The sequence below is a fragment of the Podarcis pityusensis genome, assembly GCF_964106645.2.
Source record: "Podarcis pityusensis genome assembly, chromosome: 6".
Taxonomy (NCBI): domain Eukaryota; kingdom Metazoa; phylum Chordata; class Lepidosauria; order Squamata; family Lacertidae; genus Podarcis; species Podarcis pityusensis.
Window position 1 is genome coordinate 36,920,899 of NC_138030.1, and position 121,896 is coordinate 37,042,794.

The 121,896-nt window shown below is 42.9% G+C and overlaps 5 protein-coding genes and 1 long non-coding RNA gene across 7 annotated transcripts in view; 2 read left to right on the forward strand and 4 right to left on the reverse strand.

The window, feature by feature from the left end:
* LOC308479348 overlaps positions 1-4,930 on the reverse strand; it is a 27,473-nt gene extending 22,543 nt beyond the window's left edge. For both annotated transcript variants that reach the window (XR_013987628.1, XR_013987629.1), the window contains exon 1: positions 4,805-4,930. This is a non-coding gene — a long non-coding RNA (uncharacterized lncRNA). The remainder of the gene's footprint in view (positions 1-4,804) is intronic.
* A 31,842-nt stretch (positions 4,931-36,772) lies between these two features.
* Positions 36,773-39,047, reverse strand: LOC308479308 (adenosine receptor A3-like). The gene is made up of 2 exons (XM_081009900.1): positions 38,369-39,047; positions 36,773-38,153 (listed from the first exon to the last, which is right to left on the reverse strand). Exons 1-2 carry the CDS (start codon positions 38,695-38,697, stop codon positions 37,529-37,531), a joined length of 954 nt encoding a protein of 317 aa, XP_080866026.1. The 5' UTR covers positions 38,698-39,047; the 3' UTR covers positions 36,773-37,528.
* Positions 39,048-45,541: 6,494 nt separating this feature from the next.
* LOC308479303 (adenosine receptor A3-like) lies at positions 45,542-49,287 on the forward strand. The gene is made up of 2 exons (XM_081009891.1): positions 45,542-46,025; positions 48,340-49,287. Exons 1-2 carry the CDS (start codon positions 45,550-45,552, stop codon positions 48,938-48,940), a joined length of 1,077 nt encoding a protein of 358 aa, XP_080866017.1. The 5' UTR covers positions 45,542-45,549; the 3' UTR covers positions 48,941-49,287.
* A 3,044-nt stretch (positions 49,288-52,331) lies between these two features.
* ATP5PB (ATP synthase peripheral stalk-membrane subunit b) lies at positions 52,332-61,100 on the reverse strand. The gene is made up of 7 exons (XM_081009916.1): positions 60,947-61,100; positions 60,813-60,858; positions 57,501-57,646; positions 56,637-56,800; positions 55,296-55,421; positions 53,207-53,386; positions 52,332-52,465 (listed from the first exon to the last, which is right to left on the reverse strand). The coding sequence occupies exons 1-7, from the start codon at positions 60,975-60,977 to the stop codon at positions 52,394-52,396; spliced, it is 765 nt and encodes a 254-aa protein (XP_080866042.1). The 5' UTR covers positions 60,978-61,100; the 3' UTR covers positions 52,332-52,393.
* Positions 61,101-62,298: 1,198 nt separating this feature from the next.
* Positions 62,299-71,375, forward strand: WDR77 (WD repeat domain 77). The gene is made up of 10 exons (XM_081009892.1): positions 62,299-62,526; positions 63,532-63,717; positions 64,541-64,682; positions 64,767-64,816; positions 67,301-67,371; positions 67,624-67,678; positions 68,388-68,459; positions 68,550-68,658; positions 68,898-68,966; positions 70,007-71,375. The coding sequence occupies exons 1-10, from the start codon at positions 62,388-62,390 to the stop codon at positions 70,164-70,166; spliced, it is 1,053 nt and encodes a 350-aa protein (XP_080866018.1). The 5' UTR covers positions 62,299-62,387; the 3' UTR covers positions 70,167-71,375.
* Positions 71,376-79,855: 8,480 nt separating this feature from the next.
* On the reverse strand, positions 79,856-120,960 carry LOC308479260 (uncharacterized protein C6orf132). Its single transcript, XM_081009798.1, has 5 exons — positions 120,659-120,960; positions 104,421-104,536; positions 89,599-89,674; positions 83,027-86,054; positions 79,856-81,917 (listed from the first exon to the last, which is right to left on the reverse strand). The coding sequence occupies exons 1-5, from the start codon at positions 120,804-120,806 to the stop codon at positions 81,812-81,814; spliced, it is 3,474 nt and encodes a 1,157-aa protein (XP_080865924.1). The 5' UTR covers positions 120,807-120,960; the 3' UTR covers positions 79,856-81,811.
* Between the last annotated feature and the right edge of the window lie 936 nt (positions 120,961-121,896).

Below are 121,896 nucleotides of genomic sequence, written 5' to 3' on the forward strand. Positions count from 1 at the left end.
CTTGATGGTGGATAAGGCACTGGGGTTTATCCTTAGTCTGATTGAACAGCGGGTTGGAACCTCCACCACCAGCAGCTGGTCCAGGGAAACAGGGTATCCCCTTAAAGGATTGTGGAGATGCTTCTGTCCAAATGCCCAGATGGAGGTGAGCAAGCCATAGATCCACCCAGGTGATTTCGGGCAGGGTCACCCTGATTTGGTCAAACCTGCCAATATAATCAACCAGGATACACTCCCAATGCCTGCACCGAAACCTGTTGACACAGCTTCAACTTTCTTGAAGCTGTAGCCTATTTAAATCCCAAATGGTAGCCCTGTGTTTACTGCAATTCTGCCAGCTGTAGAGCCCACAGCTTCTGGCTTCACTGTGGCTGAGGCCCATCATAGCTTTTACCACATTGCTCAGGCTTTGCGTGGAGGTATCTGTTTGTTTAAATGAGACTGGGTGGGTTTTAAAATAGCCTGGTGTTTAGCAATAGAAGGAAGTTATGATAAAAACAGCAGAGTATGATACGAGAAGTGTAACAGATGGCCTTCCTCTATGTAGCTAGCTTCCCCCAGTTTTCTGTTTCAGGGCATTGAAATTGCAGACTTGCAAACAGCCATAAAGCAGAAGAGATCAAGCCAAACACAGGTATCGCAAGGTCACTGTTGGGAACAGGATGCTGCACTGGATAGACTCTAATAGACTGCAATCCTTTGCACACTTTTCTGGGAAGAAGGCCTACTGAACAGCATGGGACTTACTTTGAAGTAAACATGCATAGGATTGTGCTGCTAGTCTATTTCAGCAGGCTGTGCTAGATGGTAGACAAGCAGACCAACCCAAGGAAATTAAAACTGCAAGGTTGAAAACCAAAAACAATGAATACTTCAGAATTGTGATGTCTCAAAAAAGAGAAAGAGCAATATTTTTCAAACCTCGATAAAACTGACACACAAATCCCTTCTAAACTTGAGCCTCAATAGCATAGCCACACAGAGTCTATGGCTCCTGCTCGACTTTTTCTGCCTGTGACCAAACCCCACACGCAAACATCATGGCCACTTTGCCTTCCTGACTTTTGCACATGCCCAATATCATGCCAGTTATACATATTTATATTGACTTCAATAAAGTCATGATCTTTGCTTTGTAACTGAACCTGCATTGGCTGTATATAGACCTAAAAAAGGTAAAGGTAAAGGACACCTGACAGTTAAGTCCAGTTGCAGATGACTTGGGTTGTGGCACTCATCTCACTTTACTGGCCAAGGGAGCTGGTGTTTATCCGCAGACAGTTTTTCTGGGTCATGTGGCCAGCATGACTAAGCCGCTTCTGGTGAAACCAGAGCAGCGCATGGTGATTCAGAACACAAGTGGGGCAAAAAAGAGGAGCAAGAAGTCAGCAGGCTGCTCTTCTTGCCCCTCATGGGTTTTAAGTAGCAAAATTCATGGGGGAAAAACAGCCAGTCTGGTCGTGTTCTAAGAGGGCCGTGTTCCACACTTCTTGGTGATACAGCACATGCCTTGCCTGCAGAGGGTTCCAGGTTCTGACTTTGGCACCTCCAGCTAAAAGGATCTCAGGTAGTAAGTGATGGGGAAGGCTTCCATCAGAGACCCTGGAGAGCTACTGCAAGCCAGCAGAGTCCGTGAGGAGCTAGATGGACCAAAAGGGATGGGGAGAACGTTGGTTCAGTTCACATTTTAATGCGAACCTGCCTAAATGGGCACTTTCTGAACCAACACACAAATCAAAACACAGCTATCCTTCAAAATGCACACTCCTCTGAATTGTGTGACACAGTCCTTCAAACAAAAAACTTACCGTATATTATGAGCCATTGGGAGAAATGTGCACTAAGATGCTTGTGAATTTTCATGAGGAGCATTTTTAAAAAAATCACAAACTGGGAATGTGGTAAACTCAATTTAAGACTGAGAAAATGAGAGAACTCCATATCAACAGATTTGTCTATCCCTAATCTGGCCTGATATAAGGCAACAAGAAAATATGAGTTTAATGACTTTCCTAGGAAAGTGAAGATATCAGGGATATCATACTATCTAAGACTAGCTAGCCCTCCCATCCAAGATGGAATGGCAACTTCTCTCAGTTCTCTAGAAAACAACGAATGCAGGCTTACCTGTTTCTCTTGTGTGCTAGTGGCCCCTTCATAATTCAATTACCAGTGATTTATCCTGTCTCTACAACTGTGAACGCATACTTTATTTCCCCTCTGGCTTTGCAGGAGAAGAGGACAGCATGCCAAAACCTCGTGCAGCAGATATACTCAATTCCTGCTTTGGGAAATGCTCGGGTTTTCATCCACCAGAGCTGCAGTTGTTGAAAAAGGAAAGCAGAGTGCATTTTTTCCATTTCACAGGAGTAACAAAGTATTCATCATAAACATTGGTCTAGGTTGCAGGCTATAAAACATGGAGTTCAGCTGACAGAATGCCTCATAAACTTCCCAGTGCTGAGATCTAGAAGACTTTTGATTTACTCCGTGTATCTGAACTGAGACAAGCTGCAGCACACAGCACATTTCACCCTCTCTGCCTCTGGATTCTTTCAATGACGCCGAGACAACCCTCTTCCCTACCCCCTTGGCAGAGCAATTTTTTAAATTATTAATTCCTACGGTGGTGCTGAGCCGTTTCCTTTGTCCGGCAATAACCGTGCCCTGGTCTCTTTGTGGTGAATGAGTTTTGATGTGGAATGTGGTTTGCAGAGAAAGGTAAGTTTCCTACCATGTGACTCTCCATGTGGAAACTGACATGGAACAACTGGCTGGGAAGACTGCATCAATGCAGTGGTTGAGTATCTGAATGATTCCTCCTCCTGCCTACCTGACATTTGAGGCTGGGAAATGTGACCTGCCTTCCTGACTCTTTTCTGCCAGGTATACCTCTCAGTTACGAAAGACTCAATCCCACATCACTGTATTTCTAATGCATTACATTGTTATCTCATCCTCCTTCCATGGAGTCCTAATTTTGTACCCAGTGAGCACAAATTTCAAAAATGTTTGGCCTGCTCTCTATTGCAGCAGCATAAGTTCCATCCCTGCCTGGCATCTTCAACTGAAAAAGACATGGTGGCATATGATAGGAAAACTGTCTCTTCCTGGGACACTGGAGAACTGCCAGTCAGAGTAGATAACTCCTGGTATAAGGCTGCCTCCTGTGTTACTATGAGAGAGCTGTTCTGTCTTCCATGATCTTCATTTATGCAATGATACCAGGTTGCTGCAGACTTGCAATAGAAGGGAGCAACACTCTAGGAAGGAAATGAGAAAAAAACAAAACACTAGGAACAACATTTTTTATAATATCGGACCATTTCTGTAAAACATTCAGGTTTGTGAAAATGTCCTCTTTCGATTTAAATAATATCAGTCCTCCCTTACCACATGAACAAGCGCTCTCAGTGCACGAGTGGCACAGAAATATTCTGAGTTATACCTGCTGCTGTTCACCCAAATTGCCAGTCACGTGCAATGTGAGGCTGTACCAGCAACGTATAGTTTGAGATGGGTTGGAGTAAGATAGTTCCATCCAAACCACCAACATGTTCAAGCGCAACTTGTGATCTGTTGCAGCTTGATGTGCTGTCATATTTCATCACCGGAACAACGTTTCTAAAACTTTGTAATCTTGTTAGTGAGATGTTCAGTTTGTTTGTGATCTGTGCTGATTCATCTCCTGACCAGGCAGCCCTTCCTGCTATCTGGCACGCATCATTCTCAGCCTGAGGAAGCCATCTGCATGGTTCCTAAGAACCACTGGCAGGTCCCCTCTCACCACTAAGAAATGTGCCTCAATCCCCTTGCACTGAGCTATTGTGGTATGTATTGTTGTACTAATCCTCTCATTCTGACTTCTCAGCGCATTAATCCACTGTGGCATGTGTCCACAGACACCTTATGTAATGAGCCAAAAATAACTATCTTCTGTCAAGCTAAATTTCCCAGGCCTGGCGCATCCCACAAGCTAGGATCCTCATTCTAGGCTCTCCTCCTCCTAACCACTAGACCTCCAAACCACATACAGTGTCATGTGCCGTATAAGGCTGCCTGTAGGCTTTTCTGTCTTGAGAGTCTCTGCAGAACTTAAAAATGAAATCTCTCATGATGGTGAAGATTCATTAGAAACAGAGAAAGTGGAACCGGGATGCAAATAAAAAGAAGGCAAATATGGTTTTTCGAATTTCATTATTTTTATGCCCATTACATTGTTTTGCATGAAGGCTAATTCCAGCATTGGAACATGAACCTGTGCTCAGACCTAAAATAGGTGATGTAATGACAAAAATAAAAAGGCTATCTGAAATTGCAAATTGCCCAGCCCCATGGGGCTTCAAGATCTTCATGAAATTATTTTAGCAGTTTTTGCATATAACATGACTGTTCAAAGCAGCAATTATTCACCTGGGAGGCAGGGGCAGCTTGCAAACCCTTGGGGTTATCTGAGTTTCAAAGGTGATTTCCAGACATGCTTGAATCCAGCCCCCTCCTTTTTTGGAACCTAAGAGCACAAGTGTGAGTAATAATTCCCAACTTCTTTCTATTTCACGCACGCCTCCATTCATCAGATTAGCACCAGACCCCAACCAGTCATTATCGTCATGTAAATTCTGTGGACTGCCTGCTTCTAAACCATGTAAAGCCACGATTGCTCTTGACTCATGGAGCATTTCCATTGTGTGAGGTCTGACTTCAAATTGCTTTCTCAACCCGACAGTCAATCCCAGTTTCCTCCCTGAGTCAGAAGCTGAAGAAACACTGTCTGGAGGTTCCTCGTTAGCCCATCTCTACTCACTCCGGTCCTGTTAGGCATGGTTTCAGTCTGCTCCTCCAGCCTTACTCATGAACCGAGTTCCTGGCTTGTGCGTTCAGGAAATGTACTAGGCAGGAAATAGACTGGGAGCCATTTCCTTTCCTGTGGGGGAGGGAGGTGATGATGAGCCTACAGAGAGGGTGGAGCCGCACATTAACACAGCTGGAATATAGAGAGCTGCATGGTGCAAGGATGTTATTCTTGGGTCGTGGGAGGAGAACGATTGCCAGCAAGGAGGCTCCAGTGCCTTGGGCAACAGCACAGCCAGCCACTCCCTTGGAAGAGAGTCATTGTTTCCTATTTCTGCATAGCAATGAAGCACCCACTTTCAAAGATCAGCCCAACAAGCAGACAGGATTTGATCTGAGAGCTCTCCAATCCAGAGACCTCAGTTTCTGAATAGCGATGAACATGAGTGGGTGGGAATGTAGCGGTGACCTTTCCAGGCCACTTGGAAGAGACACAGTGGGGAAAAGGATGGAGGTGATTTGTGTGCGTGCCTGTTCCCTGGGCTCTCCTGTCTCTCCTTTGGCTGGCAATGACACGGGGCTCAAGCTCCTGGAATTTTATTGCAGATCTTATCAGTCTAACAACTCACTGATTGAAGGACAACAAGAGCATGTAGTACTTTCCTTTTTAAAAAAACAACAACCTCCGATTAAATTGTAAACATGTGATGGTTATTAACATCAAACCAGTTTGATTCCACTCACCAAATGACAGCCAAATCAAGAAAGCAGAGATGGCCAATGTTTTATGTGTCTTTTTTAAAAGAGCATTTTATTGATCTTTTAGTAAAATAGCATCGATCAAGTCCAACAAAACCTCTAGAGTGTTACATGCTTATATCAGTCCAATATAAGGAGGAGAAAAATGAGCGAGGGCACTGTCAAATTACTGGCTCATTGAATATATTGCCAAGGCTTTAACTATCTGTGACAGAGCCTCTCCATAAGTAAGCAAGAGTGGCTGGAGGTCTTACATCAACGTCACTTCTGCTTACATAATTGATACGTGGGGGATCAGGCCAATGGCCCATCTAGTCCACAGTGGACAACTGGGTGCCTGTGGGAAACCCCCAAGCAGGATTTGAGCAGAAGAGCACACACACACACCCCTTTCCCCTGGTTGCCTGCCACTTCTATTCAAAAGTACTGCTGCCTCCGACTGTGGAGGCAGAACATAGCCATCATGGCTACTTGCCATTGATAGCCCTCCTGTCTAACCCCATTTTAAACTATTTTTGCATTCCTGCACTGCCCCATTGTGGACTTATAACATTTAAAAAATTAAAATTTTAATTGCCTCACTTGATCCGCAAGGGTTTTTGCATTAAAAAAGAAAGTTCACTATACACACTAAACAACAACCTGTCATTGCAATAATGGCTGCAATCATAAGCACATTTACCCCAAAGCATACTGAATTCAATGTGGCTTTCTTTAGAGCATATATGTTCTGTATTCTTCACTGTTGGGTAGAAGAAGGTGTTCCTTGCCAAGCAGGGCTAAGAATCTTCTGAAATTTCCCCTGCTAACCTGTCCTTCCCCTTTCTTTTTGGCCTCTGGCTTCCCTAGAGGGCAAAGGTGGGAAACCTGTGGTCCTCTGGGAGTTGCATGACCTCCCATGAGGCAGCCCCAACAAAGTCAGTGGTCAGAGATAATGAGTGTTGCAGTCATAAGTTTCCCGTCCCTGCCTTAGTGATAGTGAGTTGCCCAAGGGTAGATTTCTGAGTGCTCATTCATTACCCTATGACTACAGCACGCAAGTGAGGACTTGCATGCAAAGAAGAGACATCACAGGTTTGACAGAGCCAGCATACCCTTAAATATAGGACTTCATTTATTCTGATCATTTGCACGCTCACCTGATAGTCGAGTGATAACAAGAGGTATACCATCATGTATGGATCGGCCATAAGACCATGCAAAAAATATCCATAGCTGAGATGAGCGTGCAAAAACCAGTTCTAACAACAACTACAAGGCAGCGCATTTTGTTTCAGGACCTACTAGCATCAATGGCTGGGGCAATCCATTCAGATGGGCAAGGTACAAATAAAATTAACAACAACTAGACATGACATCACAGATCAGATCTCTCGGTGTCTTTTTCTTTATTTAAATTTTTTTTTTCCCGCCCTTCATCGTAAGATCTCAGGATGGTTAACAGAATAAAATACAGGATAAACAAGTATATAAGTTATTATTAAAAGCAAGTGGGGAAAATCTGATTTTGAACATGGCGCTTTTGCCCCTGTGCTTGGCACAGCAGAGGAGCCAGAAGAGGAGGAGGAGGAAACTTGCACATGCTGGTGTATTTGTATAGACACAAATTCTTACTATAATATAAATAGGAATACAATACATCTAACCACTGCAGGAAAGGCAGTGACCCAGGTGCATGCTTAGCCTGCTATTCAGGTGGCAAGTGTTGATGGGCAGCTTCAGGGCCCCTGCTCTCCCCTCATATGATTATTTGCCTTTAAATTAGACTTGAATCAGATGGCCCTTCCAGTAGAGGACCCCTTCTAACAGAGAACTTTTCTTCCAACATCCCTTCAAATATAAGACTAGCCTCTATAAAGGCAGACATATGGCCTCCCTACCCTGTACCTGTTTTCCAGCCCCAGCCAATGGCAGGGCAATGATATTAGCCACCAAGGGAGCAAAGGCAAGTACCCATATTTCAGCTGGAGATGGGAAAATCTGTCGATTTCAGTTCCCCTCAGCTTCTCATTGTTCCAGTCTTAGTTCAGTTATTCATATTTATCCATCAGTTTGTGAATTTTTACAGAAAGTCCTCATGCAAATCTATCAGCAAATTTCTCCCAGCATGGATATTTATACAAATACATATTGCCTAATTTACCCATTTTTTGCCTAATATAAAGCACCCTTACATGTTATTTTCACTAAGGTATGCACTTCTATATTATCCCAGTATATATGTGTATTCTTTTACACATTATCTAGCTGGAGAACTGCATTGCAAAGTTCAGAGAAGTGTGAATTTTGAACGACTGCTGTGTTTCAGTGTATTGTTTCAAAAAGTACAAATTAGGTAGGTTTGAAAATTCAATTAGAATTGAATTTATTGCTCCCCCTCCCTAACTGCAGCTCAGTTTTTCCCCTCTGTAGCTAATACAGATTTTGGGAATCGGGGGGGGGGGCAGTTTTCCAAGGGAAAATGGGATGAGGAGAAAGAGTTAAACCTCCCTACCACCACTAGTGCTGTAGCCCCAATCCAAACTGCTTTATCAACAAAACAAAGGACATTGGACCTCCTACATCACATTAACCTCAGCCCTGAAGATGTGTGGAACTGAACTTGTGAATTGCATGACCTGAGTCATACAAACTCCCCGAACATGTTCAACACACCTTCGGGAAGATGATTGGCAAACTGGAGTCTGTGGAGTTCAAAAGACACAAATCAAGTTTCTGTCAACTACCTTTTCACCAACACTTTTCACCCACTTTATGATGTTCAGCTTAAGATACAGATCAGAAATACTGAAGTACAAGGTGCCACTATCCAGTGTCTTAAGCACATGCTCTTGGGAATTGTATTTTTGCAAGATACTGTGGAAAAAAGTTGTATAAAAAAGTTGTATAAGAACCACATTAGGAAACCATGTTAGGAAACCATTAATCTTGTAATTTTGAAACTGGCACAACTTGTGATAAAATCCTGACTGTTTCTTGCTAAATAATAGCAGCTGTCACCATTTTTTTTTTAAATGCATTTTTCAAATCACATTATCCCAAAAGCAGATATTACATGATTCACTACAACATATTTATTAGTGTTGGAAGGCAACTTTGCCTTCAGATAATTGATAAATTTCACAGGAATCTGCAATAACAATGAAAAAATGTTATGGCTTTGTTCAAGAAAACCACATCATTTATTCAAATCAGAGTACCATAGAAGTCTCTTTGGTACAGTGATTTAATAGACATTGTGCACATGAACAGCATGTCCTGTTCATATGTCAACCTATCATTTCCCTATAGTTACTAATGTATTCTAAACAGAGGTGGCTCCATGTCTTGGGGGCACACTTGGAGAAGATTCCTGCAGGGAGCCACCCTCCTTGAATAGCCTAAACTTCTACTCCCCCTGTGGCTGCTGCCCATTTGCTTAATTTGTCCTTCTGAACCCAATCTGATATGCTGACCAGAGGGAGAGGCAAAGACCTGTAGAGGAAGCCAAGGCAGCTCCTTCTGTTGCTGCTCTGAAGTACCACTAGCAAGCAGAGTCACAGGACTCGGGGGGAGGGTGTGGCAGGAGGGATGTCAGAGAATTCCAACGAAAACAGAAATCACTGATGTTTGCTTATTTGTTCCATGTTCAGAATGGAAGTCAATCCAGTGAATATGATCTGTGTTCACTATTGTTGCTTTCAGTCTACAAACAATACGTAATTGATTACGTTTCTTGGCCGTGCACATTGTGTTCCCTCTGCATTAAAATGAATGGGGTGGAATACTGTAATGACAACATAACTTAACACACAGTTTACATATTTAAATTGCAACTGTTGGTGCCCTGATTATATGCCCTACCTATACAAGGGCAGATAACTGATCAGTAGCTGCTAGGGTTTTCAAACTGGTTTTCAAACAGTGAAAATCCGGACAGAAAGGTTTTTGAGCCTTTTTAAAAGGAAAAACACCCAAAATGACACTGCCAGCATGGGTTGCTATACAGCCTGATTTTCCCAGATATTTTAGCGATTCCTGCATGGACACTGCCTCTGACTGCAATATTCCAGATATGTCTGGGATATATATATATATATATATATATATATATATATATATATACAAACACACACACACACACACACACACACACTTTACTACTGAAGGAGAGTAAACTACTTTGGTTCAAAAAGCGAACATCCAATCCTATGCATGCTTGTTTAGGAGTACGTCATACCAAATTCAGTGTGACTTGCTCTCGCGTGTGTGAATAACATTGAAGCCTTTGTTGTTTTAAAATTATAGATAATTTACACTTTGCTCAACTATTTGGGCTTATCCACACTTACCTTTCCTCCATGCTTTCCAGGCACAGTCTGCACTTTAAAGCTCTTTGTCCAAGTGCTCTTTTTCCCCTCTAGACCTTTCCCTGCAAAAACCCACTTTTTAAATCCATGAATAATCTGAATTGCCATTTGTTCAGCTTTAAAGAGTGAGATTTCACAGAGAAAGCTTGAGGACAAAAGGTGGGGGGAGTGCTTGGACATAGAGCTTTAAAGCATGGACCTGGGCCTGGAAAGAGAGGGGTGAAAAGTAGGTGTGGATAAGCCCTTAGATATTGTCTTGGGGGATTGGTTCACTTTAAGAATTTATATTTATTCCACTTGACAAATGTCTAACAGGAGACATTTTGCATTCAAGGCATGCTCATGGCCAGCTCTGCAAAACAAAGGGCTTAAGCAGTCCCTCTTGTGGTAATCTGTGGTTCATTTTCTCTTTGTAAAGCATGTGAGCAGTAAATTAAACAGGGAATATCTGCCATCACAACAAAGAAAATAATTTACTATGGCTAAACCAATATTTGAAGAAAGGCAATGGAAAATTAAGCATAAGGACAAGATGATGGAGGACAATTCTGAAAGGTGAAATGGGAGCCAAAAAGCCCACAGCCAGATTATAGGAGCAGAACATTTCCTCTAGGAATGGGATATGGTCCTCAACATTAAATTTCTTGTTTGCATTTCTTTTCTTAACAAGCCAACATAAGCACACAATTCCAGGAAAGAATGAACAAACGCCACTTCTCTGCTGCTATATTAGACTCCTCCCCTTGGTTCCAAATGCTTATCACATCTTTTACATAAGAACATAGGAGTCTGGATCAGGCCAATGACCCATCTAGTCCAGTATCCTCTTCTCACAAAGGCCAGCCATATGCCTGTGGGAAACTCCCAAGAAGGACCCAAGCACAAGAGCATTCTCCCCTCCTGAGGTTTTCAGAACTGGTATTCAGCATCATTATTGCTTCCAGCTATGGAGGGGGGGCACAGCCTTCATGGGTAGTAGCCATTGAGAGCCTTCATGAATTTGTCCAGCCCTCTTTTAAAGCCATAACTGCCTCCTGTGGGAACAAGTGTTGACATTATAGGGCTGGGCTTATCCTGGAGAAGGGAAAACTTGGTTTCCTTTCTCTACTCGAGGGTAATTAAAAAATGCAAATATTAAAAGTGTACAGAAAAAAGCAAACAAATTCATCTGACAGGTGATTTTGCTTATCCAGCTCCCCCCACAAAAAATATTTTCTCTGTGCATTTATTTTATAGTGAGAAATAGCAAGGTATCGTGTTGCTTTAGGCTCCATTGAAATGAACAGGAGCTGTGCAAGAGCTTTGATGTGAGCTTAAGAGAGAGAATATCCTGGAGGGTTGTGCCTAAAATGGCTGCTTACAATTACCAGATGGTACTGTTGAAGACCAGTTTCCACTGCCTACAAATTACCCATTTGATATAGTGATGCTGCTATTCTAGGAGCCATTTAAAACAAAGTTTGCTTTAGGTCACCTGGAAACCTGAAATGCTGAGAATTATTCCCTTACGGTGCTGCCTCTTGTATCTAACTTGCTTCCGTAATGATTGCCATATATCGCATGTGGTCATCCTGATGCCAGTCTGGCAGAGGAACTGGATTTCCTCCATGAATTGGACTTCCATGAGATAAGAAAGCCAAATATTTGCTAGCGTTTAGCAAACAGCCGCAGAGAGAAAGGCACAGAGATGCATTGCAGCAAATGACATTTAAGACATTTTCTTCCACATAGGTTGCATTTTACGCAGAGCACAAAACACAAAAATTACCAGGCCGCTTAGCTGCTACTCTGGAGTGAATGTGGCAATGTAACACAGAAAAGAACCATGTTCGCACCATCAGGCTGCATCAAAGATCTATCTGATGTAAGAGATGGCCTACATTCAGTCTGTTTATTCTGCTTTCCCACTTTTCATTTATTCTGTGCTTTCTTTGCCCGAGTGGGCTGCAATGTTCTTGCATGAAGCTTCTTGCTATGTTTGCTATTTTTTCTGAAGATCTCTCCCTGGGGGCCCCTCCAGATGTCCTTTTTATTGTGCTTTAATGATGATTTGTGCTCACAATGCCATTGCGGCAGTCACATGCAATTCTGCTTTCAATACTGTTTATACCTCCCAAAATTGCAGCAGTCACACTGCTTCCTTTCCAACCAGTTCATATCCTACAACTTCCTGCTGCAATCCCATAGGTTTTTCTGGATCACAAATGATCTGGTTTATTTATCTTCCACTTTCACTGCACAACAGCCTTTCCAGGCAGCAGAAATGTGGTAGCACAGGTGAAGCATCACAAAACAAACTGAAGCAAAATAACTCCATCAATAATACACCACCACAGTGTCCATAACATGTTTCAGAATGCATATGCAGTAAAACACCAGCTGGGAGATGGCCAACACCTTACAATCCAGCACTAAGATCATCTGAACTACAGCTGCACTTAAATCACAGTTGAACTCACTCTCTCTCTCTCTCTCTCTCTCTCTCTCTCTCTCTCTCACACACACACACTTATTTATAAGACTCAGATAAGTTAAGGGACCACCCAAACAAGGTTCTGCTTTGTTGATACCTTTAAACGAACCATAGAATCATAGCTGGAAGCATAGCTGTCAACTTTTTCCTTTTCTTGTGAGGAATCCTATTCAGAATAAGGGAATTTCCCTTAAAAAGGGGGAAACGTTGACAGCTATGGTTGGAAGAGATCCCAAGGGTCATCTAGGCCAACCCCCTAAAATGCAGGTATTCTGCCCACAGCCATCCCTGGGTGGGCTCAACCCACCAATCCCCTGGTTAACAGCCAGATGTATTAACCTATTGCATCTTCAGTTCCTCTGATAAACACTCAAAGTTGTATTCCTACCCCCCCCATTTTATCCTACCTAGGGTCTTTAAGCACCATCCTACAGACAAAAGTAAAGGAGTGGGTGCCTTATCTTACTGTGCTCTGATCCCCATTCTCAATATTTCATCTTGAGCAAAATCTTCCCAGCCGTTCCATCATCATCTCCTGCAAGATCTTCCATCATGATGCATTCTTTTCTTTTTTTTAACTAGCCTCCAAAGAGCCATCAGGCTGCATGAAATAGCCACTCAATGGTTTGCCTACATTACTCAAAATCATGACATTATAACTTGGCAAACAATAAACTCTATTAATTTCTCCCCTGCTTTAGAATGAATGTTCTGTCCGGAGCCAGCCTCTCACTGAGCAAAGCAGATTGCAACGAAGCTCAGAGCACTCACCCAGCTGGGGCTCAAAGAAACTCCTGTTGCAGACTCCCCTGATGTTTCTGAGATCACAGCAGCAACACAAAGAATGACAGCACATTCATCTTGGAAACAGTGATGCTATAAATCTAGCTGCAAGCCAAATCACCATGAAATGTTGGCAATCCCAGCGGGGGCAGCCAGGGCAAATTGGGCAGGCTTGGGGACTGGATAACTTTTTAAGACCAAGACTTACAAGAGATGGGAAAACTGAGATGAGGAAGGTGAAACAGCTTGATCTCGCTGGGATTACAGATCACACCCACACTCAGGCTTTCTGAGAAGCTATAAAACCGTATGCAATCACACGAAACACTTTGAGTAGGATGAGGCAGGTTTACTGTCCTCCACATGACTGTTCTATAGGATCTGCATAAGCACAGAACTAGAGCACACCATTCATCATCTTCAAAGTGTCCCCGTTCTTTTTTCCTTTTTATTAAAAAAATAATAATTCTAGTCCTCAGGTCTGTGCAGATAGACTAGAAAGGGCATGGTCAATCCCTAGTGAATCCTTAGAACCTGGGATGGAAGAAGAGAAGCTGAGCATGATCCCAGTGGGCAATGGTAGGATTACAGTGTCCTAGCTCTTTTGTTCCTTGCCATGACTACCAAAAGAGGAATGAATTGTACACGTATTGTCCTGATGTGCCGTAATTTTTGCAGGTTGCACAGTTTTGGTCATCTTGGTCCATTAGCTGAACTACCTAGGGGTATCTTTGTTTCCTTGCTATAATAGCTTCCTAAGTTAACAAGTTCCTATTACACACCATTCTGAGAAGACTGAAGTGCCTATCCTAGCTCGGGCCCCTCCATTGCTGATTTTGAACCTGGGTGCTAATGGAGAAGTGTGGAAAACAAATCAGTATCATGTTTTTGCAGGCCCACAACAGAAGTCCTGTTGTGTGGATCAAGCAGTCCATGTCAGTCCCATTATAATTTGCACTTGCCTGTGAAATGGCTTAAAAGAGACTGATGGAGGAACCATCACTGGAACTGATCAAGTACAGCGTAGTGCCAAGAATATGCACTGAAAAATCCTTGGTTCAAACCTCACAGCAACCAATTCCATACTTTGTAAACAGCTGTGTTCAGAAGAATTTTATTCCCAAGTAGGAATGGAAGCAAAATTTGCTTCACAATTTCATTTGATTCAGAATATCACATTCCCACTTTCCTACACAATATGCAGTCTGAAATACAGCTATCCTTCGAAATTTGCCTGAACCTTGTGACACAGTTCTCGAACTGTTTACAAAAATGGACGTGCGTGCATAAAAATGAAGATTTTAATGAAAATTGCATACAAAATACATTGTATTAGGAAAAATGAATACATTAATCAAAGCTGCATATAAAAATGTGTTTATTAGGAGAAATTTGTCCTAACGTGCAAATTTCAGGAAGATTAATAAAAAAAATCACAAATTGCTGCAAAATGTGGAAAGCTGAATTCAAAACTGGAAAAAGGAGAACTTGGAGAGAACAGAAAAGGACTGATCCTTCCATCTGTACTCTCAAGTAAGTGTGCATTGGATTAAGCCTACGTGGCCGAAAGCAAGCCGTTGTTCTTTCAGTCCCAGCCCCATATCTGCAAAATGGGGTTGATGATGACAATGCCAGGGCTATTTTAAGCATCAAAAAGTTAATGTATGTGATGCCTATGAAAAATCTAGGCCATTGGGGCCACTAGAAGGAAGAATTAGGTTCCAAAAAGAAGGAGGAAGCAAGCACTGCTGAACATGGTGGGACTTACTTTCAAGTAAACATGCATCGAATGTGCTTAGCTTTCATGTATTAAACAAGGTCAAATCAGTAACATTCTCCCATGGGTGTATGCTGTTGTTATACTTTTTTAAAAACAAGAAGGGGGGTGGTGGCTATTTTGTATTTCTGATTATTCAGAAGAAAAACAGTTGCCACTGAACCATTTACAGATCAAAGGCACTCTCAAAACCTTCAACTTCTGTTGTGGAAAAAGACAGACTCCAAAACACACAAGTTGCATCTAAAATAAGATATGCTTCCTTTCCAAAGCTCTCTTCAAACTTATTATGCTGAAATATTCTAGTGAGAGAGGAACCATCATCCTGAAAACTTTCCTGAAAGGAAATAGACAGCTTGTATCTGGGGATTCTTAAGGGCTGACCCCCACAATATTTTTCTCTTTTGTTGGGGAGCGAAGTCTCATCTAGAGACCTTGCAGTTGCCTATGCTGCAAAGGTAAGAGATGGATCGTGTAAAGAAGAGCTGGTTAATCTTATTTTTGGCCCAAAGGCTCCATTCACCCTTGTCCGGCTCTCGGGAGACTGCATTCCAGTGGTGGGTGGCTGCACTCTGCACCCCCCCCACATACCCACACAGAGGCATGCAGCCCTGCTCTTCAATGATCTGTACAGATCCGCTGAGGAGATCATTGTCCTCTCTTGGCTCATCAAATGATGGATTTCATGTCAGTGGTGGGGCCAACTGCAACCCCTGCTGGGCACTGGACTCACCTACCAAAGTGTATTGTTGACTTAATTTCCCCTCCCTTTCACTGCCAAATAGATGAGGTCTTGGGGGCCAGAAAAAAATGGCTGGGACAGACAAGGTCGGGCCCTGGAACTGGAGATTGCTCCACAGGCAACTTTTGTAGGTGTAGCTAGGCTACAACTGGAATGGAGCTCTAGGTTGGTTCTGGACATGGAGCTTCACCAGGAGGACCCAGTCCTATGAGGAAAAGTAGAAAGAACTGAAAGTGGCTAGCTTGGAGGAAGGAAGGCTGAGACGACATGATAAGCTTCTTCAAATAACCAAAGGGCTGTCACCTAGAAGAGGGGAAAATATTGTTCTCTGCTGCTGTACAGGACTTAATGGGCTTAAGTTTCGACTGAACATTAGGAAAAACATCTTAATGGTTGGCAATGGAAGCAGCTACCAGGTGGGAGGTGTCTCTTCCTCCCTGGAAGTTGTCAGGTAGGAGGGGAACAAATGCAGAGCATGTTGGAGATGCTCTAGCTCTGGATTGCCTGCATTAGGCCAGTTGACCTGCAAGGGCCTCTCCACTCCAAGCTTTTGTGATGCTCCAACTCTATGATTCTAGTGCCTGCTTGTGCTGGTGGCAGCGGATTGATTCCCCATTACTGGTTAATCCACCGATTTTTTCACTGTTACACTCATTTAAAGCACATAGCTTCCTCCCGAAGAATCATGGGAACTATCGTTTACTCACCACAGAGCTACAATTCCCAGCTCCCTTAACAAACAATTCCCAGCATCCTTTTCAAACCATATTTATCACTAAAAGGCCCCTGGGTGATAATGTCTGAGGAACTTGTTTTGCTCTACCATGTGTGGAGCAAACTGGCAGAATGTTGCAGGAAGGAGGCTATTTTCAAATCTTTCACCCTTGTCTGAACTTCCTATGCAGGAAAAGAACATGGGGTGAGGGATTACTTTGGCTCCTATAGTACAGGAAGCGCATGATCACTTCATGATCATGGTGACTGGTTGTTTCCGCTGCTTCTTCCCACGGCATCCCGAATTGAATCAGCTACAATGCTGCAATTCACTACCCACAATCCTTCACTGCTACAGCTTTGACTCATGCTAAGAAAATCTTGGAAGCCCCACTATTGTCTCAGCACAGCAGAAGATGGTGTAACTCGGTATCTAATCACAGCACACTCCGGCCAGGACATAAAGCCTACACAGACAGCATAACTCAGATGACAAGGGTAGTGTAGCATAGGGTTTTATCTCTCTGGTCACATGACGTATGGGCTTAGAGCTCACAAGGGGGCGCTGTGGCAAGGGAAGCAGTAGAGAAAGGAAGTTTAGGGAAGTTTTTAATGTTTGATGTTTTATCGTGTTTTGAATATTCTGTTGGGAGATGCCCAGATTGGCTGAGGCAACCCAGAGATGGGTGCCATACAATTAATTAATTAATTATTACTACTACTACTACTACTACTACTACACTTTGTTTGCACAAAACAGCCTGACTTCATGACACTCTTCGAAACTTGAGCACATTTCTAGGTTGAAAGACATCCCTTATAGTTGCATTCACTATTGTTAGTGCTAATTACGGTATTCAATATATGCTATTCTACTTTCAGTACTGCTTGTGCCTGCAAATATTTTGTTGCTGTCATACTTCTTCATTACCAATCTGTGTGTGTCCTGCAGCTTCCCTGTAAGCCCTGGATCTTTCCATATCACAAACGTCCCAGGGGTTTTGTCAGTTTTTGTCCTGCTTTTGTTGCATTACAGTGCAAGAGTGCCCCTCCAGGCAACAATAAAGCAGGGAGGGGAAAACATTGCAGAACAGGTAATAAAGCAGAATGGTGTGTGGATGGTGCAGTATGAATCAACCACTACGGCACTGTTATTGTGTCAGTACCATGTTGCAGAATACACTCACAAAAGACACCAGCCCAGAAGGGGCCCTTAACACATCCCTCAGGATCCAAACACCAAACTCTACTCTGAGAAACAGTGGTGCCAAGATAGAGCACCCCACAGAAGTAAAGAAGGGAAGTGGGCAAGCATGCTACAAAATGCAACCTCTGAAAATAAATCTTCCCTGGCAAATACTTGTTTTGTCTGAACTGTATTGCTCCAATCCTCTTCCCAACTCCAACAGTGGTGCTCCCAGAGCCCACTGATTTTTTTACCTTCCACCAGCAGTGAAGCTGAATCAGGGAGCACCTATAGCACGCCTGGTCATCTTGTCCTGGAACCCTTTCCTGTCTCTGGAATTACCCATCACAGCCGACAGCTATGAACTGGGCCCCATAGCACGTTATAGTTTCCTGCTCCTGTCATTTCCAGGCACATTCTGGGCTGCCTGGGACACTAATATTATCAGGAAGCACTTGCGATGGAATGCTTGATCACATCTGTTCAGGCTGCCCTGGAAGGAGGGCATGGTTGTTCCCCAGGGGCCACTGGACCTTTGGCACTCTGGCACAACCTCTGACCGCCGGGAGCCTCCTCCACCCCCTCAACATTGAGGGAGCCTAGCCCTTTGGCCAGGGATTTTGAGGGGGGCTCTTAAATGAGCCAATTCAAAACAGCAACACATCTTCAGCTTCCTAGACAATTTTTCTTCTGCTCCAACCTTCTTCATCTCTGGAGCAGTGTGCCTAATGAGTCTTCCCTTCTCATTGACACCTGTCAGGGCCCCCAAGGAGCATTTGTTTGCCGCCACCTGTCAGGTGCATAATAGCAGGTAAATGGAAAGAAATTGAGAAGTAATTTCCTGTAACATTATGTAGGAGACAAGCTCGCAGAGCGATTATCACTCCAATGCGTTTTGTGGCTCTGTCTAAGGAGGAAGCAGGAGAATCAGCCCCCTGGAACAAAGCGCTTTCTTAAAGGAGCCTGGGGAGAAAGAAAAACTATTTCTTAACTTCTGTTTGCTTCTTCAAAACAATGTTTATTTTATCATCAGGCCAGATGGATTTGGGTGGATATGCAATTCAGAGGGGGGAGCAAAGCTCATTGGATTTTATATACCAAAGTGAAAGCAGTAGGCAAAAGGCAAAAAAAGAACTGGAATCTCCTTCTGGGTCTCTTGATTGCTCTTGGAGAAGGAAACCTGTAGCCTCCACAGACATTGTTGGATTCCAGCTCCCATCAGCCCCAGCCAACACTGTCTGTCATCCCTGCCGCATAGCAGAATTTAGCATTGAGACTTCAGAGTCCAAAAAGGAGGCTGAATGCAAGAAGAGCCCTACTGGATCAGACCCAAGGCCCATCTAGGTCAGCTCAATGTCATGCTTCAGGGGCTAAGGTCCATGTCACAGGAGATATAAGCCATCACCAAAGTACTCACCAGTGAAGACAAGGTTGCAGATACAGCACAGCACAGTACAAACAAACCGAAGTCAAGCATGGATAATCAGTCTAGGCCCAAACATGACCCAGGGACAAAGCCAGGCAACGGTTCATGGTCAACATCGCAAAAGGCACCACATGGAAATCTGGAGCCAGATAACCTACACTGGAAGGGCTGAAGAAGGAGGGCTTATATACTCTGGCCTCCTCACTTTCTTCCTAACCACAGCTGTTGGTGGTGAATGGATATCAAGGATTGCTTACTCACAAGTATATCCCTCTACTCATGAGTAGATACATGCTTTGCCATAAGTCTTCAGCGTGGACCTGAGGCTTTTGCCTTCAGGGTGCTCAAGGATATGGCGGGGGCAGCTCCTCCTCCTCCTCTGACAATTCTAGGGGTATCAACCCGGAGGGCCCCTAAAAGGGATTATCAGTATTGGGTTCAGGAGGCCTTGCTTGTTCCTCTTCAACCTGTGGGATGTCTGGTTTGTACTTTGAGGACTTCTTGCTTGGTACCACATCAAGACTAGAGGGTGACACTCACAGTGGCCAGTCAGATGGGAAGTTCACAAGCAGGACATGAGGACAATGTATCTCTCCCTCAGTTATTCCTTATCAGTTGGTATTCGGATGAAGGCAGCCTCTAATCCTGGAAGTAACATGCAGGTGTCATGGCTACTCACTGTTGATAGCCTCCTTCTTGAATTTGTCTAATCCCCTTTTAAAGCTGTTCAAGTTGGTGCCTATCACCACATGCTGAGGTAGCAAATTCCATAGTTTAACTTAGGGTTATTGTTAGGGGGACTTAGGGATCCAAAGCTCCAGGAGCTTGTGCTGCTCCTCGCATCTCCTGCCTCTTCCTGCTCCTTGTCAAAAACATAAGGTGGTATCTAACAATTTTTTTACAGAGTAGACCTGTTGAAATCAATGGACCTCAGTCATGCCTATTGAATTCAGCAAGTCTACTCTCAATATGATGGACACTGAATACATCCCTGAATACATCCCAATATCTCAGAGAGAGATTGGTTTTACTTCTCTGTGGTAAAACGGCCATTACAAAACATTCTCTTCCTCGTTGTGTGATTTCAAGGTGGGGAAAGTACTGGAAAATCTGGACAAAACAAAGGCATCCATGTTATTGGATAATGGAGCTGCATGTTAATATTGTGTCAGCTAAGTTTGCGACAAGCAAAGCTACAGGGAACCAGGCAGAGGGCCTTCTCGGTAGTGGTGCCCGCCCTGTGGAACGCCCTCCCATCAGACGTCAAAGCGATAAACTACCTGACATTCAGAAGACATCTTAAGGCAGCCCTGTTCAGGGAAGTTTTTAATGTGTGATTTTACTGTATTTTTGGTTTCTGTGGAAGCCGCCCAGAGTGGCTGGGGAAACCCAGCCAGCTGGGCGGGGTACAAATAATAAATTATTATTATTATTATTATTATTATTATTATTATTATTAGTTGGCTTTTGGCAGCAAAAAGGGCCTCTGGGTCATATTTTTCAACAAATGACACAGCTAAAACACAGCTAAAATTCTGCGTTACTAAAACCCCAAGATTTTCATTTAAACAGCAAAATCAAACATTATTTGTTATTGGAATACTCAGGATGAAACGGTGAAATCAACTATGATCAAATGGGCACAAGATGTAGGACATAATATTATGATGGCTGACTGGGAACAGTTATGGACCACAGGTATGAAATTTACGGCATGTAATGCCCTAAGAGAGAATATAATGAAAATGATCTACAGGTGGTACATGACACCAGTCAAGCTTGCAAAAATATATCATTTGCCCGATAATAAATGTTGGAAATGTAAAGAGACTGAAGGCACATTTTTTCACCTTTGGTGGACATGCCCAAGAATTAAGACATTCTGGGAGATGATCTACAATGAAATGAAAAAGGTATTTAAATATACCTTTCTGAAGAAACCAGAGGCCTTTCTCCTGGGCATGGTCGGCCAATTGGTGTCAAAAAAGGATAGAACTTTTTTTATGTATGCCACAACAGCAGCAAGTATACTCATCGCGAAGTATTGGAAGACACAAGATCTACCCACCCGGGAAGAATGGCAGATGAAGGTGATGGACTACATGGAACTGGCGGAAATGACTGGCAGAATCCGAGACCAGGGAGAAGAGTTGGTGGAAGAAGACTGGAAGAAATTTAAAGTTTATTTACAGAAACATTGTAAAATTAAGGAATGTTAGAAGGATGTTGGAATGAAATAATGCGGTTTTAGCAGAAATGCTATAAAGGATTAAGGAAAAATAGATTGCTAAATGGTGAAGGAGGGAAAGTAAAGTTACATTATATTAAGATAGAATAGAGGACAAAAACTGGAAAAGATGGAAAGGATTTGCTGAAATAGTTAATTGAACTAGAATACAAAAAAGGGAGGTGTGAGGAGGTCAAGGAAATAAGCAAATGAAAGATAAGTTATGGGAAGATTTATTGTATTTTTTTTCTTGTTTCTTTTCTTTTTATTATCATGATGTGATGTTTTGTATTTCTTAAATATGCTGTTTTTTAATTCTTTCTTTTTGTAACCCTTTAAAATTCAATAAATATTACTTTAAAAAAACCACAAACATTATTTGTTATGAGGAAAGATCATATTTAATATTTCCTTTAATTCCCTATTGTAGCACACAAGATAGCTTCAGAGGTGCAAAACAAGTGTGCCCTTAACTCCCAGCTCCGTTAACAAAAGCTTCAAATAATTAATCTATTGATTAAAGCTTGCAACCCTAGTTAAAACAGAATCACAGCTGATTAAAGATGACAGTCAAATGACAACATTCTCACTGTCTAGGTATCACATCCTCCAGAAAACAGAATATAGCTCATTAGCGGCAGATAGTTCAGTTCACATATCTGCAAGAGAGAGAGAAAAATCTCTGACAAATGGAAGTGTGCTTTTCCTTTAGACAGGATGTCCCCAGCTTTCAAGCAGATTTGGCTTTTTGAACATCAGGTGTGTAGGACCCACGTTGACAAGCCCAATGTTCACATTAAAGGATATATTCTGAAGGCTGAAAATACCACGAGCATCCAAACAGCAAAGAAACAACAAATTAGAAGGATGGTTGTAGAAAGGCTGAAGCCATGGAAGGGTTGGAAATGGTCACGGTTCCTACTCTGCAGACAGCAGCTCACTCCACCGGTGGTCAGGAGGAGAACACTGAATGGATAATCCTGAGGAGTTGAGCCAGAATCAGCCGCATCACAGGGCTGCATTGGGAGCCTGCTGGCTTCTTGCAACATTCAGCCTCAGTTGTCCTGGAAGCTGTAGGCTTTTTAATGGGTTTTTGTAGATTCAATTCCTAGTATCTCCAGGGATGGCTGGAGGAGAAGTGCATCTGAAATCCTGGAGAGCTGCAGGCATTACTGAGCTCAAGGAACTCATATGTTTCTAAACTGTTTGTAGCACATCTTAGCTTTTCACATTTTACCGTATTTTTCGCCCTATAGGACGCACTTTTTCCCCTCCAAAAATGAAGGGGAAATCTGTGTGCGACCTATGGGGTGAATACAGGCTTTGGCTGAAGCTTGGAGAGCGAGAGGGGTCAGTGCGCACCGACCCCTCTCGCTCTCCAGGCTTCAGGAAGCTATCAGCAAGCCAGGGGAGCCCGCAGGAGTTCCCGCAGGGATCCCTAGGCTGCGGATAGCAGCCTGCCGCCCAGCGCGCGAAGCGCCCTGAAGCAGAGCGCCCCTCGCGCCAGGCAGACATCCGCAGCGTGGGGAGCTCTGCAGGAACTCCCGCAGAGCTCCCCACCCTGCGGATAGCAGCCTGCCTCCCGGCGCGCGGGGTGCCCTGAAGCAGAGCGCACAGCGTGCCGGGCAGACATCAGCGTGGGGAGCCCTGCGGGAGTTCCCGCGGGGCTCCCCACGCTGCGGAGAGCAGCCTGCTGCACGGAGCGCGGGGCACCCTGAAGCAGAGTGCCCCGCGCTTCGGGCAGACATCGGCCAGCCCCACAAGCTCGGGGGACAGCGGGGAGGCGCAGCACCACCATCCCGCTGTTCCCCGACCTGGTTTTGGGGGGGAAATAAAGGAAATTTTTTTTCCCTTTATTTCCCCCCCAAAAAACTAGGTACGTCCTATGAGACGGAGCGTCCTATGGGACGAAAAATACGGTATTTTAAATTGGGTCATGCTACAAAACATGATGGAAAGAAGCAGAAGTTCCAGCAAAGGAAAAATGGATACAAAAACGTACCGAATACTGTATGCAGAAATGGCGAAACTTACTGGAATAATAAGAAATCAAGATAACAAACTTTTTATAAAAGAATGGAAATGGTTTATTGAATATTTTCAGATAAATTGCAAACAGATAAAAACATGAGCAGGATTATTGTAATAACCTGCAGTTTCATAAGAGTATATATTTAAAGTAGATAATTAAATGAATGTGGATATGCAGAAGATATTAAAAAATAAATTTAAGGAACTGCAGAAAGAGGGGGAAGGAAGTCAAACTTTGAAATCTTAAACTGATTGTAAAACTAATGAAATGTATAAACTTGAAAAGTATAAATAAAAACTTTTTAAAATGCTACAAAACATGAAAAGGTGTCTTGTCATAAGAAATAGTGAGATTAATGCAACAGAGGAAAGACCCTTTGGGGAGGGGGGTGTAAGCATAAAACAAAAGTACATTCTTCTAATAAGGATAGAAAGGTTATGTGTTTGTGTTTGCCTATATGTGTGTTTTTGCAATGGAATTTCAGTCATTCCAGGCGCCAGCGACACCTGCTCTCCATCTGGTACGGAGCAAAGGCATTCAAGAGAAACTTAAGGAAGCATTGTGCTTTCCACTTGATTTCGTTGGTGTGACCTAATGCAATGAGACAAGGGCCAATTCATCTTTGTGCGATGTGTCGCAATGCGAAACATCAGCCTGCACTAATGGAAAAGGAAAAAATGTAGCCTGAGGAGTCAGAAAGGGTGTTAGCTACCTGCAGAGATGTAGGTCAATGGCATACAAAGCCATTTGGAAGTTCTTGGAAGCAAGTACAAGTGGCTGGGTGAGAAAACACGGCTTGGCATCACCTTTCCTTGTCTGGATGAGAGCCTTCCTAGTGCAGATGAAAGTGGACAAACAAGGAAGTGGGTAACTCAAGGAGTCGTAATGATTTCCAGGAATGGATAGGCTTTTCTCTGCCCTTCTCTCAGACTGGCTCAAAAATAAACTGAGGAATTCCCCTCCCCCCAATTATGGAAATAGCTTGTCATATTTCCAAGTTACTGTAAAGTGGATTCAGATTAAGGCTGAATACACACCATACTTTTGAAGCTCATTTAAAGCACCTCCCACAAATAATCTTGAGAACTGTAGTTTACCACCCAAGAGCTTAAATTGGAAAGAAGTCAAGCTATTTTGCAATGGGACAGAGGGAATAACCTGGCTTGCTTCCAAGTCAATCTGAGACCAGGGCAGAGTGCAGGGGAGAGATCACCCATCCCTAGAAATAATATTAATGATATAATAGAAGACTGTGGAATGTATATATGTCTTGCATGGAATGGAAGTTAAGACAAACACTTATAACCTGTGATTTCTATGTTGTTGTTTGCATACAAGTGACTTTGCAATCACCTTAACTCTTCCCGTAAAATGAAGGCTTTCTGACCCTAGAATGGTGTTTCGAATGCCTTCCTTCTTTTGCATCACTTTAGTTTATAGCACAACTAAATAGTACTGACTCCCAGCTGCCACTGACAGCGCACAAGGACTGAGTTTTTCATCTATCTAAGAGAGAAGGAGGCTATCTGCACATAGCCTCTTTGAAAGAATTCTAACAGCCAGCCATTAGGAGTGTGATTGCTCTTCTCCCCTCGAAAGAATACCATCGCCCTACATGGAAGCAACAAATATCATGCAAGTCCTCTGCACTTACAAGGAGCTTAGCAAACTTTGCAGTGGAGACCTGGCAGCCCATCTCCCGGAGGCTCTCTGCCCAAAAGCACTTGTAAAACTTCTGCTCACCCCCATTCCCTTTCTGCCCACCCCGCAGGCCTGCTGTACATCCACACGCAAGAGGTTGGATCTGTGTTTTTGAAACCTGTCAAGTTGCCGTGCTATTAATCTCTCTCCCAAGCCAGGCCGCCGGCAAAATCCCCCGAGAGAGAGCGATGCAGGAGGCTCTGCCATTGTTTACAATGTCAAATCTTTCCGGGGAGGGACAATATTTGCCAAGTCTGCAAACTCTTGTATTTGCTAAAAGGGGAAGGGTATGCTCTAAAGTTTCATAGTGTCAAAGAACCTTATCTTGACATGTGGCTCCAACTGGAGGCTTGCCAGGAAGAATCCTTTATTATACACACACACACACAGAGAGCCCACACCAAAAGGTTTCTTACAACTCTTTAACCGAGGAACTGGTTTTAACTCGGAGACGTGCCCTTTTCCTGATGCTCAGACTTTGGGGCCAGTTTATTGTCCAGTTTTTCAGGTATTATTCAGAATCAGATGAAGAATGATGCCAACATCTTGCATCATGATCAAACCAACTTTCATCATTGCTCACTAGAACTCATTCACTGAGCTGTCTGGGGTTGTGGGATGGACGGCTCAGGCCATTTTTGTTTTGCATGTGTTCATTCATATGTCTGTTCTGTGCCATTTCCACATTAATCTGTGGTTTGGTTTTTAAATACACACACACACACACACACACACACACACACACACACACAATATTTATTATACACGGGATGAGATTTACCTAACAAATCCCATCAGAGGAAGCCCACCCAGGAATTTCCACTTGCACATTTGGGCTTTCCCCACTCTCATCCCTCTGTGTGCCCTTGCACTCCCTGAGAACCTCCAGAGCAGCGTGTGGGGTGAGGAGAGAAGGGATCATTCCACCTGACAAGCCAAAATGCTTGCGGTGATGGAGCACAATGTTGAATTCCCCCCACAGCGTTGCATCCAACTTAAGACTCATTGAAATTAACGACACTGAGGAGGTCATACGTATTACTTTCAATGGGCCTCATCTGAATAGGACTAGCATTGGATATAACCCATACCTTAACACAAATTATGGTATTTAAATCTATTTTCCCCCTTAATTTACACATTTCTAAGCATATTTTAACCTAAAATATTCCATTTTAAAATACATTATGGTACCTTTTCTCAGCCAGGAACTACACTGTAAGATCTGAAGAAATGTGAAATCAAAGAGATAATCACATTTCAATCTATTAGATCAGGAGGTGAGAATAAGGTCTGTTTACTCAAAAATGTGAGCTGAACGAAGGTCTCCTCCATCCCTACCATGTCAGCTGCATTGAGCCAATTTCACCATTCGACCAGTAACTGAATGAAAACTCTCCTGTATCGTCAAAGGCACAGTGGGATATATTTTAAAAAGAAATACTGAAAGTGGTAACATAACGAGCATCCTTTGCAGAGACTGTAGCTAGCCTAACAGATCCAATGCACCCTCATATCATAATGACAGCTTGAATTTTGAAAAATGGGTTTGTCTTTCATGCCCAATATTAGCACAGAACATGTCAAATGGCTCATGAATATAAATGTTGGGTTGCAGGAATCCAGTCATAGACCTGCTGAAAACAGGCTCATTGAGATAAATGAGACAACTGAAGTCCTATTGATTTCACAGGGTGGGGGTCAACTCTAAGCAGGACTATATCTGGATGCAACCCACTGCTAGGCATATATGAAGATGCCTCAAACTGAATCAGACCCCTGGTCCATCAAGCTCAATCTTGTCTGCATTGATGGACTGTGGCTTTCCAGGATTTCAGAGACAGTTTTGCCCCAGCCCTGCCTAGAGATGAATCAAAGCTGGGACATGCAGAACAGATGCTCTGAGGCTCTAAGCCAAGGGTAGGCAACCTAAGGCCCGTGGGCTGGATGCGGCCCAATCGCCTTCTCAATCTGGCCTGTGGACAGTCCGGGAATCAGTGTGTTTTTCCATGAGTAGAATGTGTCCTTTTATTTAAAACGCATCTCTGGATTATTTATGGGGCCTGCCTGGTGTTTTTACATGAGTAGAATGTGTGCTTATATTTAAAATGCATCTCTGGGTTATTTGTGGGGTATAGGAATTTGTTCATATTTTTTTACAAAATACCGTATTTTTCGCTCTATAAGACGCACCAGACCACAAGACACACCTAGTTTTTGGAGGAGGAAAACAAGAAAAAAAATATCCTGAATCTCAGAAGCCAGAACAGCAAGAGGGATTGCTGCGCAGTGAAAGCAGCAATCCCTCTTGCTGTTATGGCTTCTGGGATAGCTGTGCAGCCTGCATTTGCTCCATAAGACGCACACACATTTCCCCTTACTTTTTAGGAGGGAAAAAGTGAGTATTATAGAGCAAAAAATAGTCTGAGGGTCTGTGGACCGGCCCACGGCTGCAAAAGGTTGCTGACACCTGGTCTATGCTATGACCCTTTCATTCTTTCCAGTATTCCATATTCTTAGATCTGCCTTCATGTCACCTCATGCTCCATTCATATGCATTGTGTGCCTCTTTAAGACACCGTCACATGCCAAGCACTTTAGAGAAAAAGGGGGCAGATGCTTGGCTGGTGTAAATCTGCTACCAGCCAGTGGAAGTCAAAAGAGAGCAGCTCAGTAATTGAAATCAATGAGGCTATGATCGCTCTGACACCAGCTGCAGCACTGGGTCTCTGCTGAAAACAAAGCTGTGTGTCGCTGAGCAGAGCTTTGGGTACAAATTGCATTCTCTCAGCCAGCACATCTTATCTCCTTTCCTGTAGGTGCCGACTGACACAGTAGTGGGAAAAGCAAAGAGTCTATCAAGTTTTCCTCTCTTATCCAGAGGCATCAGCAAAAATTTCCCAGCTTCTCTCATTACTGTGCTCTACAGAGATTACTGTTGGCTTAATTAATTTGCTGCTGTTACTGTTTCATTTATAGAAGGCAGAGCTAAATTACAAAGAATTACACATCAGTTTAGCTGCAGACCTCCAGCCGCACATGCCAACATTAAAGCCACTAATTTAATTCGGATGAATAAATGGCTGGCGGGTGACTTACGGTCTCTGTCTGATTCAGCTTTTCTTTTTTCTTTTTTTCATTTATCCGTTTATTAAAATATTTCTACCCTGCCCCATATTGGTTAATCTCAACAGTAAAACAGTTAAGTGCCACCTGAAACCTTAAAACAGGTTGAGTGCTCACTCATTACATTCAGTGAGTGTGCAATCTGTCTCTACACAAATAGCTGATCTGCACACTCATTCAGCGATTCCTATGGAACGTTCAATGAGTGTACAGTCTGTGTACCTGTGCATACAATTGTTGAGCTGCACCAGTCAAGAAGTGTAAATTCTTTCACACACACACTTCCCCATGTATACAGATAACTTGTACCTGTGTTCAGTGTATTGTGTGAACAAGCCTATAATAATCCATAATAAAGTGGAACCTCGGCTGTCGAACGCTTCGGAAGTTGAATGTTTCGGCTTTTGAATGCCGACAACCCAGAAATGAATGCTTCTGTTTCTGAACGTGCCTCAGAGATCGAACAGCTTCCAAGAAACGTTTCTCCATTGCCGACCAACAATTGTGCCTTGGTTGTCGAACGTAATTACGGATTACCATATTTTCCTGTGTATAACACGCCCCCCTGTGTATAACCTGACCCCTAATTTTTGGAACTCCAAATTTAAGAAATGGGGGGAAATTGCCCAGAGTTGTTGAGCTTTTATGGGGGGGGGGGGTTGCCGACAGTTGCTCACCCGCCAGACCGCTTCTGCCAATCACATACCTCAACGAAGCCACCAATCATCTGCCCATTTGCTGCCAGCAGCCGCCAATCGCCCACCCACTTGCTGCAGCAGCAGCCAATCACCAGCAGGCCTTGCCACAGCCACCGCTCACCCACCCAATTGCCGATTACAATCTCCTGCTCACGGCTGCCACCAATCACACAACCATCCTCTGCGCTATCCGTGTATAAGATGACCCCCAATTTTTAACAATGATATATAATTTAAAAACCTTGTCTTAGACATGAAAAAATACAGTACGTTTGACAACTGAGGTTCCACTGTAGTAATATTCAGCATAAGCAGTCAAATACTGAGTGTATACCCTCCACATGGCCCAAATGTCTGAGTAAAAAGCAAGGTTTTATCTAGGCTGAAGCATAACTGGAGCACCGTGGAGGAAAAGGCACTCTGCTGTGCTTCCACATAACGTATAGCTCTCAGAGGTGGAACACAATCGACAGCGCCCCAGAACATCTTAATTCTCAGGAATATATTTTATCTGTCTTAAAATGCCTGCTTAAACAGGAAAGCACTTGAAATTCATCAGGGAGGAGGCTTGTTTATTCTCGGTCAGGAGGGAGTTCCACAGGATTTGGCCCACAATACTGACTGTACGACTCCTGATAGGTACAAGCCGTTTGTTTCTGCAATAATTTAGGGATAGATGAACCTGGTCCATGGCACTTTTGCATGTTTCGCCAGTATTAATTAAGGATTTCAAAGGAAACAATCAAGTATTATTTAAGTGGGTGCTTCCTTTCAAAATACTGTAGAAGTGTATTATTTTTAATACATTTAAAGTGAAGAACATCATAAATGGAGAAGAGTAAATCCACCAGGTAACTAAGTGTCTATCTGCATATTAGTCTGAGAAGTGTAGATCAGGCCATTTTGTAGATCAAAGATGGAATTCCTGAACCATCCCGGAAGTTATAGCTACAGAATTCCAGGGCTCCCCTGTACAGAGACCATGAAATTACTGCACATGTGTCCAACCAACTTTTGAAGCTTATAAATGCTTACAGTTTTCTCCTCCTAATTCTGAATGTGATGAGGAGACTCAACTTCTATAAGGATATTCCACTGAGAAGTAAACTAAGGCTTAGAAATCCCAGATTAGAGAGTAGGAAGAACTGGAAGAGGGAGGGGTATACTAGGCATCCCCAGATGTCCAGGAAATAGATGGCTCCCTTCACCTTATCTTCTGGTACTTTGCATGATGTAGTTATGTAAAATGCTTCAGATCCTGCACTGGAGTTTGTATCACATTGATAAGCAAGAAGTAAGTTGCATTCTGTCAAAACAAGCCTACATTGTACTTTGCATAAATCCAGCATGAACATGCATGATGTTGAGCAAGAGTGGAGAGGCAAAGGCCCGAGGGCCTAATTCAGCCCTCCCAGCCTCTCTGTCCGCCACCCCCCTGGAACTCTTCTCAGGTGACACAACCTTTTCAGCCACACCTCTTCTCTGCAGACCACATCCTGCGCAGGCCCTGTACTAATGCAACCTTCATTAGTACAGTTGTCTGGCTGGATTTGGTCCTTGAACGGTCATAAAGGCTCTTGCTTGCCTAGATGGCCAACAGAGAGGCGTGTGTGAAGAAACAAGCCTAAATTTTACATTCACTGTTGTGCCTATTTTTGCTCCTGGCCTAACAAGGCAATCTCAGAAACAAGCTTTAGATATATATTCAGAGCAAGAAACCCCGTGCTGACATAGTTTACAATGTTCTGGGTCCGTCATCTTGCAGAGAAATACCCAAATCAACACAGGGACCTCTGGATTGTTAGAAACTTAATCTGCAACATTTACAAAATTGTAAAGTGGCAGTTGTTTTGATTTTGTCTTAAAATTTCTTTAAATTATTTAAGAACAAAGAACACACTGCTGGTGACCTTTTTTGTATTTTTGAAGTCACACACACACCCTTCATTGTATGGGCTGTAATCTTTGTATCTGGAATTGGAGAGCCTTAGGGAGTTGATAAACATTAGCTGAACTAAGTAATCAGCCCAGAACTGATGGTGAGTTAAAGCCATTGGCTAGTTATCTCCCTGTGGTGATGTAAGCTCATCTAAGCTAAAAAAAAAAAAGTCTCTTTTTTTTCCCCCATCCAGAGATGGAAAGAAGATAAAGTCCCTACCAGAGAAGAATGGCAGATCAAGTTGATGGACTATGCCAAAATGGCTAAAATGACCGGAAGAATTAGAAATCAGGAAGACCAAAATTTTAATAAGGAATTGGGAAAATTTATACTTTATCTTAAAAACCATTGTAAACAGTTAAAATCCTTAGTAGGATTGGAATAACACTTGTAGTTTAATGGTGAATTTTGGATACAATGGAGAGGTAAAAGATTGGATCATCATAAAAGATGCAGGAGGAAATGATTAATAATAGGACCCACAAAGGGGAGGAGGGAAGTCCAGGAGATTCTCTGGAATCTTATTTTTGTGTTGTATGTTGGATATGTGACTGTAAAAAGTCTCTATTTATTTCTCCACTCCCATAGCCATGCATCGTGCCGCTTTGCACCAAATAATTTGAACAGCCTCTCCTTCTCCATCCAATTAGCTACCTCCCTTTCTAGCCTTAAGTTCTTCCTTGAAACCTATTACTTTGGCAAAGCCGTTCCTGGACTACTGTTACTTCAGCTCTCATTAAGTTTGCTGTTACATATAGAACACATGGAGCTCCCTTCTACTCACTCAGACCTTTGTCCCATGTCGCTCAGTACTGTCTATGCTGGGTGGCCGCAGCTCAGTATGATTTCAGAAAGGGAGCCTCTCCTAGCCATACCTGGAGATACATCGGTCCTTAAAGGGTTGTTAACTGAAAGCTAGTAATGGAGACAGAGTCCATTCCTAGCTGCCTGGCTGATTTTTAAGGGCTCAATTGATTAAATAAACAAGGAGAGCAAAGCTTATGATGCAGAAGGGAACCTGCAAAAGCAATTAAATCTGTGTTCGCTTCACCTCAAGGAGGGTTTTTAAAAATAAATAAATAAATAAAAATCCCTTTTTGTGAAAAAAACATTTTTCTAAAAGCGGTTTAGAAACGGAAGGGATGGGTGCCAATTGAAATTGGAAGTGTGCAGCTTGCAGAACGGGAAGGTCTGCCTCAGCAGCCTTTGGTAGCGGGTTTGCTGTCAGTCTTGGGGAGTTCCCAGAAGCCAAAAAACAAAACAAAAACAGAACAAAAAAACCCCAAACCAGATGAAGAGTATGTCTACAGGGGGTTTGGGGAAAAGATCATCTTTGCTGCAACATTTTAGAATAACACAAACCTAATGTCTGGGTTGCTCGACTTCAGGCAGGAAACATACGCTGGGAGACATCTGTACAAAAGACAGGCAGTTTGTGATGTGCTTGCCGGACAGTGGGCCTGTTTCACTTGGACTGAGATGCCTAACATGGCCACGTCCTGGCCAGATGCTTTTGATACTAGCCGGAAGGTGTGGGACTTGTGAACCCACTATCCAAATATACGTTCCAAAATGAAGAAGTGGGCACCCAAATTGATGTTTGGGTCTAAATAGGTTAACGACTTTTGGACTAGAGCACAGAAATATGTCCTCTGAGCTTTGCTGTTGCACATGTATGCTTTGCAGAGTAGTGAAATCAGCTGTTAAGGCCACAAAATAGGTCTAGGTCTGTTGAATTTATGTCTTGCTTCCCACAACCATAACCAGAATGCCCTTCAAAATCTAGGGCCATTAATTCAATGGAACGGATGAGAAACTGCTATTGGTTGAGCTCTGGTGTGGATTTGAAAACAACTCACTTGTGGATGGTACACTGGGTTGCAGTGGAACCTGACTAACCAGAACTTTGAATCCACTCCAAAGGACTTGCCAGGTTAATTTGATGGTGTCAAAGCAACACAAGAGATTTGTGGTACCTTCAATGTGAAGACGTTTATTGTGGCATAAGCTTTTTGAGGACTAGAGCTGACTTCAGCAGGGGCTTGAAATGCTATTGTTGAGCAGTATGGCAAAGAAAGATGCTAGATTGGTGTGGGGTGTGTGTGTGTTCGTATGTACAAAGATTGGAGCCAAAACTCCATGAAATCCAAGGGGTAGCAGGGGTCTGAAAGACTTGTACACAGAGGTCAAATGTACATAGAGGTAAGAACATCTTGGATCCACTATGGTACTTTTCCTGGTTTCATATATTGTGGGATGATGACCTATGGACTAATGACACATAAGAAAGGAAGCAAACCAATGTGTGCATTCCAGAATACAGTGGTACCTCAGGTTACAGACGCTTCAGGTTACAGACGCTTCAGGTTGCAGACTCCGCTAACCCAGAAATAGTACCTCGGGTTAAGAACTTTGCTTCAGGATGAAAACAGAAATCGCGCAGCGGTGGCATGGCAGCAGCAGGAGGCTCCATTAGCTAAAGTGGTACCTCAGGTTAAGAACAGTTTCAGGTTAAGAACGGACCTCCAGAACGAATTAAGTTCTTAACCCGAGGTACCACTGTATACACAAACAGCAGATTAAATGAGGATGTGGGTTTTCTTTCCACCAGGAAGTGGGTGTGGGAAGATGTTAGTCTGAGAGCACACTCACCACTGGATGGTCATGGAAGCTGACCATCCAACAACCACCACTGGTGGAGTTCAGCACAGACACTTTTAACAGAGGAGTCATGTAGGATCAGGGCTTCTCACAGGAAACTGCTGCCATCTTGTGGTCATTTATTTCCAAGCACCTTTTGGCTGTTGGTATCCGTTTGTCTCTGGAGTTTGCCATCCGGGGTGAAGGCAAACTGTTGGAGAGTTACAACACCAGCTGTGGCTGTACAGACCAATTTAGGGGAGACGTGTTTGTTGCAGCCGGGGCAGATGAATGTGTCCGGTTTCGCTGGTGCAGGTGCACCAGGGAGGTTCTTTGACTGTAACGTGCTGACATTTTCAGAGGGATAACCGTCATGGAACGCTGTATACACACCATACCTTTGTAAAGCAAATTACTTCCCCCAGAGAATCCTAGGAACTGTCATTTGTTAAGGGTGTTGGGGATTGTAGCTCTGTGAGAGGAATTTTATTCCATTGTTATTTTAAATGCCCCACGTGGCTTACAAAGAAGAAACGAAAGTGCAACAAAGCACTTGGAAACATAACAAAAAGAAGTGAAAAAATGAATCATGCTAGGTCCCATACAAGGAGACGTGGAGAGAACATGTGCATTTGGAGACCCTTATGCTCCCCGCCAAAAACATGCTCCCCCAAAGAGGATTCTTAGTTTGGGTCAAACTGAACACTGTGTGCGCATACATGTGCATCTGCACCCTCCCAGTCTAGAAATGTCCAACCTCACAAAGAGTAGAGGAAATGAGGATATGTATTATGAAGCTAGTTTTAACAATAGAATGCTATCTATCAGTCTATCTATCATCTATCTATCATCTATCTATCTATCTATCTATCTATCTATCATCATCTATCAATCGAGAGCTGGGGGGGAGGGGGGAGAGAGAGAGAGCGCTGGGCAAACATAAAGCAATATTCTAACACAATCACATTTCTAACTTAAAGAAAGTTAGAGTGCTAAACTCTAAAGGGAAAATAACATTGAATGTAGAGATAGTAACAAAGTTTAGCTCTCTTAGGTAAAGGGTAAAGGGACCCCTGACCATTAGGTACAGTCGTGGCCGACTCTGGGGTTGCGGCGCTCATCTCACTTTATTGGCCGAGGGAGCCGGCGTACAGCTTCCAGGTCATGTGGCCAGCATGACTAAGCTGCTTCTGGCGAACCAGAGCAGCGCACAGAAACACCATTTACCTTCCCGCCAGAGCGGCACCTATTTATCTACTTGCACTTTGACGTGCTTTCAAACTGCTAGGTTGGCAGGAGCTGGGACCGAGCAACGGGAGCTCACCCCGTCACGGGGATTCGAACCGCCGACCTTCTGATCAGCAAGTCCTAGGCTCTGTGGTTTATCCCACAGCACCACTCGCGTCCCTCTTAGCTCTCTTAGCTGTGGTTAAAAGCCTAATGTTGATAGATATGCTCACTGAACTTCTTTGTACTTGACACCACCATCTTCAAGATCCCTGATGCAGATCTTAACATGTCAGCAGATTCATGTGCAAAGGGGCAATCACCTTTAGTTAAAACGTTGCAAGTAGTCACTTCCGTTTTCCTTAGGAAACGAATATAGACTAGCCATGAACTCATGCAACCTCTGAGTATCTGCGGACTTCACTTTTCCTTCCACTTCAATCTGACCCTTTGTAAATGTCTTTGGTGTTCATCAGTCGATTTTCAGAGGGTTGCAAAGTGACACTCTCGCTTTCTGTTATTCCTCCCATCTGATGTCCTTTTATATATATAAAAAAGCCACTTTTCTTGCAAGATTCAACATTTTCATAATATTGTTGTTGCACCCCATGAATACTCCTTACAAAGTATATTCTTGTGGTTTGTGTCACTTAAGGCATCAAGCCTGAGTTGGATCCAATAGCTATGCCATCCTGATCAAGTCTGATCAGGCCTGACTGTCCTCCTCTCACCCCATCAACTGCTTTGATCACTGTGAGCAGCCAGGATGCAGATACATTGCTGGCTCTGAGACTCTGCAAAGCTCCAGATTAGTACTGCAGCCTTAGTGAGTTAATTACGCTGTCATCCTGTCTATGCCCGGCAGCTCAGAAATAAGTCCCACTGAGGCCAGTGAGGATTTCTCCAAGGTATTGTAGCCTTACAGGTGAATCTTGTAGAGTCATCATTCTTCACCTCATAAAACTGTACAATTGGCTTGGAGGAAGGTTTGCTGTAAATGCTTCTTTCTTTCTGAAATTAACAGACCTTTGCTTTCAAATGAATTTGTAATGCCTGTTATTAGCACTACTTTGCTATGGTCGGGAGTCAGGAATCTCAGGTCTGTCCATCTGGTCTTCAGTACTCACCCAAGGCTGTCTCTCTGTCTCTGGGCCACACAATCCTTCTCCCCAGGCCACCCCCCCTCACTGACTGTGCTCCATAAACTCCTAGACTGCTTTTGCCTGGCTGGAATGAGTCCTTGAACTGTCATAAAGCAGGTGGATGTGGGTGTGTAAAAACCCTCTAGGGTTTTGCATGACTGAAATGTAACCTACTGTACATAGGGAAGAGTTATATCCATTGCTCCGCCCACTTTTCCCTCTGGCCCCACCCACCGCTGGAATGTGGACCCTGGAAACTTGTTCACAAGGGAATGAGACCCCTGTCGTAAGTGAAGCTTTAGGGTTGTGGCGATCACACAGGGTCCCTGGACGTTTGACGGTCTATTGATCCCTGTGCCACCACTGTGATTGCTTCCCCACTGCCACCAACCCGTTTCACTCGGGTACACACGGAGTCCAGACAGTTGTTAATCAAATAAGCAAGTTTATTTTATAAGCATTAACAAGGTTATGGTTTATGGTTTCAGATCGTTTTTCTTGTCAGTTTCTTAATCTTAGTTTCTTTACTGACCTATACCTTCCTAATAACTTCTAACTGATTATCCCAACTGTCTATCTGACTCCTCCTAACAGTTTCTCTCACTCTCGCACATCAAAACTAGACCAACCCACAGACTTATCCTCCCTCTTCCTTCTCCAACTCCCAACTGACTTCCCGACAACTCCAACTCTAACTCTAACTCCTCCCCTTGGGTTCCCACTGGCCAATCACTTCACCCTTTCCTTATGACCCACCTAGGAGGGCAAACACCACAAGGGTTATTAGGGTTATTAGAGATGCCTATTCTGGTGAAGCAAATGAGTCACCACAGGGCAATGTGCACATCAGGAAGTGACATGCATTTGAAACTACGTCCCCAAAGAGACTATACATCATCAGTACAAGCAAAATTCAACCAGTAATGAAAAGGATGGTGAATTAAGTCAGGGTTTGTTCTGGGAAACTGGTTAGTTCATGATAAGCTTTGTTACATGCCAATGGAACTGAAGGAGAACGGCAGAGCACGAGAGAAACTGAGAGGTCAGGTTCCTAAAATTGCTAACGGAGAACATGAAAGCCCATTTGGATAGACCAGAAGATGTGGCTTCTCCTTGCCAATCTTTCTTTGCATTTCTAAACCACTTAATATTTTAAAGTATCTAAGCGGGATACAAAAATCCATTTTAAAAAAGGCATTGCTCCATCACAGTGGCATGAAGAACAGGGAAAAGCCAGCAGTCAGCTTCCCAAAGCAGTCTGCTGGACCAGCAAATTAAGCAAAACAAAAACAAAAAAGCTTAATGATGAGAGCCATGTGGGCTGCCCTGAGAAGGACATTCCATAAGGTTGGTGCCACAACTGGAAAGGCTCTGCTGCTTCTGGTCACCTGTCATGCTTCAGTTGGGGAATGAGATGGAAAAGGATCTCAGATGTTGAATGGAGAACATAGGAAAGAGAATGCAGTCCCTATGACAACCAGGCCCCAACCTGTGCTGGTAATTTTCAATACCAACTTTAAAGTTAACATTTCAAAAATTAATTAATAGACCACACTAGCCACCAGACCTATGAAAGTGGCCTGTTTTCATTGATTTCTTTATTCTGCAACAAACAGACCTACATTTTTATAGTATTAAAGTAATGAAATCAAATGTTATCTAACAAATGTGGGAGGGCATGGAATTTACAGTGTTCCAACTATCTTGGAGTCTCTCATTCAGTCATATTAAATACTCACACTGTGGAAGGAAGGAAACAATGACTTTTGGTGGGGAAATACTCTTTCAGTGTTTTTTCAGATACTTTCTTCTATCACCTGATCCGAGGACGTGTTCTCCATTTTAGATGTGTCTGGTTCTTGTTTCAGGCAGAAGACATGGGTTTTCAAAATCAGGATATACATTTTTCGGAACCTTTTGATTCTCAAGGCATACACAATGGGATTTAAGGAAGAATTGGCATGGGAGAGCAGGATGGCCACATCTAACACCGGCAGGGGGACACGACATGTTTGGCAGAAATGCGAGACGGAGTTGATAATGAGCAGAGGCAGCCAGCACACAATGAACAAGAAGAGGACCAGAGCCAAAGATTTGATCATCTTGAACTCCCTCCCATAAAGGATCCGTGTTCCTTTCATGGACGTTGCATTTTGTTTCAGCTTTGTTTGGAGGATGTTGAAGATCTCTGAGTAGAGAGCACACATGATCAGCAGAGGGACAAGGATCCAGGAGAAGAAGCTGAAGTACACCACGTAATCCATGCTCATCACCTTTGGGTAAGAACACTTTAAGTAGATGGGGTTTTCAGGCTTCCTTAGGTTCCATCCAAACATGGGCACGAGCCCCACCAACAGAGATGTGATCCAGCAGAAACTCAGAGCCGCCCAGATTCTTCTCCTTGTGACCATTGCTTTGTATCTATTTGAAAAAGCAGGTTAGTTTAAAATATTTTACAGGTGGGATTCTGCTTGCAGCACCATCCTTATACTATGATTTGTCACAGACTTTTTCATTTTCGGCAGGCTGGAAGAAAGCACAAGGAGCATTACAGGTGCTACGACATTATTTTGGTGCATGGGATATATTGTAACTTTTCCAATGAAAATCCACAGCCATGACTTTGTGGTACTCACCGTATGGCCAGTTTCACTCTCAGATATCGGTCTGTTGCAATGGCCAGCAGGGACATGATGGAAGCGTGACAAAAGATCATCAAGATGCAGCAGATGAAAAGGCAAGCGTAGAAGTGGAGAACAACCTCCAGCCTCAGCACAACGGCCAGAGGGGCAACAAGGACCCCAACGGCAATATCAGCCAGTGCCAAGGACACGATGAAGTAAAAAGTGGTGTTCTGGTAGACTGGGATCCGTCTCACCACGCAGATCACTAGAGCATTTCCTAAGGTGGCAGTCACTGCTATCAGCACCTCAACGATGATGTAGACAATGTGCAAAGTATTCATGGACAAACTTCTCTCGGTCCTCTTCAACTTATGGAGTTATGGTGCCCTCACAGAGCAAGAGCCCAATGTAGAAGAGCTGGAATCTAAGGCTTCCCCTCATATGCTAACTGGTCTTTTTTTAAAAAAAACTCTTCCCGATACCTTGTAGAATTGCAGAAGTTAAGTAAGCTGTTCTCTTGTACTCTGCCTCTCAAAGAGTAGCTTTCATGCGGGAACCCACAGAGTAAAATAGTTCCTGTTAATGCTTCACACATTCCAACCTGCTTTGGCAAGTTGCTATGAAACGAAACAAAAATAACCATATTTGAAGTATTGATAAGAAACTGAATACTGGCACAAGCCGTGTGTGTGTGTGTGTGTGTGTGTGTGTGTGTGTGTCTAGATAATACAGGAAATGAAAATCTGTAAGATAAAGAAATCATTTAACTTTATCAATAGGTTTCCTGAAGCTTCTGATAGCATCTCATGCTTGATAAGGATGGCATTTTGATCGCTTTTCATGACAGGTTCCTAGGCACCCTCTGTTACGTTGGTTACTAAGAAGTTTTCAAAAACATCTTATTTTAACAACTTCCATGAAATGTAGCAATAAAGGGGTGAGGTAACTTTAGGAAACAATGTAGTAACATCCAACCTGACAGGAAGTTACAAACTTGGTTTTTATGTGAAAGAAATATTTAAGAGGAAGTTAAAACATTTAAGTGCCAGGACATAAATGTGCCCTTTACATTGAGGCACCTGGTGAAAACATTCCTCTTCACCTGCCAATCAGTAGCCTTTTAAAGTGAGGAGGGATGGGTTATTGCCTTTTTATTATGTGTTCTATGTTATAAACTTTCTTGTGGTCTCTTGATGAAGGGTGGTATATAAATTTAACAAATGAAAATAAATAAAAGCGGCAACAACGGGCAGTAGATTCCAAAGAAGGCCCCCTACTTCTGTCTCCAACTCGACATTCCTGCCACCCAGTTACAGTGGTACCTCTAGTTACAAACTTAATTCATTCTGGTGGTCTGTTCTTAACCTGAAACTGTTCTTAACTAGAGGTGTGCTTTCACTAATGGGGCTTCTTGCTGCCGCTGTGCCGCTGGCGCACAATTTCTATTCTCATCCTGGGGCAAAGTACTCAACTTGAGGTAACTGTTCCAGGTTAGCGGAGTTTGTAACCTGAAGCATTTGTAACCTCAGGCAGTTGTAAGTAGAGGTTCTACTAGTGGTACCTTGGTTTACAAATTTAATCCATTCCGGAAGTCTGTTCTTAAACCAAAGCATTCTTAAACCAAGGTGTGCTTTCCCATAGCAGCGGGGGACTCAATTTACAAATGGAACACACTCAACAGGAAGAGGAACACGTTCTGCTTCCAAGGCAAAGTTCACAAACCAAATCACCTACAGTGGTAACTCGGGTTAAGTACTTAATTCGTTCCGGAGGTCCGTTCTTAACTTGAAACTGTTCTTAACCTGAAGCACCACTTTAGCTAATGGGGCCTCCTGCTGCTGCCGCACCGCCGAACACCGATTTCTGTTCTTATCCTGAAGCAAAGTTCTTAACCTGAAGCACTATTTCTGGGTTAGCGGAGTGTGTAACCTGAAGCGTATGCAGCCTGAACCGTATGTAACCCGAGGTATCACTGTACTTCCGGGTTTGCAGCGTTCTTAATCCAGTTGTCCATAAACTAAGCTGTTCTTAAACCAAGGTACCAATGCACAAAGGCTGATACTGCTAGTCCCAATGCAACATCAGTATAGCAACAGGAAATCCTAAACCATATCTCTGCCAGCAAGCACTAAACTTCTGCTATTCTGTTCTCCATTTCCACATGTGGAATCTAGGTCATATATGCACGGAGAGCTGGCTAGCAAGTAAGATCCATATCTCCACTCAACCACATAGGCCAAGTTTGACCCACCTGTCAACCACCTGACATCATGATGGCACCAGTGGCCATTTTTGCAGCACTTTGCTAGTGTTGACTATCAGCTGATTGCTGGCATTAGGGAAATCCTGTGTACATGCTTCTCAAACACCGGCTCTAAGCCAATAGGCAGCACTTGGGAAGCACTGGGCAAGGGGCTTTGCAGACAGCGTCAATCAGCTGCTTGGTGGTGTTTGCACACCCCCTTTCATCCAAACCATGTCTCTACCTGCCCAACACCTGCTGGCATATATGAAGTAAAGTATAGGGCAGGTGCTTGTGACTTGGCCAAAACAGCCTTGTGAGGCAAATAGGGAGCCCTAATGGCTGTAATTAGACTCACAAGCCAGAGATTCCCCTCACCTACATTCAAGATCAATAATAAAAACAGGTTTCAGCCTCCATCCTAGCAAATGGGGGTGGCTCACATCTCAGCTTGTCTAGTATTTCCATTTAAAGAGGTCTGAAGCACTAACATATTCTCCTTTCTGAGAGAAAGGAGGACCTAACATATCAGGTGAGGGTCAACTAAGTTTTACTCAGAGGAGACCTTCTGAAATTAATCAACATGACTTAAGTTAGGTCCATTAATTTCAACTAGTTTTCCCTGAGTAAAATTTAGTTGAATATTACCCATTGCTTTCACACATACCCCACAAGCCTCTAGTCACTCCAAATCCTTTTAAATACAAATCTGATGGATTTTTTATGCGATTAAAATGCTTCCCTAAAATGCAAATGCATGTTGATTGCAATAAGAATCCAAAGGAACTCATGACAAGTACAATTTTGATCAATGTACAGTGGTACCTCGGTTTTCAAGCATCTTGGAAGCTGAACGATTCGGAACCCGAACGCCGAAGACCCAGAAGTAATTGCTTCCATTTTCAAACACACCTCAGAAGTTGAACGGCTTCTGCTGCACGTTGTTGTATTTTTTCCATTTACTTTGCTGACTGCCCTTTGTGCCTCGGTTGTCGAACGTTTCAGAAGTTGAACTGTCTTCCAGAATGGATTGTGTTCGACAACCGAGGTACCACTGTACATGAATCCAGAGAAAATAAATTAATGCTTAGAAATGACCACTGTGATTATCTTCAGAGGCCCTCCCAGTTTGTTGCAACTTGCAGGTGTGCAACTGTCAACATCCAGGAAAAGAGCCTTCTCTGTGGTGGCTCCCATACTCTGGAATATCCCCCACCCAGAAAAAAGGCATGTATCAACTACATTGTTAAGTTTAATGCATGCTAAAAACTTTTTTGTTTAACTTAGCTTTTGCTGGTTCATGATGCCTGCTATGGTTTTAAGTCTGACTACTGGTAATTTTTTGGTTCCAATAATATTGGGCGGTATCCAACTAACTCATTTCATCAGTGCAAGGATTTTTGCTTGCACGCTTGAACTTCCTGACATTCTTTCCCCCTGTGAGCCCCCAAAATCTATTCTGGGTATTTCTCCAACTCTCTGGAGTGGATTTGGGGAGGGTACAAGGTGCATGCTGGGATAGGAAGCGGGGAAGTTCTGTTGCACAAGCAGAAATCCTTGTGCTGATGAAATGAGTTGCATACAATCCCTTGTATTTTGTTTTATTATTAATATGCAGTGTCTGAAGATGATATATTAATATTTTAAACAATCACCTGCAATACAAACAGCTAATTTGAACAAATAATATAGTCTGTCTCCCTCTCTTAGCATGGTAGCTATCAGCAAGGAATGCAATGGTTACAAATATTAGCGAACTAAATAAAAATTTAAGGAAAAGAAAATAATACTATTAAAATTCAGGTTTTGCCAAGTTAACTGAATTTATTAATTTTAAGTTTTCCGAAGCACACATAATCCTGATTTTGTGCACAGCTATCATCTGCAAAGATCATTAGGTACTGGTTTCCCTATTCTCATTGATTCGGGTTGCTAGTATTTATATTGTGTTTTCTAATCTTAAAATCATGGTTCCTTAGATAGTGGTTAAAATACTTCCAGTAAATGGGTGTATTTATAGAGGTTGAGGTTAGATGTTCTTTCAGTCTTCCTCTGTGTCTATAGTTGCTTGATTATCTGCTTGCACTCTCTTGCAAGATCACAAAACGAATACTAGACAACTCTGAAAAAAACCTCCTCAAAGCTACCATGTCAAGGTTATAGGGCTTCAGTTTTCAACCAATACCCTGCCCCGCCCCAAGGTAATGCTAAATGTCACTCCTGTTAACAGCCAAGGAGAAACCTGAGTGTATACAGGACGCCATGATTCCAGGGAACAAGAACCAAAGTTCCCACTCTCTTCTTCCTGAAGCCTCAAGCAAGATAAACAACTATGACCAAAGAGAACTGAGGTGTTCTTTAGACCAAGGCTTTGACCAAATAGCCACACAGAAGTAACAAATATATGTTTTATTAAGAATATTAAGAGAGCAGCATAGTAAGAACCCTGTTATCAAATAAAACAAAAAGGTCTAAGAAGACCAATTCAGAATTGATGAAGATTTAGGAAACTACATACACACAAAAATAACAAAGTCTAACTTAGCCTAAACTAGAATATATTATCAACACTGTTTGACACCCTGAAGCAGAGGTTCCCAAACTTATTTGGCCTACTACCCCCTTTTCAGAAAATAATAATCTGCATCCTCCTGGAAATCCACCTTCTTTAAGCAAACAGAAAGATGCAGTGACAAATTTGTGTTCTTTAATGTATCTATATTTCCAACTACATTCCACAACATAGTAAAGAAATATGTTGTTGTAAATAAGACTATTTATTAAACTCAACCATTCACATTACACACAGAAATTTGCAGAGAACTGATTGATCAAAAAGCAGAATATTGACCAAAATGTCTCCACAAGCCTCTGTAATTTATAGGAACAGGAAATGCAAGTGGAAAAAGAAAGAGTGTGTGGTTAGGACAGCTAGAAAATTGGGAAGAGAGGTGTGGGTATTTTTGTGTGTGTGTGTGTGTGTGTGTGTGAGAGAGAGAGAGAGAGAGAGAGAGAGAGAGAGAGAGAGAGAGAGAACACAGTGGTTCGCAGTTTGGAAGATGCTGAGACAGAGAGGGAGCTAACTGAAGGCACCTTGAGGGTGCAGGGTCTCTCTTTAAGGACCTGGTAGGGTAGCAAATTTGTGGCCTTGTAGGAATGCCTCTTTCCTGCAATTTATGCTCCACTTCAGGGATAGGGAACCTTTTTTCAGTCCAAAAGCCATTCTTTTGGGCAACCTTCTGAGGTCAAAACCAGATGCAAATGTAGCCAGAGCCATGAATGGAATTTTATCTTTGTAAGAGTAGGCTAATTTCTGCACACACTGAAGCATCCCTCTCAGTCTCCCATCCAGACAAAGGCCTCATCCACACTTACTTTTGCTCCACACTTTTTAGGCACCGGTCTTGGCTTTCCAGGCCTGTGTCCAAGCAGGTTTTTTTTTTGTTTTTCTCCTAGTACTTTCCCCAAGAAAACCTGTATTTTACCACTGAATTGGAGAAAAAGCAATCCTTGGAAAACCTCTATCGGATGGCAGGAAGAGAAGCCTACAGGGCTGGATTTGGCCTCAAGACCTGAGGTTGCCCACCACTGTCCACTCTCCTCATATACAGTCGTACCTCGGAAGTCCAATGCCTTGCGACTCGAATGTTTTGGCTCCCAAACACCGCAAACCCGGAAGTGATTGTTCTGGTTTGTGAACATGCTTTGAAACCTGAACATCCGATGCAGCTTCCACAGCTTCCGATTGACTGCAGGACCTTCCTGCAGCCAATTGGAAGCCGTGCCTTGGTTTCCAAACATTTTGAAGTCAAACAGACTTCCTGAACGGATTCCATTTGACCTCCAAGATATGACTGCATTACAAAGTCACCACCCATCTCCAGTGCTCTCTCTCGTTCAGAAGTGACTAGAAGGGCTACCTTTGGAATGTCTCACCACTCAAGGAAATTGTGAGTGTCCAATAATATTTTTATCTAAAGAAGAAGAAGAAGAAGAAGAAGAAGAAGAAGAAGAAGAAGAAGAAGAAGAAGAAGAAGAAGAATATGTGAAGCCACAAAACACAAGAGGTACAGTCTGCAATATTTCTATGCAAAGCTCAAATGCATATAAAATTAACATTTCTGGTGCCACCTAACTCTCACCAGATGTCATGGGGTGGAAGCTAACACCACATCTAGGTGCGCCAATTTAGAGTTTAAGAGCAGGTTTTTCCCTGGGAAAGGAGTGGAGGAAGGGAAACCTGTCTGGGGTGTGCTTTCTAGGCACGATACTTAAGGGTGGACAGGCCCTTACTGACAACACAGTCTCAGGGAACAAGTACCGGTAACTGCCATTGATTTCACAGGGATGTGGGTAAATGATTGCAGCGAAATTCATTAATCTAAACCAGTCGTGAGGAACCTCTGGCCCTCCAGGTGTTGCTGAATTTCAAATCCCCTCAGCCTCAGCAAGCATAACCAGTGGCCAGGAATAATAGGAGTTGTAGTTCAGCAACTTCTGGTAGACCAAAGTTTTCCCACACCTGCACTACATTAAGCTTTCTAGTGTCAGGTGTATCTGCCCCAACAGGTAATGGAGGAAACACAGTAGGAAACAGACATTGCATCCTCCATAGCTAACATAGGTAAGCCAGGGCGGAAATGAGATTGGCGAGTTTGACTAGAGCTTCAGCGGAGTCCTTTGCTATGCAGTGTGCTTGAAAGTTTCTATATGTTGATATTTACCATTTGTATCTATATGTTATTTTTTTTTAAAAAATGAGGAAAACAGAATAAAATAAGGCCATCCCTGCCATCCTTTAGCCATGCCAAGCCTTCAAGACCACAGAGGAGATCAGAGTCCAAAAGCAAAGTGTAACTTCCTTTTCAAAGATTCAGTTCCTAAGAATTAGAAAGTGCTTATCTGTGGACAAATGTGGCAAGTGGTTCTGAGTCATTTCTGACAGTAAACAATGCTATGGGGTGCTCTGCTGCTGCTCCCTCATGAAACTGCAACTGCAGCCAGCTGTCAGAATTATTTTGGCTGTGCTTCAGAAGAAGACTCCCACCTCCCACCTGGACTCTCTTCACATCGAGGGGAAAACATCTTGGTTCCCGAGATGCTTGAGGCTGTGCAAGGAGTTTACATTGCCTTAGAGGCTGTGATTGCAGTGCTGGCTATCCTGGGCAATGTTCTGGTCATTTGGGTCGTGAAGCTAAACCCAGCCTTTCAGAAGACCACCTTCTACTTTGCTATCTCGCTGGCCCTGGCCGATATTGGTGTTGGCCTCGTCATGCCACTGGCTATCGTAGTCAGCTTACAAATCGAGATCCACTATTATGCCTGTCTTTTCATGTGTTGTCAACTCATGATTTTTACTCAGGCCTCCATCCTGTCCTTGCTCGCCATAGCGATCGACAGATATCTGAGATTACGGCTGCTTACTCGGTGAGTTCTACTTTGTCAGCGACTTTTTTCTCAGGGGTGGTTTGCACACTACTGTTTAAATGCTTGGGTGATATAGAAGCAAGAGATTTTAAGGACTAATGGAAGTTGCCTTACACTGAATCAGATTGTTGGTCTCAGTATTGCTTGCACTGACTGGCCGTGGCTCACCAGAGTTTCAGACTTGGGTTCTCTGCCAGCCCAACTTGAAGATGCTGCGTATTGAATCTGGCACCTGGTGTGTAGAAAGCAGACGCTCTTCCACTGAGCTGCTGGCCTTCCCCCTGGTTTGCCTTTTGTGTTCCACCTGCTTTTTGAGGATGACTGCTGATTTTTCAGCTGGGTTAAATATATACAGTGGTACCTTGGGTTACATATGCTTCAGGTTACATACGCTTCAGGTTACAGACTCTGCTAACCCAGAAACAGTGCTTCAGGTTAAGAATTTTGCTTCAGGATGAGAACAGAAATTGTGCAGCGGCAGCAGGAGGTCCCATTAGCTAAATTGGTGCTTCAGGTTAAGAACAGTTTCAGGTTAAGAACGGACCTCCGGAACAAATTAAGTTCTTAACCCTATGCTCCTTCAATACAGTTCTAAAATCAACATACAGAGGTGATTTTAGAACTCTTTTGAAGGAGCATAGTTCTTAACTCTTCAGCTTGGCTTTAAATTAAATAATATGAATACTGTTGCCAATATAAGAATCTTGTTCAAAAGGGTGCCATAACTTTCATTTCTGTTTTGCTGTTCCCCATATGATAGAAAGCTTATGCATTTTGTTTAATATGCCATGCAAAGCATAGTGTAGCCTGAGGTTTTAAGCAAACAGTGATGCAAACATTTGCAATTGTACCATTTAGAAAATTTCTAAAAATAAAAAAGGCATGATAAATATGATGCATAGCATGCATGGCTGCATTGGAATAACCCAGTCGTGCTCAGACAGAATATGCAATTCCTTTGGGTTGTTTAAAAAATATATATAAAAAAATCCATCACTTCCAATAGAGATTAATGGTTACATTCAGATGTACAGCCCTCCACAATTATTTATATGAAGACAAATATATCCAGCATTCCAATAGTTCTATAAAGGATAGGGTTCTGGTTAGTTTCCAGTTTAAGTAATAATTCCAAAGAATCTTTATCCAATTTCCTGGTAAAGCGTTTGAAACAGAGGAAGTTGCTTTATACTGAGTCAGACCATTGGTTATCTATTTCAGCACTGTCCTCACTGACTGGCAGCAGCTGTCCAGGTTTTCAGGTGGGCGTCTTTCTCTCTGGAGATGCCAGACGTTGAACCTGGGACCCCTGCATGCAGATTTCCTGCCACTGAGCTACAACCCTTTGGTCCAGAACTTCTCTGTGTCAGCTTTTCCATTAGTGCCAATATTTTTCAGTTCAGCTACTGATTGATTGTGTGACTGCAGTTCAGCTACTGATTGATTGTGTGACTGCAGTACATTGTTTATTGCTTTCATTTTATGGATCAATGGTCTTGTTAGATAGTAAAATTCCTGTTAAATTTCTGTTTTAGGGGTTGTTTTTAAAAGTCTGAAATGGATTAATCCATTTTGCATTACTTTCTATGGGAAAGCCCGCCTTGGTTTTGGAACGGACTTCCGGAACTGACTAATTTTGAGAACCAAGGTACCATTGTAGTCCTGCTTTGGGAGTGGAGGACACAAAGCAAAATCATTATCCTCCTCTTCACTAAAACGGCTTTCTGTTGGTCTCTCTGATAAAGCCACAGTCCGTATCACGGTTTAAACATAGCCACTTTAAAGTATCTGTTTCATTTTTGTTTTTGTTGTTAAGTACAGTGGAACCTGGTGTTATGTACCGTCCTCCTTACGAATGCTTTGGGTAATGAGCTCCTCTAACTTGGAAGTAGATGCCCCTTATTGCGAACTTTGCCCTGGGATGCGAGTGGAAGTCACATGATGGTGGCATGGCAGCAGCGGGAGGCCCCACTGGCGAAAGCGCGCCTCATGTTAAGAACAGTTTCAGCTTAAGGACGGGCCTCTGGAAAGAATTAAGTTCATAACCGGAGGTAGCACTGTATTGCTATTTATTGAAAACCAAATTAGTATATGCAAAATGCTCCAGATCAGCAAAATGCTGTCAATAAATTCAGCCGGATAGTCTCACATTTTATACAGCTTGCCCTTAAAAACCCCCAGTAACAATAAAAAGGAAACAAAAGAAAAACGGCACAATTAAAGCAAAAAGGGGGGCGCTATAAGGAAATAAGACTACCAACATTAGAATCTCTTGCACATTTGATGCAAGTTTGTTTTTCTCTCCTCAAAACAGGTATAGGATGCAAAGCAGTCGGGAAAAAATCTGTGGGGCTCTGGCAACAATCTGGCTCTTGTCACTGCTGGTGGGATTTGTTCCGTTTGGATGGGCAGAACCAAAACCAGAAAACTCTGATTTCATTAACTGTACCTTCACAAATGTGATAAAAATGGACTACATGATATACTTGAGCTTCTTTGCCGGAACCCTCATCCCACTGATTGTCATGTGCATCCTTTATGCAAAGATCTTCTGCCTCATCCGCACAAAGCTGCAGCCCTGTTCAATGAATGTCAACGGGCAAAGGTCATTTTATAGGCAGGAGTTCAGAACAGCCAAGTCATTGGCTCTGGTCCTCTTCTTATTTGCTGTTTGTTGGCTGCCACTGTGCATTCTGAACTGCATCGAGCATTTGGGCCAAATACAGAACATACCGCTTTTCACATACATGGGCATCCTTCTCACGCATTCCAACTCGGTCATGAATCCCATCGTCTACACTTTCAGGATAAAGAAGTTCCGGGAAACTTGCATCCAGATTTTAAGAACCTATATCGTGCACAAGGATCCAGAAGATGCTACATCGCCCAGTGCAACTACATCTGAACACTCATAGCTGCCTCATGCAGATGGCCTTGTCTAGCTTTATGTCTTCTGCCCTAAGATACAATAAAGTTACTGACAGGGGAGCTATTGCTTCCCGAGACTTTATGTAACAGTTGTTTTGGTCTGAAGCAGTCAAGAGAACTTTTCAGAAACAAACTCTACCCCTTGTTAATGCCTGCTGTTCACTGCTGTAGCATCCAGTAACACAGCTGGCAGTCCGAGGTTCTGTCAACCTACATCTGCTGTGTTCTGGTTCTACATATACATTTTGGCCGAGCAAGCAGTCAAAGATGTGCCAGTATTGGCACAGTGTGTCAAATGTACATATTCAATAAACCATTTCCAATCTTTTATAAAGTTTGTCATGATTTCTTATTTTTCCAGTAAGTTTCACCATTTCTGCATATTCCATGAGTTTTTGTATCCAATCTTCTTTCGTCGGGACTTCTTATTTTGGGCAAATAACATTCTTGCCACTGTAGTCGCATACATGAATAAATTCCTATACTCTTTAGGTAGTTCTACCCCTAGAATTCCCAGGAGGAAAGCTTCTGGTTGTTGTTTTTACGAATGTTATTTTAAACATATTTTTCAATTCATTACATATCATTTCCCAGTAAACTTTTACCTTACTGCAAAGACCACCACATATGCTAGAAAGTACCTTCTTTCTCTTTACATTTCCAATACTTACTTGATTTTGATTTATATATTTTTGCCAGTTTACTCAGTATTGAGCGCCGCAACCCCAGTCGGCCACGACTGGATCTAACGGTCAGGGGTCCCTTTACCTTTTTTATATAACATTTTCTGTTTTCTCTTAAACCATAGCATGCTGTAAATTTTATATCCGTATTCCACAATCATTCCCATGCTTCCATATCTATATTGTATCCAATATCTATTACCCAATGTATCATTGAAGATTTTACTTGCTCATCCTGTTGTCCAATCCAATAGTATCTTATACATTTTGGACAGCACTTTAATATTAAATTCCAACAGATCTGTTTGTGTTATTTGTTCCCCAAACCCTCATTTCTTAGGTCTTAAATACTTTATTCAAATAATATTGTATCCATGTGAACTTTCCTGATTAAATCCTTAAATTCTTTTATTTTATTAAAATGATACCATCACTGCTAAAACTCTTCTGTTTTGAAAGATGTACTTTGCTGCTTTGATCTCTATTGACAGGCGTCATGGCCAATGCTATGATGAAGCATCAAATGTTGCTGAATGTCTCAGTGGAAAGCAGGCTCTTGTAAAGGTAGGCACAGCCATGAGTACTGTATGTTGGCTGTCTAAACGTGCTGTGAACTTAGTGGTACAGGATGTGTCAGAAGATGTTGCTATGCGCAGAAATTTTCTGAGTGAAATACCTGACACAATCACTTTTCTGAGTGAAATACCTGACATGATCACTTTTCTGAGTGAAATACCTGACACGATCACTATGAGGACAGACTTTGCCCGTGTGCTCAAGACATCGATTCCATAAAACATATTTTGTTGCATTGTGCAAAATATGAGCAAGCCAGGGCTGAACTGATACTACACTTGCTGGTACCTTTCCCGGGAAAATCAGAGGCTCACTATGTCAGGTTCCTATTGGAAGACTGGAAAAATGCTAGAACATTAGCAGTGGCAAAGTTTTTATCGGTGGTTGCAAGAACCAATGATCCCTATATTCTGGACAAAATGCTTGTTTAACCTGGAGGTAGGCTGTATGAATTGTGTATTGCTTTGTAACGATTTGTTGGGTCTCTGGACCCTAATAAAGATTGATGATTTGTATAAACTTCACCCAAATGCGTATAAACTTCACCCAAACACTTTCAACAGGGAGAGAACATAAATCTGAGACAATTCCACCCCACAAAGAAGACCGTCCAAGCAGATTTCTCATAGCCAGTGGCTTTAATTATAGGTAACTGAGTTGAGAATGTACTGAGACCCTGGGGCAAAAGTAGTTATGATCACAGACCACCAAGATAGCAGATCTGAGAGGGGCCTAGTCTTCCTAGATGCAGAATGTGTGCACATGTTGATGTTGGGTGTGATCCTCACCAATCTGAACCTTCTAAGGATTTCTACAGGAAAATATTTTATGCAATCATGAAGAATATCAACAGCAGTTTACATAATCTTTCCTTCATATGTGTACTAACATACGAGCAAAATTGAGAGGTTTGTCATAGGGGATGATGACCGCATACATGTTCTAAGCTTATAGAAAACTGATTTGGATGCTATCAGATTACAGCTTCATGATAATATGATAATATCACAAGGGAGCAGATCAGAATGTGGTTAATCTTCAGAATGTGGTTGATCTTCTCAGTGGGGTAACAAGGAAACATCTGCATGAGCTACTGTAAGCTACAGAAGATTATTGGAGTAAGCCTTACCCCACAGGTGTCCTCCTGTACGTAAGAAAGGCCATTGTTGTGCCTTCATAGAATAAAGACCTCTTTACCAATAATCACATGGCACTTCTTCGTGGACATAAAGAGATCTTTAGGAAATTAATGTTAAAACTAGCAAGTTCATTCGAAGAGCACAAATCAGAAGAACTACATTCAGCGTGGAATAAGTCTACAACAATGTTTAAGTGGAAGATTGTTTGCATTGCTCCATCATAACCAGAGGGTTGTGCATAGATGAGATGCGTTTAAGGCAATAGGTAGTGAAAATACAGGTTTTTCACTAATCATAGAAATGAATGCTGCACTAAGGGAAGGGAAATTGGGTATAGGTTAGGGTTGCCATATGTCCAGGAAATCCCAGAGATGTCCTCTTTTGGGGGGCCAACATACCCATCTGGGTGGATTTTTACATTTTAAAGGAGATGTCTGGGTATGGAGTTTTTTTCGGGGGGGCGGCGGCTTGGGCAGCTCTGCACGCCACAGCTGCTGCCAGCCCAAGCTGCGGAAAGAGGCATGCGCGAGTGGGGGCAGCCCCGCATGCCTGCTTCCCTGGCTCGGGCTGGCAGCAGCTCAGGCTGTCCTCTTTTTTTGCTCTTCAAGATATGAAACCCTAGTATAGGTGGAATATAGGGAGGGATACAGAAGTTGGGAAGATATGAGGGATGGAGAAGATGCTTGTAAGAGCAAGGGAGGAGGAAATAGAGGATTGTTTTTTAAAAAATCAAAAAGTGTTTGCATTGTTAATTCAAAATGAAAAGTTCAGCTTGTCTTTTTCTACCTGCTACTTAAACCAAGTTGTACAGGGTTGCAGAGTGACACGAGGGAAAACATAGTTTCATTCATTCTACCTCTTGCCATTAGTTGCTCAAATTATATACACTTTCCTGATTATTTCTATGTGAGAGTAAACTTGAATGAACGGAATACCCTAAATAAATTTAACTCCGAAGCTATCAGAGAGAAAGCCCAACAAAAAGGTATATATGCTTTAATTAAGATTTGCCATCATATGGTTTAAGAGGTCATAATTGTGTTTAAACAGTTGCCTGTGCAGACTTTGACAATGCCTTCAGGTCCAAGATGCACTTAGCAATGCTCTCCTTCTCCTGCAATACAGAAACAAATGAATGCTGTAAGAAAATTGGAAGGAAAAAAGCTTGATGGAGAATGACATGAGCAATTTTATTTGAAATCATACCACACTGAAACGATATGCTATACCTAACTGATTATTTCATAACTCAGTATTTAGTCCCTTCCTTAGAATCAATATTAAAATTGTGCAGGAATAAAAAGCTTGAGACCCAGTCACCTACTTAGCCTAGACATAATATCACACACAAAAAAGGCTGAGAGCACAGCTACATGTTTTTAAAATAATGCTTTAGGGCCCATAAAGGCATAAAGGCAAAAAATAAATTAAGGACCAACCCCGATGTTTGACAAGATTTGAATGCACACCTAAACCTCCCCAGTCCAAAAAAGCTACCAATCCTATGATTGGTACAGTTCTCACATAGACTGTTATCGAGGAACAAGATTCGCCTCTGTCCCTTTTCTTTAGAGAACAGGCAGACACTGAGATTAGTCTTTACATCTCCCATTCAAATGCCTGGCTATTATTCGGCCAAGTTCCAACAAGTTCCCGGATCCCCCACCCCAGTGTCCCAAGACACTGCTCTTTCAATCTCTTCCAATGGAAACTTTGAAAAAACAGATGTGCAGCATCTTAAACATTAATCATATCATAGGGACACACAAACCCTCCAGTAGGTTAGGCACAAACTTATTTTGTACTGTGGAGGTAACTGCAAGGGGAAACCTATAGAGAAGCCTGCTCCAAGTACCTGTTGGGCTGTAATACTCTGCCTAACGTTTTGCTCAACCCAGTTGATCATGTGATTTTGTTCCATATTCCGCTTGAGATGCTGTATTGCCACATGATAATCCAGCCGCTTCTTCACTTCTGTGTATACAGTAAACAGCCTCTCTCTGTAGTTTGTCTCAAGCATTATAGCAACATTGTTCTAGAAAAGCAAGAAATGAAATCACTTTTCCATTGTGGGCACTCTGACTACAGTATTTCTGTGAAATGAACATGCGGTATGTGCACAAAATCTTGTATTTCTTCCGTTTAAATAATTTACAGATATAAATCAACAACAACAAAAAATACATGAAGAACAGTTTAGAAAATACCTCTTATCTGCATCCTGCAAACACACATATAGTTAGTAAATTTAGACCTTAACCACTAGCTTTTCCATCTTGTTTATAACATGCAATACTTATTTTTATAACACTTAACATAAGGAAAGTTCCACAAAAAGTTTTCCCCACAAGACCATATAGCCAGCCTGTTACTATAATAGGGCCAAGTGGAATATACTATACCAGCATGCCTTTAACTCTATGTAATATATTTTCCCCAATAGCCTCTAGTCATATATAGAGTCTGGTACCACTTATATTTGAATTTTTGTATGATTCTTCAGATTAGAGCACAACTGTCTGACATTATTTAAGATCCAGTTCCACAAACAGCAAGGAAATACATGTCCTAAATGTTTTCCAGGTTTTTTGCACTAATAATGTTTATCAATCAATCCCCAGATAGATATTTTTGAATTATTCCTTAACCACAGTACATGGACAGTACTTCATCTTTGAAACCCTAAGCTACCTAAAAATGCAAAATAAAAAGCATGTTGTATCTGGAAATACTGGTTTAGGGTAGGGGATTAAAAGGTGCATCACCATCCATTTTCTCTAATACATTTTCAAACAATAATTTAATTCTGACTGGAGTGTTATTCTATAAACATGAATGCGTAATTTATATTTGATTTCATATATTCCTTTCTGTTTGAAGATTTAAGTCACTTAGTGTTCTACTGAAATATTTAACTTTTAACTAACTAAATGAGATAGGTATCGCTACACAGAAGTCCCATTAAATTCAATGGAACTTGCTCCCTTATGATTGTGCATATGATTGCCAGCACAAGTCACTGATCCTGATTCACAAAGGTTGAAATTCCATTTTTTGTTGACAGCGCTAAATGTTTTAATCATAAATCTCATCATCATGATATCCTGATGTTAATAGCATGTTATAGCTAATTTAGTCGAACAAATTATTACAAATTTCTAGTGATACCGCAATTACCATCTCCTTTTCATATTGGGCAGAGATATATTTTAAAGGCACTTAGAATATTTCTGTTCAGAACTCCAGAACTGCTATCATAGGATGGAGCAAGCTAGTTTTCTCTTGCTGCGGAGGGTAGGACCCAAACCAATGACTTCAAGAAAGGAGATTCCAACTAAACATCAGGAAGAACTTTATGACAGCAACAGCTGTTTGACAGTGGAACAGACTCCCACAACACGTGGTGGACTCCCCTTCCTTGGAGGCTTTTAAGCAGAGGTTGGGTGGCAACCTGTCATGGATGCTTTAGCTGAGATTCCTGCATTGCAGGGGGTTGGACTTGATGACCCTTGGGTCCCCCTGCAACTCTACAATTCTATGACTGACAGTAGTGAAGCAAAGCAAGCCAAAGCATCAGAGACATGTTAAAGCTACTATTACATTTTTAAAAGTTTGCTATTTAAACATTGTACAAGAACTACTTCTTCAATAACAGTGGGTGACAACCAACTGCAGCACCCACTCACACAACACCCATGGCACTAGTAGGAGCCTAATTCTTGCTATACTGCAGCAGCCAAATTCAAAGAATGGCTTGCATTAGTGACTGATGTAATCCATGGCACATATCCTATTATTATTATTATTATTATTATTATTATTATTATTATTCTCCTTCTCCTCCTTCTCCCTGACAACTAAACTTGTGCAACAATGTCAACTCTCAGACTTGTGCCAATGGTGCCCTGGATCTCGCACACTGTGTATTTATTTTAATACTGTACCCGCTTGGTATCAAAGAGATAGTGACGACCCTCCACCCTCCACTGCTCTTTCTTCTCCTCTTCAATAGCCGTAGTGTGTTCAGCTATCATGTCATTTTTCACGGCTGTTGCTTGTGCTATAGCATCCTGAAATAAAAAACAAGCTAGTTTGACCTTCAGAGAAATCCAGTTTTGCACTCACATCATGCACTTTTCCCTTGATGCGATGTTGAAAAAAAGCCATTGTGTAATTGTTATGACGGTAACAATTATATTGAATATTAGCAGGATTCAAGACGTGGTGTAGTGGTTAGAGTGCTGGACTAGGACCTGTGAAACCAGGGTTCAAATCCCCACTTTGCCTTGAAGCTCACTTTGGGCCAATCATTCACTGCCTCTCAGCCTAACATGCCTTACAGGATTGTTGTGGGCATGAAATGAGAATGAAATGTGTCCCACACCTTGATCTCTTTGGAGAAAAAGGTGTGGCATAAATGAAATAAATAAATAAGCAAGCACATGCAATTCTACTCCAGAGAAGTATTTTTAAGTGTAGTATACCCTCTTCTCCATTTGCATAGGAAAAAATAATAATACATTGAGACCTGCCCAGTCTCTTCTAAAATGACCTCATTCTAATTCAGTTAATTTGTAATCACTGAATGCCAAGTTTGGACAGCATGTCTAGTAACAGCATGAAAACCGACTATCTAACTCATTTGGGAGGTACTTATACAGTGGTACCTTGGTTCTTAAACAGCTTAGTTGTTGAACAAATCAGCTCATGAATGTTGCAAATCCAGAAGTGTTCCAGTTTGCAAACGTTTTTTTGGAAGCTGAATGTCCGATGTGGCTTCCACTTAAATGCAGGAAGCTTGGTTTTCAAACAGTTTCGGGAGCTGAATGGACTCCCAGATTTCGAGAACCAAGTTATCACTGTACTGAACATTAGAAAACTCAATCTCTCCGGATGTCTTGAGACTGCATATGATTATTACTGTGGTTATTACCATAGCACATCAGTGATGAGGCTACAAAATAATGAAGGAGTGTTGAACTGCACTAAAAACTGCAATTATATTACAATAAAACTGCATTCCTATGCATAGTGAGAGCAAGCCACATGGAAATCAGTGGGGCTTACCTTTCGGTAAAGAGGCATAGGACTGCATGGTGGAGGGATGGTATGGTGCTGAACTGGGAGCTACTCCTTAGTTGATCACATTATTTACAAGGAAAAGACATGACTCACATTTTGACTGACAGCATCCTATATATAGTATACTGAGCCGTATCCTTTTTTAAAAATTAATTTTAACATGTGAACTCTTTTACTGAGTAGCAATAAACGTGCTGTCTTACCTCATTGAGTTTGTCAGCAATAGCTGCTACATTTGGACCGTACTTCTTAATTATGTAGATGAGAATTCCCACCATAACACCTCCAGCTATTGTTTCATGGTTAACTACGTAAAGTTCCTTAGAGAGCATATAGAGCAGAAGCCCAGTCCCAAGCATATAGGGGCCTAAAAGCAAGCAAATCAATACCATTACACAAGACGATAGAGACATTCAGTATAAAGGAAATTTGCCTTAATATTGAATATGCTACCCTCCCTGAACATGAGATCTGTCAGGGGAAATAACTCAGTTGCCCTTGAACTGTGACACACAAACAAGAAAACAAAAGCCCTAACTAAGTTATCAGAGGTGCTACTTCTTTCAAAATCACATTACAATCTAATAACTAATTTAAATTTATGATACTTGCATTATCACCTTTTAACACACTCTTCTTTTTTAGAGAAATATAAGGGAAGGAAGGAGAGATAAACTTGTACATATGTACTACAGCTCCCTTTTGGAATGTCAGCCATTTCTGTGACAGCCACTGTTCTAAATAGAGATTACATTTATTGCTCAAAATAAAGACAAAATGAGTGATAAACACAATTTTAGTTGAAATAGGAAATGCAACGCAAATTTCTAAAGGCACACATCTATTCTGAGGTACTTTTCCTTATGCTGGCTGTAAGTTGTTATCAACACAACATACTTCAGAAGATAATGTGTAACCTCATCATTAGCAGAGGCACCTTCTCTGTTCAGTGATTTGTGGACTTCAGTTCAAAAATTGGATATAACAATATTAAATAATACTTTTTAAATATAAGTTTCTTACTAAGAGCTGGCTTTCACAAAGTTTACTCATGCAGGCATGCTAACCTGTGACTCCTGTTTTAGGGTACAAGAATTGGAAAATTTCTTCAGGGAATATTCCATGGCGGACTTTTCCTCCTGTCTCTGGAAGAGGTGGCACAGGAGCCAAGTGTTGCTGACTTGTGTGAAGTGGTCTGAATATTTGCACTGCCCTGCAATGAAGAAAATGATTCCATATTTCCAAATCTTTCCCCAAAAAAGGTTATACTTGTGGCTAAATAGAAATCAATAGCTTCAGGATATTCAGTAATCATCTGTTTTTTTTAAAAAAAAAAATCTATCCTATCTTACCTTCATTAAGGAGCTCTAAGCTGTTAGCAGCTTTTGAGTTACAAATCAATCCAATGTGAAAGAACATTATCAAATATTATAATAATAGAATCAGTAAACAAAACAGATTTCTCAACTGAGCTTTCTCCAAAGGCATATTTAAGGATTCAGGTCTTCACCGGGCATTATAAGGTATATACAGTAGTGACAATGTATGTCTCCCTAGGAATTCCAAAGCATCACTGTCACATCCATAAACCGTGCAAGCTGTAGCACTTGGAAAAGGCTCCAAATTCTCCAAAATCATGCATAAAATTAATCTCCCTATTATATTTATGCTTTCATCTTATGCAAGCATAACTTAATAGCAGACTAAAAATTGTGGGGGAGAAAAAGCAATCACAGAGAGACTGGAAGGGCTAAACTTCAAGAACAAAGATAGCAACACCTAAACAAACCACTTTTAACACAGAAAAGCATGTTTCCAATGTGCCTAAACAAGACAGTCCCTTGAAGTTTGGTATCCCAGTGAAGGGAGAGCACTACGTGTGCCTCACACTGAATCATAACATGTTGTAAAAATTCTCCTCAGTTTAGAAGTTGCTTGCTACACAGTAGAAACAAGCTGCAACTTGGTGATAAAAAAATTAAAGGACCCTTTGGCACCTTAAAGCACAGATTACAGTCCATTTTAACTGTTATTCTCAGTTGCGCGCGCACACACACATATACACACAAATTTATTTGGGGGTGGGGGAATGTAAAAAGTGAGATCAGAGGGAAATGAAATGCAGAAAAATACATTGCATGTATAAATTCATAGTAGTGTTGTAACTGAAATTATAGAAATAAAATTAAAAGTTGAAATGTGTGTGAGCAAGTGAAGGCTGGAATGTGAAGGCTTATTTGCAAAAGAACCATGAGAACACAACAGAACGACATATACATATGAACTATTGCTATAATCATTAAGGACAATGAAAGGATGTACAGAGCTGCCTTCAGATGTCTTCTAAAAGTCAGATAGATGTTTATTCCTTGACATCTGATGGGAGGGCGCTCCACAGGGCGGGCGCCACTACCAAGAAGACCCTCTGCTTGATTCCCTGTAGCTTCACATCTCAAAATGAGGGAACCGCCATAAGCCCCTCAGAGCTGGATCTCAAGTGTCTGGGCTGAACGCTGAGGGTGGAGACGCTCCTTCAGCTATAGAGGCAATGTAACCAAATTACTCAAGGCTTTTAGAAGAACTCAACAGTCTTCAGGATGATGGACCTGTTCAGGAGATGGAGGCTTCCCCTAAACTGACCAAAAGAAACCAGATCTTACTCCTATCTTGGCACTGGAGAACCGACAATCCCCCTCTACAGAAGGTTATCAGTTTTGTCAGATGGCAACCCGGTTGTGCTTGGGGCCTTGCAGGCCTTGAAGGTACTGTGCTGTATGGCAGCCTTCTGAGTCAATACAGTCATAGCTTGGGTTACAGACGCTTCAGGTTGTGCATTTTCGAGTTATGCACCGCGCCGAACCCGGAAGTACTGGAACGGATTATTTCCGGGTTTCGGCGCTCGTGCAAAAGTGCTAAATTGCGCTTTGCACATGTGCAGAAGCGCCAAATCATGATCTGTGAGTTCCCAGCCGCGGCGCTGCGGGTTGCGAACGCGCCTCCTGCAGGGATCACATTCGCAACCAGAGCACCCATTGTACATTATAGCAGTGCTAGCGAACCTTTGGCACACGCGCAAAAGGCGGCACTCAGCACCAAAGCAGGGCCGTTGCTGGGGGTTGGCGAAGTGGGCAGTCATTCCCCCCTCCCACGCCACTGCGGACGGTAAATGCTCCCTAGAGCATCGGGGAGTTGCGCGCCCGCCGATCAGCTGGCACGGAAGGTGGGGAGGGGAGCATTGGAAGCGACAGGTCTCTGGGCAAGAGCGAGCACACAAGAAGGGACACGCCCACGACTCGCCTGCCACACCTCCTGCTCCAGGCTGGGAGGGAGAAGCACCACTCTTTGGGGCTCCTGAAAGATGCAAGCAGGAGATTCTCTGCAGCGATGGTGCAGATGATTGGCGGCTGTGTCAAGGACTGTTTTCTATTGCCTGTCATTGTAGCAATTTGGTGGTCGATTTGTGGCTGCCAGCGGTGAGTGTGGAAACATAGGTGTGTTCGGCGACTTGAGCAACTGTAAGCAACCCCTCCCAAAAGCTCAAAAACTCTTGGCAATCTCCCCCCATTTTCTTAATATGGAATCCCCAAATATGGTAATACATTATTTATACTCTACCCATCTGGCTGGGTTTATTTATCTGTTTATATTTATTTGTATGTGCGCACACAAACAATCAATATTATCCCATATTAAAAATTGGGACAGAGGGTGGCTCTTAGTACAGCCCTCCAGTGTACACTAGTGGCCTGATGGCGCATAACACTACTTTTTTTGGAGTAATACCAGTGCTTTTTTTTCTGTGGGGACACATACCCATAAACATTTTGTAAATTTAACAGAAGAAGAAATTCACTGTATTTATTTTCCCCAATTAGAACTGAATTTATTTTTCCTGATGGTGATTTTCTTGAGTCAAAATGAGAGTATCCCTAAACATTTTTTCTTTAGAAAAAAAAAGGCACTGAGTTATACCATAAAATTATATTTCAGCGGAAAGGGTTACATTAGCCCTAATGTATGAGTTGTGTTTTTTTCCTAAACTAAAACCTCAGTATCCAGGTTAAATTGCCGAGTTGACACTTTGTGATAAATAAGTGGGTTTTGGGTTGCAGTATGGGCACTCCGTCTCTAAAAGGTTCGCCACCACTGAATTTTACCAATATCATTGAGTTGCACCTTTCCGCTTCTTGTGGCCTGGCTTCCCGTTCCTAACCTGCATAACCCCTGCGAGTCTTTACGACGACCTGCGTCGCTGCGGCCTCCTCTAGGAGCCTAACCTCCTCTTTATTCCCTGTGCTTTTCCCGGAGAAAAGCAGCGGCTTCCTCCCCCTCTTCTTCCTATTCCAAGGCCACCCTCCTCACGACCTGCATTCACTCACCCCACGGGCAGAGCGGGCGCCAAGCTCTTCAGGCCACCAGCCGGGGCTGCGGGAGGCAAGAACAAGAGAGTCAAAGCACAGCCCCCGAAACCCAACAGCCCGGCCGCCCGGCCGCCCTGCAGCCCCCGCTTTACCCAGGGCGCGCACGGCCAAACGAGACAACATCGCGGCTGCCGCTGTTGCCGCCGCCCTCTCCGTCCCTGTGACCCTCCCGGCGAAAAGAACTCAAGATGGCAGCCTCCGTGGAGGAGGTCTCGCGAGAGGTCTCGCCTTTTTCGCCGTGGTTTTCTGGACCTATCGAAACAGCTGGGCCGAGAGGACCAATGCGGCGAACGTCACCGCGGAGACGGGGCGGAGAATCGCGCGAGAACAAAAGGGAGGGGGAGGGGGCGAGAGAGAGAGAGAGAGAGAGAGAGAGAGAGAGAGAGAGAGAGCGAGCGCGCTAGAGCTAAGACCAACTTAGTTGGTCTTAAAGGTGCTACTGGAAGGATTTTTTTTATTTAGAGCTAAGACGGATAGAGTTGCCGCAGGGGCTGAACTTCCGGGTATTGCCTCCCACGGGCAACGATAGGAAGCGGTGGACAATCCGCATTTGCAGCATTGCCTGTGGCGGGGCTAATGCAGCAGCTCATCTTACGAATGCAAAGCTTGTTTTTGTTTTTCTGAAAGATATATATTTTAAATATAAATATTACACACACACACACACAAACTTCTGCTCAGTTGTGGCGTGTGGTCAGTGTCGGATTCGAGACCCCACTCAGCCAGGAAGCTCACTGGGTTGACCTTGAGGCAGCCTCGCTGGGTCGCTGTGAGGATAACCAGGAAAAAAAGGGGACGGCCATGTGCGCCACCTTTATCTCCTCACAGGATAAGTGGGGTAGCCATGCAGTAAATCAATAAATGCCACCCAAGTTGGCACTGTGTAGCAGATGAAGGTGGGGAGGCGCTGGCTGAGCGTCGGCTATTACCACCCCGACACCCACCCACACCCACCGCCTACATTTCAGGATTGCAGTTGAGAGCGTGGCCGAAGACGGCTCTTCGCTGTTGCTATCCCGACATTGCAGAAAGCGAGAAGGGTTTAAAAGCGAGGGAATTGGTGCGGCGCCGTGCTAGTGCAGCTACCGTTAACAGCGCAAAATGGAAAGCGGCCAGGTGTTGAAGCAGAGTAGTTTACGTCAACCCTGCAGTGTGGCCCCCCTTTAAATGTAGAAATAGAGATTCAACGTTCTTAGGAACATGTGGCGCGCCGTGCTCTCCCTTTGGTACCGCGGAGTTGCTGAAGGTGAATTAAAGGTCAATTCTGGGGTGTTAACTCTTCCCTTTCTATCTCTGCGGGTTTCACTGGGCGAACCGCTTAGAAAATATCGCGAGACAATGTCCGAGTCCCATTCATAATCCGGAACTTGGGGAGGAGGAGAAGAAACGGAGAGAGCGAGAGAGGAGAAACGAAGCTTCGGGCGTTCTCGCGAGAGCAGCGGCGCCGAGAGCTGTCGGGGCGGGGGGCGGAACGGGGTGTCCTGGGAGCACGTGGGTTGCGCTCCAAGTTTGTCCGCGCGCGTCTCTGCGGCCATGGAGGGAGCGAAGGCTGCTCCGGCTAAGGCAGCTCCGGCTCAGCCGGCCGACGGAGAAGCCGGGTCCGAGTGGAGCATCCCGCCCAACGCGCCCGCCTGCATGGAGCGGCACCTGGACGGGGCCCACTACCGGGCAGGTAGGCGCCGGTCGCGAGCTGCCCCGCCGCGCTGGGGACCCGCGTCCTCCAGGCATCCTGAGCTCGGCGCCCGCATTGCTGCCGTGTCAGCCGGGGCCCCCACCGGGCGGGAGCCGGGCATCCCTTGTAGGCTCCTTTCCCCGCTCGTGGCCCCGCGTGGAGTTCGGGACGCCTCCCCGGTTAAAGCCCTTTTGTGCCTAGTCTGCAGTCGATTTTAAAACGCGCGACCCAGGTTGGAAAGTGATGTGACTTTGCAAGGCTGCAACCTCAAATTTATTTTATTGCAACTGTGTCCCAAAACGCTCACCTACAGTGGGTCACTTCGAAAGTGGAGCATTGCTTATGCTCGAGCTGTGAAGCATGGCTCTTTCCTTTATGTGTCGATGTCAGTGTTAGCAGTAGCTGCACTTTCTAGGTTCAGAGGAGCATTTCTTTAAGGGGATTGAGCTCTCTTATTGAAAAATCAGGTTCAGGAGCTTAGTACAATGAGCTTTATCTGGATTTCTGTTTCTTTCCCTGTGCGCTGATGCTCAATGACTATTCAGTGCACTCTAGAAAAAACTTCACACTACTCCACCATGCCAGATTTGTTCCAGCTGCTGTCCTCAAAAACCCTAGTAGAGTCAGTTACAGGTTTTTTAAAAAAGAAATGGGACTACATAATTTGCCTTCATGTAAGGCTTTGTTTCAGCTGTTTATTAAGTGACATTTTTGGATGTTGTCAATAGGATTTTTTTTTGTCAAGATGTTTTTCCATAACAGTCTGGATTCTAGGGTGGGCTCCGAGCAGAGCTTGACCTTTGGTTGTGTTAGGCCTTGCCTGTTTTTCTGGTGAATTGTGATTCCTTTGCAAAGGGATTGTGTTATGTTGGGAGTTTTGAATAGCAACAAGATCAACTTTGGCATTCAATAATTAATCAGTGGTAGCATTTCTCTCTATGCTAAATTTAGGTGATCCACATACTGCAAATATATCATTGTAGCTTAACTCTGTTTATTTTCCAGATGGTTCTTTGCTCCTGGGAGCTTCCAGTTTGAGTGGACGTTGCTGGGTGGGTTCTATTTGGGTGTTCAAGGACCCATCAAAAGCTCCCAATGAAGGCTTTTGCTCTGCGGGAGTTCAGACTGAAGCAGGAATAGCAGATCTGAAATGGGTTGCTGATAAAGGCATCTTGGTAGCTTCGGATTCAGGTGAGCATCAGGGAAGTGTGTCTCTTGGAACCTCTTAGTGGCTTATAAATTACGGCCAAGATCGCATAAGGATGAAGCTATGCTTCCTTTCTGAAGTGGTTCTCAATGCTAAAGAGAATTTTTAAACCAAAAAGTGACATGTCTCTTTATGACTGCCTTCCAGTTCTTTTGGACTGTAATTCTTATCATGGTAACTTGGTTGGCTGCTTCCAAGAACATTCATCTGGAAATCCAGGATTTTCTACAATCACTCTTTTGTAGCAATCAAATAATTTGACACGAGATCTTTGAAGAGATTGAGGCCTGGAACAAGCACTATCATTGCAGGATAAAAAGTGCATTGCAAATTGCTCTAAGATATGTGGGTTGGATCCTAAGGTCTTGTGAGTAGCATTAACTCATGGACCAGCCATTCCTGATGCCCGGTAGTGGAAGAAGAAGAGTCTATTTTGCCTATTTCCCCCCTTCAAATCATCTACTAATGGAATAGCATGGGAGGAGCTGGTGGGGGGAAATGGAAAGCAGTCAATATTGCTTCTCTTCCTTTTCCATGAATGGAAGTTTCTGCTTCTTGTGCCTGAAAGGACACTCCTGGATCCAACCCTGTCATTTTAGCTTTACTTTAACTAGGTGTGACATTTTAAAGCAGAGTTCCCTGCTTTGGGGCTACTAAAGTAGTTGGGTGGGATTTTGTGTCTGGTGTAGAAAACGTCATCTTTGGTTTACCAATAACGTTAAGTAACGGAGGCCACCACTTACCTACTAAGTATGTAGGGCTTTCATTAGGTATTCTGCTGCTGACTTTGATTCTCATTTTTTTTAGGTGCCGTGGAACTTTGGGAGCTAGATGAGAATGAAACTCTGATCGTGAACAAATTCTGTAAGTACGAGCACGACGACATTGTGACAACAGTGAGTGTCCTTGCCAACAACACACAGGCCGTCAGTGGCAGCAAAGACTTCAGGTGATCCCTTTGTGGTGCTGCTTTTCTGCTTTACTGTAAAAGTATCTCTTCTAGTTTTTAACCTGCTCTGGATTTTATGTCTAGTGTGAAGATCTGGGACATCCCTCAACAAACAGTACTCAACACCTACAGAGGTGAGTGCTAAGCTTGATTTATTTCTTTATTTTTATTACTTTATCCTGCCCTTCCTCCCGAGCAGATCTTGTATGTGATCCAACCATTCCCCCAGTTTTATAGCCACAAGGTGTCAGGCTGTATGAGAACGTGGGTAGCCCTGTGGCTGACATAATGAGCTTTATGACTGAGCAGCAGAGAACAATCTGAATCTCTTCAACACCCCCCCAACCGCCTTCCACAGTGTTGAAGGAAACACTGTGGCTTCTGTATGTCTTATCCATGTTGCATGTTCTCTCCAACATGCTTCAAGAGACCAAATGCAGTGTAGAGCTTCCATGGGTATGTTTTCAAGCTGTTAGTGTCCCAAATTATCACAATACTGCTGAATGCTAGATGAAAGCAAAACAGCAGGGGGAGGGGGGAGGGTGTAAGAGACAGACTTATAATCTTATCTGATGAACAACACAGTCATTGCAAACAATTTTTCAGCAGGTGGTATTTGATAAAATAAAATGGCACGCCTTTGCTCCCTCTTGTGTGGGATGATTTGATGCTGTTTAGTCATTGATCTTTGCGGGATCACTTTCCATTCTACAGATAACCGAAGAAGAGTCATTTAATACTACTTAGTTCCTTTGGGTTTTTTAGGGTGAATCAAATTGGCTAAAGAAGTTCACATTCCCAGAGCTTAAATCTTGGGCAGTGTAATTTGAGGAGAAGCAGCAAGGTGATCTCTTTAGAGATTTGTATTATTATACAAATAGTTATTGCTCTTGCAGGAACACAAACCCACACCTAAATTAACCCAGTTACAGATAGGTAGCCGTGTTGGTCTGCCATAGTCAAAATAAAAAAAATCCTTCCAGTAGCACCTTTAAGACCAACTAAGTTAGTTCTTGGTATGAGCTTTCGTGTGCAAGCACACTTCTTCAGATACACTGAAACAGAAGTTGCCAGATCCTTCTATATAGTGAGAAGGTGGGGAGGGGTATTACTCAGAAGGGTGGTGGGAATGGGAGATTGGCAGATAGCTGAGATGAGCCTGCTGACGACTCTTAACGACTGTAATAGGTCTTACAGGAAAAGGCAAGGGGTGAGAAGGTGAGAAATGGCTTAGTCATGTATAATGGGATAAGAATCCAATGTCTTTGTTCAAACCAGGTCTCTCCATGGTTTTAAGTTTGGTAATGAGTTGCAATTCAGCAGCTTCTCTTTCCAGTCTATTTCTGAAATTCCTTTGTAGTAACTGTCAAGCTCTGGGAGGAAGACCTTTCATTGCCTACAGACAGCCACCCAATCTTAAACAACTCCTAACCCACAATAATACTACAACCAGACTTAACACGGACACTGGCACCAGAGCCTGCAATAAACCCAGATGCCAACTTTGCTGCCACATACACCCGGACAACACCATTACTGGCCCCAGCAACATCACACATACCATCTCGGGACTATTCAATTGCTCATCATCTAACATTGTGTATGGCATCAAATGCCAACAGTGTCCTTCAGCTCTCTATATTGGACAAACAGGCCAAACCTTACGCCAAAGAATAAATGGACATAAATCTGACATCAAGAACCACAAAACAGAGAAACCAGTAGGAGAACACTTCAATCTCCCAGGACATTCTATACAAGATCTCAAAGTAGCTGTTTTACTACAAAGGAATTTCAGAAATAGACTGGAAAGAGAAGCTGCTGAATTGCAACTCATTACCAAACTTAAAACCATGGAGAAACCTGGTTTGAACAAAGACATTGGATTCTTATCCCATTATACATGACTAAGCCATTTCTCACCTTCTCACCCCTTGCCTTTTCCTGTAAGACCTATTACAGTCGTTAAGAGTCGTCAGCAGGCTCATCTCAGCTATCTGCCAATCTCCCATTCCCACCACCCTTCTGAGTAATACCCCTCCCCACCTTCTCACTATATAGAAGGATCTGGCAACTTCTGTTTCAGTGTATCTGAAGAAGTGTGCTTGCACACGAAAGCTCATACCAAGAACTAACTTAGTTGGTCTTAAAGGTGCTACTGGAAGGATTTTTTTTATTTTGACTAAATTAACCCAGTGATTCCAGCAGAATATATCTGATCTAAGAGTTTCACAGTAAAATTTGCAACAGCAACTAAGCAACCAGAACCCCATTTTTTGTAACTGGCTTTGCACACACCAGCATTTTTCATTTGATCTATTATTCCAAGTTAGCCTTCTGACCTCCTGAAGGCCTCTTGAGATGTTACTTTGGGAGCCATGTGATGCTAATTGTGACTCTTTGATTCACACACTAGCCATTAGTCCTATCTTATTTCCGCCGCCCCCCCCCAAGCAAAGTTGTCAATTTTAACATGCTGCCTGTGGGTGAATGGCTCCTTCTCTTCCATTCATGTGCAGTAATGCCTTCTACTCACAGTGCATCCAGCCTTGAATCACCACCTAGACAAGCCCATATTAATGTAGTATATTGTGTGCTTTTTGTTTAATTTTGGCCAGCTCATTCCAGTCCAGTGACATGTGTGGCTTCTTGCCCTGGAAAAGACACCGTGTTCCTGTCCTGTGCAGAGGTAAAACCAACTTTTGTTTCTAGAACTTTGTAGATTCAAATTTAGCCTATAGGTGAAATGATTTGGATATCTTTGATATTGTCAATATGAGCACAAAGCTAATGGAATTACACAGTATTGAGAGAGAGAGAGAGAGAGATAGGCCTGACAAAACTGAGAAAGTTCCTGTTTAGGTTGGAAACGGTGGTCCATACTTTCCCGCTACAATGATAATTCTGCTTTTAAGGCTTATTTTATCTCATTATTTTTTAGGATGGCAGGATTTTACTCTGGGATACCAGATCACCAAAACCAGCAACTCGGATTGGTATGTTTTTGGGCGTTAGATTATGTCTGCATTTCCTGTGGTTTAAGAATAATATTTTATTCAGAGTCTTGTTGCCCAGAAGAAAGTTAAGTGTGAATTAAGGAATATTCTAATAATAATAATTTTATTGAGTGGCATTCAACTAAGCTTTCCTCAGAATAGACCTACTTAAATTTTAAAAAAACTTGACTTAGTGAGATCCATTAATTTCTGAGGTATGTTCTGAGAGTTTGCACACTCCTTTCACAGTTCCCTTTATCCCCAGTTTACACTAACTACAGTTAGGACTAAGAGTTGTATTCGGTGTAGCACTAAGCAAATGGTTTAGTCACTGCAAAGATTTCTTCCAGTTCTTTGGAATGGTCCCCCTCTCCCTCTGCATGCCCCCTAAGTCTGTTCTGGGATTTCCCCCCAACTCTCTGAGCAAATTTGGGGATGATGCAGTTGTGGAAGTCTCATTGTGCTTGTGGTACTTTTTATGCAAGCAGAATTATATGGTTGAATACTGCCGGAGCTCAAAATCATACTTTGCAGACATACTTCTATTACAGAATTCCATAAATATTGAGCTGTCTGGAATTGGTGGGAAGAGCAGTTTCTGTTTTTCCTTTCTATCCCTACCCTTTTAAGTCCAACCCTACAGTCTGTCAGCTATTTTAGAGAACTTTGAGACTGACCAGAATTTCCCTTTTTTTCCTTCCCCATGTAGCCTGCAGTGCCTTTAGTAACCTCCCTACCTCCCTGGTGTGGCATCCACACCGAACGGACACTTTTGTATTGGGTAAGGAGTATTTATAGATGCTTGTTTTACAGATGGGGCAAGAAAATGCTTGTATCTCTAATAATGTTGCTCTCCGTTACTGTTTTGAAGGTGACGAAAGTGGGACTGTTGTCCTTGTGGACACAAAGAACACAGACTCTGCCCTAAGCTCACCTGTGCACTCCCGAAGCGTCACCGGATTTGCTTTTTCTGCACATAGGTATGATCTGCAATATCAGTTTCTAGATACATGCATTGGTTTCCTGACCAGAGGCAGGGAACTGAATAGACATCATTGTTTCCTGATTGGCAGCTCTGTAAATTCTTGAAATGCTTGTTCACATCAACAGGACCTAGGGAAAGGTCAAAGTTTCCTAGTGAATGCATTTTTATTTTGCTTGGCAAATTGGAGCTAAAAAAAATAAATGTGTAAACATAAACTTTTCATTTTTCCTTTAGCTCACCCCTGTTGGCTTCCATCAGTGAAGACTGCTCAGTAGTTGTTCTTGACTCGAGCTTCTCAGAAGTGTGAGTACAAGACCGTTCCATCGATCCCTGCCCTGCTCTCCTCTCAGTATCCCCCTCCTGGGCTCAGTTACATTTTCCACAAACTGGCCACAATCCTGCGAAATACCTGGTGTGGCAGCTGCGTGCACTTGGACAAATCCAAAACGGCACCATAATTGAATTCCTGCATCCGTTTGGTCCATTACAAATGTATAGCTAGCAATATGTCTGAAGTCATTGGTCAGTGCCAAAGGCCACCAAAGCTATCAAGGAGGAGGGATGGTATGGGCATGGTAAACCAGGCCCACCCCCATCCCTACTTACCCTGTGGAGGTAGTTGCTTGGAAGGTGGATGAGGAGTTGAAGTGAAATGACCCGGGGGTTCCTCACCCTTTTGGTCTCGTCCCCCGGGTCAGCAGTGTCAGGCAAAGAAGGGGAGTAGGGACTGGGTTTACTGAGCTTGGTATATCTTTGTTTAGCAGAGACAGACTAAATTGAGGCAAAAGGGTGAGGCAATAGCACTGCCCATCTTGCTACCTTGCAAATTGTCTTCCATTATGGGTGTTGGGGACTATGTTCAGTACCTACTTTGCTGTTTGTGTACATTGGCTTTCCTCTCTTATCAGCCACACTGTAGCCAGGAAGAGATGGAAACCAGGAATTGGCGCTTACAGAGCATTGTTTCTTGCGCCTTCAGCCTGGAGATAATGATGTTCCAGCTTGACTAGGGAACTATTAGATGATGCTGGACTCCAACTCCCATCATTCCTGATCGTGGGCTGTGCTAGCTTGGGACTGATGGAAGGTGAAGTCCAACAACATCTGGAGGGGCATAGATTCCTCACCCCAATCCTGCTCTTAGAGCAGTCATTTTGTTTATTTTTTTTTTAAAAAGCCATTCGAATCTGCAATCTCATTTTGCATTAGCATTTGAGTCCAATTCTTTTCTATTTCTAATAAATTGCAAGAAACAATGCCAGCTCGGGGAGGTTTGTTCATTATTTGGAGCTGTAGTGATATGTGTCTGGGGTAGCACCACTAATGTTTTATACCTTTTCCAGTTTTAGAAACCGGTCCCATCGAGACTTTGTGAAAGGCTTATCGTGGTCACCATTAAACAAAGTCTCACTGACGACGGTTGGATGGGACCATCAGGTTCTACATCATACAGTCCCGACGCAGAATAACCATCCTTCTGGAAAAAACAACATAACTTCATAGATCTGTGTGTTCCATTTGGGGTCGTTCTCCCTGGAATAGCATCTTTTTTGCTTTCGGTTTTTTGTTTTTGTTTTGGTCAAGTCCTGGGGATGAATATGGCCTTTGCAGCGATGAAGAAAAGTCCTGTAGCAATTTCATGTTAGGTGAGCACTAGCTCATTTCAACCACTGTTGCAGCCAATGAGATTCTTTGAGCATCAGAAGTCTGATTGATGGTGACAGCACAGTACAAAATCATAAAGAATTGGGTTCATTTTGTTTTAGTTCTATTTTTTTAGAACCTCCAAAGTTGTAGAGAAGTGTGTGTGTAGCCCTTTTTTGAATGGGGAATTAATATAACCTTGCAGGAATTTCTAGGCTTTTGGGGGGAGCAGCCTTGCATTGGGGATTTAATTATGACTTTGAGAGACTGTGAGGTAATCCTGCCAAAAGTGGTCTAAATTGTCCCATCTTGAGGGTGCAGTGTATTGTGATACGGAATCTCATCTGGGATAAGGTTATGTAGATAAAGACATGAAAGCATGCTATATGTGTAGCCAGACAGTGGGTGAGATGGGACTCATGAGCCCCATCAGTGGAGAGTTTGAACTAAGGCTTAGTTTTTAGGTTGTGTCCTTGGAAGCGGGGACAACAAAGCATTCTTGTAGAACATTGGTTTTGAACTGAGCTGCAGAGAATTGTGTGCAAGATTGGGATGGGGTGGGTATCACACCGCTCTTCAGCTCTTGAAGCCTGCGGAACTACTTGCTCCCAGCTCTCAGGTTACATTATGTAGAGCAAAGCAGATAAGCTGATAGGAAGCCATTCCCCCCCCTTCAGGATTAGAAACTGACAACGTTGGTGTTTGCAAATCTATGTAGTTGTTATGTGAAATCCCAACTGTTGTTGTGCGTCTACAGCCAGTTTCCAAGCAGGAAGGCTCATCTGTTGTACATTTTGTTTTGTTTAATGTATTCACACCCATGTCCCATGGTGGAGTAGAAGATGTAAGGTGCGCATGCTGATGTGACACATCATGGTTTTGTAATGGGAGAACTGCTGGGAGGCATCCCCTTGTCTTCCGTGATTTTCTGGAGCAAAGGAAGACAAACTGCTTATTTGATGTTGGCAGCAAGCACTACTCCAGGACGATTGTGACATGAAATGGATAGAGATGATCGCACGCAAAAGGGAAGGCAGTTTTTGAAATAAATCCCTTTTCATTTTTAAATGAGCCGATTTTCTGTTTTATTTGACAGTGTCCTCATTATGCCTCTTATTTCGAATCCTCTTCTAAATGGAACTTTGCACTCTTTGCAGTGATATTTCAAGATGTCAAGTGCTCACTTTAAGGTTAAGGGTCCAGTCGTGACCGACTCTGGGGTTGCGGCGCTCATCTCGCTTTATTGGCCGAGGGAGCCAGCGTACAGCTTCCGGGTCATGTGGCCAGCATGACTAAGCCGCTTCTGGCAAACCAGAGCAGCGCACGAAAACGCCGTTTACCTTCCCGCCGGAGCAGTACCTATTTATCTACTTGCATTTTGATGTGCTTTCGAACTGCTAGGTTGGCAGGAGCAGGGACCGACCAACGGGAGCTCACCCCGTCGCAGGGATTCGAACCGCTGACCTTCTGATCAGCAAACCCTAGCTCTGTGGTTTAACCCACAGCGCCACCCGCGTCCCTCAAGTGCTCACTTACGTGGCCATAAAACTTCAGATCCTGTTTTTGCGCAATTGTAAAGCTTTCCTCCCTAAAAACATCACTGAACTCAAATAATTAAATATTAAGTGGCTTCAGATGCACACTTAGTTGCAATTCATCCAGAGTGACTTGGAGGGGAAATGATTCCTGTTCATTTCAGTGGCCTCTTGACCTGGACCGTTGCTCAGCCATTGCTTTCTTAGGTAACCCTGAAGTTGCCTGTTGGCTAGAAGGCATGCATAGTACTCTTGTGTCCTGTTCCTCAGCTCCCCATAACCCTGCAGTAGCACCTTGTCACTCAGGATGACTGGATCTGAGTCTCAAAGCACAGCTTTAAAAACCCCACCCACAAGGTCAAGCAAGTATATCCTTAAGCTGTTGTATGCATTCACAAGATGTACTGTTTCCTGTAGATTATGAACAACATAAAGGCCACATGTCAACATAAAGACCATGAATTACCGCACAGTGTCTTCTGAATGTGACTGAGCTCTTCTGGCCTCCCTTATGTTCTAAACGGAAGCTTATATTGTATTTTCTTGCGAAAGAAAAATACATTTTCCATATTTTCTGGAGGAAAAACCTGTGAGAAAACAATTTTACCTTTTTTTTAAAAAAACAAATTACAAACCTTATTAAGTCTGAGAAAAGCACTAAACCAAACATTTTGTAATTTCAGGTTAACACTTGTCCTAAATTTCTCTCCCCACGCTCTTTCCATTTTAATTCTGGGACAGTTTCAGACATTCACTGGCCATGACTGCAGTCTGTTGAGATGTGTTTCTCCTATGTATCTAAGGACTAAACTACATATTTCACTAGTCACCATTTTGAGGGGAGCATAAATTAGCCACTTTTTAAGGAAATAAACAGCAGGTCCTCAATCCATATTGTCCTCTCACCAGGGCCAATTCGGGGGGTGGGGCAGGATACCCACTTGGTCCAGGGGCTCAATCTCAAAGAGGGTCTCAAATTTAGTCACTTGTTAATTTGGGGGACACGATTCGCAACCTTTTTTTATACCCATCAGGCCAAAATGTGACGCACCTTCTTGGCTAGAAAAGCATTAGCTGAATGTGCCCTGCTTTGCTTTTGGTGCCTTATGTTGTGTTCAGGTGTTGTAATGTTTTATTCTTATTATGGTTAGAGGCTTCAAAAGCTGGAAATGTCCATGTGGAGTGGGTAGTTTTCAGCAAGAAATTAGGGCAGGCCTCCGACGTACACAAACTGCAGTGTGAGTAATGAGTCACTGGTAGGTGGTGCACATGTTCCACTTTTGTTTCATCACAATTTTCCCTTTAAAAAAATGGGATGGGGAAAAATGTGAGCCTCCACATATATCACCGATGTCACTTCAGTGTGGCGGAGGGGTTGTATCGAATCCTGCACCTCAAAACACCACCGCCACACCCTGCTGTGCTTGCCTAGTATCTGAACTCTGCCTTAATAGCTTTGTACATTTTTCTATACTGGGTTTCTCTCTGTACCACAAGGTGGCAGCTGTTGCTTATTTCTTAGTCTAAAATGGTCAAAGTTTTCCCTTGCTGAATGTGAGATTCCCATGTAAGTATAACCTGAAAAGTTTGGTGTGGAAAATTATATTGATGTGTGACTTTATCTCACATTGTCTCTTCCATTCTGATGAATCCTGCTAAAGAAACTGCAACAGGCGCCTGAAAGACTGCTAGATCTGAGGAAGACGACTCATCTACAAACACTTAGACCACAATAAACCTGTTAGTCTTTAGGGCAGGGGAAGCCAACCTAATGCCTTCCAGAAATTGTTGGACTACAACACGCATTACTCTCAGCCAGCTTGACCCCTGGTCAGGGATGGTGAGAGCTGTAGCCCAAAATACCTGGAGGGTACCAGGTGGGCTGCCCATCCTTTATAGTATCACAAGATTCTTTGTTGGGTTTGCTGTATGAGCTAGTTGATAGAATTAGCTTGAATGGTAATGTTGCAGCTTTCTGAAAGTGTGGAAAATTACACAGCAAAGATCAGCCCCTTTGTAGAAAAGGCTTAACCTTTCAGCTGCATCCTTATCTTTTGAGTTGCAGGTAAGTAGCATAGTTGGGTAGTTTATGACCTGCCTAGCTGCTCACTTGTGAGTAGAAACCCTTTTGGCAAGATTGTCAGATGGACCTGCAATGTCCAATGTTCCCTTAAGTTTGATCTGGAAGCTGCACTTAGTGCAGAATGGACTGAGACCTTGTCACCATATAACATCAGTTAGCAGAAAACTGCTCTGATTTGCTACCAGGCCAAGCTCAAAAAGTGTTACGGTTAATATATATAGCCCTTAACAGCTTGGGACCAGTCTGCCTCCATTATAACCTTGCCCCATATTTGCCCAGTCAGTCACTTCAGTCTGTGAAACTTACACCCCATAATAATCATTCTGCATTTGTAAGAAATCGGTATTTTAATGTGGATCTCCCTGCCTACTTGACCCCGGGCAGGGGCTTTTTTTTGTGCTTTTCGGCACCTGCTAAGCACATTCTTGTTTAGACAAACTTACCTACATATGCAAAATGTTGGCATGTGTTTTAATTTATTTTTAGTCTATAGCTGATTTTTTTTAATTTTAGAAAAACCTTTTAAATAGTTGCTTTTAATTGTTTTTACTAATAATTTTTTCAGTAATTCTTCCAGCAGTTAGGAATATGCTCCCTGGCTGTGCGCAGAAGAAGGGAAATATTGATTCCAAATATTTTTAAATAGAGACTTTTCAGCAGAGCGTGGAATCCAATAGTGTTCTGCCACAAGGTTTCAGATGAGTGTCAGGTTTGGGTCTCAGCTTAGTATCCCAAAAGTTGCTTCCCAAACATGTTTGGTCAAATTCTGCCTCTTTTCTTTGCTAACTTCCTGGGATCTCACAGTGCCTTTGCCGCCATTTTAAAATGACATGAACTCACTTGTACACTTAAGATGCCCATTATACAAAATCAAGGATGGTTGTGTTTTTTAAGTTTCAGAGAGTTTTGCTTTGTGCCTCTGAGAGGATTAATGCAAGTATTCACCATTTCAAAAGACTCTCCTGTTAGGGCTTGCTGAAAGTAGTTGTATGGGCAGCTTTGAAGACATGTGTTTTCTATTTATAGCTTGAGTCTTTGTAAGCAGCAGAACATGCTTTTCTGCTCATGTTGCCCCATCAGATGTGCATCTCTACTTAAGATGACTCATCTGGTCTTGATATTAAAGACAACAGCAAAGGAGGTGGAGGCTGGATTAATATGGATCATCTACCTGGAAGCCAAAAACCTATCCCCAGTTGCCTACAAAAGCAGAGTTTGTGTACGCTACCAGAATGAGATGGTATCTAAAGCGGTGGTAGGAAGCATTAATTTGTGGGCCTAATTAGGCCTGTTCAGGGTAAACTGCACATCCCTTTCCCATGCCTGGCTTCATAGGATGTTTGGGGCAGGAAAGTTTTGAGTCGTTTGAAAAGGAAGGCAGCTGAAATTCAGCATCTTTTGAATCTGATGCTTTTTTCTGTCAACCTGCATGGCAACAAACTTGGCATGGCAGTGGTATGCCTCTGAACACCAGCTACTGGGGAGCACTAGTAGGGAGAGTGCTGTGCTCTTGTCCTCATCTATTCATAAGGTTCCCACAGGCATCTAGTTGGCCAGTGTGAGAACAGAATGCTGGCATAGATGGGTCATTGGCCTGATCCAGCACAGCTCGTAGACCAGGCTGCTTAAAATATGAGAGAGCGTGCCCCTCCCCTTCCCAGCTTATGATTCTTCTCCCACAAGCATGTCTGCACAGCTGCAAAGATTATAGCTTTACTTTGTTAAAAAAACTGAAAGCAATACTTCAAGGCTATACGTACATTTCATGTACTGTACTGTGCTTGCACTGCATGATGTGGAGATTTTTGTCTGCTCTCTGGAATGAAAACGAGGAGGGCTGCAGGCTAGAGCTGTAAACCAAATTCTTTGAAGCAAAGCTTATGCACACAAAGTCTGAGTCCAATAAGCTCTGGCAAAAAAAAAAAAACCATTGACAAAAAGCCACCTTATTCCGTGCATATCTTAAAAAAAACAACCCACTGGGTTATGTTGCATTTTCTTCTAATCCAAAGTCTTGGTAATGTTGCAGCATACAAAGCAGTACCTGCAGTGAAACAATGGATATATTTTTGCTGAATTTGGTTTAATACATTGCTTTGGTTTTGGGTGTTCCCATTGAAGACAACCTTTTATTATTATTTATTAGTGTAACAGTTACTGTACAATCCTATGGTAGGGTGTGGTGGTGATCAAAGGCAGTAGCGCCTGTCCAAGCAGGGTTGGAAATGAGGTTGGAGGAGTGCTCCTGCAATCTTCCCTCTTTTTTTTAATCAGTGTCCCTGCCCAAGGAAAGTATTTTCCTTCCCATATGAAACAATCTCCTGTGCTGGCTTAAATTTGTTATGGGTTTGGGGGGCTGTTAGGTGCCCAGGAAGGAGCTGGATCCTTTGGGAGCCAATATTTTATCCTAGTCACTCTTAGACCAGATGTGCCAGCTTGCGAGGGTGATTGGGGGAGCTGAAGTCATACACACAATGCCAGGACATCAAGAGGAGCCGGGGTGGAGCTGAATGCAGCAGCAAACCATCCCCAGTGCATCATTTTTTTGGCTGTACCATAAAGGGCCATGACCACAAAAAATTCCACAGCAATGGAGCCAGGGGCATCTGACATCAGATTCTGGAAGAAATCCAATTTCTCCTTTGGCTCCAGGGATGTTCTCCCCAGAGCTTGACTTTTAAAATTAAGCTTTGGAGTTCAACTTTTTATTTCAATTTGTTGTCTCACAGGATGAAAGAAAACCAATAATTTCAAAATCACCTCTTGTCAATGGGACTTTTGTCAGAGCGGACATTTTACGCAACTGCAGTCAAAATTACATTTGTTCTTCCACAAATGAAGCTTCCAATATTTCTCATATGTTAGGTACTGCAAACCAGAAGCCCTTTGCAGGCTTTGTCAATAATTTACAAGTGGTAAGTTACTGATTCCTTTGGTGTTCATTAATGTTTAAAAATATAATATATTCTTTGGTACAGCAGTTACATTGGGTACCAGTCTTTGGCAGTACTACTTAAATGTTTAATATATGGATATGTGGGTTAGAATCCTATGCTGTCTTATCTAAGAGGAAGACCTGAAAACGGGGTTTACTGACAACATGTGCTGTTAACAATAGGATGCCACAGGCTTTGATCCTGAGTTCTGTGGTTCAAAAAACACTGACACAATTTGAAGGAGGGGTGGCAAAATATTCAGTGTTGGGAGTATTAATTTTGCATTGGTATTGCTCACCAATTCCGTGCAAAGCTCTTCAATGAACTATTTGTATCATGCTCTGCTCTTTTCACACTATCACATGAGAAGCATGCATAATGATGCACAGAATCATGTACCTTTATGGATTAATGCGTCCAACATAGATGTGACGGCTGCTAGTATTACAGCTTGTTTAGTACTCTCCATAGTTGTTTCTATGAACTTTGTCCATGCACAACTCACTGTTGATTATAGCCACTAACAGTAACTTTTGCATTCTTGTTTTACTCAGAGCAGAAAAGTAGTTTGGAATTTATTGAATATTATCACTATTGAAAAAGAAAGCCAGTTATTTTTGATTGTTCATATAATATATGGCAAATAAACAAACTATGGCTTCTACATGTACACACACTTATTGTAAAATTGTTTTTTAAATGACTATAGTCGAGAATCATTCTTAATTTTAAGGCACTAGAATATTGCGTGAAATTTACATATACATATTTCCACACATGTACACACATTATCTGGAAAAGTGTATGGATGCAATTCCATACACACTTCCCTGGGATCAAGCCCCACTGAACTTGCACAAGACTTACTTCTGAGTAAACATGTATAGGATTGCACTGTTAGTGAACTAAAGAGATGCTGCATATGGAGGAAAATTAAAAAGTGCATTCAATACGCTTGTCTAGGGTTGCCATATTCCAAACAGTGAAATTCCGTAAAGAAAAGTTGTTGAGCTCTTTTTGGCAAAGTTGTTGAATTTGGGGGGTTGGGGGGGTGTTCCCCTGACATTTAGCCATTTCTGCCTGGATTGCTGCCAACTGCAGTACTCCGGATATGTCTGGGAAATTCCAGAGGTATGGCAACCCTATGCTTGTCTCAAAGTGCTTTATTTTTCCATAATACAATTTATTCTCTACATGCTTTACATCTATTTTACAGTTCTTTACATTGCCTTATGATGGCAAACTACTACACAAGCTTGTTTCAGCTTTATAACTTTTAAAAATATGGTGATCTTTTACAAGTATTGGCAATCTGAAATGAATTGAAAAATCCTCAATAAGGGCTGAGAATACAAGTCGCTTGTTCCCCTATCTCATATGGCTATTCCCTTAGCAGCAACTAATTTAGAACATTGCATGTCTGGAAAAGGCAGCCTCCAAATCAATAATACAGGCAAACCATGCATGCAAGTATAAGGCATTGAGACTGTTTCATGTTACATTTCCCCAACACTGCTGTACATTGTGCGGGGAGGGGGGGGCTATAATGTTTGGAAAACACTCGAGGGACTTGTGTGCATAATGTAGAGAGTTTTGCAGCTTCTAAACATAATGGTTCAGGTCTTGAAATAAGTTAACTAAAGGAAGCTCATGGAAATAAAGTTTCCCATCACTTCCTTCCCACCCACAACTCATCCCATATTGTTCAGAGGGCCCCAACAACCCTCCAGAGAGGATTTGGGTATGTGTGAGTGCATAGGACACCATGCGGAAGGACAGGATAGGAAACATTCCTTCTCTTAACATATTTTAAGCTAACTTATGTTAGGATCCAAGTCTATGGGTTCATGTGCAGAAAACGTGCGAGAGGTGGGGCAGGGCAAGGCAGTAATGCATGAAAAAGGCAACTGTAGCACCATGACATTGCAAGCTAAAATCCCTTAAAATACAGGACTCAAAGGTACAGGAACCCTTTCCTGTGTGGTACTTGGCCACTGTATGTATGAAGCAGTCCTAGGGAACAGAGTAATAAAGGTAAAGGGACCCCTGACCATTAGGTCCAGTCATGACCGACTCTGGGGTTGCGGTGCTCATCTCGCTTTATTGGCCAAGGGAGCCGGCATACAGCTTCCGGGTCATGTGGCAAGCATGACTAAGCCGCTTCTGGCGAACCAGAGCAGCGCACGGAAATGCCATTTACCTTCCCACCAGAGCCGTACCTATTTATCTACTTGCACTTGACGTGCTTTCGAACTGCTAGGTTGGCAAGAGCAGGGACCGAGCAACAGGAGCTCACCCCGTCGTGGGGATTTGAACCGCCGACCTTCTGATCGGCAAGTCCTAGGCTCTGTGGTTTAACCCACAGCGCCACCCGCTGTATGTATGAAGCAGTCCTAGGGAACAGAGTAATACCAGCCACCTAAATAAATTGAAGTGACCAGAGGAGGAATGGCCGCTGGGAGGAGCGCAGGCAGAAGAAATACCATGGTGCATCTGCAGCAGCACAACTGGATGTCTTCATCTGCCCCAGCTGCAACAAAACATGTCTCTCCTGCATTGGTTTCTACAGCCACAGCAGGTGCTGTAACTCTCTTAACAGTTTGACTTCATTCCCAAAGGAGCACTCTTCTATTGTCTCCCAAGACAGACGGATGTAATCAACAACAACAACAAAATAAATGGACAAGAGCCAAGACTAAACGAGACAGGAAAGAGTGTTTGTTTTCAGGCCAAATCAGCAAGATTTATATGAGTGGTATCCATCTAAGTCAGACTTTGAATAGAGCCACAGAATTCAATAGTTTTAAGTTAGCCACCCTGCACATTTTATTGTTTACAGTACTATCTACAAGTGTGAAAAACTATTCAAGAGGAAGGGTGAGATGTAACTTCAATAAATAATAATAATTGGGTATGTAGTAGTTTTCTTTCAAAATCCACAGAATTTTTTTGTGAGGTGGGGTGTTTTTGGTTTTTTGCAGTCTTGAAAGTTGCTGCTGCTGCATGTGTCAACATGGGACTAATTGAGGAATAAGCTATCCAGGTTTATCACGTAATCACTGACAAAAACATGACACTTGTCAGCCATTAAACAGAGACCAGACCAACAAATTCAACACATAGAATGAACAGCTCTCATAAATGGGCAAACAAGCCAAGGTGGGTTAATGCAATCCCATACTTAGCTTTTTGGAAGTAAATCTCATTGACTCAATAAAACTTACTCAAAGGATCAGGCTGCAAGCTCACATTTACAGAGCCGAACTTTAAACCTGCATTGCTTCTTTGATATACATCAATATATAACTTGGCTTTAATTTTTATAGGTGCCAGCACCTAAAGTTTTTAATGCCCCATAATGTTAAAACACACACACCTTAAAACCAAATTGTTTGGTGCCCACTTTGACATCTTTTGTCACTTTGTATGTAAGATGTTCAGACTGCAAAGGAGATGGGTCCAGTCTCCTTAAAAAATTTCCAGGACAGCAGAAGAAAGATACAGCCTTTTACACCTCCCATTCTGTTCTTCTGCCCATATCCTATTGCTTGCTGTGATTAGTTTTCCACCACAGTAGGCAAGGCAAAGGTGAAAGGACCAATGGAGGCACAGGTCAGGGGTCACAGTGACTGTGTTCTTTTAAGGAGACAAACAGGATCTCCAGACTGCATCCTGGCAAATATGGCATTTCAACTCATTTTATCCTGGTGCAGTTTCTTAATTAAAACCTCTCCCCAAAAATTCAATTAACAAGTTGGATTTTAAAGTGACAGTAATACTCTTAATATTCTGTATTTGTATTGTATGGGTATTAGTGAATGCTGTGAAGTCTCATTCTTGTCTCTAGAGGTGAGTCATACAAAACGCTAAACTTCCTAGTCTAAAAATTGACCTGTAGAATTGTCTTGAAGAAGGTGCAATCTCAGTTATTTCCAATGGATTCAATAACACCTGGGTCTGACAACGCCTCCTAGGCTAGCACACTTCTCTCAAGGTTCCTGTGTCTTTTGTACTTGCATGACAAATGGAAATCCAGTAAGTTTGGCTTTTCCTGACATGGAGATTCAGTGATGAAAAATAAATAAATCCTAGCAGCTTAATTTTCTCTTTTTGTGGAGTTATTAAAGCAGGGACCAAGAACTAATGGCCTTCCAGAGGTTGTTGACTTCCAACTCCCATCAGCTTCAGCCACAATGGTAAGAGATGATGGAAACTGAAGTCCAACATGACCAGGAGGACCACAGGTTCTCCATCCCTGTGTTAAAGCCACAGCTACCAGAAAAAGTAAGTAATCCTAGTCCCTCTCATCTACTTCCTTTCTTCTGCTTTATCCCTCTAAATCTTCTCCCCCTTCCCTACTACTATACCATCTTCTTCCAACCACTAGGCTCTTCAAATTTCAATTCTTGGCCCCACATAGCTATTGGGGCCACTGCCATTCAACTCCCCCTCTTAACCTCTCCTCCTGCTCTCCTTTTCTGCAGCTAGATTCCTCTTCTGTTCCTTGCCTCCCACTAGGATGAAGGCATCCATCCTTTCTTTGCTGCTTCGAAGTGTCAGATGCACTTCAAGAAGGAAGATGGTGCTGAAAATTTCTTCCATAAACTGCTAGTCTAGATATAATCTTCTACAGGCCAAGCTAGCACTAGTCACTAGGAAGTGTATGTAATTACTTAAATGCTTTAAGCAAAGGTTGCTGAGTGACTATGTGGTATAATTTGCCCCCTTATCCATTTTGCACAGAAGCCCTTAGAACTCATTCTTACCTTGTCCCTAATAACTTACAAACAGTCTATTTACAAGCGGACGCTTGGACTACTTTCAGTCTAGGACAAGCTCTTGTGCCTCATTTTACAGCTATCAGAGGAAGAGCCAGAACAAAGCAGAGAGGACGAGGCCTATAACTTGGCCAAAGCTGATGCAAGGCGATACAGCTTCCTCGTACATGCCTTATCGAAGACCTCCTTGGTACGAATAAGAAATGGGTTGTCGTGCTCCAGGCCTGACGGTAAATGTATTTGCAGTTCCACTATATTGTTGATTTCCATGAGAGGCTCTGAAGAGGGAAGGGAGAAAAACAAAAATGTCACCACATGAATAGAAATAATTAATCATACAATATAATACAAAGTCCAGAGAAGCAATATGGGGTGGGAAAGTAAGAAAATGATTTTTGCTCAGCCCCAGCTCAATGCATTTTGAATGTTTTCTATGCAATCAATAACCTTGCCAAACAGACATGCTGATTTTAAGAGGAAAAGTGCTTCACATGTGCAGTTTTCCTTGCTCTTCACCTAAATCTGGTATTGTGATTACATACCCTTCAAGAGTTCTGATTTTCCTGGGACATCCCAGAATTACTTTGATCCCAGAATGTCCCGTTTCCCCCCTCCAGTGCTGCCACCGCCAAGCTCAGGAAAGAGGTTGAGCTGGCGCTTGCAGTGGTACTGCGCTTCTGCATGAGTCAGCTGGCGAAAGGCTAATATTCCAGAAGTCCTTGTCTTAGACTCTGTGAAAGAATTCTGTGGAACTGTAACAACCCTTCATGTGGATTATTGGACTCTAGGAACTGACAGGTGGAATAGACACTTATACATGTATGGACCTGATGCATAAACGGAATATAGAATGAACTGATCCACTGGGTCTTCTGCTTTTTTCATTGAACTTTATGAGACTTCTGTTGAAATCTACAATTTGAAACAATGGATAGTATACCTTATTTATTCAAAAGTACAGTCAGTTACGTCTTGTGTGGGGTACTGAGAAGAATGTGATAAAAAATGGCCCGTCAGGGATTTTCTACTCTTCTCTAGAGAGGGGGAAAGGACTGGATCTACTAGGTCGGGGGTGGAGAGCCTCGGGTCCAGAGAGCCATACATAAGCACTTCTAAGTTTTGCATGGCTGGAGTGGAGCCAACTGTACAAACATAGGAGTCATATCCCTTGCCCCCACCCACTACTGGCAGGCGGTCCCTGGAAGGTTGCCCACCGCAAGCGAATGAAGCCCCTGGCTTGAAAAAGGTTTCCCCACCTCCACAATAGACAGTGCGTACTGGAGGATTTTATAGTTGTCGCCTGCATGCCTACACCTTGCCAGCAACACTTTCCTTGAAGCTCCCAGATCACATCACAATTCCTGCATTTATGGCAAGTGGAACATACCTGCCAGCAGCTGCTGTGTTGGTAGTGTACTCTCCGTTCTGGCCTTTATACATGGCTTCACTGGCAGCATTACTGTAAGTCACCATCTTCCCAGGTAATTCCAGGGACACCCTTCGCCCTTGTGCACTGTTTGGACCATTCCTGTGAGTGGAGTTGGCCCTGCGCATCCCTTCCGCAGCCTGAGAGTTGTATGACATTGTACTGTGGCCGTAGGAGGAGGTGGGTGTGCTCATGCTGCGAGAAGACATGGTGGGCCGGCTATACGACCTATCCGTCTCTGTCACATAAAGGCGCTTCTTGATCAGAGGACGGCTGTTGTCATAGGAACTGAGGTAGCTAGAGGAGTAGCTCCCACCTGGGTAATGGTGACTGTATGCACTGGGCCTCATGCTGTTTTCCAGAATTGATTTGGATGTCAGGGAATAACTGTTACTGTAGTTATAGCTTGAAGGGTTGGAATTAAGTTGCTTATTTGAGGCCTGGTTGCCATCTGGGATATTAAGGGCTTTGTGGTTCTCCTCCCCTTTTGAAGAATCGTCTGGGACCACTTGGGCATCGTTGCTGAACTCGGGTGGAGGGGGAATGATCTCATAATCAAAACCCTCTTCCACCTCATCGTTGTTGTCTTTGGCATGGTTTTGGGGTGCTGTGAGAGAGTGCAAGGGAGCTTCCTGCCTACTGTGACTTAGGAGGCCTTGAACTAACATGGAAGTCCCATGCCTGTTTGATGAGGGAAGATTCTGGGAGACATTCATCTCCTTGACCTTCTGCGCATTCCCACATTGTTCTGAGGCACTGGAAAATGTCTGAGGCTTCTGATCCCTCTGCCCCTCTGACAAGCCCAAGGTGCTGCTGTCAGGTATACCTGCTCCATTACGCTGCTTGTTTTCGGAGGCTGCAAGTGATTCCTTTTGAGGAGACTTTGGTACAATCATGACAGAGTTGGGCTTGGAGTCACTGTAGTAAATAGTGGGTGACCCAGTCTCTGACTGGCTGTTGCTGTGCAACTTCTCTGATAACTTGAACTGGGGCCTCTCTGACAAATAGCTGTTCTGTCGGGAGGCAGAGGCAGAAGATCTACCTCTTTGGGCCCTCTGTTGTGCAGCTAAGAGGAGAGCCATTGGGGATCCCCTCTCTACTTTTTCTCCTGTAACAGGGTGAACCAAAACTTCACTATTCATTTTCTCTGTCTTCCAAGAGGATGTGGATGTCTCTGAGGGCCTGCGCTCAGCTGAGTCTCTTTGGTTTTCATTATTATTTGTGCTGGTGGTTCCGTCTTCTGTCGTTTGGGAAGAACTCGCAGAAGCCAGGCTGTCAATGGAACCAAACCTCGTCCTATGCATCTTATATTGGAAAAGAGAGAAATCCGTGTTAGGAGATGCATTTAGTAGAGGTGAGGCCGTGCCAGAAGAGGCTGGTGAAGGTGCAGATGGAACCAAGAGTTCATTCTTTGGTTTCAGAGGAGAGGCTGGCGGTTTGCAAGTGTTGTCAGGTGCTGAGTGGCCAGCAGAGGTGCTAGAAATCTTAGGCTCTTTCTCTGTCACTTCCTTCGTTGGTGTATTCGGACTTGCTGTGGGTTTTGGAAGCCCGGGCTCACTGCTATTGGTCTGGCTGCCACCAAACTGAAGAGTAACTTGCTTCTTTGGTTCTGGAGTATGTCTTAGGTTTGCAAAAGCCAAAGGTGGCCCCCCGTCCTTGGTTGGTGACAACAAGGCTTCCAGTTCATCTTTGAATTTCAAAACACTGTTTGCTTGCACAGAGGTGGATTTGTTGTCTAGGGTTGAGGAAGTATCACTGGGGGATGCTTTGCCCATGGAAGGTGTATTAGCAGGCCTGATTCCTTTCCCTTCGCTTTCTGTAACCGCTGGTGATTTTGGGCTTGTCACGGCAGGCCTAGCTTGTTTTGGTTCATCTGGAATAACTTGGTTGCTGTTGGTAACGTTGGCTTTAGTCTTGGGAGATACAGTTCTGTCTAGTGGCCTGTCTTCCTTTCTGCACGAAGAGGACAGCAGGGCAGACAATTCATGCTTTAGCTTGTCCAGGTTGCTGCGTTCCTTCCAGTCTTCATCATCAGAGGACGCCCAGTCCGAAGAATCTGTTTCTTTGCCTGGGGGTGTCTCTTGCTTCAGCAGGGAGGCAGAGGAGCCATTAGAATCTGATGTCCGTTTTGAACTTCCAGCCTCTGTGGTTAACATGGAAGGCTTTTCCACTGTGGCTTTCCCTGCGACTTCTCCCTCTGGGTGAACCGTGGCTGCACTTCGTACAGTAAAGTTAGATGGCAGGGCAGGTCGGCTATGAGGAGTCAACTTGGGGAGCTGCTCGTCTCTTGGACTGGATTCTTTTTCTGCCGAGGATATAGAGGACGTTCTCACGGGAGTCGGGGGAGGTACTTTTAACGACCTTGGAAAGGTAAGGTGAGGCTCTGGGCTGGATTGTGGCAATAGTGACACCTTATGGGTGGGGGTGCTTGGAGAAGCAAGGTTTGGATTGGGGAAAATGGTTTCGGGCTGCCTCAGGTTCAGAACAGTCTCAGATTTCCATTTGGACACACCATTGGAGAATGGTGGGGTGTGAAGCGCTGGTGAAATGGGAGGCATACGAGGGGCTTTGCCATCCCTAAAAGCCAGAGGTGGAGGAGTAGGAGGAATGAAGTCTGGTGGGGATGGAGTACTGGGGGAAGACAAATTGGAATATGAGAATGAAGGTGGAGCCAGGGATGAAGGAGATGGCGCTGGCATTCCTGGAAGAGGTGGCGGGGGTGGAGGCACCATTGGTGGGGGTGGGGGTTCCACAGAAGGTGGAGGTGGAGCTTCCATGGGAGGTGGAGGTGGAACTTCCATGGGAGGTGGAGGTGGAACTTCCATCGGAGGTGGTGGTACGTCAACCATTGGTGGTGGTGGAGGAGGGGGAACAGGTGGTGGTGGTGGAATGTATTCATCATCCAAGTAGTTCTCTTCAAATGCCTTGGGCCTCAGATCAAGAACCGAATTGTACTTTCTGTAATTGCCATTGATCTGAGAAGCTAGTCCTGGGGAGAAAACAACACATACAGTGGTGTTAAGGTGGCCTCTCAATTTAGTCAATATTAAGGCAGGCAAACATTTTCTGTTAGGCAATGCTGAGAAACTCTTTAATAAGATGGGTAGGCAGGGATAATAAATTATTATTATTATTATTATTATTATTATTATTATTATTAATACCTTGCCCATCTGGCTGGGTTTCCCCAGCCACTCTGGGCGTCTTCCAATAAAACACTAAAATACAATAACCTATTAAACATTAAAAGCTTCCCCAAACATGGCCCCCTTTCACTGAAAAATGAAGAAACAGACATAAAACCATACAAGTCCATTCATAATAGTTTCTACTTTTGGTTTCCTTCCATCCTTCCATTCTAAGTAACACATTCTGTCTGCCCCCCTTTTATTCACCTCGAGCAGACCGGAGTGAAGCCTGCTCACTTGCGGTCCGCTCAGCTGGCCCCGCCTCCACCAAAGCCGCTGATTGGATTATTTGAACAGGAGTTTGGTGGGAACCCCCAACAACTGCGACATCAGGGGGGCGGGCCAGCACAACCAGCTGGCAATTCTCACGTGGCTTGGGGGTCCTGCGCACGGTCCTGCAAAGGGCACCCACAATTCATTCTGTCAGCACAAGTATTGGCAATTGCATACTGGATCTCCCTTCCCCCACCCCTCGGGGGGGAGGGGTTCCCCCCAGCCCTTTGGAGCAAATTTGGGGAAGGTGCTGGGTATAGGAGTCAACTCCTAGGGGCCTTGGATGCTTTGGGCTCCACAATAAAATATTTGAGGGGGCCAAGAACCCACAAAGTTGATGGGCATTCCCATTCAAATGGTGTGTGTACACTGTGTCATGTGATTGATTATGTGGGGTGGGGTTTACCTGGGTCCCCACAATATTTTATTCAAGTTGGCACCCCTGGTGCAGTGTGTGGGCAGGGAGAGGAAATGGGGCTGGGTTCTGTTACGCAAGTGGAAATTCTTGTGCTGATGGAGGGCATTGGATAAGTTTTAGAATTCCATGAAACTGAGAAGACTGCTTTGGTCCCTGACAGTTTTTTCTAACTAAATAGCTTTTATCAGTTTTCAGAAACTCTTTCAGATTCTGAAACTGATACAAATTGGAGATGCAAAAGGGAAACTTTATCAGTAACATGGCAACCACACAGCAGTTCTTGACTCATTCCAGAGAATCATGTGTGCTCACATGTGGTTCAGAATCTCCTGTGCATGCAAAGGAGGTCTATGCAGGTAATTGGAGGGAGCTCCATCATCTGGATCAAAAAATCATAGAATCATAGAGTTGGAAGGGACCCTGAGGATCATCTAGTCCAACCCCTTGCAATGCAGAAATATGCAGCTGCCCCATATGAGGCTTAAACCTGTAGCCATGGTGTTATCAGCACCGCACTGTAACCAACTGAGCTATGCAACCTCCCAGATGATTAGATAACTGCCTTGTTTCTTTTGCTGAAGCAGAGTAAGGGCCAAGCAAGATGTAGTTCATTAAATGAACATTTACATCTAATTGAGCAGGTTTTTACAAATGAAAACAAGATCAGCTGTAGGAGGCGGGAGCTGATAATTATTGGGACCGCAAAAGGTGAGGAGAGGGAGTTGAAGTCTATCCTCCCCTATTGCAGATTTGAGGAAGATCCTTCCACTTGAATATGCTGTTTGCTTTGGAGTACCCTTCCCCAGCTAGTGCTATCTGCAGTTTTAAAAACCTGCACAGTAAATGCAAATATGCACTGAGCAAGTCACATCTAGTTTAGAGCTACAGAGCAAAACCACACATTATGGAAACACAGGAGTCATTTGAATGGCCAGTTTTCTCCTGAAACTGCTTCTTCCCAGCTCTTTTGCTGCCGGTGCTGGATCACCTTCCGATTTGAAACATCACTGCTTTAATTTTAGAGTGACTGGCACAGGTGAGGGATTAGCTCCTTTTCTGGCACCTATCTGTCGATGCTCTGGTTTAAACAGCCCCCAACATACCATTTGTGTAGGCTGGGTGGTGACCCAACAGAAACATTCATCTGCCACTGTAACATCTACATTTTCTAGAACAACCAGCAAAGCAATCTCGATGGGAATCTAATGGTTTTTTCTAATAGCTGCTCTGTGAAACTACATTCAGCACTCCACACAGCTGGTGTCCAGGAAATGTTCCTCCCAATGCAGGAACAGATACTGGAGCCTGCAAGACTGGCAGCCTTTTCCTGGGCTGATATCAAAACAAGCAGGGCGAATACTTGCCCGTTTCCTAGTGAATATGCGGCTGTAGCAAACAAGACTGACTTATTAACAGGGAAGTAACTTTATATTTTTTAATATGTCTGATAATTGCCATGGCTGCCTGACTGCAGAAACTAGCTGAACGTGCTCTTGAAGAGGTTGATTCAGCTTTATGATAGCTGCCCTTAACTCGGTGCCAAGCTGTCTTCCTGTTAGCAACACTAAATATTTTGGGTGATATCCAACCAGGATACTCCAGGTAGGCCTTTGGAAACAAATGGGCGAAAGTTAGTCATCATGAGTAACTTCAGTCCATTGCTTTCAGCGAGTCTACTCTGAGTCGGACTTAGGTTCAGCATAGATTTCTAGAAGTTCTCAGACATGTTCTCAAGCTGGAACATGTTCTAACAGAAGCTACTGAACTAATGGTGAATATTTTAAAATAAATGTAAAGTGCTTTCTGGTTTGTTTTTAATTGATCATTAAAAATGTCCTGCTATAAAAAATAACAGGATGCCACATTAAAATGCTCATTATTGGTATCTCATTTGCTTTGCAGGTTCAATCCCCAGCATCTCCAGGTAGGGCTGAGAGAGAACCCTGCTTGAAATCCTGCAAAGTCACTGCAAGTCTTTGTTGACAATGACACTGAGGTTGTTTGTTGTTTAGTCGTTTAGTCGTGTCCGACTCTTTGTAACCCCAAGGACCAGAGCATGCCAGGCACTCCTGTCTTCCACTGCCTCCCAAAGTTTGGTCAAACTTATGCTGGTAGCTTCGAGAACTCTGTCCAACCATCTCGTCCTCTGTCGTCCCCTTCTCCTTGTGCCCTCCATCTTTCCCAACATCAGGGTCTTTTCCAGGGAGTCTTCTCTTCTCATGAGGTGGCCAAAGTATTGGAGCCTCAGCTTCAGGATCTGTCCTTCCAGTGAGCACTCATGGCTGATTTCCTTAAGAATGGAGAGGTTTCATCTTCTTGCAGTCCATGGGACTCTCAAGAGTCTCCTCCAGCACCATAATTCAAAAGCATCAATTCTTTGGCGATCAGCCTTCTTTATGGTCCAGCTCTCACTTCCATACATCACTACTGGGAAAACTGAGGTAGGTGGACCAATCACCTGACTCCAGCTTCTGTGTCCCTATGACTGTGCGGTACCACAGTGTGTGTCATTGTGCTGCCGTTGCAAGGAAGTCAATAGTGATGTCAAAAGATCATCAGTACAAAGGTCTGGGACAAGCTGAATTGAATGGTGTACATGTGCAAAGCAGGAGTTGTTGATTTAACAACTGTCATCTTAACAACTGTCATCTTACCTAGAGCTGGTTTTTCCTCAAAGCCTTCTGGTACTGATGGCGTTGGCACAGCCACTCCATGAGGCTCTTGAGCATTCTGAAAAACATTGGGAAAACAGACTTCAAAGACCATAAACAACAATTGGTGGAAGGCAGAAACATTCAGAGATTTAAGCACATGGCAAACAACAGGCTTCAGTTTCAAAGCAAACCAGAATCTATCTATCTATATCTATCATCTCCTGGCATTACAAGAGTCAATTCCATTGATATATGGTTCTCTGGCTTTTGGCAATTCGTTATTTATTTGGCATTTGTTATTTATTGATTTTGCACTGCAAATATTTGTAAATTGCTTATTGGTGTATTGCTAAGCATTAAGCAACATGGCAAAATTCTGAAGAAAAGGACCTGAAGGAGGGGTGGCTAAACTTTCTCAGCTGAAGGACCACATTGCAGGATAGACATCCCTCAGAGGGCCGAATGCCTCTCACAGCACACAGTACATATATGCTCATGCAGACATACATATGGCTCACATGCTCAGCCCAGCTACATACATACAGCACATGGGTACAGGAAGCAATCTGTCTCCCAGTTTCCCAGCTGGGAGCAAAGCCTTTTGAATTCCCCTGCTCTAATCTCAGGAAGTCTTTTCAAGTTTCCCGTCAGAGAAAAAAGAAATTCAGGTCTGGGACTGGTGTGCTATAAGGCATGGCTAGGCAAACTAAGGCCTGGGGGCCGGATCTGGCCCAATTGCCTTCTAAATCTGGCCCGTGGATGGTCCAGGAATCAGCATGTTTTTACATGAGTAGAATGTGTGCTTTTATCTAAAATGCATCTCTGGGTTATTTGTGGGGCATAGGAATTCGTTCATCCCCCCACCCAAAAAAAATAGTTCCCCCCCCCCCCAAGGTCTGAGGGACAGTGGACCAGCCCCCTGCTGAAAAAGTTTGCTGACCCCTGGGTTGGCAGGCCTGATCTGGCCCACAGGTTCTCCAGCACTAGTCCAAAATGAACAGATTCATATATTGATCTGAAATATGCTAAGTTGGTTCCCAGATGTGCTCTGTTCACAAGTCAAAAGGGGACCTTTTACAAAATGGTTTTCATGATAATGCAAACCCCCTGGCCATGTTCCCTCTTTGCAGGCTGCTCCCTTGCAAAGCTCAAAGCAGAGTTTGCAGTTGGCTGGGATTTCCCCTCTGCTTTTTATGACTATGATTAATAATAATAAAAAATTACTGCCCTATACCCACAGGTCTCAGGGCAGTTCACAGGATAAAAACACAAAATATATAATTGAAATAAAAACAAAAACAACCCAATAACCCCTGTCCCAACACATTTTAAAAGGGCATTGAATGTCAACCATCCAAAGTGGAACATTATTGCCTGGTGCCTAAAGGCATATAATGAAGGTGTCAGGCGAACCTTCCTACACAGCAGATGTGGCTTGGCTCAGGATGCTAAGTCTGATCACCTAGATTGTCTGCAATGCTTGTGAAAATGTCAAGATAATATTGGGCTATACTGGACGCCCACCTTCCTCTGCTCTTTCCCTGAAAGCCGTCTTAGCAGCCCAGAATGCTGAACAAGGGATTCTGCTGGAATCCAGCCCCATGGAATTGGACTCAACTCGCCTCTCCACTGGTGATTCACTATTGCCATCATTCCACAAAAAAAGGCATTTAATGCTTCTGCTACTCTCTGAGCCTACACTAATGCATCTAAATTACAGGGAGGTCAGTGTTGGGAGTTGAAGTCATGCTTCCTTCTTTTGGGGACAGTGATTTATTTAGTAGCACTGAGTTTCTGCCCCACCCAAGTACAATGGACCTGCATCAACACCATTCCTTCAGTGGTTTAATTCACATCTGGCATTGGGACCCTGCAGATGTTGTTGGATTCCCACTCCCATCACCCACAGCCAGAATGGCCAACAATCACTGATGATGGGGGCTGCATTATGACAACATCTAGAGGACCATGGGTTCCCTAAAGGTAAAGGTAAAGGACCCCTGACAGTTAAGTCCAGTCGCAGACTACTCTGGGGTTGTGGCGCTCATCTTGCGTTACAGGCCGAGGGAGCTGGCATTTGTCCGCAGACAGTTTTTCCGGGTCATGTGGCCAGCGTGACTAAGCTGCTTCTGGTGCAACGGAACACTGAAACCAGAGCAGTGCATGGAAATGCTGTTTACCTTCCCGCCGGAGCAGTGCCTATTTATCTACTTGCACTTTTTGGTGTGCTTTTGAACTGCTAGGTTGGCAGGAGCTGGGACCGAGCAACAGGAGCTCACCCCATCGCGGGGATTCAAACCGCCGACCTTCTGATTGGCAAGCCCAAGAGGCTCTGTGGTTTAGACCACAGCGCCACCCACTTCCCTGACATGGGTTCCCTACCCCTGTATTATAATTGCCCCACTACTAGTCATGGGGCAACATACTCCACAGTGTCTGCAAACATGAGTTGATCAAGGCAAGAGTTGTTATTTTACTACATAGGCACAGCTAAGATCATCATATCAGAAATGAAGCAGTCCCAGGTGCAAACATAATTTGGAAAATCTTTAAGCACCCACACTATTTTTAAGACACATACGTAATGTAGCTTCCAGTGCATCAAGTTCAGCACAGTTACACAGCTGAAAATGCCGGAAGTGTGCCTGGAAAATGCAGGCGCCTTTCCCTCTTGGAGACACTTGCGCCCATCATAGAAAGTCCACCTTTGCATGTTGCACAAGCTGCCACTTTATCCTACCATGTTCCCTGGTCATTTGTGTGAACCAGAGAGGGACCAGTAGATAGAAGCATTATATGGGGTGGCCACATGTTCTTCTAGAAAAAGAGGTGCCGGAATGCACCACAAACACCTCCCTTGTTCTCTTATAATGGCAATGACACCCAGCTGAGAGGTGCTGGAACTGAGTAAGTTCCAGCTGAAAAAAGCCCTGTGTCCTTCTTTACAGAAGATCAATCTCTATGTGAAAGGCTAGCAGAAGGCCTCTATTTGAGGGTATTTTCTATTTGAGGGACTGTCTGATCAAAGTCCTGTTGAAAGACAGAGAACTCTAAGAAGAGAGAGCAGCAGAGGTCTTGATGATGACCATCAACATTTAGCAACCAGACAGAAGCCCCAGCAAGAACATGGGTCACCATGTCTCTATGATGAGGTGTATTTTATTTGAATTTAAATTATAGTAATTATTTCTAAATGTGCACCTATGAATTAACATGTAAACACTATGCAAATCTTTGTACTGTTCTGTCCTGTCCTCTTTTTTGGCCATCTTAAGTGCAATGCACCTGTTTCAAGGAAAACAAGAAGTTTTCTTATGATGCTTTTCACTAAAATGCTTGTACTCTACATCATCTCATGCATTCTTTTAACACTGGGTGTTCTTACAAATAATGAGGAAATGGGAATTCTTACTGGCGGCATTAAAATGCTCTGCTTCATTTCAAGGGTTTTTAACTGCTCTGCTTTGATAATTATTAAGCCAAAAATCTGTGCTTTTCAGTGAGCAGTTTTCATCATTCAAGGAGACTGCAACCAAAGACACACCACCCTATACAACTTAAACCAGAATGTCAAAGAGCAGATAAATTGTTACAACCTCCCTTCTCTCTCTTTCTTTTTTGGTAAAGCAATGAGCTATACCAATTGATGAAGACCAGAACAAACGTCATGGTATCCTGCCACAACCTACTAACCAATGAACTAGCTGTGTGGCCAAATACCTTGAACTGAGGAAAGCTTTCCTTCTAACCTATGAAGGCCTGCAAATAATGTGGAAGCAGAATGAAAACATTTATAAATTGTTGCAAGTTTTGTTTTTAAATCTAATCTGGTAGTCTCAATTTCACAGTGTTAATTGCATGCTATGAAAATGTGCCTATTTTTAAACTTTACTAGTTTTGTAAATAAAACTTGAAAATGTTTGTTTGTTTTATCATTTTAAAAAGTTAGCAATTTCAATGTCTTATGTGTTACGAAAATGTGCACATAATTCCTCATTCCCATTGCCCTGCTCTCTGCTGTGGAACCACCGTATCCTGAAATCATCTCTTCTTACAAATATTTCAAACCAATTTCAGCTTTTGCCCTCATTCCCCATTTGCCTGTCACAGACCAAAGCCAACCCTCTGTCTTTCATTATATTTTAAGGTTACCTACCATTTCTGTATTCATGTACCTGAAACTATTATTAAGCCTAAAGTTGATTCACTTGACACACACCTCCGAACCTGTCTCACCCGCATGTCTAACCTGCTTAGGCCCATGCTATACATTTTTTAGGGACAGAGGAACACGAATAGCAGGATTGGGTTCAGTTTGCAGTGACTAGCGGGCTTGAGAAGCATTACTTCGCTACTTTAAGGAAATCCTGCAGCTCTGAAATGCCTCTGGCTTCAAAGTTGGGAAGAGTCTGGAGCTGTTAGCAGAGTCGATTGTATAAGGTGCGCCTCTCAAGCAAGTGCCCAATGATGCTTTGATCCTCTTCCATTCTCGCCCCCAAACCAACACCACACTTCCTGCTTCTGGTTTCAATTGCCTTTTCCTTTCCAGTGGCCTCAGTCAGTCAATTCTCATGCAAAGTTGTTGCAAGTGTCAGACACACCAAATCGGAACATCTCACACCGACATGGGGATGCTAGTTACAGGTAGGTAGCCCTGTTGGTCTGCCATAGTCGAAACAAAATAAAAAAAATTCCTTCCAGTAGCACCTTAGAGGCCAACTAAGTTTGTTATTGGTATGAGCTTTCGTGTGCATGTATACTTCTTCAGATATGTGGATGCTAATGATCTCTATTATGCTGGCTGCTGCAGTGCTAATACACGAACACACACACACGATCAGTGTGGTGAGTGTGGCACCACTGAAATTAAGAAGTAAAGCATCAGCCAGCCCTTTGCTCTAGCTGGCACCTAATGGGTTGAAGTGCTTCCTCATTGAAGAGAATCAATGTGGTGTAGTGGTTAGCATAAGCCACTTGGACCTGGGCGACCAGGATTCAAGTCCTACCTTACAGGGCTATTGTGAGGATAAAATGGGGAGAAGGAGAACCATGTTGCCACCTTGAGCTCCTTAGAGGAAAAGGGTGAGGTATAGATTTTAATAATAATAATGCACTGAAAATGATAAAAGAAGCTGTGACTGGAAAGTTGTGGTTCCATTCCAAAGCAGAAGGTAGCAGGAAAGGCACAATATTTCTAATCTAAGTCTTATTTCATGCCAAATGAAATGTAAAAAAGAGAGAGAGGTTTCCCATCAGTGAGTTTGTAAACATTTTTTAAAAAAACTATTTTACCAATACAGATACATAAAATGCTTAGCCAAACCATGACCAAGCACAAACACATGAATCTATCTTATGGTTGCGGATTGCTGTTGTTAAAGAAGAGAGACCTTGATGATGATCCTGGGTTCAGATGGCCCACTAAGCCAGTTCTTGACATAGCTGCTGCTCTCGTGTGCTTTTTAGCCTGGCGAGGAGCTAGGTGAGTGTGAGCTCCTTTGCAGGAGCCAGCATAACATGCCAGCATAACTCTGGCTTACAACGATGGGCAAACCATCTCAAAATCCATGATTATTTTACCCATATTACAGAAGGTGGAGCTGTGTCAGAGAGAATGTGGATTATTGTGCCAGCCTTGCAAAGTAACCCAGTGTTGTTATACTCATTCTGCTCAAAGAAGAGAGAAGGGCAGTGTGTAAAAGCCCTGAAGTGTAATCCAGTATTATTTTAAATTCTGGTGTGCTTTTTTTTTTTTAAGGGTAATGTAGTGCAGTTGATTGTATTAACTGGACAATTAATTAAGGGCTAGAAGGGCTGAAGGGAAGCAGGAAAAGAACTGAGTTTCAGCTGTGAATGGAAAGGCATCATCTGGATGTCAGGTAGACTCATGGATGGATAGCATGTCTAACTGTTGAGAAACAAGGTAGATGATAGACCTGAAATACATGTTTCTCAGAGGCCAGGTCTACCCAGGTCTCAACGCTGTTCAGTCACCAGATCTACCAGAAATAGTAGACATGCTGTGGTGCTAGTTATGATTGATTGTTTATAGTGTTGAACTGAAAAAAATTCTGCTGGCATCCATGCTTTGGTCTCTTCTCCTCTGTTATCTATTATCACACTAGGACCTTCTATCTGGATTCCTTTTTATGCTTTAAAATTATGCCTGTATTTGGGAATTGTTGCTTTGCACGTGTATAATTCTACCACATTTCTAATTTCAGCAATCATGACAAAGCTGTTTGAATTAAGTACAGATGTCGCATGTGCATTATTTCAAAGAGCTAACTTTTATTCTAGAACATCACATTGTCTCTATCCACATTATAGAGACCAACATGCACCTGTTGAAGTGGCCGCCGGCCCATGAATGTTTATGCTTCAATATATTTGTTAGTCTTTAAGATGCTGCAAGAACTAATACTGTTATTGTAAACCATGGATGTCACTTTAATCTAAACCACCATAGCTCTGAAAAATTCCTTGGATTTCTCTTTAAAAAGAAAGAAACTCTCGCTACTCAGGAATTAAGCTTCTTTTCACTCCAAAGTACAGGAAAGTTATGATACAAACCACAAGTCTGCAACAGTACAACAAATAAAAGTTTGCTGAAAAATAACCTGAAGTCCCATACAAAAGGTTATTGATTGTACAGTGAAATATGACCCATGATTTCACAATTCCAAGTGTTGCACACGCACACACATTTAAACACACAAATACTTTGAATTCTCAAGCTAACCTTAAGAGATTCTGTTAATATTTAACAAGCATTATTCTAGGCCAAGGTTGAGATTTGTTTGATGCCCCCCCCCCCCAGCAATGGGAACAGTTAAACTTGGTTCCATTAAAACATTGTGGGCTGTGCCAAGGAAGGCTGCTCACCACATACTGAGTGCTTTTATTTGTTTTATTAATTTAGTCCACCTTTCTTCCATCATGAAACTCAATCCCAACAGTCTGGAAGTGCCAAAGGAAGGAAGGAAGAAAGAAAGAAAGAAAGAAAGAAAGAAAGAAAGAAAGAAAGAAAGAAAGACCCAGCAACAACAGAGCAAGTGATCACCATCAAACGCTTAAAAAATAATAATTAGGTTTTAGGTAATTCAACTGGAAAGTATGATCCCTGGCAGTGAGCTGCTCTCGAGGGACCACTGAGAAATACACCTCCTTCATCATTTGGTCATTTCCTCATGGATATGTCTTGTAAGCCCTTTGTCACCTTCATATTTTAGAGAGTGCTGTGGAATAAAGAGTCAGCAGTGGTAGCAGGAGCAGCCTTACCCTTACATTTATCTGACTCATCAAGGGTCACTTTCACAACACAGGGCGACTTAAAACCAGCTTTTCAAGCTTGGAGAATGTAAATCATGAGCAATTCAATGCATCAACCATCCGCTGTGGGACAAGTCTAATAGCAATACTGAAAAGCTATGTGATGGATGTTCGGGAGTAGAATACACCTTGGATCGGGATAAAATAAGACCCTCATTGTCACATATGAACCATCAGAGGCATTCTCTGCACCCCCTCTTTCTGTGGAAGTATGGTGGCTGTGTAAAAGAGACAGGGACCATTCTGTCATGGACCGAGACAGCAGAATCGTCCCCTTGTCCAAATGTTGCCTGCCTGGCTCCATCTCCTTCTGCCATTTTGGTGGGCGGTGATATTCTACTCTGTCTTTGGGATGTCTTTTGAACTGGATGTCTTGTTTTACTATTATTGAGAGAGTGTAACTTTCCCTGCTGAATGAGGTTTCAGAGGCAATATTCACAGCTGCTTTGGGCCATTTTGTAAAGGAAAATGAGACAGAAATCAGCATGTGGTCCACAAACGTAAGTGTCAAGATGGGCCTAAAGACATCTTGCTGTTCCATGTGACTGTGGCATACAACCCAAGGCATGCACTCAAGGATGCTAGGCCACAATTCTTGGATCACACATAGTTTCACTGGTGCCATTGAAACCCATCTTTCTGGTTGGTTCTACTGTTTGGCCATCACTACCCTAAAGGGGAAGAGCCAAATTATCAGGGCTGGTAGAACGCATGCCCTGCGTGCAGAAAACCTCACTCAGCTAGAGCTGGGAATGTCCCCTCCCTGAAACACAGAAGAACTGCTAATCATGGAAGGCAATACTGAACTAGGCAGACCCATGAGGCCCCCTGCTTCCAGATTCTTAATGCAAGTAACTGGGAGGAGAAACAATATGGCAGTATTAATCAAACCCTCCAGCTTTAAGTTTTTATGGTTTTAGCTCCATTGTTTTTAATGTTTTTAAACGTTTTATGGCTTAGGCTTATTGCTGCATCATTCTTCCCATCTTATTTTACTTAATTGTAATGTAAACCTTCTCTTATTTCTTTTTGGAAAAAGAATCTGGCAAGTTCCAATCTAGTTTTTATATCATTGCTTCCTCTTACATATACTCTTCCTCCTTCAATTGGAGCAAAGTGGTAGAAGGAGAAACTCTGGATATGCAGAAAGTGGGGCAAGGGGTTGTTCTTAATTTTGTTACTTATTTATACCTAGGGTACTCTTCAACAGAAAGGCTCAAAGGCAATTGATTAAAAAGTTTAAAATGAAATTATAAAAACAGTCCCATTTTCAAGCTTTATTAAAAACAGTATTAAAAGGGCACAAAAGTGACAGTGAAAAGCCCCAAGTAAATTTTCAAACGACTAGCAGGATGTTGCTGTTGCTTCTTTAAAAAAGAGAGAGAGAGAGAGCAGATTTAAATAATAATCAATATGTCAGCAGGTTTCACCTCATCTGATTTACATAGCAGAGGTTGGCGCTGTGGGGGATGGGACAGGCATAAGAGATGGCAGAGCACAGATGAGTCAAACTGATATGCACAAGGGGACCCAAGAGAAGCAGACTGGCCCTGTGCAAATCTGCAGCTACGGATGCTGGCTAAGACATGCTCCAGCAAATATTGCTTAGAACACAATTCATTTCTCACAAAAATATAAAAAAAAGCTTCCTGCATGCTTCACTTTGCATGTGTGAGACAGGTGAGAGACTTGGCATGCGCGAGACACATGCCAAGTTCAATACAGGGTGTGGCAAGGAAGTTTTAGTTTTACAGGGGGTTATTTTCAAAGCAAAGGAATATGGATGGGCTTCCATCCAATGCTGGGTGTACGCAGTTCTTAAGCCAGTTCAAATATTGACTCATACCTACATCCATGGCAGCTGGACAAACCCTCATTCCTTTCTGAGACAGAATTGCACAGCTCTCAATGTCTGTCTAAAGGAAGGGCTTGGGGCTTTGAAAGTTTCAGATTTATACATGGCTGAAGACATGGGCTTGGGCTCACGTACTTCATTTTTTAGGCTCATTTATCCCTTTAACCCAATGCTGAAGAGCCTAACTGCACATTACATAAAAATGCATGAAATGAAGCTACGTGGCTATTCTTTGTAAAGAAAAGCATCTTCTGGAAGGGTGAGTCTGAGGAAAGATGCATCAAAATGTCTCTGAGGGATTTTCTCTTCCTTTTAATCTCTGTAGAGTTCCAGATACATGCTCACAAGAATAGCATCTGCCTGAAACCAGTGCGGACTGGTCCATTAGAGTGAATGGGGCACTGCTCCACCAACCTCAGTTTGCCCTCAGCCAGTGCTCACTTGCCGGCCTTCTTACTTACAGCCAATCCAGGTGGTGGCACTGCCTGACGGCACCATCTGCTTACAGCTTATCCATTCTTCCATTGTCACTTTGCCTCACAGAAACCTGCTCTTTAGTACCAAATTGGAACAAATGGCAATCATGTTTTCCATTGATTTGGTCCGATTTATTGCTAAAGAGTTTCCAAGGGAAACCAGTAGGGCACAGGGCTTATTTATTTGTGTAGCTTATTTACTACAGCTGCAATCCTAAACACACTTAACAGTGATTGAACACAGTGACTTTTGAGTAAACATGCATAGAATTACACTACAGTTCCCCTGGGACAGTCACCCTCTTTCACCCTAACCTATCCCACAAGATTGTTGCGATGATAAAATGAAGGGTTTGGCATATGGAGAAAGGGAGGGATTGTCATTTTCCCTGAGCAAAGCCAGTCTTAGTCTTTTCTGCTGCCCAGGATGAATAGTCTCATGCCCACCACACTTGTCCACCTCACCGAAACACTTGGTTGGCCACCTTGTCTTCTGGCAACGGTGGTGGAAAAGTGTTTTCAAATTACGCTGGGCGTGCACATTACAAATAAGCTTCCTAGTTAATTGAGGATGATGTCCTCTTTGCCTTCAAGCAACCACACTAGGATAATTTTATGTTACCTCAGCAGCACGGGAGCTGCTGGATTGCTTCTCATCACTCCCATATCTCTGGGCCCAATGGGAGGAGGCTGCTATTTTGTTCCACACCAGGGTGAATAGGTCAGAAACGTTCGCAGCTCAAATCTTTCCCAGGGTGAGATAAATTGAGCTTCAAGGGCAAACAACAACACTATATTAAAATATACATAATGAAGCCCCAGCGTTTTTATTTTGAAAGTGGAAAGTAGCCTGGGGAAACCATTTGAGTAAAGTAACAGCAAGCTTAGCTGCTTCCTACCACTCATCTTCCTGTTCAAATTCCCCATTTGCTTTCCTACCTTTATCCAAACATATTTAGATCCCTCCCAGGTAGTGGGGAGCGGTATAGTTGGGCAGGGGGTTTTGGGTAGAAAAATGGACAGCAGAGCAGGAGCTAAGCACTCCTTCCCTCTGCCACTCCTGTAGGCAAAACTGGATCACCCCCAGGCTGTTTTTCTTTGCTTTTTTAAAAATGAAGATTTGTTATATGCACTTGCCTGCAGATTTCACTGTTGGGAGAAGATGCATACCACCTTTTCAGGGTTCCACAGGAAGCCCAGAAAGAACAAATGGTTCATGTCACCCCCCCCCTTTGCATTGATGTGTGACCCTGAAGCTTCTCACCCAACTAGCTAAAGACTGCAGGAAGCAGGAAAGGAATTGTGTTGATGCAGTTTAGAGCTCAGGGACTGCCCCCCAAAATCAAAACAATTAGTCAAACCTATGTGATTCAAAATCCAGTGGTCTTCTACCAAAAAAATAGGTCTCGTAATTTCTTTATCACTTTAGCCTCATGTGTCTGTAGTCAAAGTGTAAGTTCTGATGTAGCAAACATGGATCTATTTCATGACAATGCTTGTAAGGGAAATAGTTGTCGTTTCTCTCCACAACAGTGTAAACAAGTGGGCAGTCCCCAAGTGAAATGCATGCATGAATTCACCCCAAAATGTATGTAGAATAATTGCCATTTCATTCAGCAGCATTATGTGAGGCATCCTCAGAGTTCATTCATTTATTTCCTAAATGACACCTGAGCCATGATATTCCCTCCCACTTGATGATGCCTTTGGAGCCATCTGTTCAACATCACTGACTTCTAATAATGCCCTCCCATGCCCTTTCTTTAGTCAGCACCACTTCTTGGTATTGCAGTTATTCAATGGACAATTCAGTTAAAGAAACACAAGAAGGAACAGAATCCAGCTGAACACATGTCTGTCTGGTAGGCATTAGGAACTGGAAGTGAACATTCAAGGCATCCTGTCTTCATATCATGAAACACACCACTTGTTGACTTGCAGCTGGATGTGCAAACTGACTCCATGGAAAAGCATTATGGGTGTCCAATTGGGGGCGTTTGATCTTTGCCAGGCCTTTCACACATGCTGCAGTCATCAAGTGGTGGACATGCATTTGGGATCCACCAGCTCTTAGTAGAGATTGCCTTTGCACTGGATTAAGAGCAATTCTGGAAAACAGTTCCAGAGAAATGCTGTTCCCACTACTTCAAGAGGCACATATGTGATGCAGGATATCAGGTTTGTTTTTAGCAGAGCACAGCTGAAGATGACACTGGCAAATCACATAATGAAAAACAGGTGTGGAATTCTGCTTAGTATGTGTGCCTCTGCATGGAGACAAGCACTGCAAAGAGCAGAAGATAATGAAAACTGCACGTGAAGCCACCCCAATTTAACTCAGGATACATTTTCCCCCAGACATGAACTTTTCCAAAATCACGGTAATCTTCTCTATAAGAAATTATACAGGCAGCTAGTATTTTGGTGTTTTGCCAAGGAGTTTATGCCGGTTTTCCTTTATCTAGTCATTTATGGAATATTAATTGAGCAAATCTTAGAAATACTGTAGTTCTAAAACAAAACTATTTCCAAGATTTGCTCAATCTTGGAGCCTGTATTTTTGCATTTAATCTTGTTTTTCGAGTCTGAATCATTGGTACTTTATCCCATTTTTTTCCTATCGACAGCTTCTGGCTGGCAAACAGTTGATAAATCTGATATACACACGTACACACAAAATTATCTGATCCATTTTGGCCTTCTGTCTATTACTGCAAAGCCACACAGGCACAGACTTTCGTATCATAAACATGCTATTTGTCTACCAGTTTTAAAACCTGGTGTTATCAGGATAATATGCAGAAGTGGTGCTTTCCCAGCCTCTTCTCTTGTACTTGCTGTAGTCAGCAGAACTGAAGAGAAGGGTGGGAGGAGGGACTGCTTGAGCAAAAGGGCAGGAGGCTTTGCAGCAGCTGAAACTCTCTTGCTGTCTCTGAGCTTTTAGAATGTCAACAGTTAATGGGTCTCATCTTAGAGGGGCAAGCGGAATTAATGGGTCTCATCTTAGGCCACATTCTCACCATGCATTTAAAGCACTATGATACCACATTAATTAGTCAGAATTCTGGAAGCTGTGGTTTCTTAAGGGTGCTGAGAGTTGTTAGACCCTACATCTCTCACAGAGCAACAGTTTACAGAGTGGTTTCACCCTTCCTAGGGAGCTCTGGGAATTCTAGCTGTGGGTGGAGAATAGGGGCCTCCTAACAACTCTCAACAGCCTTAAACTACAGCTCCTAGAATTCTTTGGGTGAAGCCATGAATGTTTAAAACAGCATCATAGTACTTTAAAGTGTGGTATTAATGTGGTCTTTGAAGACAAGTGGAATTAATGGGTGTCAGAGGGAAAATTAAATGGTCTCCAGCACTAACTAACCCTATCTGATACCCACGTCTTTTTGGTTGGTTAGCTAAAGAAGGAAATGAGACTAAAATTTCACTAGGAAAATGTACCGTATTTGTTGGTCTGCTCCCTCCAACAGCCAACTCAACTATAGTAAACTTTGTACCGCACAGCATTTCTGCTTGATGTCTCTTAAATATTTGTCTCTGAAATAAGATATGCTATTTCCAGCTTCTTCTTGTTGTCATGGTTCCAGAAGCAGCTAATCTAATGCTGGTGCCCAACACAAATTAAATGAGTACAATACAAACCAAGGAACACCTGGGATTGTGTTCCCAAAAGTATTGTTAAAAAGAGCAAATGAAGTGGAACAGCCAATTAATCACACAGGCTGTGCAGTTTGCATATTAAAAAAAAATAGAATTCAGCATAAAGGAACTATAATGTCAAGACCTGTATAAATTATGAAAATTAAGAAAAAAATGGGGGGGGGTTTCAAAAGGGAAAGCACACCAAATTCTGCACCCAGTGCCAAGTTCTGAATTTACTTTTTGCACTGGAGAAGAATCATAGAATCCGTATAGTCCATAAAGTTTCTCCATTGCACACTTGGATAAAAGTAAACTTCAGAGAGTAACACTCTTACTCCTTAGGAAACATCCAGCATATGCACTGCATGATCATTACTCAAATTGAGGGATGGCTACAGTTCTTAAATTGTATTCATGGGGTCGTGGAGGATTGTAATGGTGTTCAGCAGAACATACATATAATCCGCCATCAGACCTTCCCACTCAATGCAAGAAGGTCAAAGTTGAAGGGGATGGTGGGACTGGCACCCATGACCCCATACTGTCTCCACAGGTCCAGCTTAAGAAAACCTGAACAGGGCTACAGTCTTCATGTTCATTTTGCCATTTCAGCTACAAAATTAGCATCCCTGCTCACACTTCCTCCTCCTTCTATGCTTTTTCCTTCTCCCCCCACCTCACTTCTATTAGTCATTCATTTGATTAATTTGAGGCACCACTGAAGTCAAGATTACCAGGCTGTGACACAACCAACAGGGAAAACTTCAACATGCATACAAAGCACAAGGCCCAAAATGATTTCCATTGCATTTGCATGAAAGGTGCAGATCCAGTCAACCAAGTTGAGAACCAGTTGAATGTATGCTGAGAATGTTCCCTGTACCTCATCTAAGCCTTTTCTGCCTTGGGCATCATCACCAGGAAGTTCTCCAGCAGTTCTACTTTTCATTTGTGTTTCTCTCTCTCTCTCTTTTGCAAGACAAGTTGGGAAAGTATGGATACTATGTAGTTTGCAGTGGCTTAAATTTCTCCACTCATGATAGTCTTTTAAGCCCATGTCCTACCATCTGAAGCAGAACATTAAGTAACAGCTTTTATTGGATCAGTGTGCTGGTGAGCATAAATAGACACAGCAATCATTTAATAAGTGGTAACTTTTCCACACTGTACATGTAACTACCTAGTAAGCTGGTTGACTGCATCCTACTCAAAAATGTTTGCCACACAGCCAAGGCACTCAAGGTGTTGTATATCTCCAGGTGTTGTAAGGTCTCCATTTTAGTGTGGGCCTGCTGACCAAACCTCAGGGGCATGGGGCACCACTCAATGTGCCCCATCAGAAGATCTACTGCAAGTCACCCCCAAACTAGCAATGGATCCCAATCTACCTTCTGCCCGCCTCTGTCTTACATTGCATCTCATTTTATATAAGCAAAATGGCAACTGCGTTCCATATATACCATACAAACTAAAGTCAAACCAACCTGCTACACAGAGCAAATACTCACAAGAGGTAAGAAAGTCAACAAAGGTCGGACTCTTGGACGTGGCTTAAGTGTTGCTGTTCCAGAATCTGTCACTGAAGCAAAGCGATTATCCCCATAATAAATGCCGTCCACTTCACCTGAAACAAGAAGGAGAAGCAAGTTAGCAACAAAAGGCAAACAAACCACACATTGTTTTGAAGGCGTGGCCGCGAACCCCTTCACCTTGAGTTTATGTAAAAATCCATGAGTCACTGCTTAAATGGGTATCTTGGATCAGATAGCTATCAAGACGACAATTTAAGTTGGTCAAGCCTGTAATTTCTTCTGTATTGCTCCATATTGGAGCCACTTTTGTTTGTCCCCTGCAAACGGATCCTGCTTGTTATGTTTGTCAGAGTGCCCAAGGATGTTCAGGGTTTGCTTGCATGGAAAGCAAGTATCTCAGATGAACTGACTGTTAGAATAACAGGCACATCAGGGCACCATCAATTCAGAAGCACCTGAGATTTACAGAATCCCTTGGAGCCGAGGGTCTCTTCACAGGTTTTTGTAGAAGACCTAAGGGCCATTTGACACACTATACAGAAGCAAATAGGAGTTTGCTACTAAATGTAAACCTAGAGCGGCCATCAACTGAGCTCTCCATAGAATAGATAGATAGATTACATGTGCTTACAAATGTGTTGCTGGCATATCCATGCCAGCAAGAATACATACAGAAGGATAATAAAAGTGCTATGCAAATAAAAAATGACATTTTAAAAATGTCATCTTTAAAAAAACACTTTAATAAGCATATTCTCAGCTACATTCCTAATATATATAATGGTTCAAATTCAACAGTCACCTATGAATGGCTTGCACTAGTATAAATTGTGACTAGTGGTTGCATGCTACTGGCAGTCCACCCATGTATATTACTGAAGGTAGCCACAATCTCTAAATATGCATGTATGACTTCTATCATTCATAAATGGTGCTATTTTCATGTGTTGTTGCTGTTCTCATGTATCCTGTTAGCATTTAGCTTTTCCTTCAAGCAGCTTAAGTTACCGGTAACTCATTAAGCAACTCTTGTGAGGGAGGTTAAGATGAGAGGTAGTGGCTTCCTCAAGGTCACTTAGTGCAGGGACCTGTGGACCTCTGGATTTTGTAGGACTGCAACTCCCATCAGCCTCAGCCAGCATGGGGAATAGTCATGGATGATGGGAGTTCCAGTCCAACAATATTTAGAGTCACAGGTTCATTCACATTCACACACACAACATTGTGAAGGAGGATTCTCACCAAGGTACCTTCTGTTGAAATAAAATACTGTACTCTTATTTTACTATATGCTGTGCTGGGTCTCATGTATGCACAAAAAGCAACAGAAAAAGGAGTCCTGAGAGCCAAGCTCCAGAACACCCCACTTTTTTCTTTTTCTTTTAACTATGAGAACAAGGAATCTGGTGAAAATCTGGTAAAAAATACTTTTCATTTATTTCCCCCATTCAATTTCCAGCATATAAAGCAGATGGCTGATTTAGCTGATAGACCAGCTTCTGCTCTCAGTGGCCCTCAAATGGTGGCCTTTGGCTGACAGGCTGTGGCAGGAGAAGGGATGGGACTGTTGTGCCAGAGCGCAAGCAATGTGTCGCTAACCACACCATCCCTGTGGCTGCACACCCCCATGGGCAGGGAGTCTGTTTTCAATACACAAGCGCCTTGGGTTACTTTATCATTCAGGCACAGGCCACAGAGGGACAATAAGTCCCCAGTGTTGCTTGAGAATATCACTGCTTTCAGCTTTGCAGCCAGCACCCGCAGTGCCTTTTGTCTGGTGCCTTTGCAACAAACACCAAACACAGCAAGTGAATTCTTCTCAGACAAGTGAATTCTCCATTCAGCGAATTTAATAGAGTACACAGTAGGAGGTACAGGGTGAGGCTTTGCATGAAACTGCCGGGTTTTTCTTTGCCTGGCTGCTTCATTCTTTCCTAAGAACAGCAATGAGGAATGGAAAGAATTAGGAAACTATGCACGTGGTGACACCTGCGCCCTTCATAATTACCAGTAGAAATGTTCCTGCACAGCCCACTCGTTGGGCAAACAGAGCATCATCCACTGGGCACCAGCCCCAGGTTAGACAAGACAAAGAGCTGCAGTGGCTCTTCCTCATGCCACTGCTGCAGCCAGGCAAGGTAAGAGAGGGATACAGAGGAGGTACACATAAAGCCAGGAACAGGAAACAATTCAGAGGGTGCAGAATGCAGATGGTTGAGACGTTTTGGTGCCTGGGGCAGAAAACTGAGAGGGTGGCAAGAAGATAATAAACAAGGTAGCAATCATTGACAAATGGCTGTCTTTTAATGTTACCCCAAATCTGGTCCTCAAGGCAGGTCACCCTTCTGTGCCTAAATGTAGGGACAGCCCTAGGGCACAACTTGGCTCCTCCATTCAGGTGCATCAAACTATCACATTATCGCTCTGTTAGTGCTAGAAAGGTGTTTGCTTTTGCATTTTATTATCTGACTTATGGGTCCCAGCTGGGACATTGGCTAATATCACAAGAGATATGGAAACAGATAAAAGAGCTGTAAGATTTTAACCAATTGCATTGGTATGAGTTTTAGCCACTTAGTTGATGAAATCAGTTGATTTCCCTCCAAATATTTGTATGTAAGAAAACTTTTAAAACAAGAAGCATACTTTATGTTTGTGGACGATTGCCACATATGAGCAGACTGGGTCCCCTCATCTGTGAAAGTGAACACAAAATTCCACTTTCAATATTAAGTTTTCCCAATAATATTTACTAAGAATACTCCTTTTTTTAAAATGCTGCCAGATTAATTGGGGTATAGTTTTAATCCATTATAATTTTTTATGGCTATGCACACATATTCAGGAATAAATCCCATCAAAATCTGCAGAACTTCCAAATAAACATGTTGATAGATTAACTCATTCAAAATTGCACTTTTATTAAGTGCATTGGAACAATACACTTTAAAGCCAGCAACAAGTTAACCTTCAAGTAAACTCAGTCAATGCACCACACAGCTTCCAAATAGCCTGCACCCCCTTTAAAAAAGGCTTATAAGATTGGCCTTTTAAGAAACAGCATTCCAAAGACAGGGGACCACCACAAAATATAGTTGCCACTGGAAGATCTCAGTTGCCATTCCCAACCCAAAATGGTGCTGAAGGGACAGCACATTACCACTGGGATGTGGAGGAGCCTTTACTTGGTTATCTAATATATTAAATTCTTATATAATATATCCTCCCAACACACTGCTAGCAGTGTAGTTCAGTGGTTGAATACACTGAGGAGTGCTTCAGCCATTACACATTAATTTCATGGAAGCACTTTCATATAGGAAAAGGCATGAAAATCAGGTGTAGATGGGTGCTGAGGGCAATACAGGTCTCTTATGTCATTGTATGGGACCATGTTACTGCATAGCCACAACTTTTGAGACTTTCCAATTACACCTCTGTAGTATGTACTGTACAACAGATGTTCATGTAGTCACCACTGATTGACACAAGATGGTATGCTTTCTGTTTCCTAAATCCATGTCCTTTCCACATGAGACACATATATCATTTTAAATAGCTCATGAACCAGAGTTCAGGTCAACTACATTCTCCCTCTCAGTTTCCATTTTCCAACTATAGTAATAGTGACTAACCATACAGGGTAGGTGTGAAGGCAAACTTAATAAAACCTGTATAACATATTAAGAGCACAGTCCTATACATGTCTACTCAAAAATAAGCAAAGTTGCAATTCTGTATACACTTCACTGAGCTTAACAGGACTTAATTCTGAATAGAGATGTATAGAGTTGCACTGCAAGTCCTATTTTAAGTCAATGGGGCTCTGGATTATATTTCAGTTAGAACTACCTTCTCTGTTCCCCAGTTTTACATTTTTAGTTTGCCTTTATCTTCTTTTTGGAAATTGTATTCATCTGTTGCATGAATACTTTTTGTGCGTTGCCCTAGAATCTTTTGCGGAAGACCAGTTAAGAAATGCAATCTGAACACAAAACACTTTCCTTTTATTCCTTTGTAGGAAGGGCCTTTGCTACCTCTAGTCTGCCCTCCATCTAGCTTCCTGATCTGATGTTTACTCAATTTTTGTGCATGCAGCTGTATTATGGGAACTGCAGTCCACCAAAACGTCACTTCCTAACAGAGATAAACAATTTATAGTCTGCCCTACACCAAATGAACCCAAGGTGGGTTACAAAAACACCACATGAACAAATGATCACTAAATAGAAAAGAAATAAAACCACAAAATTAACAAATAACGAAGTCAACAAAACAAAGAATGTGCAGTGTTGATACTGTCAACGCTATTGCTGCTGTCATGTTGCATTTACAAAATCACTGAAATATCCAGCCTTTCTTAAAAAAGGAAATAATAAAGAATCATGTTTCATTAAAAGGTTTTTGTAATCCTTTGGGATGAAAGGCAGGCTATATACTGAAAAAATAACAATTATAATAATTATAATTTTCTCCTTAATATTTTGTAAACTGAGGCTTCTGACAATTAAGTGGTTATGAATTTTATGATGATGATTTGAATGCCCATGACTCCAAGGTTTTGGTATACCCCCAATCTGGAGGAAACAGAGTATATATGCAATGTTTATTGTGAGGTCCCTGTCATGTTTAAACAAAAGCGTTTCTGGAGTCCTTGAGTCTCAGCAAATACCTGATGGTAATAGCCGCTGGAGTCAGTCCTGTTGGAAAGAGAAACTATTTGAAGTATCTGATCTCTTCTGTGGGCACAGACATCCTTCCTAAACATTATGTTAATTGTAACTATTCCCCTTGTAAAGCTGACAGGGGAGGAAACCTGATGACGGAATTGGTGTCAGAGCTGAGAATAGATCTTGGGGACTTCCATCCTAGCTTCCATCCTTAAGCGCTTGCCTTGGGACCACACCTCTCTGAGCTGTTCTTTCTAGTAATGAGCACCACAACCTGTAATTTACTTTAATAAGGTTCTCAGCTGAACATTATGAATTAACAGGTATGATCAGCAGAGACACTCCGCTTCTATAAACCCCACCTCTGCTTAAAGGGCTGCTCTGCAGCACTTTGCTACTGAGAAAGTGAATGTGTTAAAGTCAAGCAGAGAGGAAGGTGCAACGTGCAGAATATGCGCCATCAGCCACAAAGCAGGATGGATTGCCACATGGAGAGAAAGGCCCACACCCAACCCTATCAATTACATTTCATTGCTGATTCAGCCTTAGAAAGACAGAGAGGGAGAGTGGAAAGATAATTTCATTATCAGCCAGAGTGCCACATTCCCTGGGGCCCCATGGCAGCAGTGGACAGGGTGAGACCATGAAGCAGGGTCGGATTTAGGCTTGATGAGGCCCTAAACTACTGAAGGTAATGGGGCCCTTTATATGTCCAGCTGCCCTTTGTCAACAACAAATTGTCGCTGTTTTTTGTGTTGAATATATGCTGTATGGTAATTTATGGGCCTAATAGGTATCTAAAGCCATTTGCAAATGCAGAATGAAGGCACCCTATATATAGAAATGAGGAAACCAGTGATATTTTAGGGAGCAAGCTAGCAAGCGGGGCCCATTACCTACATCATAGGAACCTACACAACAAAAAACACTGTTGCTGTATTATGTAGGTTTTATTTTATTTGTTTCTTATCTTATATTTTGGAAATGTACATCCAGGGTTTTTTTCCCTTCAATTTTTTTGGGGGCCCCCAAGAGAGTGGGGCCCTAAGCTATAGCTTGTTTAGCTTATACATAAATTCAGCACTGGGTGAGAGGCAAAGTGGACAGAACAATAGATGTGATTATACAACAAGAAACATTTCAACCATGCAGAAGTCAGAGCTTTCCACACACACACACACACACACACACAGACACACACTTCTCCAGGCAGACAAACAAGAGGCCTTATCACTGTTCAAGGACAGCCAGGCAAAAGCACTCAGGAAGAGCGGGGATAACATAAGTGTGGATGAATATAAAGTTCCCTACCCCTGCATGAAAGGATTAAGTCAGCAAAGGTATACATACACACAGTGTCAAACCATAGGCTGAGACAGCTTCTAGCCACTTTTCCTAGCAATGGACATTTGTGTAGAAATTGTAGCACACATTTCTCGCTAATGCAAGAAGAAAAGCTGGGCATATGCTTCTCAAGGTGATACCTGTTTCTATTTATTTTTGCCTTACTCACTAGCTTGAAGCTGAAATTCTTCAGATACCTGGTTGTCTGGGCTGTCATGATATTAGAGGTTACTGACACCCAAAGTCTATGACTCTTTTGCCTGGCTTCCTTTCTAGATGGCCAAATTAAGCTTTAAAAAGGGAGCAGATAATCAGGTTAACCTTGAAGTTAACAGTCTGGGTGAGGTTCCTGCCTGCTACAAATAGCCTCATCATAACATTAATTCAACACATCTTCAAAAAGGTTTCCTCTAAATCGACTGCATAAGAGAAGGAAGTCAACCCAAGCTGACGGCAATAAACCAGTTGGCATGATGTTTTCAACGCATCTCCAAACTGCAGCTCATCACTTCTTCCATCCATTTTTAGAACCTTTTCTGAAAAGGTGGCAAATTATAATTTGGATGTCTGTTTGTCGCAGTTGGATCGCATCCAAGGTACACCAAATGGTACATATGAGGTAATATTGCACCAGTCACATGACTAGTTTAATTCCTGTTGTGTTGGTCACTACATGAGAACCTGTCCCATATATTCCCCAAGTGTTATGTTTATGTTATTGATCAAATTCTTAAAATGCTTATTAGGGAGTAAGGAGCATTGAATGGAATGGCATTTATGACTGAATAACCATGAATAGGATTGTGCCACATGGCTAGAATCCTGTGCACACTTACCTAGGAATAGTCTGCTGTACAGTCTACATCTTCTAAACCAGTTTCATTCTTTGCTTACTAAATTGCACTGGCCTTGTATCATAATGCATGAGAATTATATGTACCATGTACAGCCCGTATTTCTTATCTCATGGCTGTGCAATCTAGAGGCTCCAAGGTTTTCACAAACTCACAAAAAGGTTCTCTGTGAGCTGCTCTCTTTACCTATACAGCAGTGTAGTCTCTGCCCACACAGACTCTATTCAGGTGGCTCGTCTGCCTTTCTATGTTGCAACAGCTTGCCAAAGGCAGGTTTAGGGTGCCGTGGGAAAACCAGGCAGCTGCAGTATCCACCAACCTGTCCTCATCTTTCATTCAATGCCCTCACCTGGAGACCAGGTGCCTTAAGAAACTTTGATGCAGCATTGTATCCAGTTTTTAAGGATGTGTGAGATGAACTGCATCTAAATCCTTCTAGTAGGAAGTTGTTTGCTTAAAAACTGCATCTATACAAACCTTGCAAAAACAAAAAAAACCAAGGTGCCAAGAAATGATCTGCTGCAGAAACGTCCCTGTGCAGAAAATGCGCCTATGCAAACAGCAAGGGTGCTTCCAGACTGCCACTATTCAATCCACATACTGGCAAATTCAAGTTGTGCATTCATAGTGGAATGGGAGGTCTTGCACAACAAACTCACTTTCCCAGAAGATCGGACTTTTTGTAATAAGAAAAGCAATGGGAAAATGCACTCAAAGGTGTGGGATACCACCTGCTTTGATGCAACATCATGCAACCTCCCTGCAATCAAGGAAAGGAATGTTCATTAAATAGCCAAAATCATTTAATCTCTCTGCAAACAAATGGGGTTGAATGCTCAGCAAACATGTCATCTGCTTCAGCTCATCTGGTACTTAAGGAATGGCCAGTAAAATAACAACAAAGAGATAAGTACAGAATTAAGGTGGTTTTAAGGACTAAATATATGCAACTCACTTTGTGAAACAGTTAGTATAGGGTTGCCATACATCTTGAATTTCCCAGACATAGCCAGAATAACTTTGGCCAAAAAAGGCTCAACAACTTTTGTGTCCATATCTTCTTCACTTTTTGAAATATGGCAACCCTAAGCTGGTAGTGAATGCTTAACTAGGCTTGCCATACGTCCAGATTTGTGGGTATCAGGAATTCTACTTTTTGAAATATGACAACCCTATGATTAACCCTTTCACCTCCCATCATTTTTTGGCTCGAAATCCCCTCCAGCGTCTTCCACCAAGGGGTTAAAAAGGAGACAGAAATGCATTTGAAACTGGAGGTGGGGAGGAAAATAGGTGGAAGAAAATGACTCCCATATTGGAGAGGAACTGAACTCCGAAGAAGTCTTTGGGAGTCTGTCTACCCCTATTGCCTTTGCTAGGCTAAATGCACCCTTTCCTTTAAATCATTTACAGTGTTAAGCTCTTTGGACAAATCCTCATGAGCAAGACCTGTGCCAAGCAGCTGGCCTGGAATGAGAAGGAGGCTGAACACTGGAGAGACAGGGCACTCCTGTGAACCAAAAGCTATGATACCCGTACTGACACCCGTATGGGCATGTCTGTTCAGCATGTGAGTCAGCTGCAAAAACCAACTTGAATAACATGACAGAACTCAGCTGGCTTTCTCCAGGTTTTGGTATATCGAGATCATTGACAGTCCACAGATCCTCACGCCATCCCTGCCCAAGGCAGTAAGAACTGCCAAAGTCCTGCAGGGACTGAAAAGAAGCAAGAGCCCCTGCCACTCTTTGCTCTGCTAGTGCAACCTCAAATTTCAGATTCCAACAGGTTTGTCCACTTGATATGAGGGCACCACAGAACTGGCTTCAGTCTTATACAGGAAGCTGGGGTCCTGGCTGACTCCAGCTACAAAGCCTGCTGCAGAAAGTGCCAGAGACCATCGCCCTGGAAGTCCTGCAAGAACTGATCCCTGCTCTTAAGTCAGACCTTTTCCATCTGATCCAGGAAGGGAGAGCCCTGACCAAGTTCAGTGCTGAAGGCTGCCTCTGTTGCTCCTGGTGCTTAGAGATATGGGTTCCATACACACCATAAATTTAAAGCAGCCCCTGCAAAAAAGAATCCTCAGAACTGTAGTTTGTTAAGGATGCTGGGAATTGTGAAGAGTTACCTGGGAGGAGTGAACTAGTTTCCAGGGTTCTTGGGGTGGGAAATGTGCTCCAAATTTATGGTGTGTGCAGACCCCAACAGGGGTATTATTTAGGGGTTATTGTTGGGGTCAAGATTTGGCTTCAGAGATGTATTATTTTTGCTCTTATCTGCATTACGCTCTTGTATTTTTATTGGTAGACCTTATGATGAATGATCAGTGGATTGTTTAATTTTATTGTAGATTGATTGATAGGAGAAGTTTTCCTTAGTCTGTTGTTCATATGACTGTACTTGTTAGTGCATTCTCTTATTATAATGTTGTTGGTGTTATTAGCTGCTTTGAGCACGATTTATCATGGAAAAGTGGCATACAAATAAACTATGATGACGACAATCCCTTTAGAAATAAAAAAGGCCCAAAATCTACTGAAAGCAGAATCAACAAGGAGTTGCAACTGGTGAAATGGGCTGTGGTCTACAAAAGCTTTTGCCATGATAAATCTGTTAGTCTTTAAAAGATACCAGAAGCATCTTTTGCACAAGGAAAAAGTCTCTTGTGCAAGAGACAGTACAGAAGAACATTCCTGTGGCTTGCATTTGTCCAGTTCCACTGAATGCAGAACCATACAACCTTGGAGCGCTTCCACATTGTCCCTATTTTCAGGTGGGATTCAATCAAATACCGGCAAATTCTGGTTGTGTGGTTAAAATTGATTTGGAACTCTTGCGCAAAAAACTTGCCTCGGAAACCTGCCTTTTTGCAGTAAGAGAAAGGATGGGAAAATAAATGCACTGTAAAGTGTGCGATAACATTTCCTTGATGCAATGTTGTCTAGTCTCCTCGTAAACAAATCAGAATGAATGCTCAATAAACGGCCAGTATTGTCTAATCTCCCCGTAAGCAGATCAGAATGAGCGCTAAGTAAACAGGTTGTCTGGAAACAACCTCAGTTAATGTGCGGCTTCGCAAACTAAGCCACCTTGAGTCAGGAAAACACGACAAAGCCTTCCGGAGACTGACAAAGAAAACTGTCAGGCACAATGGGCAACTGCTGTCACTCTAGTTTCATATCTCATCGTGGGAGAAGTCAAACAAAGAGGGGGTTCAGGGCATTAGATCAGTGAATGCTCTCAGAGAAGAGTGTAAACAGCCTCCCAAAAATAAAAAGTGGCTTCAGTTAAATCAATCCACATACTGGTAAATACACACAGCCTACAGTGGTGCCCCGCAAGACGAATGCCTCGCAAGATGAAAAACTCGCTAGACGAAAGGGTTTTCCGTTTTTTGAGCTGCTTCGCAAGACGAATTTCCCTATGGGCTTGCTTCGCAAGACGAAAAATGAAAACGTCTTGCAAGTTTGTTTCCTTTTTCTTAACACTGTTAATACAGTTGCGACTTGACTTCGAGGAGCAACTCATAGAACGCGGTGTGGTAGCCTTTTTTGAGGTTTTTGAAGACTTTGGTGATTTTTGAAGCTTTTCCAAAACGTCTTTTAAACTTTTAAAACTTTTTTTGGGGTTTTTGGATTTTGGGTTGGGGTGTTTGGAATTCAAGGACTTGGTGTTGGGGAGGGGTTTGCAAGAATCTGGAAGCTTGTGGTTTTTGTTTTTTTTCCTGCATTTTTATGATTTTCTGTGACCATTGGGCCACTCTGCTTTTTTAAAAAAAAATCTCTGGATTTGAATTTCTGTGTGGTGGGTGGCTGGGGGAACAGTTGAGGAGGGGGTTCTTCAGCAAGAAGCAAATTGTGGAAGAGGAACCTTCTTCGAGTTGTTCCCCAGAGTCTTAGAAAATGTACTATACACTTTGTTGATTTTTAAATGTTATTCTGTCATGTTTAGAAACTTAATTTATTGTTCCTTCAATTTTTGAAATGCTCTTTACAGTATGTGTGACTTTAAAGAGCACTTAATAAACTCTTGTTGTACCAAATTTGGCTTTGTTTGGACTTTTTTTGACCATAGGAACGCATTAATTGAATTTCAATGCATTCCTATGGGATTTCGTGCTTCGCAAGACGAAAAATTCGCTAGACGAAAAAACTCGTGGAACGAATTAATTTTGTCTTGCGAGGCACCACTGTACTTGTCCTCTATTTCCCGGTTCAGTAAAATAAATCAAAAATAGAGTCTGTTGAAGGGTCAAGGAGGACCTGCACCTTTGCTAGCTGTTTGAGTATCCTTAGCCCCGCCCCCTGCCACAATGACTTTGATAGTTTCACTAGGAATGGTGATTGTCATTAAAAGTGTGGGCATATCTCTTTCAGATATAAATAAATAAGTGAATGTGCCCTGTGCTCTCAGTTCATTAGTATGACCATTTGGTAGGACCCTATTTCACTTATTATTCCTCACATTCCAGTATTATGCATAAACACTGAACACAGAGGACAGGACACATTTATTTAGAATCATGGAATTATTTTTTTTAGAGTAGGGACCTTGGAAATCATCTTGTCCAATCGCTTGTCTGTGTAGGAATCTTGCCGCGATAACATCCCTGACTGACAGCCAACCAGTCTCTGCTTAAATACGTGCAACAAAGGACAGCCCAACATCAGATATTTAAACATCCCCAGAAATGATAGACATTGCAGATGTTCTTTGAATACGCCGGCCACAGTAGAACATATTCTTTTCCACTGTCCATTGTACAACCAGCTACGCAAACATGTGCTATCCCCTTTTTTGGGTAGTCTAACATCATGGCACAATGAAAATATCAGATTCTATCTGTCTGACATTAATCCGGAAGTAACTGCAAGGGTGGCTGAGTTTTTATCAATAGTATCTCTAAGAGTGGTAAGTGGCACTATTTAGCAGGAAGAAACTCCAATGAAAATCCTGGTTATTTCATATTTTTACATGGCTGTTTCTTTGTACATATATATGTACATATATATATATGATGTTTTATGATGGCCTACATGACCTAATAAAGGTTTGGTGAAGGAAGGAAGGAAGACAGCCCAGTATCCACCAAGGCAGTCAGTTCCATTGCCAAACAGCTCTTGCTGTTTCTCCTGAAGTACACCCAAAATCTAGTCCCTTTCCTTTTCCATTCCACTCATTCTAGTCCTACCCTCTGAAGCAAGGAAAAACAAGTTAGTTTTACCCCACACTGTCACTGCCAAAATTATTTCAAAATTATTATAACTAAGAGGGTAGGGCTGTGCATGGCCCTCTGATCCTATTTGGGACCTGATCTGTTACTGATCTGATTTGGGATGGTCCAGGCCCAACCCAGATCTGGGTCCTGAGCTAGATAGGGGGCCTGGCACAGTTTTCAACTGATTAAACATGCAGTTGAGTAGGGGAGAAGGAAGTGGCTGAAGCTCAGATGCATCAGTCCCTTCCTTTCACAGCTGCAAAAGCTGATACAATGCTTTAGATTTTTCATGACAGACAGGATCCAACCCGGAGCTTCTTCAATCCACTCTGACCAAATCTTGGGTCAACCCAAATCAGCCCGAATTGGTTTGTGATCCAGCCAGAGAAGTTGCACAGCACCAGTAGAAAATGCTAATCGACCTTGTTAGGAAAGTGGGATTCACATCTACTCTTTCACTATTTCCTAGTTTGCTTGCAGATAGCTGTTTATTGTGTATTGGGTTCTCCTCAATCCTGCATTCCCCCCCCCCAGTGTCCACACAAAGCCATTGAACTGTCACTATTACCTAAATGCCTGGTTTTTTCCCCAAGTGTGCTTCTAGTCATTCTGAAAACTCTAAAATTGCCCTTCCCCATACAATCATGGTTAAAAATGAAAGAGTAAATGTTTTTGGCCCTAAAAGGAACATTTGAGCAGCATCCTCAGCAATAAACATCCACAATGCCCAAATTGTTACTTGGAGAGAGGAGGTAACAAACAGTTATGCTTGTTGCTTGTTGCTTGTTGAGGATATAAAGAAAAAATGGTGAAATAATGGGTAGGTGTACATCTATGTTGTGTCAGTATAGCTCAGTTGGTAGAACATGACACTCTTAATCTCAGGGTTGTGGAGTTGAGCCTCATGTTGGGCAAAAGATTCCTGTGTTGCAGAACACTGGACTACATGACCCTTCCAACTCTATGATTTGCTGCATTGCTCATGCGAGGTGTAGCTTTCTCTTTATGCCAACTGCATCCATAGCTTTAAGGGAGGTGTAGCAGAGAGGGCGGGGGCAGGGACTAGATTCAGGAATCTCTGAGTCAGTGACACACACAAGCCCACACCCATCTCCGGTTGGGTAACCTGTGTTTACTTTGCAACTCATCAGACACAAACTAAGGTGGGGATTAAAGCATTCAATCTCTTTTAGCCCATGCAGCATGTAAAGCATGCAGCAAACATTTAAGGTGGTTGTATAACACAGGCCTAGGGTAACCTCAGTGCTATCTTGACCCACTGGTACTCCTCAAATTGGGAGGTTCTTCAAGGTATCTCTGTAGAAGTCAGTACATACTTGGGACAGTTCTGCATAATTTTCCCACAGTGGTCCACAGCAAATCACAGGTGGCCGCTGGCCAGAGCCATTCTCACAGACACCCCCTCCCTTTTATGTGCATGTTTTGCTCTGTTTTGACTGGATAAGGGGTGGGGGTTTCTTGCTCTGGGTGGGTGTTGGCAACCATTCAAACCACTCAGAGTGAGAGCAGGGATTTGTTTGAGAGTGGGGGCAAAAGGTGTTAAGTTACTCAAAAGCCATAGAGTGAGTCTGTTGGCACAGAGTGGGACCATTTGTTAATATCCCAGCAGGTGACTGCTTGGCTTTGAATATGTTGGTGATTGGATTTGGGGATGTACCTGTAGGCTGGTTGATACAAATGGGTTCTGACAGTTTATTCCCCCAACTCAATCTTGCATATCAAACTGCATTGATACAGTCCATTGTGACTAGCAGCCATTTTCATAATGGCAGGGTGGTAGAAACTTTTGGCAGCTGTTGAGATGGTGGGATGGTGGTGGGGAGACTGTTGGCCACTGCAGATTGTGTCCACACACAATCCATCTGGAGCAAAAAAATTTTGTACAATGTTCTTCATGAGATGGACTCCAGGGAAGGTGGGAGAAAGCCACATTTCTTATTTGAACTGACCATATGGCAAGCTTACCAGCACGTTCTCCAAGGGCGTGGAGGACAACACAAAGATATCGCTCAGGGCAGACTCCCCTCACCTGGTGGTCTTCAGAAGATTTTTGACTACATTTCCTATTATCCCACATCCTTGGCCATGCTGCCTTGCACTGCCTGGAGTCCAAAACACATGAATAGCAGCAGGCTGAGGAAGGTGAACTCAGACCATCCAAAATCAAATGAGCTAAAATAATGCCTTATAAGCCATTTACTAAGGGGGCCCAATGTTTTGTTTGTTTCCTGCCCTTCACTCTAAAGTCCTAGGGCAGGTTACAACTTTAAAACACAATATTAAAAACCATTTAAAACAACTGTCATAGGAGCATAGGAAGGTGTCTTCTCCTGAGTGAGATTCATCTGGCTCAATACTGTCTACACGGACTGGCAGTGGCTCTCCAGGATTTAAGAGAGGGAACATTCCCAGCCCTGTCTGGAGATTGAACTTTGGATCTTCTCCTTACAAAGCCAATGCTCTATTGCTGAACTGCAGCCCTTCCCAAAATTGCTCCTACTTCATTGCTTTTGCTATTAAACTAATGCTGAATGTACACGGTTTTTAATCTATTCACATGGTTTTCTTTCTTTCAGGGTTGACATTGCATACCCTAACTGAGGCTTCTTGATCCAATAGAGACAGAACCACCCCACACTTCTTGTTTTTGCAGTTATTGTTGGGCCAATTGGTCCATCCCCCTCAAACTTATTTTAGAATGACATTTGTCACAGAGATGGAACTCGGGAAAATGCTGCACCCCACTGGAATCTGCTGTCTGAAATGACAGCTTCTCATGCCTTGTGTAACAAGGCCTATCTTGTCTTGATTAAACAATATTTAGGTTTCTGCATGTTTATTTCGTAACCCAAAGGACACCCACAGCCCAGAAAAAGGAAGCGTGCACAGACGGGAAACAAGAACAGCAGCAGAGAACAGGAAGAAGAGCAACAGATAAATCCTGAGGGTGCAATATTATCATTATTGTTCAGTCTTTGCCCACCACATGGGAATTCCTGGACACAGAGCTCTGAGATTCTGCAAAGTGTCCTATAAGATCAGATACCAGTAAGAAGCTTATTCCTAACTTTAGCACCTAGAAGAGCTCCAGTGTTGGCAGATACTGCCTCAGACTTGGAGCACAACTTGTTAATTAAACACTGTGTAACTCCCCCCCCCCCACAGCAAAGAAGTGACTCATTCTTTGAACTAGAAGCAAGCCAAAGGGCAACGCTTCACATTTCATTTCATCCCAGAGAATTTGATTCTCCCTTATTATTACTTAGGTCTCCCTTTCATCTGAAATGTCACAGTCCCGGACACTGCAACAAAGTCAGTGCCACTGCCTAGCGTGAACCATACACAGCTACAAGTTTCGCAACACTGGTGGCCTCCAAAGGCACCATCTATGAAGAACTCGGCTGCGCACCCTCCATTTGTTCCAACAGCTCTTGTGTGGGATTTCTGACGCTCAGCCTGTTCAGACACTATTCAGAGTTGGCACCCACCCATCTGAGCCTCCAGTTTGTTGTTCCACAATTACAAACTTCAAGAGAATAAATACAATATGCCGAATAAACACATCTGCTGCTGTCAACACCAGAGAGACCTACCAGATATCCCCGTAAAAGCTCCCTTTGGGTTTCAGTCAATGCTAACTCTAATCTCCCGCACAAAAATATGTCAGAGATTTATTTACAACTGTCTGGTGGATCTGCTACTTGTCTTACGCTCCATTACACCCATATTCCTGCTCTACAGGAGACTTGCTGAAATCTGCACATTCTTCTTGGGTTGTTTTTTTTTTTTTTAAGAGAGTGGATCACAGGCTGCTAATTTAGTTTTGCAGGTTCCAACAAGTTTCTCCGTAATCCAGTCATTCCTACCAAAGGCTGTTGTTTTCCGACTGCACGGCTTATTAATAAAGCTTTCTCAAGGCCCCGATGGAAGTATCCAGAGCAACATCAAAACTGCGCACCCCACCTCTGAGTGTGCCGGTAGCCCCCCACAGTTGAACATCCTACAAGCTGAAGCCTGATTTGGGGGTGGGGTGGATAGTGGAAGGGCAAACAGGCTCCTCCGAGTCCTCTCCCTGAAAGCTCAAAACAAAAGAGAAGCCATACTGACCAGTTCTTGCCAGGTTGTCAGTGGTGACCTCCTGTGTGAAGATCCAAGGGGGGTTGGTGACGTAGAGGGAAGTGGTGGAATTGTTGCTAGCATGTTTTTTCCCGAAGAGCCTGCTAATAGTCCCCTGCACAGAGTGATTCTTCTTCATCCTGACTGCTGCCTTCTCCGGCGTGTCTACAAACGCTCCCTCTAGCAAAACATATTTCCACTTTGCTCAGCTACCACCCAGCACACAGAGCTCCAGCAGGTGCTCGTCTGCTGAGCTAACTTTTCAGCTTCTTTAAAAGCTAAGCCACCTGAGCAGGTAGAGAGGGCTGGCTGCTCTCACCTGGCCACACCCCGTAGCAGCTCCTTTGCTCACATTCTTTCCGCGCTGCTACAATAAGCCATTGTTACACCCAAGGCAGCTCTTAAGCCTAGGAGCTCGTAGAGGTCTTCCCTAAGGCATTGCCATGTCCAACGGGGACTGAAAGGTTTACGATGTTTCCTGGTTTAAAAAACAAAACGCAGCAAAATCCAGAATGCCTCCCAGGTTTTTAGAAACAAAGCCAAATAAATAAAAAGCATTGGTCTCAAACACATGAATTCTCCGACTGACCACACCAATATTGATTTAGGATTATCACCTTTCCTGTTTGGTAAGTCTCAGAAAAAGTTACGTTTCTAAAGCTGTGTGTGTGTGTGTGTGTGTGTGTGTGTGTGTGTGTGTGTGTCATCTATAGCTACAGTCAGATGAATGTTATTTTTAAACAAAGATATAAAATATACAACTGTAAGAACTTCCTACTTCTCCACAGTCACTGCATTTCTCCTTTTGTAAACTCTATAGAAGCTTGAGCTAAGGCTTTGGTTAACCTCCCCAAGGCTAGGAAACAACTTCTGGAAAATTCTCTCCTTGCAAAATATCTTTTTCTTTTTTTAAATTGACTTTCAGAGGGAACAATGAAAAGCTTGCTTTCACAATGAGAGAGGTGAAAGAGGTCTACGGAAATGCTCTCTTCGTGAAGACTCATCTCCATCCCCTCCATCATGTTTAACACATGTCAACACCTGCTATTTCCTCATCACATGGCCATTTTCCTGTCTACATGAGCCTCCCCCAGGAAATGTGCTGTGATGTGCCCCCATGAAATTATGAAGGGCATGTTTACTGTACATTAAATTATGGCATCAGAGACAAGTAACCAACAGGAGGTGTTTAGGGGAAGTAAATCAGAAGATCTCCTGTGGCTTCTGAA

Bases quoted from the DNA above. Each gene is read 5' to 3' on its own strand.
- LOC308479308 (XM_081009900.1), bottom strand. From the start codon at position 38,697: ATGAATACTTTGCACATTGTCTACATCATCGTTGAGGTGCTGATAGCA. The intron at 38,154-38,368 runs GTGAGTACCACA...TTTTTCAAATAG, and splicing joins AGAGTGAAACTGGCCATACG to ATACAAAGCAATGGTCACAA.
- LOC308479303 (XM_081009891.1), top strand. From the start codon at position 45,550: ATGCTATGGGGTGCTCTGCTGCTGCTCCCTCATGAAACTGCAACTGCA. The intron at 46,026-48,339 runs GTGAGTTCTACT...TCCTCAAAACAG, and splicing joins AGATTACGGCTGCTTACTCG to GTATAGGATGCAAAGCAGTC.
- ATP5PB (XM_081009916.1), bottom strand. From the start codon at position 60,977: ATGTTGTCTCGTTTGGCCGTGCGCGCCCTGG. The intron at 56,801-57,500 runs GTTAGCATGCCT...GCTTGCTTTTAG, and splicing joins CCCTAAAACAGGAGTCACAG to GCCCCTATATGCTTGGGACT. The intron at 55,422-56,636 runs GTAAGACAGCAC...TTTTTATTTCAG, and splicing joins TTGCTGACAAACTCAATGAG to GATGCTATAGCACAAGCAAC.
- WDR77 (XM_081009892.1), top strand. From the start codon at position 62,388: ATGGAGGGAGCGAAGGCTGCTCCGGCTAAGGCAGCTCCGGCTCAGCCG. The intron at 62,527-63,531 runs GTAGGCGCCGGT...TTTATTTTCCAG, and splicing joins CGGGGCCCACTACCGGGCAG to ATGGTTCTTTGCTCCTGGGA. The intron at 68,659-68,897 runs GTATGATCTGCA...TTTTTCCTTTAG, and splicing joins TTTGCTTTTTCTGCACATAG to CTCACCCCTGTTGGCTTCCA.
- LOC308479260 (XM_081009798.1), bottom strand. From the start codon at position 120,806: ATGAAGAAGAATCACTCTGTGCAGGGGACTATTAGCAGGCTCTTCGGG. The intron at 89,675-104,420 runs GTGAGTATTTGC...AATGTTTTTCAG, and splicing joins TGTTGACTTTCTTACCTCTT to AATGCTCAAGAGCCTCATGG. The intron at 81,918-83,026 runs GTATGTTCCACT...TTCCCTCTTCAG, and splicing joins AACACAGCAGCTGCTGGCAG to AGCCTCTCATGGAAATCAAC.